The 144,179-nt window shown below is 43.9% G+C and overlaps 1 protein-coding gene across 1 annotated transcript; it reads right to left on the bottom strand.

Moving 5' to 3' along the window:
- Positions 1-28,803: 28,803 nt before the first annotated feature.
- On the bottom strand, positions 28,804-109,111 carry LOC147422128 (uncharacterized; the record flags this gene model as incomplete). The annotated part of the gene is made up of 5 exons (XM_086503231.1): positions 28,804-29,200; positions 73,172-73,324; positions 108,520-108,563; positions 108,657-108,716; positions 108,942-109,111. Coding segments are annotated over 4 exons (390 nt in total), but the record flags the coding sequence as incomplete, so codon positions are not given.
- Positions 109,112-144,179: the final 35,068 nt, after the last annotated feature.

Here is a 144,179-nt window from a genome sequence, read left to right as displayed (position 1 = left end):
GCTTGAGAGGGTGGCTGGAAAACGGGCTTATTCTTTTTTAGATGGGTTTTCGGGGTATAACCAATTGGCAATTTCAATAGAGGATCAACACAAAACAGCATTTGCCACAGAGTGGGGAATATATGCGTATAGAGTTATGCCTTTTGGCCTAACCAATGCCCCAGCTACCTTCCAAAGGTTAATGACTCATGCGTTCAAAGAATACCTGAGAATATTCTTAGAAATATATATGGATGATCTTTGTGTCCACTCTCTTATACGACAAGAATATATTGACCATTTACAAAAGGTATTTGAGAAGTGCAAAACATATCGAATCTGTCTCAACCCGGAAAAGTGCATTTTTATGGTAAGGCAAGGCCGCATCTTAGGACATATTGTCTCAATAAATGGCGTAACCACTGACCTAAACAAAATTAGAGTCATAGTAGACTTGCCCAGGCCTACTAATGCCAAACAAGTACAATCCTTCATGGGACACTGCGGATATTATCAAAGATTCATATATGTATGCAGTCATTGCACAACCTCTATATCGCTTATTAGTCAGTTTTGACTGGACTGAGGAGTGTGAAACTTCATTCCAAAAGCTTAAGGAAAACCTTGTATCAGCACCTGTACTTAAAGCACCAGATTGGGAAAAGATATTCCATGTTCACATTGATGCATCTGCATACGCAATTGGGAGTGTTCTAGCTCAGCCTGGAGACAGAACAATAGATTTTCCAGTTTGTTATGCGAGCCGACAGCTAAATAGTGCAGAAAAGAACTACACCACCACTGAAAGAGAGGGATTAGGAATGATTTATGTTGTAAAGAAATTTCGGCATTACTTGCTTGCAAACAAATTTGTGTTCTTCACAGATCATCAAGCTCTTTTGTATCTAGTGAATAAACCATGCAATACTGGGAGAATTGTACGGTGGTTTATTATATTGCTAGAGTTTGACTTCATAGTGGTAGTAAAAAAGGGTAAAACTCATCTACGGGTAGATCATCTTTCAAGGCTACAAAACGGGGAAGCTCCTGAAGGAGTAGATGATGACATACCTGATGCTTATCTTTTCAATATTGAAATGATACCCAAATGGTCTCAGGAAATTGCTAGCATTCTTTCCTTTGGAGGTAGATTTGATAACAAGGAAGACAGATCCAAACAACAAACATTTTGACAAACAAAAAAAATTCAATTGATTGCAGGACGATTGTACCATGTAGGCTCGGACCAAATTCTACGATCATGTATAAATCCAGAGGAATTCGAGTGTTATCTTGAAGAAGCACATATCCAAGATTGTGCATTTCATTGTTCAGCAATGAAAACACACCAAAGATTGAAACATTCAGGAGTTTATTGGCCAACTATGTATGCTGACACACATACTTATGTTAACGATTGTACTATATGTAGTGCCAAACAACCGGTGGATCATGCGACATTGTTTCAGGTAACCATTGCACCTGCGTGGAGTCAATATATCATTGATTTCTTAACAACAAGGACATTTCCTGAAAACATAACAAAAGCGCGAAAAAGGGCTATAGAGTTAGAGGCTCGAGACTTTAATTTAATTGGAAATCAACTCTACAAGAGAGGAAAGAACAATCAACTTAGAATTTGTGTAAGTGAAAGTGAATACCTGCTGATTCTAGAACACACACATGGAGGAATAAGTGGAGGCCATTTTTTAGGTGATAAGACGACAAAAATTGTCTTAACCGCAGGAATATGGTGACCTACATTGCACATGGATGCCGAGGAGTTTGTAAAGCGTTGTGACGCATGTCAGCGCACTAAGGTGCCGATAAAGAGAGATGAGATGCCACTTCGGCCAATGATGGGAGCACGGGCATTGCAAAATGGGGAATTGATTTTGTGGGTCCTACTTCACTCCCTGCATATCGCACCTATACCCAATATATCATTGTGGCTACGGACTATCTCACAAAATGGGTGGAAGCCAAAGCAACACAAAAAGCAGACGCAAGAACTACTGCACAATTTTTATATGGGAATGTCTTTGTACGATAGGGATTACCAATAGAAATTGTCAGTGATCGAGGAACACATTTTCTTAATGAAGTCATTGAATACCTGTTAGAGGAATTCATGGTCATACATAGAAAATCTGCTCCATATCATCCACAGGCAAATGGACAAGCTGAGGCCACAAATAAAACACTATGCCTTGTTTTGACTAAAATTGTATCAGAGTCAAGGACAGATTAGGATCAACAATTACACTCAACACTATGGGCATACAGGGTAGCTTACAAAACATCTATTGGAACCACACCATACAACATGGTGTTTGGTCAGAACGCTATATTATCCATAGAGTTTTTAGTTCCAACTCTACGAGTAGCAAAACGCTTAGAATGGACAGGTCATGAGCTCTCTTCAAGAATAGATGACCTTGAAAAGCTAGATGAACTTTGACTAAGAGCTGTAGCTTTGATCTATGCTAAAAAGAGAAGACAAAAAGAGTTTTTTGACAAGCAAGTGCATACGAAAGAGTTCAAAACAGGTGATTATGTACTTGTTTTCACTTTGAAGCAACATGCCAAGAAACTTAAAAAGCGAGGATGGGACCCTTTGTGATTAGTGATTTATCACAAAGTGGAGCTGTCAAACTTGCTACATTGGCAGGAGAAGAAATGCCAAATTGGATTATTCAATGTGCTTTGAATGTTTTTAATGGGTTTACATGGATACCCAAACTTCTGAGTGATTTTTGTTTTATTGTACCTAAAAGATGGCTCTTAAAAAATTTAAATTTTTACATAAATTATTTATTTGTATTTTTTTTCAACTCCCTACATGCCTTGAGAGAAAATCCTTGAAAGGATTTGTCAAGGTTTTTTGTGGTCTATGAGAATAAGAATTTACACAAAAGAAATTCTTATAGCCACAAAAGTGGCTCGTGTTCACACAGCCCTAGCGTTAATACAACAATTCTCCTTCTTATATTTCGCAAGCTATTCAAGACACTTGTATACACTCTTCTGTTTCTTCTTTTTGTTGCTCTTGAAATTGTAAGGAGCCTTCTCAATTATTATTTACCACTAACACAGGATATGCTTCAACAAATCCATCAAGAAAAACAACGGATGAAGGAGAAACAGAGGGTACGAGAAGAAGCACAAGCAGAAGTAAAAGAACGCATTGCAAAAAGAAGGCTTCTACAACAACAACAACAAAGTGGATCACCGTTGCAAATAAATGCTATTCGATTAACGAATTTTGGTGAAGACACAGTGGAACCAATAATTGCAGTCAAAGTGGGTAGCAATCAAGTTGAATCGACGGCATTGCTTGATTCCGGAGCTCAAGCAAATCTGATCTCTTACAAATTATATAAACAACTCAAGCGCGAAGATCAACTACATCCTACTCAACAAGTGCTGGAAAGTAGTACATCACATTCGCTAAGCACATTGGGCTGGACAATATTGCATGGACAAATACATCAATATGTTTTCCCCCACAAGTTTTATGTGGTTGAGGATGTGAGCACACTACACCCCATGTTGTTGGGACAACCTTGGCAGAAAGAGTATAACATGCAGATAGATTGGAGTTCGAATACCTTCAGAATTCAGCATGCACAAGAACAATAGGTGGTAGCCTTTGCTCAGCCAACCCGGAAGAACTAGATAATAGCACCACCATCACTGAATAAAGAACAAAAAGGATGGGTGCCAATAAAGCACAACACGATACCCATGGAGAACAACCAAGAAACTACCAACCATGTTCACTACAAAAATAGGACAGCATAGACCAGAGTGAATAGATCAAGGTTAGCAACACGCGAAAAACAAGTATGGGTACGGAAGGATAAAGGCGACCTGGCATACAAACCACAATACAACAGCAAAATTCAACAGAAGAACACAGTTAAACCAACAACCAAGGGAATAAAAAAGATATGGATCCCAAAGAGAATGCCCAATAACCACTTAAATGCAACACACATTTGGATCCCCAAACCAAAGCAACAGGAACTCCCTTCAGTACAAGCAACACCAGCGGCCAAACACTCACTACATATGAAACCGGCAAACTGATCTATGTGGGTGCCAATCAGCAGAACAGCAATGACGACCAAGGACGAGGCAATAAGCCTACAAAAGCCTCCACAAAAAAACTCCAAAGGGCAATTAACAGAGAACAAGATTATAGCTACAACGAACATGACACTTCCATCCACGGAAACAACCACGGCCATATCGACAGTAGCGGCAACCCAAGCAACTTTTGCAAAAAAGACGATCAAACAAAGAGCTGTACAGTTACAACTTTTACTTGCAAAGAAAATCAGTCAACCAAATCAACAACAAACAGGAAACCTCGACGTCGAATGCCAATAAGCATCTTGCTTATTCCATCCTCTCGCACAGCATTAATTTTTATATGCATTGACTGAGTATGCATCAGATAGGGCCACATTACAAGGCCGCACATTAGCACAATTTTTCACCCATGCACTGCACATACCCCGAGACGATACCTTGTCGTCCGAGAGGAATCCCACTAGGAGGGGGGAGGCATTCTCAATGCGGACCCAATGAAGGTGAAAAGAGCAAAAAAGGGCATATTTTTCAACTATTTTGAAAGGTTTTCGTTTGATTGTGAAATTTTTTGGACTAATTTAAGTACATATGTCCTTATACAGCACGAATCTACAAGTATATGGGGCCAAACGTCAAATTAGGCCTCTAGGTGTGTGTGTGTGTGTGTGTGTGTATAAAAAAAATAGCCATTTTTCGGGCAAAATATTGGTAAAACGGAGACATCTGGCCATAAAAATTGCATGTGAGTGTACATAGTGTTTTCCGGTGATGTTTTAGAGTTATTGTGATTTTTGGGGATTTTTTGGGTTTATTTTGCTATTTTCTTTTTAATTTTACTAATTATCGGCAGAAAAACTTCAAAAATACAAAAAGCAGGTGAAATACGATCGTAATGAAAAACAAAAAATATGGGGATAATCAATGACTATAGGACAACCTATGGTACAATGGGGGTGCAATTATGTGAATGGAGCGGGAGGCGTGTTTTGGCCAGATTTTGACCGAAACGTCAAATTTCTCGAAAACTGGCAAACGGAGTCCAAATCAAGAACTTTTCGAGCCTAAACCGCATCTCGCAAGAATTCAGGAGCACATGTCAAATTTCATAGAAAGTGGTTCGGGAACCCCCATTATAAGATTTTTTCACTTCATTTAGAGCTCATTTCTACTATTTCCTTCTTGAGAGAGAGCTCTTGCCACCTAGAACGAACCGGACTTCCAGCTTCTTCTACAACGCGCACGACCACCCAACAGGCTCCAGATATGAGAGGTAGGCTCAGCACCTTGAGGCTTTTGCGTATGTTTGATGTTTTATCGCGAAAACTAGAGTAGGGTTCACACGGGGAACGGGTAGTAGAGACCTACAGGTAGAGGTAGCCACCTAACGGCTAACCCAATAGTAATAAGGTTTCATAGGGGGTTTACCCTAGCATAGGAGACCACTCTTGAATGCACAAAGGCGGCAAAAAACCAACGGAAAAACCCTAACTTCTAGAGCCCTGCAAGAGGCCACCAAGTGGTAAATCAGTGGAAAGTCGCCCAAATGCTACCAAAACTCATGGGTAGGAGCATCTCAACATTCTCTACAAGGCTATATAGCCCACATGGCCATAAGGCAACCCGAAGCGGGACTAAGCTTCATAAACGGCATCAGACACACAAAGCGTCAACTGGCTCTCACGGCCAAACCTGATGTCCGTTTGCCACCAAACTTCACGAGTGGCTTGCCTAGAGCATCAACAACCAAGTCCTATGGTGGTAGACCACCACAAGTCATCGACGGCATGCAAACTCAATCATGGGCACTTCCAGAGCGACAAATCGCCAAACAGAGCTCCGGTGAAGCCAAAGCCAACAAAAACCATATGGCAAGGTTCCTCAAGGAACCATGAAGCTATGGAGACTAACATCAAGAAATTTCATCACCGAAAAGCACTCCAAGAGTCAGAAAACGACTCAGAGGCTCTGAAAGCCAAACAGGGAGTTTCTATCTATCTTTTTGACTTTTTTTATTGAAATAAGGCTTAAAGGGGACTCAGGGGGGCTAAGGGCATATACTAGTAGCACTTCTCCAAAAGAATTCATCAGGATGTCTCAAGGCCATGTTTGGGCACCCAACTCAATGTCTCACCTCATACACAGCTTCTACATAGCTTATACATGCTAGCCATCAAGTTTCATCACATTTGGACAAGAGTTGATCTCATATGCATCAAAAAATGGAAAGTCAGAGCATAGAGGCAATAAAGGGTCGTAGACCTACCAAAACTAGTCCAAATCACATGAAACTTGCACAATATACTCATTATCACATTGCCAAGCTAACTGTGGAGTCAGATATGAAAAATAATGAAATAGACATCCTACACGTAGGATGTCTAAATGCCCTATTTTACCTCCAGCTGGTGTTTTTGAGTTCCACATATCTTTATAACATCTTCACAAGCTCATATATCAAATTTCAAGCCAGACCCATCACATTTGGCCCCCAAAACCTCAAAGATGCACTTTTCAGAGCCTAAAAACACTACACATGCTTCTAACAACACCAATACTTATCCAAATCAAAATCTAAGAACAGGGCCATGTTCTACATGCTAAGGGATACCCACAGAACCAAAATCAAGTCATTCTGATAAAAGAGACATCCTACGCGTAGGATGTCTCCAGGGTCACATTGACCTTTTGTGCAAGAATTGACATCATGGGAGTCTTTTACATGGTATAAGAAGCCTATATATCAAATTTCAACCCAATTGAATATCATTTGCCATCCATATAGGACATCCTACCCATTTTGTGAGCCAAAAGCCTAAATCTGCTCAAAATTGCACTTTTTAATGTCCAAACCAAATTCCAAGTTCATAGCCATGTTGCAGAGGTCAAGGGCCACAAGCATGTCAAGTTTCATCAAAATTAGAGAAAGTAGACATCCTACGCGTAGGATGTCTACATGCTTATTTTTTAGCCAAAAACCTATTGTGGGCACATGCATGGCTTCCCTAGTCCCTTTTGAGTTCTTGTTTCAATTTTCAAGTCATTTGGGTAGTCAGAACTCAGTTTATCAGCTAATCTGTAAAAAATGCTAACTTTGGACTACTGAGTGCAACAGGATCCATGGCAGCCACAGTCGCATGCAAAGAAGAAGAGGATGACTATCAAGGACTACTTAGAAGAAGTGGAGCCTTTTGTTATCCCAGAGGGAACCCTAAAGCCCACAAGCACTTGGATTCAAGATGACCTACTAGAAACCAATGATCTGAGAATCTACCAAGGAGTGTTTAAAGATCCGGAGGGAAATGCAGTGGAGCTACCCATGATCCCTCAAGAGCTCAATGAATTTGTCAGGAGCAAGATGGGGGACTACTTGGAGAAACTGGATCTCCACAATTACTTTGAAGCCTTGCTAGCAGGGATTGATGTTAAAAGAGTGTGGGAATTTGTCACCACAATCAAAGAGGACGGCATAGCCAGAGTTACAGATCTACAAGGCAAGCCTAATACAATGATTTTCATCACAGGGAAGGTGGTGGCAGCAACACTTGACCTCTCTAACAAAGGAGACAGTGTGACTAAGAGGCGGGATGACAATAAGTTCTACTCAGAGAAGAAAAATAACTATACATTTGAAGATATTGCAAACCCAAAGGTGGCAATCATGAGCCAATTATACAATCAATACTTCCACATGCGCACCAAGCGGCCATAGATATACAAGATGCCACCTGGAGCTATTGCCACCACTTTCACTTGGGCGATGTAGAAGAGCCACCAAAGGGAGATAAACTATGCCGCTTACATTCACGACAACCTTGTGAAAATGGGGACCAAAAATCCCACTTATATTGTGCCTGGTGAGTTGATAACCAAAGTCATCTATGGAGCATTGCATGCCAAGGGAAATTGGCCTCTACCTCCCTCCCAAAATGATTGGCTCAAGCTGAAGGAAGACAAAGAAGAAGAGCCTCCTAAGGCTCCAAGGGTAGCCACAAGGTTGAAGCGCCGTTTAGAGACAGTGGCAGAAGAGCCGCAAACCCCCGAAGGGGAAGAAAGAAACTCTACAAGTGCCAGTAAAGGAAACAAAGTCACAGAAAGCAGCAAGGCTAGAAAGACTAATGGAGAGTTTCAGAGCTGAGAGGATGCTAAAAGGGGATCTAAGCGAATTATGGAAGCCCTCATTTGAGGCTATGCTGGATCTTCTCGAAGGACTCAAAGGGATTGCTTTGAAGATTATATTGTAGTTTCCTTATATAGATACAGATATAGACTTTCTTTTTTTTGAGATCTTAGATGCTACAGCTGAGAATATCCCAAACATACCTTTTACCGAAGAAGAAGTTGATGATGTGAGACGGCAGTTGCTAGAAGAGCAGGAAGGGCAAGAAAGAGAGAGAAAAACGAAGGCTGATCGGGACTTCAAGAAGAAGCAACCAACCCCACCATCAAGCCAAGAATCCAGCCCTCCACCATCACCACCTCCTCCTAGTCCTCCTCAACCCCAACAAACTGAGGAGTTGAACAAATCTGATGGGCAACAAGACTCCAAGGAAGAGAAGAACAAAGAGCAAGAGCAGAAAGCAGAAATTGAACCAAAAGATGAGAAGCCAGATCCAAAAGAAAAAAACTATAGAATATTCCTTGATCTACTAGCTGCTGGATACTCTCGAGAAGAGGCAGCTAATGCAGCTTTTGAGTTGTCTAGCACTAGACCCAAAGAATATATGCTAAGCCCTCAATTGGTGGAGTTGAAGGAAATGGCCACAGAAACAATGGATTTAAAGCCACAAGCCAATGATTGGGATGAGGTGATGCAAAGACTCACTAGGATCAAAGCAAGGTCTATGGCCACTGAGATTGAAATTGATAATCTCAAAGTAAATGAAGTTCAAATCAAAGCCGAGGTGGACTCGCTGCAAAAGCAGGACCAAGAGAACACATAGAAGCAAGCCAAGCTGCAAGCTGATCTGGACGCGGCACTAAAAAGATGCAAAGAGCTGGAAAGTCAGAGTCAGGCAGCAGACCAAAAGCTTCAAAGAGTAGATGAGGAGTATAAGAAAATCAGCAAATCACTGACGGATGCGGAGAAAGAAAGAGACAACTTGACACTCCAGCTTGCTGATGAGTCCAAAGAAGTGGAGACCTTGAGGAATGATAAAGAAAAAGCTGAGCTAGAACATGAGGCCAACCAGGACGAAGTTATAGAGCTGAAAGATCAAATAAAAGTGAAAGATTAGACAATCCAAAGGCTAAGGGCATCTCCGGGCAGAGTCAGAGCCGCTACCTCAACTAGCACTGCTTCAGAGAAGGATATGTATGAAGAACAGATGAAGGAACTCCAAAAGGAGTTGACACTAGAGAAGAGACAAAGATTGATGCTGGCCGAGGGCTCCCTAGTGATGCAAAGCCGTTTGGAGGATGAGAACAAAGCCATGAAAGATGAGCTAGCAGCCTTGAAAAAGAAGATGGACGAGGATATAAAGATAATGCAAACTGAAAATGAAGACACCAAGAAGAAGCTAGAAGAGGCTGAGAAAGCCAATGCTGGATTGAACGACCTGTTAGTGACCATGGGGGATCAAGTTGAACAGGAAAAGAAATCATATCAAAAGCAGATTGATGAGCTAAAAGGCCATCAGCACACTGAAGAGCCACACTTGAGCACAGGGCCAGCAGCTATGGAAGGAATTGATATAGACAATGTGTCAGATCCATTGGACACAACAATGTAAGAGGACATCCTTGTGGGACCATCCCAAGAGCCCCGGGATCTGACACAAGAAGAAGAAGACAATCTACAAAAGGCAATAGAAGCAGTCATAAAAGACACCGCCAAAGAAGCAATGGAGTGGGAGCAGAGTGAAATTAGATGCAAATGTCGTTCGACATGAATGGCTACAACCCTCTCTCCCATATCCTCTTCTCGAGTACGAAGCTGCTACAATAAACAAGAGGATTAAAGAAGAGCCAATAATGCCACTATACGAAGAAGATATCTCCAAACTAGAAGGTGTTAAGCTTATTGTGTACTCTCAGCCAAAATGGAGAAAGGCATGGCTAACTAAATACCCATAGTATTTAGCACATCTGGTAGAGGCGCCTAAAATAATCAGAGACAACCTTAGCTTTTGCCCTCTACCAAGGATGCGGACCTGGAAAGAACAAGAGCTGTTGAAGAAAAGGCACCCCATGTGGCTCAACTACCCAAAGCTACCAAGCTTGAAGGCAAGTGAGAGAATGAGTGAGCAATACATGGTGAAAAACCTAACGGACGCCATTAAATTGCTCACTGGCTCGCCTGACCTCTCTTGCATTATGCTCAGGAAAATATGTAAAGCCCTTTTGCCAGTTTTTGAGATCTTTAAGCCTGGACAGGCAACAGACAGCATATTCTTCTTCCAAGACACATATAGATGTGCGTATGAACTGTCTGCTCAACCTTCCCATGAGGTGATACATGCCCTCTATCAGCGAATAATGTTTTTGCTCTCGTACCATCTCCAAGCCTTTGAAGAAGCCTTCTACATCGGTTTCTTCACCATCAATACAGATATATTCGGCCCTACATTACTGGCCCAGCATGCACGGTATGATTCTGTTCTGAAGATGCGTGAAAGCCTCCACTGAAGAAGCAGCTCTACTGTCATGTCGGGGACGACATGATCTAGGAGGGGGGGAGTGTTAGCGGCTAGACACACCCAACGGAGGATGATTGCCCGGTGGGATACTAATTTCCTTTGTAATCATTCCTTAATTGAGAAGGAACCGTCATTTCACCTTTGTAAATAGTGGGACTTGCAGAAGCTTCCAAATTGTATCCCATTTTTGACATTTAGACTTAGTAAATGGTTAAATTGGGACATTAGGGTTTGAGATTGTACCAGTTTTGACCTTAATGCAAAGGACCCTTTGTCATTTTTATAAGTTTTGTATGTGTGAGTTGAGCGTACTCTGTGTACGAGAGAGAGTGAGAGTTTATCTTGACGCTATGCACGCACCGGTGGTCAGAATCAAGTGCGGAGAAGTGCAGCGTGTTGCCCCCGAAGAGAGCTACGTGCCAACACCTACATTGCGTGTGTACGGCCCGGTTTTGCGAGATCGACCCACAAGCTATATCTGGTGATTCGATGAGCATACGTTGTCTGTTTTTGCATTTCAACATATCCACGCGTTTACAACAAGTAAAGCTACACATTAGGCACTTTAGTTTTCAGAAACGATGACCTCCAAAAACCTGTCAGACATCCTACGTGATTTTGCATCAGGTGTTTAGGGTTGGGGTTTTGGGTCACGGACCTTAGGGAGAGCGACCTATTGGTGTTAATAGGATTTCCCTCAAGTTCCATAGCGTTTGGAGAACGTTTGATGGGTATTTGGCTCTTGAAAGCGTTGTAGGAAATCTCCTCTTGTGTACTCTTGAAGGCTGTAACTTAGACATTGGGTAGAGACCTCTGTAGGAAGTAGTCAATAGTCGGTCGAGTGTAAGTTGACACCCTATGCTTGCTTCCACGCGCCTGCGGGTCGAGCTTCGTCCTCAGCTGACAAATCTTGTTAGGTGAGTTCTCGATGTGCTGACGTCCGTCGCGACGTATCCGCCAACAAGCACTTTTGTCCAAGGCCCTATTTTTCATGTCGATGGTCTAGAATCCATATACAAAAATTGATGATCATATATGTATACTCTGTTCCCAATTCTGAGTAGCTTGATTTTGCAAATATGTTCTATTCTAAGTCTCTTTGTTTCAACAAAGCTTGTAAAAGTTCACGTTTTTCCTCGATGCCTCCAGTTTTGCCAAATGGTATCAATCAAACATTATTGCGATCATGTTTGGAGTTTCTCCCCACGGTAATGGAAGCCCATGTGTTGAGTTTGGTGGCAACTGGATTAGCTTGGTCTACCCCTTTGTGACTTTTCCTTCCACTTTTCCAAAACGTACTCCTAGCACTTTATTTTTAAAAATTTCCATGATCTTTGGCATCTATGGCTTTTGGAGCATCCCAAACATGACTATCTATTTTGTTTTCCCCTAAAAAAAGAAAAAAAACTCAGGAGAGGGTTCACACCCAAATCCATTCACACACTCTCCTAATCAAACATTAATCACACAAGCATGTGCAGTCACACAAACTCATTTGCACACACGTGCACACATATACCTTCCACACCCCATACACAAAAATGCATACGTAGCATGCATCACTCACACACATACACACATACACACATACACATTTCAAAAGAAAAGGGACACACATACACTCATACGCACTTCCAATCACACACTTACATGCTCCACACAAACACACCACCTTTCATTTATGTGATTTTGGTTAGTAGTGTTAGTACACACCCTCTATATTAATGGAGTTGTATTTTGAGTCAGTTTGATCATCCTAATGCCAAATTTTTGTTGATAGGTGGAAAAGTGGTCTTGTGCACATATTTGTGCTTACACGTGCAAATAATCACACACATTGGGTAAGTTGTACCAATATTAAACATGTTTGATGGAACATTGTCAATTGGTGGCCTGATTCATGCATACATGGCATTGATAGGTGGTGAAATTTTTCTCTTAATGCTTTCTCTTCATCTAGAAATGCAAATGAGGCATTTTTTGTATGTGTGGAGTATACGAGTCTATGTGTTTAGAACACAAAACCGAGTTAGTTGGCCCAACGGCCATCTATCGTCCTAAATTAAAAAATTGGTTTGGAGTTGCAACTTACAGGCAGCCGCTATGATTGGAAGTTAAATTGTATCCTATCACCAATTGAGTTGCAACTTCTTAAGCCTGTTAAGAGAAAATAATTGATGTGCAATGTCTTACTGCATCTTGTTGTTTTATTTTACTACGCTTTAAGGATGGAATTATGTCAAATGAAGTTTATGAGACTTGGATTTTGGTGCTGCCTCTATCTAGTGAGCCTCTTTTGATCAAAATTTTACATGAGTCTGCATGAGATGCCACTCCCTAACCTAGCCTCAATTCTCCTAAATGAAAGTGTTGGCCATATGATTTTCTATGTGTATCGGATCTGAAAACAAATTGTCTATGCACAACCATGTAATGTGGCCCTAATTAGCGTGAGTCACAAAGTTGATGCTTGGGTAACAACATGTTATGCAAGGAGGGATTTCATTGCCAAGGTATGCTCATGGGAATGATTTCAATCCATGAAGTAATGTTTGGATGTCTAAAGCTCTTTCCCTAAGTGATGGCTTGCATGGTGGTGCAAAATAAGTCTCCGTGAGGGTGATAGGTTGTTGGGGGTTTACCTTTGTTCAAAAAATTTGCCTTGTTTTTAAGAGCATGACTTTGAAAGTAAACCCTTGTACATGTGGTGGCTTTTGTGATTCCTTTGGGCAGGATATTAGCTTTTTGATAATCCACCTCTGCTGTTTGTTTAATGAAAAAGAAAACAACTACTTAGGATTCCACACTTAATTGTGTGAGTTGGTTGCTTTGGTTCTTTGAGTGCATGTATTAGACATATGTTTCTTAGTGGTGGTTGTCTTCTTTGGTTAGTGCCTTGTTTAGGTAGGATTGGCTGGAGCTGTTGGATTCCTCAAAGTGAATTTCTTTACCCAAACTTTACCACTTTGATTTTCTCCCTTGGGAATCCACACCTACTTGGTTTGTGGATTGATGTTCTTTGTGTTCCAAGCAATGGTATCTAACTCATTCCTCTTGGCACCTTGTATCTTCTTGTTTTTTGGTACCTTTTTTAGCACACGTGTGGGTATGTTGAAGTGGATGGTAGTAGCAAGAAGGATTTTGGAATCCAAACCTTCTTTCTTCATTGGCTCTCCATTAAGTTCTGTCGTACCCACACTTGCTTGGCTTGTATTTTGGCTCGTTACATGTGCGAGAAGTTACAATTGAGCTTTGTTTTTTGTATGTATTCTTCCTTGCTTTTGCCTCTTTGATCAAAGATGAAATGTGAAGAGTTGATGGGCTTTTTGATAGAGAATTGGGGATCCACATCTTGCGTGTTGGTTTTCCAACAACCTCTTTGGTATCCATATCTCCCTTGTCCTTTGGTTGCTTTACTTGGGTGAAATCTTCGATTGTAGTGGAAGTTTAGTGGCTCTTATTTATTGACAGTCTTTGTCTTATTTTCTTGCTTCTTCAATAGAGTATGGCTTGTTGGAAGCGACAAAGATTCTATGAGAATGAACCCAAATTTAATTCCATTTTATGTCTAGTCTACTTGAACCTTGAACTTTCACTGCTAAATTTGTCCCAGAATCATGCCCTAGTTAGAGTATCCGGAGGCATCATCACAAATTTCTCTTCGCAATTCTTTCCTTACATTGTGATGGGCAAATCCACAAAGCCTACACTTGTAGTCTCTATTCCATTGAAGCCCAAATATGTTTTGTTTTTTGGGATGAACTCTACAATTTTCTCTAGCTAAGAATAGAGTATAAAGGTAATGGCATTCTCTTTGGCTCCTGAGTCCATTAGTCCCATTGTTTTTGAGCAGTTGGCCTTTTGTTACACTTTCATGTTTTGATTCAATTCTCTTGCTTGTATGACTCATGTTGGTATCTGTGCTTTTTTCAACCTCTTGTTCTTTGCTTTTTAACATACCCACACAAGATTGTTAACAGTGGTTAGAAAAAAAATATTATGTATACATCCGCTAATCTGATTTGGATATCTCTTGTAACTATTCATCACCACTATCTCCTTTGACATCCACTGCGTTTGTGATTTGAAGAGGGTTCATCATCATGATGACATAATATTGTATCCTTCTTCGTCACACAAAACTTTGTGGGTCTCACTGAGACACACATCTATGGTGGCCAAAATGTTTTGCTAGTTAAAAGGATCAAAGGCATTTCCATTGAAAAGATCTAGCATATAGGCCTCATCTTCCATCTTTCTTTCCCAGTCTTTAGGCTCTTCTTGGATGTCTCCATTTTATGAAGCTCCAAACATCCACATTCATTTCTTAACACCTAGCTATGATGGTGCTTGTTGTGATTCGATAGTGGTGGTTGAATCAAGTCCTGCATATACGTCCTTGCAATATTCTTGTAGTTGTGATCTCGAGTGTTAATTCTTGTGGTGGCATCCATTTGTCAAAGATAGGTGTAATCATATCCCCGATCATGGATCATCATTAGTTGTTACATGAATAGACTTCCCATGATGAGATTGTAGAGTGGCTTATTTCCAAAGTCTACTAGGGAAAATATGTGAACACCCTCTATTCCACACAAATTCATTGTGATTCTTTCAAGCACACTGAATGGGTGTTCAATTTATCCATAAGCCAATTGCACCTTCATTCGTGTTTTTCATATGGCTAGTGTGCCTCAAGACTCCTAAACTACTTGCTAGCAATGGCTACTCCTACACCACTATCTAGTATGGCTAGTATGGTCACTCCTCTAGTAAGGTGGTGTTTCTATCTTCTCCTTCATAATAATCACCTATCTAACCTATTTTTTATTCTAATTATTTCTTACCACCTAGCTATGATGGTGCTTGTTGTGATTCGATAGTGGTGGTTGAATCAAATCTTGCATATGCGTCCTTGCAATATTCCTGTAGTTGTGATCTCGAGTGTTAATTCTTGTGGTGGCATCCATTTGTCAAAGATAGGTGTAACCATATCCCCGATCATGGATCATCTTTAGTTGTTACATGAATAGACTTCCCATGATGAGGTTGTAGACTGGCTTATTTCCAAAGTCTACTATGGCAAATATGTGAACACCCTCTATTCCACACAAATTCACTATGATTCTTTCAAGCACACTGAGTGGGTGTTCAATTTATCCATAATCCAATTGCAACTTCATTCGTGTTTTTCATATGGCTAATGTGCCTGAAGACTCCTAAACTACTTGCTAGCAATGGCTACTCCTACACCACTATCTAGTATGGCTAGTATGGTCACTCCTCTAGTAAGGTGGTGTTTATATCTTCTCCTTCATAATAATCACCTATCTGACCTATTTTTTATTCTAATTTATTCAAGACATGTGTCTACCTCTTTCCAGAGTTGGGGTCTTAAACTCAAAAGTTCTACCAATGTGATTGTACATCTAATGGGGGTGTTGATAGAATCTCGTTCACATTACCTAAGTCAAGTGATGTGGGCAATGTTTTCCATTATGTGAGAAAATTTTGAATCAGTGATTTGTCCTTATCATCTTCTCTCAAATAAAACAGTAACTTTCTCAGTGTCTTTGCCTTGGAATCTTTAGACTTGTCTACACCCCTTTCTCCATAGTTTGATCTCAAATGCCAATCTAGAGTGGTTTGCTTATCCAACTCGTCTATGGGTGCTGATTCCAAGGTGTTTCTTCCTTCTCTCACATCTTTTACTGCTTCCCATAAATCATTCGGTCATGCCTCCTCAATATTAGGGATCACAATAATGACATCATCCAAAAAATTCCTTTTCTTCCAGCACTTCTCTTGCGTTTTCTTGCACTAAGACTTGAATGTCAACCTTTTTTTACTCCTCTCATGGTTTTGTTTCCTCCATAAGAGCCTGTGTTGTTTCAATTAAGCGTTTACACATCTTACGTCTCCTTATTTCTACTAGAGGGTAATTATATGATTTGTTTCTACTAGAGGGTAATTATATGATTTGATACGATTGGCTATCATTTGTTTTGGTTTGAGCCGTACCTCATAGGCTCCCAGCATCGTGTTTAAGGGCTCAAGTATCTTGTCTACAAGCACCAATCTTGCCTTTATCTTGTCATGCTTGGGATCCACTTTTACTTCTTCGGCTTCAGGCACAAATTTTGGCACTTCGTCAAGTTTTTCTGGCTCTTTAGAGCTAGTGATTTCTTACTCCTTCTTCTTTAAGGCTTTGCAAGCTCGTTGAACTTTCCATGAGCCTCACCTAATCTTTTTCTTTGATGTCAAGCTTTAGTAGTTTTCTTTCTTCACCTTGTTGGGTGGGTTTTCCTTTTACTTCCAAGCTTGTGCATGTGTAAAGATGTTTGATGAGGGCACCACTTAGATGCATTGGGCAATCCAAAAACAAATGTTTTCTCCCACATTCTATGTAATGTCCATGAGGAAGCTTTGTGGGGTGGTGTGTTATGTGACACAGTCGTGGAGCTATATGCCATAGGCATAGGGATGTATGGTGTGTACATTAGATTTGTGTTCAACAGATCGTCCCTAGCCAAGTGATCTCCTTGGAATCTATAGCATCTTACTTATGGCTTGTTTTCTTACCTTGGTCTCAGTTTTGCCCTTGCTCTTGGTTGTGTGATTTTTGTCCAAATGAAACTCCCTACCCAAGTGATCTTCTTGGTATCTATAATGTCTCTCTTGTGGCTTATTTTCTTACCTTGTTCTCACTCTCGGCCTCGCTCTTCATACGTGATTGTCAATGAATAACAAAGTCAATTGATTGATAGAGTGATGTTGTCCTCCAATTGTAGAGCTTTGTGGTATTATTTCTTGTGGCGGCCTAGTAGGAACAAGTTCTTGATACCAATGCTCTACTAGGTACTCACCATATCCATCTTGGTCCGGATCCTCACAAAGAGTACTCAATAGTAATGCTAACTCATTCTTCTCTACTGGACTTACGTATCTTACAATGGCATGTGCACTCATTTGTATCATGGTTTGTCCATTTGAAGAGAAAACATGACACCACTTACTAGGTCTTGGTGGAATTATTTGAGCTTTTTCACCTAGCAATGTTAGGCATTGAGCTATTGGGTGCTCTCCTCCACACATACCACATATCATCAAAGGAATTTGTCTTTGGATGGGAATGGTGGTAGCCTTTGTTTCAAATATATTTTCTGTGATAAATTTGACATTGAATGTTTGGTTGTCTTTTTGTGTTGTCTCACTTTTAGCCCCACTTCTAGAATTGCATTTTGTGCTCTCACTTGGCTTGGATTCACTATAGACCTTGCAGTTGTCTACTAAATATATGGCTTCTTGGAAACACTTCTCTAACGTGCAACATCTCTTTGAATAGACATATCTACCCAAGTTTTTGTTTCATAGTCCTTCCACAAAGAGTGAGACTAATCTTTCTTGGCCCGAAAGCTCTATAGGAGGGAATCTAGAAATGTATTTTTTTATCCTATGACCCGCATACCTCACATCTCTTTGTCATTTTATTTGAACTCATAGATTATCATGTGTTGATGTTGTGCATGATCCCTTGCTTAAAAAACTCTTCAATGAATTATTTCATTTAGCAATTCAACGTTTTATAAATGATGGGGATTTAGGGATTGGAACCAAGTCATGGATCTTCCTTCCATTTTCAATCAAAATCCCTCATATAGTACATGTGATAATCAATGACCTACTATTTGTCCTCAAAAATTTCTTGAATGTGGCCATGTGATCATAGGGATCTCATCCCCCACTTAAGATCTTTTTCACCCATTTCTGCAATGGTGAAGGTCTTGCTCTTCTTGGGGTCTCTATGTGTCTCACAAGCCATGGGTTTTGCATATATCCGATTTTTGGAATCATGTATGTCGTTGAATTGAACCCTACGGCTTGATTATTCGTAGGTTGTGAGACAAGTGTTTTGTAGGTTTGGTGGAAAGTATAGGCTCATATCCACCCATTACGCTAGATGGTTAGAAACTAGGAGTTGTACGGGTCAAATGTGGCATTGGGTTAACCTATGATATTTGGCATAAACAATTATGTTTCATCAGTTGGATTTATAGATATTGAAGTTCTTGTCGGCATTGAAGTTCTCATTTCCACTCTCGCTTGTTTCTCACTTACCAATTGTGTAGTCACGGGGTCTATGTTCATAGTTTTTCTCAAGTGGTTCGTGATAGACATATGCATCATGAATTTGTGCCCTTGAACTTTGAATTTTGAGACAAGTTCAAAGACATTTCCATAGTTGTACAAAAACAAGATTTCAATAAGTATTTCAAAGCCATTTGCTTGCACAAAAACGTACAAGGTTTGTTCATCTAATTACTCAGTTTCCTTGGGGTTGTAGGTCCTATAAAATAACATTTTACCATCCTCGTCTCATGATAGCACAACCCTATGGTGGTATTGTTGGTCAAGCTTTTTTGGATCTTGATCATTCTAATGGTTTGATGTAACCTCAATCTAGTTGATTAAGAATTTTTTATCCTATCTATCTTACATGTGGGCTTCAATAATTGAGAAAACATGGTGGATATGCTTAGTATCTCTCACAATATCTTTAGCTAATTTTTTATTTACGGTTCATTTCTTTGGGTCATCCAAAAGCCTCAAAGAACCATTGTGTTTTTCATTATCAAAACTTTCTATGGTGATTCCTCTCATTGTAAAGGGTTTCATCTACTAGTTGTCCATATGCCAAGATAATTGCAATAATGTTAGAGAGAACAAAAAGGGCAACATCTTTGACTCCTCCCTGCTCATAGCATTGTTAAGTGGCACATTCATGTCCAAACACGTGATTGAAACATAATCTTTGGGATATTGGCATCATCCCAACTAGTTTGATGGAGGATCTCATTGGAAAATTGTATGATGATCTACTCAATCCCCAAGCCAAGGTATCGTGATATTGAAGCTCAAAAGAGGTGAGAGGCAGCACAGAGTAGTCATTCAAGAACTTCTCTTTATGCTTAGATTCAATGCAGGAGAGGTTTGCATTACAAGAATATGTATGGCATCATGAAAGAGAGAGAGGGAAGATTCTTATGGAGGAAAGGGAGGTTAAGATGCAGCAGATGAGAGGTGTAGAAGATTGGCTCTAGTAGTGCTAGCTATAACTTTCTAAAGCCTACACACATTCCTAGTGGTGCTTTTAGTCTATGCGCCATAACTCAAGAGAGATCCTAAGTTTTAAATAATATATTGGCCTTATGTTGGGCTGATTTTACTTATTGCTATTACTAAGTGGAATTGACTTTTCTACGTTCAAATTTTAGAGGCTATCAGAAGGTTCTTATTTAAAATCAAGACCAACAAATGGAAGAATGAGACAAGCCACATGAAAAAGACTACACTAAATGGAAGAATGAGAAAGGAAACAAGAAGAAGGGAAAAAGGAGACATGTTTCGATATAAATATTAAGAAGATCAATTCTATTAGGGAAAATGAGGACACTGATGTCCTATGTGCCTCATTTTGGGATGCTATATAGCTTGTTGCCATGGATACCTATGTGTTTACTTATTAGATCATTGATTCAAGTGCCCACTCTTATGTTACTCCTCATAGGGAGTGGTTCATTCCACATGATGCATCAAAAAAGGTTGTGTATGTCTCGAAAATAACTATGCATGTTAGATTGCAGGCCAAGTTTCAAAATGGATCCTTATTCACATTGAAGGATGTCAAACATATACCAAATCTTACAAAGAGCATGCAGACATATATCAAAGCCTAGAAAGAGCATGATCAATGGTGGACAGATGGATGATGTGGGCTATCATTGCTTGTTTGGTGATCACTCTTAGAATATTTCCAAGGGTCCTCTTCTTATTTCTCATGGGTCAAAAGTGAAGTACTTTGTACACTTCATATGATGGCTATCAAAATTCACGTAGTTTGTGTGACTAAGTAGCCAAGTGTTTTTATGTGGCATCATTAGTTGTGGGTCATATGCCTGAAAAAGGGATGAAAGTATTGGCTCCTTATGATTATGTCCTAAAATTGTTTACATGGTAAACAAACACATTCACTACATAGATGATGCATTTAGGAAAGGTTTTATATGTCTTGGCAATGACTATGCATGCCAGATTGCAAGAGTTGGTGATGTGCAGCTCAAGTTTCAAAATGGATCCCTATTCACATAGAAGGATGTCAGGCATAGACCAAAGCTTACAAAGAGCATGAATACATATATCAAAAGCCTCCAAAGAGCATGATCAATGTTGGATAGCTGGATGATGTGGGCTATCATTGCTTGTTTGGTGATCACTCTAAGAAGATTTCCAAGTGTTTGTCTATGGCATCATCAGTTGTGGGTCATATGTCTAAAAAAGGTATGAAAGTATTGGCTCCTTATGGTTATGTCCTTGGATTGTTTACATGGTAAACAAACACATTCACTACATAAATGATGCATTTAGGAAAGGTTGTGTATGTCTTGGCAATGACTATGCATGCCAGATTGCAAGAGTTGGTGATGTGCAGTTCAAGTTTCAAAATGGATCCCTATTCACATCCAAGGATGTCAAGCATAGACCAAAGCTTACAAAGAGCATGCACACATATATCAAAGACTACAAAGAGCATGATCAATGTTGGGATAGCTGGATGATGTGGGCTATCATTACTTGTTTGTTGATCACTCTTAGAAGATTGCCAAGGATTTTCTTATTATTGCTCGCGGGTCTGTGGCATCATTTTATTGTGGGTTATATGTAGGAGAAAGGTATGAAAGTATTGGCTCCTTATGGTTATGTCCCTGGATTTATATTTTCTTATTTTTCTATTTGTGAATATTATTTACATGGTAAACAACACAATCACCACATATAAGATCTGGTAAACACAAGAGTCAGCCATTAGAATTTGTCCCTTGTGACAAGAACTATCAAGAAACGGGCGCAATTGCTTCAAGATCTACTCTTCAAGAGAGTCAAACAACAGGATGCTTTGTCATCGACAACCCTTGAGCTCAGTGCTCAAGACCCACCGCTTGCATTGCATTGTGTTTTAAATTGCATGGACCTCAAAAGCATGGTAGAGCCAACCTTGACCATGCATAGATATGACTCATCCATGCAATGCACTACCTGAGCTACACTCTGCCATCTCGAAGGACTCAGGAAAGGAGTGGGGGAGGCATTTTAAATGCGGACCAAAAATAATTGAAATAAACAAAAAAAAAGGGCAGTGTTTTGAAGTATTTGTATGTTAACATATGAATTTTTGTAACCAAAAGTAAAATACCCTTGTAAGTGAAGAGACCGAGGACTATGTAATGTGATAACCCCTAGGTGTGTGTAAATGGTGTAAATATTGTTAGGGTAGTAAAAAACGTTGCAATTTTTACTCTTTTTACATGTTTTCTAGCCAAAAGAGTAATCAAAATGGAGAAATCCTCTTAGACAAATTTATAGCTATGTATGTTGGGTTTGGGTCTTCTCATGGCTATGCTAGGTCAATTCGTATGACATTTTCAGGACCCTCATAGGACTTTTTTGGTTCCTTAGATTGTCTCTTTGGTTGCTCCACTATGATCTGTCAATCTTGCAAAGTATACTTCTTATAAAGTGAAGGAACACTAATTGTCCTTGGTTTATCACTCCCAGATTCCATTTCAGTGGTCCAGACCTCCTTTAAGGTTCTTTCAACTCTTTGTACTTCACTTTTCGTTCCGTTTTGGTCATAGGAGATTCCTTTTCTTTGGTTTCATCATGTTTTCTTGGTTTTTGTTTAGTTTGGTTTCGTTGGTTTGCGTTTTTTCCTTTCTCTGAGGTAGGATATCTTCCCGTGATCTTGTCCTTGATGCAATCTTTTGCATCAACCATCATTGAGAATTGAGTTTGACACCCTATTTCCAATTTTGGTTGTTTCCTCCTCAATTTGTTCTCTCGTTTCCTATAATATCTTTGTTGACGTCTATGATGTTGATTCAAAAAAAAAAATCCCCTCCCTTGAGCAGACGTTTGGCTCAGACATATTCCTTTTCAGAGTTAGATTCCTTAGTCATGAGGTGTTTCCTCTTCTAACTCATCGGTGGCGTCATAGTAGTGATCAGAGAAAACTTGTTATTCCTCAATCAGCTCTATAGATACCATCGGGATAGGAATTATGCCATATCGCTCCTCATCACAAAATTGTGTGGGTATGGATTCATGGCGACAAATCAACACATGCGTCAATAAGATAAGATCAGCAAAACTCGACTAAGACATACCAAATAAATTTTCACTGCACCTAAGAGATCCTTGCTCCAATCACTTGTCTTACATGTTCTCTAAAGAGTTGACTTGCCTATGAAAGCTCTCTATAGAAAGTCGACTTGCCTTTACATACCCAATACGTCAAGTTTCCCATATAGCTCCAAAAGAACTTTAGTTCTAAATCAACAGTTTCAACTTTTTTGAGAAAGTTTTGCCACATTTTTTTATAAAAGAAGCATTGTACTGCTTTTCTTTTTAGAAAAGGCACCACTTGACACTACTAGGCACTCTTTATTAAATTGGACGCCGTGTATGCATAGTCTTGTCCTCCAACAAACAATTGATACTTCCACGATAAAAACATTTGTATGCAATTATGGCTCTAACCATTCACTCATAACTTTATGGAATTGCTCCTTATAAATCACATAAATTCAAAGTATAAACAACACATCCACAAGCATAACACTATTACTATTACCAACAAATCAACTTAATTCAAACGCCTTTGAAAAGGTAGAAGGAGTTACAACACAAGGAATATTATTATCCACATATTCAAAGAATTAAAAGAGATGAGTAAGTTTCAACGTGCTTTGCCACACAATTATCAAAGTAATAAATATATGAATTTCAATTGAAGTACTAGGATGATGCATCAATGGCATAGCAACATTATAGATCATTGTTCGAGAAAAGATTGTCTCAGCTTAGCCTTGAATTCGATAGGTTTTCAAATTAGCATGTTGAGAGGAGATAAAGAAGGAAAAGTGTTTTGTGAAAAATATAGAAATTCTATTACAAATATGGTTTATTTTTTAATATTTTCTTTTACATTAATCAACAAAGGGAACTCTAAATGTTTTGGTTGAAGGAACTTGAAATAAAACTTGTATATCTTCCATTCCTAGAGGTGAAGGTTTTTAAATTGGTTTTAATGGGTACAACTTCGAGGAGTCTTTTATTTGTGAGGGGAGCAAGGTAGATTAGCCCATGCGTTTAATTCACATTGTGTCAAAATCTATTGACTCCATTGTTAGACCTTTGGATCTATGGATTGTGCAACCATTGTGAAGTTGTATTGGAAGTTGAGCTCTTGTTATTAAATTAAGGATGTTTTTGCATACTTAAAAGGCCTTATTAACTTGAAATATAGGAATTCAATGAGATTGTGCAAGTGTTTGAATTTAATTATTTTGTTCATTTCTTGTGTGTTCCAATACCTTTGTCAAAAAAATTGATCCAAGTATGCTCCATTATTTGTGCTTTTTCTAGAACATGTTTTATTTATTTTATCTTTAGCATGCACAATGTATGCTCCATTATTTGTGCTTTGAAATATTAACTAGTTGTGTTTTTTTCTTAATGAGGAATATATTGTTTATAAAAGTATTTCTTTGTAAATGTCTTATTAAGTGTTCGTTGTCTTCAATTTTTTGTTGTGCAACTTGTATGTGATTTAGAACATCAATGAATCTAGTAATTGATTGTAAAGCTCATAACATTTCACGAAGGAGTGGCAGTAAAGGCATGAAATGTTATTGTGAGGTTGTGGTGTTATTGAAAATATCCAATGGTCACATATGGGGCTTTCTTGGTACAGGTCATCAAAGAAAATTACATCAAGGCCCCCAAAAGGTTCCTTTTGATTATGTTTTATGGCTCTTAGATGAGCGTTAATAACATAAAGCAATTGCCTACCAATAAGAGAGGCTTCATCAAATACAATGAGTTTTAATTTTCTATATTATTCCTCCCATAGATGATGGGCTACTATAATACAGAAGGCATCATGACAATAGCATATTTCCAACATCTCACATCTTCATCCTTAACCAAATTGTGTAGAAAACTTTTAAAGAGAGAAAAGCAAACAAAACAAAATAGCTCCAAAAATAAACTTCAAACAAAAGCTTATTGAACAAAATGCCTTGGTTCTATGAAGAGGGAGAGAGTCTGTCATCGTGCGCCATGAAGAGAAGAGTGTTTGTCGCCCATAGATTCAGCATGATGCTTTGATACCAATGGCACGCCATCACACAAGTGGAGAAAATAGCTAATGGGTTATCCACCTAGTCACTCCTCTTATAGAAGCCCTGCCTCTATCTTTAGGAATCCCTTTGCATGTAACCTCTACCTTTAGCCTTGGTTTTAGGAGTAGGCCTTATCTCTTGGTTATTTAGCCTTAGTCCCTAGGACCCTTGTCATGACATGTAAATGTTCTTCAAGAAAATTTCATCATAGGCATACAAGCTCATAAATCACTAGGCCTGCCTTTCAGAAAAAATTTATGGTTCAGAGAATATATGTTGAAGAGCAATCTTCTAAATTTGTGGACACATTTCTGAGAACATTATATTTGTATTGATGAAAGGGCAAAATCTTTCGATAGATACACGATGTAGTGGCAAGAAAGTTACACAACGTTTAAAGTTTGATTGTAGATGGTTGTTATCTGCTCTATTGTCTCTTCATTATTTTTAATGGTAAGTGTAGCTGATAGTTCATCGTAAGCTTTGTTTTTTTTTGTGTCAATGTTAAGGTCGCCAATTATAATGCTTTGAATGTTGTTAGATGTGTTTCTAATTAGAAGATTCAAATGGTTTATTAGAGTATTTATTGAAGCTTTTGGTGAGTTTTAGAGATGCATAATTTCCATAATATTGTATAAAGGAACATGTAATAAAGCTTGTAGGATTTCTATGCCTTTGTTGTGAAAGATGAGGTCAAAGTGAGGATGTAAGAGGTTCTCATTATGTTTTTGTCTAGTTTCTTGGTTACATAGTATGCAAGATTTTGTAAAGGTATAATATTTTTAAATTTGTTGCACATATTTTTGCATTGGTAGTAGAGTTAATGTGATGAGTACTTGCTAGAGTTAAAGAAGGTCAAAATAGATCATGCCATTTTGCAACAGTTTGTAAGTGGTAAATATCGCCCCAAACTATATCATCAATTTTATTTAATGCTTTTTGATTGGGTTTAGTAGATACAAATTGGAGGGATCTTTTATTTATGATAGAGCGGTGTAGATTAACCCAAGCATCAAAAGATAACTAAGCATGCTATTTATTGTTAGTACTTGTGCATCAATATACTTCTTTTGCCTTTTTTATTTGTTCTTCCCTTGGATCATTTATAGCAATGGGCTCGATAATTATTTAATGTCCACACATGGAACACAGGAAATCCAAAGTGGCAAGCGGAATTTCTTTTTCTGCAAGGTTTACGATGGGAGTCCCTTTCGACATGCTATAATTCAACAAGCAAGTCATTATAATTTTTGGAAACTTGTGAATAAAAAAACTCTATTACTTCCTCCTCCAAAACTAAACCAAAATGCAGCACATTATGAATTCAAAGTAGCCCATGATTGTGCTAATTGCCTCTGTGTTGGATTTCAATAATGAAGAAATAGTCTTTTGATTTTCCTAAGATATTTTTGTTCCTTCAAAGTTCTTATTTTATTGCATTAATTAGTGGGAGTAGTAACCTGCATCAATAATTGGATCAGCATGCACTAAGGCGCATGTTTACGACATAATGTTTCGATGATTGCATTCTCTTACGTAGGGGTTCAGTTTCTTTAGGCAACTTTGTACATCTTTCCATCGTTGTTCACCACATGAAAAGTTACAAAAATAGGTGGTCTGCCCAAGTTGTCATAGGTTTTCTCTAGCTTGGATATAACGTTCTTTGTGACTCAAAATCATGGTATCCTATTTGTGAAGATTGTATTATTTTCCTATGTTTGTGCTCGATCTAAAATCTTTATCCTTTAATTTTCTATTTTTTAGCCCACCCTTTTGTAATCTAACCCATTTAGTACCAAGAACTTGTTTTTCTATTGTTATGAAGAAGAGGTTTTCTATATTATGAGTGAATAACCTTTGTCTATGTTTTAGATCCCATTGCACTACATCTTGATACCTTTTCTCTGGATAGTCGTAATCTTTCTTTTCTCACCAAAACATAGTGTTGGAAACAAAACTTCTTCAAAATGTTCATCGGTCATCACTAATCTGCACAATCAGGCTTGAAGGAAAACTCAAAAAACCACGAATTAATGATATGCGCATTATTTTCTTCATGTAAAGTAGTTCTTATTAGGTTATTCAAAGCGTGAAAGATAAGAATAGGACTTGCAACACCACTAAGATATGAGTGTTCATACTCTAGTTTATGTTTGCTTGCTATTAATATTGTTGCATTTTCATCAAGTAATCAAAGCTACATTCTTTGTATTCTCAATAGATCATCAGACCTAACATTCACAATGCTCTCTTGCAAGTTGTATTGTCCTTCATAATTTAATTCTTGTATCTACATGAATGGAATGTGAAGTGATACTAAGTGACCGTCTAAAGAAGTAAACTTTTGCATGGATCTTATTGGATTATTCCAAAATGTATATGATGAGGCATGAGTAGCTAGGAAAGGTGACACTATTTTTATAGCAAAGTATGCTCTACACGATGTATCACTAGTAAAAGAAGTAATTTCATACGTGTGTTATTATGGAGCCCCACAAACACAAATATTTACATCATTACTCAATCCTCAGACACAGGTGATCTGATCAAAGTCAAACTCACCCTCGGCCGGTATGTGTTTTCAAAATTAGAGTGGGTTCTGCAAGACGATGACTCATGGGACATTTGAGGTTTTAGAACAACACTACTACATACCACTGCTATATATACCTTCATAAGTTCAAAATAGTCTGAACTCACGAATTATAAGAGGGAATAAAGCACTCATAAAACTATAAAAGCAAGGGACACAATAAAAGAAAAGAAAAGAAAAAACAAAAACAAACTAAATCACTTTGTTCGCTACGAAACAAAACTAGATAAAACAAAACATTATCCACTTAAAAATGTTTTTAGAAAAGACATGCATAAAATAAGTTGACGCAACTTATTTGGCTTAAAACAAGTACTCAAGCTTAAGCAAAAAAGGATAAGACATCTTAAAAACTTAATCTTAGAAATCAAACTTCACACAACTTCTTTTTAAAGAAACACATTCGTAAGTCCTCAGGAATACTACTACAAACCTACGAAGAGCAAAGATTCAAACTTGACAATATGTGACCTCAACTTCGTTGCTTGTCCAAACAAGAAGATTAAGATTATCACCTTTATAATGCATAGCTTGGACAACAGCTATGACATCCCTACTCACGTCGTCAGTGCCCAAGAGTAGGTTGAGATTTGTATAGAGGTCATTCATGCTTTGAACATACTCTACAAAACCAACGAGCTAAGTTTCTATCACCCTCCGGAGGTACTGGGTATACTCGACCATGATAAGGCTAGCATTTGTCAAGCTATAGTAAAAATGCTAGAAGCGCTAGAGATCAAAAGAACAGCATAAGGTGTTGTTAAGTCAAACAATAAGTCAGCTTTTTAGCTCCCCACTTCTATTGAATTTAGTACTAATTATCTTGAGGAAGAAACATTAAAAATGAACTTACTACGATGCAAAAATAAACAAACGTTTTTCATGATTTTTAAATGAATATTCTTTTTCAACCAGTAAAGAAATAAGATGACAAGATTGAACAACAAAAGCAGATTTACTAAAACAAAGACGAGAAAATCTAAATAGTTGAGAACAAATGACACTTTACTTAGCTAAAAGAGAAATGTTCGAAGAAATGTGAGGCATACGGATGATAATTAGAGTGGCATATTTTGGTTCAAGGCGCTTATCATAGATATCTACTTCTAATCCCAAGGGAGTCTGAAAAATCTTAAGGTCTAAAAAGGCACAACAATCACTATTTGTGGTATAGTTAAGTTCACAAAAATCCTTAGGATAAATTCCTCCGCCTACAGAACTCGAATTCAAGTACATAAAAGCTTGAAAAGAAGGAATGTCACGAACAAAAACATCATCTACATAGCATCTTACATTGCATACCACTACTACTACAGTAGAACATAGGGAAAGAAGCTCAGATCAGTAAGGATGACAAAATGTTCAGCCGCCCTACAAAATGTTCTTTGGCTGAGCGAAACCGTACTTTACAAATCAAGCTAAAAAGCTGATACTGTTCGAACAAAGCAAAGATGCTTTAGGCTGTCCCTTAAAGTAAAAAAATCTCCACTGAATTTGACATCGAATTTCTCAGATTTCCACCACTGGTGCTTTATCTTTTTATACATTTTTTTGTATTCTTCTTGATGCTCAGGAAGCACTTGCCACACCAATGGTAGGCTGCGAGGGAGCTCCTTTAGCGTTGGCTTGTAAAGCTTATACCGATTCCCATCCCCCTGTTAAAAATACAGTTTTGTTGACAAGTTCTGTGTTACCTCTCTCTCTCTCTCTCTCTCTCTCTCTCTCTCTCTCACACACACACACACACACACACATATTCATGGCGAGCTGCTGATGGAGACCTGATGTCAAGCTCTTGGCAAGCAAGCTGAACCACAGGCTGCAATTGTACCCCAACCTATAATCGCACACTTGGGTTAATCAAGATGGACAGAGGCTACTTGTTGCCGAAGCAAGGCCCTTGCTTACCTTAGCAAACCAAAGGGGATTGCTGCAGAAAAGCAAGGGGGCTGCCATTCACAGCAAGCAGTAAACACCACAATAGAAAAACGTCTGAATCTGAATGTGTGGAGAGAGGACAGGATGTGTGTGTGTGTGTGTGTGTGTGTGTGTGTGTGTGTATGTGTGTGTGTGTGTGTGTGTGTGTGTGTATGTGTGTGTGTGTGTGTGTGTGTGACCATTCGCATACCTAAAGAGGTTGTGTAGGTGCGGTACGTGTACTGTACGTACCCAGCACACAGTACCTGATTGTGCTAGGTACATGCCTACATGCGTACATCTTAAAAGTAAATCATCAATATCGGTAAGAATTGGTTCCAAGCCTGCCAAATTGCCTTAAATTTTAAAGACATTGAAAGAGCCATAGACTCTCTCTCTCTCTCTCTCTCTCATATATATATATATATATATATATATATACTCATAGCTCAAGGCTGGGCCTAAAGAAATGGACCAAGCTGCTGCGCCCTAGGTGTAGGTCCCCCACAAGAGAAGGGCATCAAAATCCTCAAAACCGCAACATGGGCAAGTAGGAGGATGGCCACTATAGACTAGCCTTGTAAGTTGTAACCACTGTCAATCCCTGGTGAGCGAATAACCACTGGAAGGTGGAGATCCTATGGGCCTACCAGCCTGTCCAAGCCGCTGCCAGAATTCAGGGAGAAACTCCTGAGAAGGCCCTGCCGGCACCAATGCTCTGAGGCTGCTGGTATAGCTGGCTGTCCAGCTGTGAGAATGTGATGGCCAAGCCGGACTGTGTACTGAAAGAAGGGGGTGCCTACGACATCTGGCTCACCAGCCGGTCCAAGCCACTTCTCAGAATTCAGGGAGAAACTCATGAGAAGGCCCTGCCGGCACCAATGTTCTGAGGCTGCTGGTATAGCTGGCCGTCAAGCTGTGAGAATGTGACGGCCAAGACAGACTGTGTACTGAAAGAAGGGGGTGCCTAAGACGTCTGACTCAAAAGGGTCATGCCACACCCACTCTCCTGGATCCACTGAAGCCGCACTTAAGGGTCTGGCGTCATAACTGCTCCAAGGTCATTAGGATCCGGATCAATCAACCACTTCCAGGCAATCGCGGCCACTGCCTCGATCCTCTGAAAAGTGCACACTGACATCAGTGGGGACGCTTCTGCCACCCGTTGAAGTCTGCCCTCTGCCTTTACCTCAAAGAACAGGCAATCGCCATCCTTTGTGCAATCTCTAGCTGCAATCAGGATCTCCAACTACATCAATGTACCCATCCACCTCAAAGCCTGGGGCTCAAAAGGAGTCTGCCATTCCTCTACGACTCTATGAGAGCGTCCTGGATGACAGATGTGCTCCCTCATGGCTAGCCCTCCTCCAGCCTGTAGCTGTATCTCCTCAAGCAAGCTGCAAGAAGTCCGCCACTCTCCAAAGCTCCACGCGGGGCCAGCCGCCAAGGGCCCCAAGCAAGGCAAGAGCAAGAGCTGAGCATGTGCCCCTACTCTGTGCACATCGCGGGGTTCCAGACTAAAGGCTGGCAATACTGCTCCTCAAAACAGGTCGGAGGTTGCTGCGAAAGGCCTGGATGAAGGAGCTCCCAAGCACGAACAACACTCATTGGAAATCTATCCTCCCAACCTCTGCTCAGGCCTGTCCGCCTCATCTCTGTAAAGATCTATCTGACCCCCGGGGCCCAAGTGCCACCTGTCAAGGGAGCTCGAGCCTGAATGCGTTGAAAAAGGAGCTCCTCAAGACTCAACCCCGGGAAGAAGCCCACGAACTACGAGCTTCCCCAACAAAGCTCTACTATGATCGGAGGGATCGCTGATGCCCAAGCCACCACGAGCCAAAGGAAGAGTGATGACTAGCTAGGCCACCTTGGCTTGAGCGGACTGGCCATCCCACCCTGACCACACAAAGTTCCGGATCAGTGAAACCAGCCTGTTGGGTGATAGAAACCTTTTTACACTTTATCAAGCACGTCCACAGAGATTTGAGAGGAAAAGATCATGAAGGGAGAGAAGACATGCGATACGGATGGGCCCCAAACCAACACCCCTTGCAGTAATTCTTTACTTCTTTAGTAAACTTCCAGCTCCCGAGTGCTAGGCTCGGTTACACGCTTCTTCCCAAACACATGAACTTCACAATAGAACCAGTTGTCGGTGGACTTTCGGCCCTACTTCCAAAACAATCCCCACAGCATAGTCAAAGGACTTATTAGCCACTCCCACCCTTCATACATCGCGCATCGGGCGCGTTCCCATCTTCACCGCTCATGTCTTACAGGGCATAAGCCAAAAAGATCACTTGCAAGAGAAGGATCCAAGATTTCTTTCGAGTCACTCTTTTTCTCAAAAGCAGTGCCATGAAGATGTTGATGTCTATAGCTACCAAGCCGCACACTTCCAAGGACTTGGCAAGCTTTCAAGAAAATTTTTGCCCGAAGTTATATGGTTTCTGACATCTTCCTTCGGAGTGCAACTTCTGGCATAGTGGGGTATCCTGAAATGCTTGCCGTGGAAACCCTAGCAGATTATAACTTGAAATTTCTCGACATCTCTCAGTAAATGTCTCTTCACGAGTTGATGACCTTGGAGGTCAAGTGTCATTGTTGTTTTGGGACTAACATCGTCTGTCCAACAGCTGATGGATCATGCTGTGCTCGGCTACGACCTTATATAAGGAATCTAACCCTAATTTTTGGTGCAGGTTTTAGGATGGAAAGGCAATCGACTTTTCAAGCTCGGCTAATGTCGAGATTGCTTTTTAAGTTTGAGTTTTGTTTGAACTTGTTTGGTGATCTTGTTTAAAATTGTTTCAAATGGATGGTATCTGTTTTGAACCTGTCTTGGTGCCGATTTGAATTGTTTGACTTTGGTTTTGATACTGGTTTTAATGATTGGTGATTTTACTCCCGGGTGGAGAAGTGAGAAATACTGTTTTGGTATTGTTTGAACCTCGGAACGACGCAGGACGATGCCTGGGGAGCGTTTCATTGTATGTTTAAAAACCTCGGTACGACACAGGCCGATGCCTAGGGAGCGTTTCCTTGTATGCTAGAAAACCTCCGAACGACGAAGGCCGATGCCTGGGGAGCGTTTGGTTGTATGCTTGTAAAATAATTGTTGGTGACTCTCGGCCCGGACCTAGATTGTTATACGGGAGGAGTGTTAAGAAGTCTGAGCAGTGGTTACTTTCAGAACCTCCAAACGACGCAGACTGCGGTATAGGTGGCGTTTGGTTGTAAAAGGCCTCTATATCTCCCGGCTCGGACCTTTTTAGGTTATGCGGAGGAGTGATGAGAGAGTCGTTATATATCTCCCGGCCCAGACCTTGTTAGGTTATGCGAGAGGAGTGCTCATTGACGGCTTTATGTTTCTATGTCTTGTAACATGCATATGTGAGCATTTGTGTTGCATTGTGATGTGCCAACCACTGAATATTCCTAATAAGATGAGATTGCCTGGGTATGTAATTTTAGTGCATCAAGACACCCACGGAAGATCAGTGCGGTCTAGGTGTGATGGCTAATTTTACTACGCCAGAATATCAAGAGTTCCGATCTGGACCAAAAGAGAAGCCAACTCCTTGATCAAAAGAGCATAAAGGAGAAGCTAACTCCTTAACAAATAGAGCAAACTGATTGTCCCTCGGAATGACGCTCACAAATTTTTGAGCTAACTTGAGTTGTTTTTCAGATATGCTATAATCGCGGACGATTACTCTCTTTCAAGAAGGGGAGATGTCACAAATTTCTGACATGTCAAAGCCATGAAGAATGGAGCAAACTTACAGATGCCGGCGGAGGGGCCTAAACCCTAAGAAGAACAAGTAACAGAAGAAGAAGTCCTACCAACTTATGGGGACCCCATTCGATGGGGCCCCAAGTGACATAAGGAATTAAACTAAAGCAGGACCTGCGTAGAGTTGATGACGTGGCAGTTTCTGAAAATTACGTTGACAGTGCTGACGTGGTAGGCTGTACGGATTTCCGCGTTTTGTGCTGATTGTTGACGTGGCAATTGTACGGATTTTCGTAAATTACACTGACAGCTTTTTGGCATTGCTTTTAGACCAGAAGCTTTTGAGTTTGAAGGCTTTTCATGTAAAACTGCTTTTGGGGCCTAGGGCCTTTAAATATGAGGCTAGGGCTCATTTTCTAGCATGCTTCCGGGAGAAACTGCACAGTATGGAGTACCGGCTTGTACTGTGTTGATGCAATATAAAGAAATAAAGAAAGGGGTGCCAAGGTTTGGGGCCAATACTCTCTAGGTGAAATTCCACCACTCCATGTCACGTGTCGTATCTCTCTCTCTCTCAGTTCAGTTGTTATTGAAGTGCTAAAAGTCTGTTCAATCCGTTCTTTTCTATTGGCACGTGGTGCCCATCTAGTGACACTACCCCCCTCTTGAGTACCAAGTACTGCTCCAAATCCGTGCTTGGGTGAACCTGTAGGACCCTTTACCACAGTGGGAGCCAATTGGAAGGCTTTAAGATAAAGTTGTTGTCACAAACTGATGACGTGTCAAAGCCTAAAGAATGGAGCCAACTTACAAATGCCGGCCGAGAGGCCTAAACCCTAAGAATAACAAGCAGCAGCAGAAGAAGAAGTCCTACCAACTTATGGGGACCCCGTCCGATCGGGCCCAGTGACATAAAGGGATCAAAATAAAAGCAGGACTCACACACACACTCACGCAAAGCTGATGATGTGGCAGCTGTACTGAAGTTCCGAAAATTACGGTGGCTGATGACGTGGCAACCTGTACGGATTTCCGCGTTTTGCGCTGACTGATGACGTAGCAGGCTGTACGGATTTCCATGATTTACAATGGCAACTTTTTGGCTTTGCTTTTGGACCATATGCTTCTGAGTTTGAAGGCTTTTTACTGTAAACTACTTTTGGGGCCTAGGGCCTTTAAATATGAGGTTAGGGCTCATTCTCTGGCGTGCTTCCTGGCGAAGGTGCAGAGTCTCGAGTACCGGCTTGTACTGTGTTGATGCAATATAAAGAAATACCGAAAAGGGCGCCAAGATTTGGGGCCAATACTCTCTGGGGTGGAATTACGCCACTCCGTGTCGCGTGTCGTCTCTCTCTCTCTCAGTTCTATTGTTAATGAAGTGCTAAAAGTCTGTTCAATCTGTTCTTTTCTATTGGCACGTGGTGCCCGTCTTGTAATAGTGGTATCAGAGCATCAGGCGTGTGCTTTTCTGAAAGCATACCGGTCTGCTACAAAAGAGCAGACAGAGCTATTGGAAATTTATTCGAGGTATCTTCGCCCTCCAACCCAAACTTATTAGCGACTCCCACCCTTACTTCATCGCGCATCGGGCGCGCTCCCGTCTTCATTGCTGTGTCTTACATGGCATAAGCCATAAAGAACCCACCAAGACCTTGAATTCATGGATTCAACAGAATATTTGCAGTTTCTGCTCAACGAGTTTCACGACATTCTTTCGCGGCATCCTGAGCAGAATCTTCTGACGCTGCAAAGTTTCCAACAATTTTTGAGCTACATGTTACCCCCTTTGATGCTCCAGGTAGTACCTCCTCCTTCGGCACCAGAAAGTACGAGAGCTTCCAACCGGCAACCTTCTCAGCCGTTTGTTCCGATCGAGGGAGTCTTCAGGAATATGGTGCAACCATTTGACCCTAATCCAGTGCAACCGCCTTTGCCACCTCCATTGCCCCCACCTCTACCAGCACCGCCCCCAGGCTACAATGGTTGGAGCCCATATGGGTACCCTTATTATCCATACCCCGGATATGCGCCTAACCAACCGAAAGATTCAAAGATGGTGGCACGACAATCAAATTTTTCACCTTTTCCAGAGAGAGAGATCGCAAGAAAGCATTGCAGTTCTTACAGCAATTCGACAACATCTATGCTTTGGGGAACTATACAGAAGAATCCAAGATTTCTCGAGCAGCGGGATTTCTTAGAGATAATGCTATGCAATGGTGGAGTTCAATCGCGACACAACAGCATGCTCCAAGGACCTGGCAAGCTTTCAAGACAGTTTTTGCACGTAGTTACATGACTTCGATCTTTGAAGTTCGGATTTTGGCAGAGTGGGGCAACTTGAAAATGCTTGCCACCGAAACCATGGACGACTACAACCAAAGGTTTATCGACATGTACCTTCCGGTGTCCTTCTTTAAGTTCATTCCCTTGAAGGACCAGTGCGAGCGCTACACCATTGGACTACCATCACCATTGCAGGAATATTGTCTCTCCAAGCAAGTCTCTACCATGCAGGAGCTTATGGACCATGCCACGGTCGGCTACAAGCTCAAAAACCAACCTCAACGGCCTCGTCTGACACAACGTCAACAAGACGCCTTGTTACAAGAAGGCCGATGCTTCGAATGTTTCCAAACAGGGCATACGTTCAATACATGTCCTGAGCGAGCCTCGACGTCTTCAGTGCAACCTTTTGCTCCCATGACAGACAGATCCCAAGGGCCACCTCCGGCCAAGAAGGCTAGACCTGCTGTTGGACTAGCACTCGATATTTATGGAATACACCTCGAGAGTTTTAATGAATTATGCAAAGCTTATGGAAAAGTCAACGGCTTGAAAGCCCTTATTTTCTTTGACCCCGGAGCTATGAAGAACTTCATCCATCCAAAATTGTTAAAGCAGATGCACTTTGATTATGATGCAGAGGATGGAGAAATTGCAGCTGAGCTAGCCACGGGGCAAACTCAGAAAGTGGTACCGCACTTCCAATGACTATACAAGATTATCATGGAAAAGCCGATTTCCACACTATGAGGTTGGGCAATTGTGACGTTTTCTTGGGCATGCCCTGGCACGACAAGAATGATGCAACACTCCAGGTCTGGAACCGAACCATCACCGTAATGCAGAAGGGCAAGCCCATTGTCCTCAATGTTCGGTTGTCCGAACAAAACCCTCAATGACCTCTCTACTTGTTTTCTAGTTAGATACTTTTGAACATTGTTTGAGAAAGTATTGTTTGAAATGGATGCTATCTGTTTTAAACCTGCCTTGGTGCCGATTTGAATTGTTTGACTCTGGTTTTATAACTAGTTTCAATAATTGGTGATTTTACTCCCGGGTGGAGAAGTGAAAAATACTGTTTTGATATTGTTTGAACCTCGGAACGACGCAGGCCGATGCCTGGGGAGCGTTCTGTTGTATGCTAGAAAACCACCGAACGACAGAGGCCGATGTCTAGAAAGCATTTGGTTCTATGCTTGAACCTCGAAGCGACACAGACTACGGCTGGGGAGCGTGCGATTGTACAGTCCTCTGAGCTCATGGCGCGGACCTTTTTAGGTTATTTGCGGGGGGAGTGACGAGGTAGTCGTTGAGTAGCTTCATACCGCAGATTGTGTCTTGTAACATGCATATGTAAGCATTTGTGTTGCATTGTGATGTGCCTAACCTGAATATTCCTAATTGGATGAGATTGCCTGGGTATGTAATTTTAGTGCATCAAGACACCCGTGGAAGATCAGTACAGTCTAGGTGTGATGGCTAATTTTACTACGCGAGAATATCAAGAGTTCCGGTCTGGACGAACGGAGAAGCTAACTCCTAGATCAAAAGAGCCAAAAGAAGATCGTAACTCCTTGATCAAAAGAGCCGAAAGGAGAAGCTAACTCCTTAACAAAAGAGCAAACTGATTGTCCCTCGGAATGACCCTCAGAAATTTTTAAGCTAACTTGAGTTGTTTTGCAGATATGTTGTAATCGCGGACGATTACTCTCTTTCAAGAAGGGGAGATGTCACAAATTGCTGACGTGTAAAAGCGTAAAGAATGGAGCCAACTTACAGATGCCGGCCAAGGGGCCTAAACCCTAAGAATAACAAGTAGCAGAAGAAGAAGAAGTCCTACTAACTTATGGGGACCCCGTCCGATGGGGTCCCAGTGACATAGAGGGATTAAAATAAAATCAGGACACACACACGCGCGCAAAGCTGATGACATGGAGGTTGTACGGAAGTTCCAAAAATTACACTGGCTAATGATGTGGCAGGCTGTATGGATTTCCGCGTTTTGCGTTGGCTGATGACGTGGCAGGCTCTATGGATTTCCATGATTTACGCTGGCAGCTTTTTGGCTTTGCTTTTGGACCAGATGCTTTTGAGTTTGAAGGCTTTTTACTGTAAACTGCTTTTGGGGCCTAGGGCCTTTATATATGAGGTTAGGGCTCATTCTTTCGCATGCTTCCTGGCGAAGGTGCAAAGTCTCGAGTACCGGCTTGTACTGTGTTGATGCAATATAAAGAAATACCGAAAGGGGCGCCAAGATTTGGGGCCAATACTCTCTGGGGTGGAATTCCACCACTCCGTGTCGTGTGTTGTCTCTCTCTCTCTCTCTTAGTTCAGTTGTTAATGAAGTGCTAAAAGTCTATTCAATCTGTTCTTTTCTATTGGCACATGGTGCCCGCCTTGTGACAGTTGCAACACCTAAGGAGTATTTGTCAGTTCCTCCTGCTCCATCCACATCGCATCCATAGGTGAGTAATTTTGAAACTTCACCAGTTCCTCCTCGTCCATCCACTTTGCATCCATAGGCAAGTAATTCTGAGACTTTACCTCTGACCTTTCTTTCCAAATGCGTTAAGATTTGCTCGGGAACTAGAACCTCACCCAGTTCTTCCACCTCTGGTTGGTTCTCCCAAGGCAAATCCTCAAGAATTTCCCTTCTAAAGGGTTTCAAGAGACTCACATGAAACGCATTATGTAGTTTCCAATGGTCAGGTAGCTTAAGCCGAAAGCTACATCAAAAGAGACTCGTCATACAGGGATCTCTGTCACTAACTATGGATTGTCACTAACTAAAGTCGTCCCCATGTTCTGCATGAACAACTTCACCATATGATCAGCATTAATCTTTTACCGTACAGGAACAAAGTGTGCTTGTTTATTGAATCTGTCAATGACTGTCCAAATGCAATCGTTGTCCATAACTATGCTTTGTCACGGTTTGTCAGGTACAGGCAATGGCTGCAACAAGCGAGGAGCCTTTTGACGGTCATACTTCACCTTTTGACAGATAATACAATTCCAAACATAATCTGTCACATCACGTCTAAGGTTGCAAAATTAGGCTTTCATAAGCTACAACTCTGTCATCCTGCATCAGTACTGCTCCCAGGCCATTCTTACCACATGCATCTGCTTGCACATGAAAAGCTTTACGTAAATCCGGTAAAATCAGCACCGGATCCGATGTGAGCTTCTGTTTGAGCATTCAAAAAGTTTGGTCTTCTTTTTCTGTCCATTGGAAGACTTTACCCTTCTTCTACAACTCATGCAATGATGCTACAATTTCAGCAAAATGCTTTATGAACCGGCGGTAATACAAACATAACCCCAAGAAAGAGCGAACCTCATGCAAGTTCATGGGTTGTGGCCAATGTTTTATAGCTTGCACTTTGGCTGGATCCATGCGTACTACGTCTTTGGATATAATGTGGCCCAAAAAGTGAATCTCTTCCATAAAATACTCACTTTTCTTACGATCGATGAAAAGCTTATGTTTATAAAGCTCTTCAAACACCACAGTTAAGCGTTTTTGTGGTCTTCCTTATTCTTGGAAAACGTCATCAAAGAATGTGGAACAAAGGCCCTATGATTTCTGAAAATCCTATCCATCATTCCATTGAATGTGACGAGCATTCGTGAGTCCAAAGGGCATAACTAGATACTCATATAGACCAAAAGATGTTCGGAATGCAGTTTTATGTACATCTTCTGAACAAATCCGAATTTGGTGATTACCACTCTTGAAATCTATCCGGCTGAAAACTGGTGCACCTTTTAACCGATCCAAGATGTCGTCAATTCGTGGTAGCCATGCACCAAGAACCATCCTCTTTCTAAGCAAGTAGAACAGAGGAACAATAGCGAGATGAGCTAGGCAGAATTAGTCCCTTCTCCAAAAGATTATTCACTTGACTCATGCTCTCCTCTTGCTGCGCCGCACGAACCCTGTAAGGTGGTTTGTTGGGTGGAAAACTTACGGGGATAATGTCGATTCTATGATCCTCAGGTCTTGTAGGTGGAAGTTCTGCACGTAACTCATCCAAGAAACAATCAGCAAACTGATTTAGAAATTCAGCTTTCCCTACATCCGAGTCAGACATCTCCGAGTTAGACTCAATCTCTTTAGTAAAAACTAAGTACATTGAAAGATGGTTTTTCATTACTGAAGAAATAGCAAAAGCGGGCACTACAGGACAGATTCTCTCTTAAGCTTAACATCGAACTCAAGGGTTTTTCCTCTATAAGAGGTAGCGCTTCCAGCTAGAAAGCGCATGAATCACGGCCAAGAGCTCTTTCTCATAGACTTGCATAGTCGTCTGTGGCCCTTGCAAAATTCGGCTTTCATAAGCTACTACCCGTCCATCTTGCATTAGCACTGCTCTGATGCTACTGCCACACGCGCCACACTGGACCACAAATGACTTTATGAGATCTCGCAAAACAATTACTGGATCTGAAGTCAACTTTTCCTTTAAGAGACTAAAAGCTGAAATCTCTTTTTGGGTCCATCTGAAAGTGACCTCTTTCTTTTGCAATGCGTGAAGAGGCGATGCTATCTCTACAAAATTTCTGATAAACCTTCTATAGTAGGAACACAATCCCAAGAAGCTTCTGACATCATGCACAATCTTCAAATCTGGCCATGTCTTAATAGCTTCGATCTTTGCGGGATCCATTCTGACACCATCCTTTGAGGCTATGTGGCTAAGAAAATGGATCTCTTCAAGGAAGAATTCACTTTTCTTAAGATTGACAAGTAACCTGTGACTGCGCAGCTCTTCGAACACAATGGTCAAGTGACGCCTATGCTCCTCTTCATTCTTCGAATAGACTATCATGTCATTGAAGAACGTCCCAACAAAAGTTGATGGGAGCGGAAAATCCGGTCCATCATTCTCTTGAACGTGGCAGGAGCATTTGTTAGACCAAACGGCATCACTAGAAACTCATAAAGACCAAATGTTGTTCTAAATGCAGTCTTGTGCACATCCTCTGGCCTTATACGAATCTGATGGTACCCACTCTTAAGGTCTATCCTGCTGAAAATTGCAGCACCCTCTAAACGATCGAGAATATCATCAATTCTAGGAATAGGAAACCTATTCTTGATGGTATTCTTATTCAACGAACGGTAATCAATACACATGCGCCATGAGCCATCCTTCTTCTGCACTAGGAGCACTGGAGAGCAAAAGGGTGCAAAACTAGGCTGAATCAGCCCATTCTCTAATAACTCCTCAACCTAGCCCATAATCTTTCTGATGCGCCGCACTAACCCTGTAGGGAGGTCTATTTGGTGGGCTACACCCTGGCACCAAATCTATCCGATCGTCCTCAGGTCTCTCTGGCGGCAATTGCGACAGTAATGAATCAAAAAAACAGTCACTAAACTTTTGCAAAAATGTTGACCTTTCTTTATCTAACACAGATAAATTTGACTGATCACTATCTGAGACATCACGTGCAAAAATCAAGTACATAGAAAGATGATTCTTTATTACAGAAGTGATAGCAGAAGCAGATACCATAGGGACTGACTCTCCTTTAAGCTTTACATCCAAGATGTGAGTTTTGTCCCTATGCTGTACAGTGATCTTTTTGTTGTAGGCATCCAAGACTCCATGCACTCGAAACATCCACGGGATCCCCAACAAGGCGTCACATCCTTCCAGCGGCATGATGTAGAACTCTTCCGTGTCCACATACGACTGAATGCAGACGCAGCTTTCCAATGATGGGAGTAGCACACTCCGAGTGGCCAGGACATGCCAACCCTGCCTGTGCTCTGTACCCCATCTCTTCAGCTCTGATGACCAGCTTCATAGCTAATGCTCGTAAGATAAAGTTGGCTTTGGCACCTGGATCAAAGAAGATGAGTGTCGTCTGATCCCTAACTTTACTCCATGTCCTGCATAACTCACTGGCATCTGTACTGGGCCTGTCACCCACCATCTCTGGCACCAAACCTGCAGTGGGTTTAGGCTTCTTGCCTTTCTGGTCCTCTTTATCCTCTGAGTCAGTTGGTCTTTTCTTTTGTGGACAATTGGTAGCAAAGTGACCAGGCTGCTCGCATATAAAGCATTTGTTTTCAGATATTAGGACCTTCTTTTCCTCGAGCGACTTGCGCACAAAAGGCTTCCTTTTCTGTTTCTTTGCCTGCGCTCTAGAAGTCCCGGCTGAATCCTTGTCTTTGGTGACCTTTTCTAACCCCTGTGATGCATCAAGAGCCGTTTTCACAAAGGGCTTCTTCACTGAATTTTTCTTTTGCTGCCCTCCTTTGTTGTTGCTCGGAAACCCACTGTCCTCTCCTTTCAACAAGGCAAGACCAGTGTTCGCAACTTCCATAAGCTGAGTGAGGGTAGCCACTCTGTTCTTTGTACAGTAATCGCGAAGCCCTCTAGGCAACCCACAACAATACTTCTGTATCTGCTCTGTGAATGGCACAAATCTGTAGGAGGTCACTGAGAGTAACGCTTTACAAAACCTCCTATTGTACTCCAGCAAGCTCTTGCATGAAGCTGAAGTAAGTTGGTGCCAATTTGTCATGACGTCGGCTTCAAATTTATTTGACAGCCACGCAGACGCAAACATTTTCTTGAAGTAAAACCAAGTGGCCGGTGCCTGTCCTTGCATTAACAATGTCGTCCACCATGTGAGCGCATTGTCCTTTAAGAAAGTGGCAACTTTCCTAACTTTCGAGGCCTCTGTAAAATTCCCTCCTGCATAAGCTGTATCAAACTGCTAGAGGAAAGTGAGAGCCTTTGTCTTATCCTCGAAACCACTGAAGGTACTGAACTTTACAGCTGCACCACCTTCTTTGTAAGCTTTTGGCTTCTCCAGTGCCCCCAAGTTGTCATAAGGAATGGTCTACAACATGGGCACTGTAGTAGGCATGATCGGCACATCTTGGCCATTCACATTTTGCATCAGAGGTGCGATATAGGGCTGCTGTCAAGAAAAACCAGCCGTGCCAAAATGACCCTGTGGCACCCCAAACTGGCCCTGATCGCACTGAAAACCCTGCTGCATGCCAATACTACCATACATGGGGTTTGGCATCATGCCTTGCATACCCCCAAACATTGTTCCTGGCATGTACGGCTAACTTCCAGGCGCATAACCAGCCATACTTTGGAACACTGATCCACCCTCGAAATACCCAAAATGTACCGTGGGTGGTGGAAAAACTGGGTACATAGCCTGGTATCCAGTTCCCTGTCCATTCAAGACAGTATGCGGGCTCTGAAAGGTGGCGGGCTGAACTGGCATAACCTGTGGAACAGCCACCTGTTCAAGCACGGGAGGAACCTGTTTTGGAGCCTCTGACTCCGCAACATGCGCGTGTTCCCTTTCCTGCTTAGTCGCATTAAGTAGTTAAGTTTGAGCCTCAACAAGCTCCGTACGCGGTGTAGGTTGCCTATTTTGCTGTTGCACTGGTGGTGCTTGCAAGAACTCCATAAACCTTGGATTCTGCACCAGCTGCGAAAAGACATTCACCGCGGCAACTAACTGAGTCCTGAACGCATCATCCTCAAGTTGCCCAATAATAAAGCCCTGTACCACTGGAGGGACATTCACATTGACAGGAGGTAAAGACTGACGTGGCCATGAGCTCTCACCAATCTCGAAAACCATAGCAATTTCATGTTTGTCTTTTGAAGAGGAACCCTCTTCCATAATGCCCTTCCCTATGTCGACCATAGTGTAGTCCCGCGTTCCTGTACTCTGTGTCTTTACCCAAAACAACCGGGGCTCACTCTTTGAGGAAAAATTGATTGATATCCCGGCAATGGAACCTTGACCGGCCCGTGGGGCGGTAGGCTTTGGCTTTCACCCGAAATACTTTACTTTAGACACACACAAAGAGAACGTGCAAAGGAAACCTGTGACGAGACTTAAAACTTGAGCACACACACGGCTTGGAAGCTAGAATGCCCCGAGCAGACGCCGACAACTTGTAGGCGCCAAAATTGGCGACCCTTTCGGTATTTCTTTATTCTTTGAGAGGGTAAATTGCAAAGAAGAGTCCTCGGAATCCTTTACCTGTATCCCTCTAGATACTACCTGAATTTCGACAACATAAAAGCCCCAAAACTTGTGCGAAACCAATTCCCCTCCTAGAACTCACTTGCACTGACGTAAACCCTTTGAACCGTGCCCAAAAACAGTAAATTCAGGTCACTGTATTTAGTGGTTTTTGCCCTGTTTCCAGCTTTAAACAGTCCCCGAACTGTTCTCTGCCAGTGGGGCACGATTTCCAATGGTTCTGACATCCATATGGTTGAAAAACACTCAATTTTTTGCGCATCCACAGCGCTGAATTTGCACCTGTACGGTGAGGTTATGACCCTCACCGGTGCCTGCTTTGGAGTAGCAGCTAGCTACCCCTGTTCCTGCTCAAGGAGGCTCTTGCCTCAGCACAAAAGCATGAACCCACACAGCTGTACATCAGTCAAATGAAGAGCCCTCTTGTAACCGGCCTGTTAACTTCAAAAAGGGCAGTAGACTTTACTTCAAACCTTGATTTAGCTTTCACCCACTATTAGTCGTCTATTCTACCTGTGCTATAATGACACAAGAGAGGGGAATGGGATACAGATGCTAGAATGCATCTGTATGCGAGTCAGACACCAGACTGGCCCCTAAATTAGGCGCCCCTTTCGGTATTTCTTTATTCTTTAACAGAGGGAATAAAAGATGTGGTTCCCTACAAGCTGCCCCGCACAATCTGGGCTGAATTTCATTTGTTCTGGCCCGATTTCGACAGCATAACTACACTAGGATCCTTCACAGTCGGTATCCCCACGCATTAGATGACTTTCCCGACGCATACGGACACTTTGCAAAACCTGGCGAGAATCTGCAGCACGCTGAATTCTCTGTTTTCTGCCCCAAAAATGCGCCGGATCACCTGTACAGCGGTCCCCTCGCGTCCCCGAACCTCCTGGGGGTATTAGGGTCTGTTTAGGGCCAAAACCCTAAACCTGCAAAAATACACAGCAGGCTGTAATTCACTGTTTCGGGCTCCGTTTTGCGTGCCGATGGCATCCCTGGCAAGTCCGCGAGCTCCCGCACCTGTAGGGCTACTTGCCCTTTGAATCGGACGAGATTTCTCGCGTGAAACCTCTCCTAATCACCTGTACCTGCGGGGGATTAGCCGCTAGCTAATCCAGTACCTGTGCAAGAGGCTCTTGCCTCGGCGATCGCGCATGAACCCACACAACTGTACATTGGTCAATTGAAAAGCCCACTAGAGGGGCATAACCATAAAGAATAGGGGAGAGAGAGAGCAGTGAGAGGTGTGCAGGTCTTGACATCCTGCACCTCACTGTACATAGAGGGTAAGCCAACACTCCATTGAAGCTCTCCCACCTGTGACAGCACTCAAAAACGAGCTCACAGCTGAAAATCACGTTTTTGCCTTCTCTTTAAGTAGTAAAATAGCCTCAGAGTGCCAAGTGTCACTCATTTGTGCATTTTCCCGCTTTAGACCCTCGGGTCTAAAAATATCTCACCTGCAACCTCTATTGACTTGGCCACAGAGTAACAAAATGATCCCCATGTCAAACTGCACGTAATGACGCGAAGACATTTTGCCGTCCAAAAATAGCAGTCCCTAAAATGTAGGAGTTTCTGCCATTACATTCTTCTAGGTCATCTGACCCTCTTTGTACACTGCAGCCACACCAAGAACTGAAATGTAGCCTATGTAGCAAAGGATTCCGCTTTGGCTGGCCAATGACCCCACTTTGGCTAACCATAGTCCTTGTCCAACCTTAGTGCTCTTTAACCCTCAGGCCTGGACTCTCTCTGAACAGTTCCACACTGGCTATGCAATGCAGGGCAGTTAGATTTCCAGAGGGGTGTTTCCAAAAGGTAAGACAAACGAAATTCCCCAAAGAAAGAGAAAATAAACAAAAATGGAATTGCCACTGGTTGGTGACACCTCTTGTGGGGCATCACATAACTTGTAAAGTGCAGCAGAATGAATGTTGTATTTTCTCAAGATTAGTGATCTTTATCGCTCAAGGTTCCTTTTAGTTCTTAGGGAAAGAGAGAGCTTTCGGTCTTATGGAGAGTGTTATGATCACGAACAAAGTGAGTGGATATTGTGCGTGCAAGTGAATGAGACTGAGAGAAGGAGAGAGAAGAGATACGACACCCGAGAGGTTGTAAAACCCTCCTCCGAAGGCCCCACTCTCGTCGGCGTATGCAATGGACTGATGCAATGGAACTATGCCGATGACTACGACGATGGAGACGACGACTTAGGGCTGAAAAACTGTGTTCTTCATATGCTGAATTTCTTGGACTGTTTCGGGGCTGAAATAGATTGCTTTACTGCTGTCTTAAGGGCTGAAAATGATGACTTGTTTGGGGTTTCTGCTGAGGGTGAAAACGCTCATGTGCTTGCACCATAAAGCTGCGTCTTCAGGTTGATTTGTACTTGCTGAAAAAAACGCTAGCATATGCTGCGTTTTCCTTGCTGAAAACTGATGTAAAAACGCTGACTTTCTAGGTCAAAATCTGCGTTTTAATGGGCTGAACATCTGCTGCCAAAAACGCTACCATGGCTGAAATCGCTGGGTTATGCTGTTGGTCTACAATCCCAAAAACGCTGGTCCTTTGGGGCTGCTGCTGCAGGTCAAAACCGCTAAGGGAATTGGGCTGCCTGCCTGAATGCGAGAAAACGCCAAAAACAGAGGCTTTATGGCAATGGGTTCTGGAGATGGAAAACGTCAAGGGGTGGGAGAGGATGGCGATGGTCTAATGCTGACGGGGGGTACTGCTCAGAAGTTGCCTGTTGAGCGGGAAGCTCCTGCTGCCTCTTCTGCCAGAAAGTGCTAACTTGGGTTTGCTTATATATTAACTTAGCAAAATTGCCCTACCTAGTTTTGTTGGAAAGTCACTTATAAATAATAAGCGAAAATAACCAAAAATAGGAAAATAGGCTAAATGCACTGGAAAATTCCCCTGACCGAATCTGTTGGATTCTGAAGGCAATACCGATGATCATGTTGTGCGCAACCGGAGGATATGCATCTATGCTAAGTGACTAGGCATGCACGGTCTACGAATAGACTCACAAAAGTGCCAGATCTCTGCTAATGTACACTGACTGGACTGATTGAACCCTGCTGTGGTGTAGCTTGTCCATGGACACACAGGGTTGGGATATGTCACGTGACATAACTGCACGTAGGGGAGAGAGAGCAGTGTGTAGCATGCAGGGCATCACTCCTAGCACCACACTGTACATGGGAGGGAAAGAAAGCACTCCATAGCTCTTAAACCTATGACAGGTTGCATAATGAGGCTTCTCCCAGCTTAATTTCAGCCCCACTTCTTCTTGCATGAGGAAAGTGCACAGGAATGTGCCACTTGGCGCATTTACATATCATTTCTCGTTTCGGGTTTGCCGCCTAAAAATCTCCCGGCTGGTTGCTCAGTTGACTTCGCGGCAGAGTTGTAAAATGTTCCCCTAGTCATACCGGAGGTAATGACGCGAACACATTTCACGGCCCAAAATAGCAGTTCCCTAATTTTTAGGAAATGATTCCGTTGGGCTCCCTGTGGTCATCTGACCATCTATCCTCATTGGGACCGCATCCAAAAGTGCAATGTGGCCCAACTGTCGGATATTTTTTGCTGGTAGTCCCACCTTGACTTTATGCCTTTATTGAGTTCACTTCCTAGTGTCCACCAACTTGCTAAGTGCGACGGGGGGACCCACATGATCTTGCTCTGAGCCTAGACATCCTCTTACTATACGAATTCCAGTGCCGACCACTACCCATCTGCGGGTGAAACTCCCATTCACATTGGCCATACAATGTCCGACTGTTTGCTACTTCAAAAAGAGCGTCTCAAAAACAAAACAAAACCCATTAGAAAGAAACCAACAACTAAACTTAGCAGTTGCCACGTCCTCGTGACATAGTTAATAGCTACCACGTCCTCGTGACACCGTGGGTGGTTTTCCTTGCTGAAAACTGATGTAAAAACGCTGAGTTTCTAGGTCAAAATCAAAGTTTTAATGGACTGAACATCTGCTGCCAAAAACGCTACCATGGCTGAAATCGCTAGGTTATGCTGTTGGTCTGCAATCCCAAAAACGCTGGTCCTTTGGGGCTGCTGCTGCAGGTCAAAACCGCTAAGGGAATTGGGTTGCCTGCCTGAATGGGAGAAAACGCCAAAAACAGAGGCTTTATGGCGATGGGTTCTAGAGATGGAAAACGCCAAGGGGTGGGACAGAATGGCGATGGTCTAATGCTGAGGGGGGGTACTGCTCAGAAGTTGCCTGGTGAGCGGGAAGCTCCTGCTGCCTCTTCTGCCAGAAAGTGCTAACTTGGGTTGGCTTATATATTAACTTAGCAAAATTGTCCTACCTACTTTTGTTGGAAAGTCACTTATAAATAATAAGCGAAAATAACCAAAAATAGAAAAATAGGCTAAATGCACTGGAAAATTCCCCTGACTGAATCTGTTGGATTCTGAAGGGAATACTGATGATCATGCTATGTGCAACCGGAGGATATGCATCTATGCTAAGTGACTGGGCATGCACGGTCTACGAATAGACTCACTAAAGTGCCAGAACACTGCTAATCTAGACTGACTGGACTGACTGAACCCTACTGTGGTGTAGCTTGTCCACGGACACATAGGGTTGGGATGTGTCACGTGACATCTCCTCTTTTTCAAAGTGAGGTACTGGTACCGAACTGTATGGCGTCGAGGGAGATTGCCAACAGCATCCAAAATCCTGGAACGGACTCTTCGCCCGCCCATTCGCATGTGTGGGTCGTGCTGTACTTAAACTTCATAAAGATCTGGCAACACTTGCTTCTTTGGGCCGCGCCGAAAGCGACACATAGTCTTCTGAATCTCCTTTCTTGCTTCAACTTTGTCTAGAGATCTGCTTCTTTCGTCTTCAAGAATCTCCATGGCTGAAAATTCCTGAAGCCATCTCCAACACAAAACCATGAACATACCCATTCCATGTAAAGTGAAGGAAAAAAATCTTGTCTTCTCTAAAGACTGTGTATGCAATGTAGATGAACATAGAGATGGAGTGACAAACCGTGAATCCAACACATGCAAACAATGCGATCGAATCTTTTCTGTTTGATCGAAATCAATCAACTGTGGCAAATCACAATGGAAATGCCCATGCTTGGTGCTCATACTATCATGTGATCTTTCGGAAACTGTGTCATGCCACGGAAGAGACATGGAATGTGACTTCCTGACATACAAACTTTTCAGCTTTTCATGAACAATCCGCATACATTCGTGCTCATCCATGAGAGAAACGTGCTCAACATACAATATGGCATGCCTAGGAAAAGGGATCACATAACGATGTTGACTAAAATACAGCAAACCTTCACGAATGAAACACTCGAACAATGCGTGCGTATCAATCATGCGAACACATAATACTTTTTGTGAGGGTGCTTTTGACCAAGGCTCGAGAGCCAAGATCGATCCTTCGTGATTGATCGAATCTGCAACGAGGTTAGCTTCGCTAGTAAAAGCATTCACTAATACCTCATCCTGGTGAACAATCACATCTTCTTTATGCAACTCATCATGCTTGTGAGAACTCACATCTTGATCAAGCAGATCATTGCCAATCAAATCATCATCATGCTTCACACAATCATGCAAATCCTGTGTGTCATGCTGTGCAGAAAAAACGGAGAGAGTCTCCTTATCCCGAATCCTTTCAACCTTGTCCTGCATATTAGCAATGAGAGATGGAGAATGAACAATGTCCTCTCCATGAAAGATAGTAGGAGAATCACTTTTGGCATTGAGAGTTAAAGTGTTAGCCTCCTAATCAACGAGAGGGTTCAGTTCATGAAACCATTTCATGCCTAAAATCATATCACATTCTGAGAGAGGAGAAACAACAAATCTTCTAGTGAAGGCAGTCTGTTGAATTGCAAACAACACATCAAGGCACTCCTTCGTGATGAGAGCGTGCATACCGGGACGAAAGCCAAAGACCTCGATAGGAGATCTCAGACTAACTTCGAGGCGGGCTCTCTCAACAAGAGAGAAACTGATCACATCATGCATACTACCTGGGTCAAACAATATGACACAACGGTGGCCCGACGTACGACCATAACATTTAATGAGAGAATCATCAATGGGAGGGTCCTGAGACTTTGGGCACACCCGTGTTATCATTCATTGCATTGACAGATGTAGTGGTTTCTGTAGGTTCTTTAGATTCATTCGATTCAAGCTTAGGACATGTTCTTTTTATGTGACCCTTTATGTGACAATGAAAACAACGAACGACCTTCCTTAGAATAAGTGCTTTGTTCTTCCGACTGGATGTATCCTCCTACAATTCCTAATGGTACCTTTTCATCTGGGGTAAGCTTAGGTTTAGCAGTTGTGTTAGTCTTACCCTTAGATTCATTGGAAGAATTCTTTGATGAGATACTGTTGGAAGATTGGTTAGAAGAGTTATCATTCTTACCATTCTTACCCTTCTTACCGTTTTGAGGGTTCTGAGAAATCTACGAGGTACTTGTGGAAGTCTTGTTCTCCTTGGGCTTTCCCTTGTTGTGCTTATCTCTCGGGCGAGAGCAATCGCTACCACCTTGTTGAGATCGATTGGATCGAATACCTCGACATCGTACTTGATATATTCGTCCAATCCAAAGAGAAAAGCTTCTTTGCGCTCATCGTCCGACATGCGTAGTTGGGTACCTAGCTGCAAAACACGATTAGAAAAAAACATAACCGGCATACCATTTTGCTTGAGAGCACACCAATCGTCCTTCAATTGTGCAAGGTACTGAGGTGGCATAAACCGCGCCTTGAGCTTGTCTTGGAAATCAACCCAACTAAAAGAGAGGGGCGTGAAATCATCGGCTACCTCTAGGTGCACGGCTAGCTGTGCCTCTTGCCATGCATGGTACCAATTGATGGCATCACCGACAAGGTACATAGCTGCCGTCAAAACTTTGCTATTTCCTGTTTTCTTAGTTGTCGCAAAATAAGCATTAAATTGATGCAACCAAGAATGAATCACTGTAGCATCCATCTTACCGTCATACTTACTGAAAATCAACTTTTCTGTAACTGGATGGTTGGAATTCGCGTCATGGCTTCCGCCACTTGACGAACTCCCACGATCTTTGGGTGGTTCGGTCTTCGAGGCTAAGACTTGGGCAATAAATTCTTGATTGCGAAGCTCCATTTCAGCTTCACGCTCGGCGTCCTTTTCTGCTTTTCGTTCATGGCGCTTGCGTTCGAGAGCAAGGCGATTAGCTTCTTGTTGTGCCGCAAGTTTTGCGTTTCTTTCATCGCGCTCACGTTCCTGAGCAAGGCGATTTTCTTCTTGTTTTGCGGCAAGAGCAAGGCGCTCACGCTCCTGAGCAAGGCGACTTGCTTCTTGTCTATCCATCATGGCCATCATCTGCTTGACCATTTCCTCCATAGGGTTTGGTGGACTTGGTGGAGTAGATGGCGAAGGGGGAGGGTTAAAGAAATCATCTCCAGGTGGGGAAGAGTTTTCGTCGCCTCTCTCATGCTCATCACCTGTATGCGAAGTATCCATTCTGCTTCGGGTGACGACCATGCACTATGATCTTGGGGTCTTAAGCTCGCGAGGAACTTGGGTTCTTGAGGGTCTTGAGGTTCTTGAGGTCCTTGAGGTGTGAGAATCTTGGGTTCTCGAGGTTCTTGAGGTTCTTGAGTCTTGAGGGTCTTGGGTTCTTGGGGTTCTTGAGGTTTTCTTTCGCTTGCAAATCGTGTTGGAGAAGGATCTTCTCTTCACCCGAGTTCTACTCTTTTCTGCGGACGCACCCCTTGGCGGCCTTGCGCTCACACCAAGGTTTCTTTTTTCCCACCTCACGTCGATCGGCCGGCCGCTAAGTGCACGGTCCGCTCTCAATGAGTGAAAAGAGACACAAGGGGAGGCTGGACAAGCCCTTCTTTCTTGGGATTCCTGTCACTCTTCAACAAAACACGATTAGAAATCGCCACGCCCAAGCGAACTTGGGTTCATGCAACCGCAACAAGCAAACAAAAATCTTGTGGTTCTTTCCTTGAGTAATGCAAAACACTTCCAAAGCTCTGATACCAATGTAAGGTGCAGCGGAATGAATGTTGTATTTTCTCAAGATTAGTAATCTTCATTGCTCAAGGTTCCTTTTAGTTCTTAGGGAAAGAGAGCTTTCCGTCTTATGGAGAGTGCTATGATCACGAACAAAGTGAGTGGATATTGTGCGTGCAAGTGAATGAGACTGAGAGAAGGAGAGAGAAGAGATACGACACCCGAGAGGTTGTAAAACCCTCCTCCGAAGGCCCCACTCTCGTCGGCGAGAGTGGTCTACTTTGATTGCACAAAGGTGTACAATGCGTATGCAATGGACTGATGCAATGGAACTATGCCGATGACGACGACGATGGAGACGACGACTTAGGGCTGAAAAACTGTGTTCTTCATATGCTGAATTTCTTGGACTGTTTCGGGGCTGAAATAGATTGCTTTACTGCTGTCTTAAGGGCTGAAAATGATGACTTGTTTGGGGTTCCTGCTGACGGTGAAAACGCTAATGTGCTTGCACCATAAAGCTGCGTCTTCAGGTTGATTTGTACCTGCTGAAAAAAACGCTAGCATATGCTGCGTTTTCCTTGCTGAAAACTGATGTAAAAATGCTGACTTTCTAGGTCAAAATCTGCATTTTAATGGGCTGAACATCTGCTGCCAAAAACGCTACCATGGCTGAAATCTCTGGGTTATGCTGCTGGTCTGCAATCCCAAAAACGCTGGTCCTTTGGGGCTGCTGCTGCAGGTCAAAACCGCTAAGGGAATTGGGCTGCCTGCCCGAATGCGAGAAAACACCAGAAACAGAGGCTTTATGGCAATGGGTTCTGGAGATGGAAAACGTCAAGGGGTGGGAGAGGATGGCGATGGTCTAATGCTGACGGGGGGTACTGCTCAGAAGTTGCCAATTGAGCGGGAAGCTCCTGCTGCCTCTTCTGCCAGAAAGTGCTAACTTGGGTTTGCTTATATATTAACTTAGCAAAATTGCCCTACCTAGCTTTGTTGGAAAGTCACTTATAAATAATAAGCGAAAATAACCAAAAATAGGAAAATAGGCTAAATGCACTGGAAAATTCCCCTGACCGAATCTGTTGGATTCTGAAGGCAATACCGATGATCATGCTGTGCGCAACCGGAGGATATGCATCTATGCTAAGTGACTAGGCATGCACGGTCTACGAATAGACTCACAAAAGTGCCAGAACACATTTCACGGCCCAAAATAGCAATTCCCTAATTTTTAGGAAATGATTCCGTTGGGCTCCCTGTGGTCATCTGACCATCTATCCTCATTGGGACCGCATCCAAAAGTGCAATGTGGCCCAACTGTCGGATATTTTTTGCTGGTAGTCCCACCTTGACTTGCCTTTATTGAGTTCACTTCCTAGTGTCCACCAACTTGCTAAGTGCGACGGGGGGACCTACATGATCTTGGTCTGAGCCTAGACATCCTCTTACTATACGAATTCCAGTGCCGACCACTACCCATCTGCGGGTGAAACTACCATTCACATTGGCCATACAATGTCCGACTGTTTGCTACTTCAAAAAGAGCGTCTCAAAAACAAAACAAAACCCATTAGAAAGAAACCAACAACTAAACTTAGCAGTTGCCACGTCCTCGTGACATAGTTAATAGCTACCACGTCCTCGTGACACCGTGGGTGGTGGAAAAATTGGATCCATTGCCTGGTAACCAGTTCCATGTCCATTCAAGACAGCATGCAGGCTCTGAAAGGTGGCGGGTTGAACTGGCATTGCCTATGGCATAGGCGTCCTAACCACCTGTTCAAGGACGGGAGGAACCTGTTTTGGAGCCCCTAACTCCGCAACATGCGAGTGTTCCCTATCCTCTGCTGAGACGCATGAAGTACTTGGGCTTCAGCCTCAACAAGCTTTGTTTGCGGTGTAGGTTGCCTATTTTCTTGTGGCAATAGTGGCGCTTGCAAGAACTCCATAAACCTTAGCCGAGTCCTGAACGCATCATCCTCAAGTTGCCCAGTCATAAAGCCATGTACTAGAGGAACATTCACATCAACATGAGGTACAAACAGTCGTGGTCGTGAAGTACAGACAGTCATGGCCGTGAACTCTCGCAAATCTCGAACACCATAAGAGTTTCATGTCCGTCCTTCGAAGAGGACCCCTCTTCCATAATGCCCCTCCCTTTGTCGGCCATAGTGTAATCCCGCGTTCCTATACTCTGTCTCTTTACCCAAAACAACCGAGGCTCACTTCCAGAGAAAAAAGTGATTGGTGTCCCGACAACGGAATCTTGAAACCGGCCCGTAGGGCAGTAGGCTTTGGCTTTCACCCAAAATTCTTTACTTTAGACACACACACACAGAGCACTTTAGCAAGGTAACCGGCGACGGGAATTCACACTTAAGCACACACACGGCTCGGAAGCTAGAATGCTCCGAGCGTGCACCGACAACCTGTAGGCCCCAAAATTGGCGCCCCTTTCGGTATTTCATTATTCTTTAAGAGGGTAATTACAAAGAAGAGTCCTGGGAATTCTTTACTTGTATCCGGCTAGATACCACCTGTTCTAGCAAAATTTCGACAGCATGACAACCCCAAAACTTGCCCGAAACCAACTCCTCTGCTAGAACTCACTTCCACTCGCATAAACCCTCTGATTTCTCCCCAGAAACAGTAAATTCAGCACGCTGGACAACAGGCCTCTTTGATGCTGAAAACCGCTGGTATGGCAGAGATCCCAATGATGATCAAAACGATCCCAATGATGATCAAAACGCTGAAGCTTGCTGGCAAAAACGCTGGCTATATGCATCCAAAAAACGCTGATATGCTGGGGATCCTAGCGTTAGTGAAAGGCTGCAAAAACGCTGTGTTTGCTCGGGACAAAAACTCTAAGGCTGAGGTGGTTTGTTTGCGGGAAAATACCGAGGATGGGGCTGATCTGCAAGGGGATTATCGCCAGAAGGAAGCTTCAAGACGATGGATCTGCTGCTAGAGAAGGAAACGCCAAGGGGATGGTGAGAGGTATGGCGAGGGTCTACTGTTGGGGGGGGGGGGGGGGGGGGGGGGGGGGGGGGGGGGGGGGTACTGCTGAGAAGTTGCCTATTGAAGTGGAAGCAACTGCTGCCTCTTCTGCCAGAAAGTGCTAACTTGGGTTTGCTTATATATTAACTTGGCAAAATTGCCCTACCTACTTTTGTTGGAAAGTCGCTTAAAAATAATAAGTGAAAATACCAATAAATAGGAAAATAGGCTAAATGCATTGAAAAATTCCCCTAACTGATGCTAATGGATTCTTATGGGAATTCCGATGATCATGCTGTGTGCAACCGGAGGATATGCATCTATGCTAAATGACTGGGCATGCACGGTCTACGAATAGACTCACAAAAGTGCTAGATCACTCCTAATCTAAACTGACTGGACTGACTGAACCCTGCTGTGGTGTAGCTTGTCCACGGACACATAGCGTTGGGATGTGTCACGTGACATCCCCTCCTTTTCAAAGTTAGGTACTGGTACCGAACTGTATGGCATCGAGGGAGATCGCCAATAGCATCCGGAATCCTAGAAGGGACTCTTCGCCGGCCCACTCTGATGTGTGGGTCGTGCGATACTTGAACTTCATAAAGATCTGCAACGCTTGCTTCTTTGGGCCGCGCCGAAAGCGACACAAAGTCTTCTAAATCTCCTTCCTTGCTTCAACTTTGTCTAGAGTCCTACTTCTTTCGTCTTCAAGAATCTCCATGGCTGAAAATTCTTGAAACCATCTCCAACACAAAACCATGAACATACCCAATCCATGTAAAGTGAAGGAAAAAAATCTTGTCTTCTCTAAAGACTGTGTATGCAATGTAGATGAACAAATAGACGGAGTGACAAACCGTTCATCAAACACATGCAAACAATGAGGTCGAATCTTTCTCTTATGATCTAAATCCATCAACTGTGACAATTCACAACGGAAATGCCCATGTTTGGTGCTCATACTATCATGTGCTCGTTCTACAACTGCCTCATGCCAAGGAAGAGACATAGAATGAACTTCTTGACATACAGACTTGTCAACTTTTCATGAAGAATCCGCATACATTCGTGCTCATCCATGAGAGAAACGTGCTCAGCATACAATATGTCATGCCTAGGAAAAGGGATCACATAACGATGCTGACTAAAATACAAGAAACCTTCACGAATGAAACACTCAAACAATGCGTCCGTATCAATCATGCGAACACATAATACTTCCTGTGGTGGTTCTTTGGACCAAGGCTCGAGAGCCAAGATCATTTCTTCCTGAATGATCAAATCGTTTTGTGGGGGTTCTTTGGACCTCGACTCCAAAGCCAAGATTGGATCTTCGTGATTGATCGAATCTACAACAAGGTTAGCTTCGCTAGGAGAAGCATCCACTTGGCACTAACTCATCATCCTTGTGAACAATCACATCATCTTTATGCAATTCATCATGCTTGTCTTTTTCATCCAAATCATCATGTAAATCATTATCATTCAAATCATCATTCTTCTCATAATCATGCAAGTCCTGTGTGTCATGCTGTGGAGAAAAAGAGACTGAGAGAGTCTCCTTATCTCGAATCCTTTCAACCTTGTCCTGCATATTAGCAATGAGAGATGGAGAAGCAGAAGTATCCACTCCATGAAAGACTGTAGGAGAATCACTTTTGGCATTGAGAGTTAAAGTGCTAGCCTCCCAATCAACGAGAGGGTTTATTTCAGGAAACCATTTCGTGCCTAAAATCATATCACATCCTGAGAGAGGAAAAACAACAAATCTTCTAGTGAAGGCAGTCTGTTGAATTGCAAACAACACATCAAGACACTCCTTCGTGATCAGAGCGTCCATACCAGGACGAAAGCCAGAGACGTCGATAGGAGATCTCGGACTAACTTCAAGGCGGGCTCTTTCAACAAGAGGGACTAATCACATCATGCATACTACCTGGGTCAAACAATATGACAAAACGGTGCCCCGACGTACGACCATAACATTTAATGAGAGAATCATCAATGGGAGGGTCTTGAGAAACTGTGGGCACAATCGTGTTATCATTCATTCCATTGACAGATGTAGTGGGTGTTGTGGGTTCTTTAGATTCATTCGATTCAAGCTTAGGACATGTTCTTTTTATGTGACCCTTAATGTGACAATGAAAACAATGACCTTCCTTAGAATAAGTGCTTTGTTCTTCCGAAGTGATGTATCCTCCTACAATTCCTTGTGCTACTTTTTCATCTGGAGTAAGCTTAGGTTTAGCAGTTGTGTTAGCCTTATCCTTAGATTCATTGGAAGAATTCTTTGTTGAGACACTGTTGGAAGATTGGTTAGAAGAGTTATCATTCTAACCGTTCTGCGGGTTTTGAGAAGTCTACGAGGTACTTGTGGAAGTCTTGTTCTCCTTAGGCTTTCCTTTGTTGGGCTTCATCTCGTGGGCAAGAGCAATTGATACCGCTTTGTTGAGATCGATTGGATCGAGTACCTCGATATCATACTTGATAAACTCGTCCAATCCGTAAAGAAATGCCTCCTTGCGCTTCGCGTCCGATTTGCGTAATTGAGTGCCAAGCTGGAAAACACGATTAGAGAAAGACATAACTGGCATACCGTTTTGCTTGAGAGCTCGCCAATCGTCCTTCAACCGTGCAAGGTACTAAGGTGGCATATACCGCGCCTTGAGCTTGTCTTGGAAATCAACCCAACTAAAAGAGAGGGACGTGAAATCATCGGCTGCCTCTAGGTGCGCGGCTAGCTGTGCCTCTTGCCATGCCTGGTACCGATTTATGGCATCACCGGCAAGGTACATAGCTGCCGTCAAAAATACCGTCATACTTACTGAAAGTCAACTTCTCTGTGACTGGATTGTGTGAATCCGCATCGTGACTTGCGCCACCTGACAAACTCCCACAAGCTTTGGGTGGTGCGGTCTACGAGGCTAGGATTTGGGCAATAAATTCTTGATTGCGAATCTCCCTTTGAGCTTCTCGCTCGGCGTCACTTTCTGCTTTGCGTTCTTTTCGTTCAGCGCGCTCGCGTTCGAGAGCAAGTCGATTTTCTTCTTGTTCTGCGGCCAATCTTGCGTTTCTTTCATCGCGCTCGCGTTCTAAAGCAAGCCGCTTGTCTTCCTGTTTATCCATCATGGCCATCATCTGCTTCATCATTGCCTCCATAGGGTCTGGCGTAGATGGCGAAGGGGGAGGGTTGAAGAAATCATCTCCGGGTGGTAACGAGTCTCCGTCGCCTCTCTCATGCTCATCACCTGTACGCGAAGTATCCATTCCGCTTCGGGTGACGACCATGCACTATGATCTTGGGGTCTTAAGCTCGCGAGGAACTTGGGTTCTTGAGGGTCTTGAGGTTCTTGAGGTCCTTGATTCCTGAGAATCTTGGATTCTTGAGGTTCTTGAGTCTTGAGGGACTTGGGTTCTTGGGGTTCTTGAGGTTTTCTTTCGCTTGCAAATCGCGTTGGAGAAGGATCTTCTCTTCACCCAAGTTCTACTCTTTTCTGCAGGCACACCCCTTGGCGGCCTTGTGCTCACACCAAGGTTGCTTTTTCCCACCTCACGTCGATTGGCCGGCCACTAAGTGCACGGTCCGCTCTCAATGAGTGAAAAGAGACACAAGGGGAGGCTGGACAAGCCCTTCTTTCTTGGGACTCCTGTCACTCTTCAACAAAACACGATTAGGAATCGCCACGCCCAAGTAAACTTGGGATCGTGCGATCGCAACAAGCAAAAAAATTTCTTGTGGTTCTCTCCTTGAGTAATGCAGAACACTTCCTAAACTTTGATACCAATGTTAGGTGCAACGGAATGAATGTTGTATTTTCTCAAGATTAGTGATCTTTATTGCTCAAGGTTCCTTTTCGTTCTTAGGAAAAGAGAGAGCTTTCCGTCTTATGGAGAGTGCTATAATCACGAACACAGTGAGTGGATATTGTGCGTGCAAGTGAATGAGACTGAGAGAAGGAGAGAGAAGAGATACGACACCCGAGAGTTGTAAAACCCTCCTCCAAAGGCCCCACTCTCGTCGGAGAGAGTGGTCTACTTTGATTGCACAAAGGTGTACAATGCGAATGCAATGGATTGATGCAATGGGACTATGCCGATGACGACGACGGTGATGACCACGACGACTTAGGCTGAAATCTGTGATCTGCTATGGGCTGAATTCCGTGGCTGTTTCGGGGCTGAAACTGACTGTTTTCTTGCTGTGGCTATGGCTGAAAATGACTGTCTCGGTCGGGTGTCATGCTGATGGTAAAACGCTGAACTGTGGGACTTCTTTAGCTGCGAATTAGGTCAATCTCTCATGCTGAAAAACGCTGGACAGCAGGCCTCTTTGATGCTGAAAACCGCTGGTATGGCAGAGATCCCAATGATGATCAAAACGCTGAAGCTTGCTGGCAGAAACACTCGCTATATGCATCCAAAAAACGCTGATATGCTGGGGATCCTAGCGTTAGTGAAAGGCTGCAAAAACGCTGTGTTTGCTGGGGACAAAAACGCTAAGGCTGAGGTGCTTTGGTCGCGGGAAAACACCGAGGATGGGGTTGATCTGCAAGGGGATTATCGCCAGAAGGTGGAAGCTTCAAGACGATGGATCTGCTGCTAGAGAAGGAAACGCCAAGGGGATGGTGAGAGGTATGGCGAGGGTCTACTGCTTGGGGGGGGGGGGGGGGGGGGGGGGGGGGGTACTGCTGAGAAGTTGCCTGTTGAGCGGGAAGCTCAAGCTGCCTCTTCTGCCTGAAAGTGCTAACTTGGGTTTGCTTATATATTAACTTAGCAAAATTGCCCTACCTACTTTTGTTGGAAAGTCACTTAAAAATAATAAGTGAAAATACCAATAAATAGGAAAATAGGCTAAATGAACTGAAAATTTCCCCTAACTGATGCTAATGGATTTTGACGGGAATTCCGATGATCATGCTGTGTGCAACCGGAGGATATGCATCTATGCTAAATGACTGGGCATGCACGGTCTACGAATAGACTCACAAAAGTGCCAGATCACTGCTAATCTAAATTGACTGGACTGACTGAACCCTCCTGTGGTGTAGCTTGTCCACGGACACATAGGGTTGGGATGTGTCACGTGACATAAACAGTCCCTGAACTTCCTTCTAGCAGTGGGGCACTGTTCCCAATGGTTCTGGCAACCGTATGGCTGAAAAGAGTCAAAATACAACGCATAACCAACGCTGAAATCACACCTGTACGATGAGGTTATCACCCTCACCAGTGTCTGCTTTTGGGGCAGCAATTAGCTACTCCTGTTCCTGCTCAGAGCGGCTCTTGCTCAGCAAAAACGCATGTAACCACACAGCTGTACATGAGTCAAATGAAGAGCCCTCTTGTGGGGCATCACATTACTGCACGTAGGGAAGAGAGAGAGCAGTGTGAGGTGTGCAAGACATGACTTCTTGCACCACACTGTACATGACAGGGAAAGCTTGCAATCAATAGCTCTTAACTTATGGCAAACTGCAAATGAAGCTCCTGAGGCCTCCTCCCAGCTTAAAATTCAGCGCCCATTTTTCTACGTGAGGCAAGTACACCAAAATGTGCCACTTGGCACGTTTACAAGCAATTTCCCGTTTCGGGGTTGCTGCTTAAAAATCTCCCGACTCGTTGCTGACTTGACTTTGCAGCAGAGTTCTAAAATGTTCCCCTTGTCATTCCGGAGGTAATGACGCGAACAGATTTCGTGGCCCACTTCCCTAAATTTTAGGGGATGCTTCTGTTGGACTCCCATTGGTCATCTGACCATCTAAGCCCATTGGGACCGCATCCAAAAATGCATATGGCCCAGCTGTAGGGTACTTTCCCTCGGTGACCCCACCTTGGCAATATGCCTTTATTGAGTTCACTACCTAGTATCCACCAACTTGCTAAGTGCGACGGGGGGACCTAAATGATCTTAAATTGAGCCTATACATCCTCTTACTATACGAATTCTAGTGCCAACCAACTTCCCGTGTGCGGGTGAAACTACCGTTTACATTGGCCATACAATGTCCGACCGTTTGCAACTTCAAAAAGAGGGTCTCAAGAATAAAACAAAAATCATTGGAAAGAAACCAACAACTAAGGTTAGCAGCTGCCACATCCATCCCTCGTGGGACGGGGCTCCGAGCCACCAACAACATCCCATAAGCCTTTCCGTGAGAACCAAAGTCGCATGACCAAATTCCAATGAGCATAGTTATTGCAGTTCAATTTGTCAATGGCGCTAAATCAAGGGAGGGCCATGATGAAGTCGCAAAATCTGGAACTCCGAGAAGTTTTTTCCGACTCCAAGGGGACCAGCGTTTCAGGACGCAGTCAGGTTTTTTTCTCTCTTAGGGGGGTTTTCTTTTTTATTGGGGGGGGGGGGGGGGGGGAGGCAGTCACACAATGGTGTCGTCAGCAGGAAAAAAACACTCATGTGCGGCAACGTTTCAAAACGCTATCGTGGGCAGCAGTGACCAACGAACAGCAGCGCCAGGGCCCGGCACCACTACTCTACACAGCATTTCAAAACGTTGCAGGACACAGTCACGTTGCACTACCTCTTAGGTGCTGATTTTGTTGTCCAAACAGATCATCAGACCTTGCGATACATCTTGACACAGTCAAAGTTATCCGAAAAGCATATGCGATGGGCAAACATTCTTTCCATGTTCCACTTCCAGATTATGCATGTGGAAGGCAAGAAGAATGTTGTGGCTGATGCGTTATCAAGAAAACCACAAATTTCAGCTGTGTCAATTCCTTATCATCATGAGTTAGATGACATGAAGGAACAGTATACTGCTGATGAAGATTTTGCAAGGATCTTTGAACAGTTACAAGAGGGGCAACATCACGAGCACTACCTCCTCAGAGATGGTTTTATGATGATGCATGGCAGACTTTGTGTCACTAGGCCACTGCGACATAAGGTCATGGAAGAGAGTCATGTCCCACCGTATGCAGGGCATCGTGGCATTGATGCAACAGTTAAAGCGGTAGAGACGTTCTTCTATTGGCCTACCTTGAGGAGAGATGTGGATGCCTTTGTGCGAGCATGCATAGTTTGCCAAAAGGTCAAGTTTGACAGGCAAAAGGCACCAGGGTTGTTACAACCACTGCCGATTCCGCATAAGCCATGGGAAAGCATTGCTATGGACTTTATCTTTGATCTTCCAAGGACACCAACAGGGAATGATGGTATATGGACCATTATCTGCAGGTTCAGCAAGCAGGCCCATTTTATCCCTGTCAGGAAGAAGATAAAATCTGATCAGATGGCACGCTTGTTCATGTACAATGTGTTTAAGTACCATGGTATGCCACAATCGATTATCAGTGATCGTGATCCTCGCATGACCGGTTTGTTCTGGAGAGGATTGTTTGAGAACATGGGTACTACGCTCAAGTTCTCGTCTTCGTTTCATCCACAAACTGATGGACAGTCAGAAGAGGCCAATTCTACTGTCTTAGATCTGTTGAAATGCTATGTGTCAGATAATAAGGGCAAGTGGGAACAGTATTTGCCTATGCTTGAGTATGCATACAATAATACGGTGCATTCGTCTACTGGCAAAGCACCTTTTGAGATTGTTGAAGGCGGCAAAAAGGTTCCTCCCATTTTGCACACCAAGGACAGGATCTTTGAGGCAGATCGATATGTTGAGAACATGGATGAGATGTATAAGAAGATTAAAGTTGCCTTGGAGAAGACTCAGGCAAAACAGAAAAAGGCTGCTGATCGTCACCGTCGTGAATTGCTACTATCACCCGGTGATTGGGTTCTCTTAAGGTTCGAAAAGGCAAGGTTAAAGAAGATGAAGGGCAAGGAACGGCTGTTTCCTAAGCTCAGCATGCGTTACTATGGGCCTTTTCAAGTGCTTGACAAGATCAGCGATGTGGCTTACAGACTGAAATTGCCTGATGCGTGGAAGATTCATAATGCGTTTCACGTGAGTCTTCTAAGACCCTTCGTGGGTGATGTGCCCGAAGATATGCCAGTTGAGGATCAGCCAGAAGTTAAGGAACTTGATGAGATCCTGGTACCTGAGCAAGTTTTGGCACATAAGGACAGAAAAGTTAAAGGACAAGTTGCAAGACGCTATTTGGTGAAGTTCAAGAACTATCCGCCTATGGATGCAAAGTGGATGGAAGAGCATGAACTGTCAGAGTCACCAAATGTATTGCAGCTTTACCTTGAAGCCTTTGGGTTACAACCTACTTATGCCCCAACCCAACGTGTGCAAAGGAGGGGTAATGATAGAGCTAGTACATCGAATGTACACATGAGTTCAGTGCCATAGATAGAAATGGCAAAAGTATGAAGGCCTCATTAAGTCATTTGTATCTATGTATGTTACGACCTTTCTTGCGGATACATGCGATGATAAAAGAGTGTTGATAGCACAAGATCATCAGTGGCGTGTATTTATGGTATGCAATCGAGGACGTTTGCGATTTCAAGAGGGGGGTACGTCACGAGGACGTGGCAGTTATTAACCATGTCACAGAGATGTGGCAACTGCTAACCTTGGTTGTTGGTTTCTTTCCAATGGGATTTATTTTATTTATTTTAAGACCCTCTTTTTGAAGTAGCAAACGGTCGGACATTGTATGGCCAATGTGAACGGTAGATTCACCCGCAGACGGGAAGTGGTCGGCACTGGAACTCGTATGGTAAGAGGATGTCTAGGCTCAGAGCAAGATCATATAGGTCCCCCCGTCGCACTTAGCAAGTTGGTGGATACTAGGAAGTGAACTCAATTAAGGCGTAAAGTCAAGGTGGGACTTCCAACAAAAAGTATCCGACAGTTGGGCCACATTGCATTTTTGGATACGGTCCCAATGAGGATAGATAGTCAGAAGACCAGTGGGAGCCCAACGGAAGCATCTCCTAAAATTTAGGGAACTGCTATTTTGGGCCACGAAATGTGTTCGCGTCATTACCTTCGGTATGACTAGGGGAACACTTTACAACTCTGCCGCGAAGTCAACTGACGCACCAGTTGAGATATTTTTAGCAGGGAAAGCCCAAACTCGGAAACTGGGCGACGTGTCAGCTTGTGAGCGATTCTGCCACTCTGGGAGGCAAAAACGAGCTGCATATCATCAAAGGGGGCGCCATTTTCAGCCACAGGCGGATTGCAACAGGTACAGAAGCTATGGAATGCTTACCTTGCCCTCTATGCACAGTATGGTGACGGGAGTGATGCCCCGCACGCTACATACTGCTCTCTTTCTCCCCTACTTGCAGTTATGTGATGCCCCACAAGAGGGCTACTCATTTGACTGATGTACAGTTGTGTGGGTTCATGCTTTTGTGCTGAGGCAAGAGCCTCCTTGAGCAGGAACAGGGGTAGCTAACTGCTGCTCCAAAGCAGGCACTGGTGAGGGTCATAACCTCACCGTACAGGTGCAAAATCAGCGATGTATATGCGCTGTAATTTGACTGTTTTTCAGCCATACGAACGCCAGGATCATTGGGAATCGTGCCCCACTGGCAAAGGACAGTTAGGGGACTGTTTGGGGCTGAAAACAGGGCAAAAACCAGTAAATACAGCGTGCTGAATTTACTGTTTTTGGACAGGAATCAGAGGGTATACGTCAGTGCAAGCGAGTTCCAGCAGGGGAATGGGTTTCGCGCAAGTTTTGGGGCTGTTATGCTGCCGAAATTTGGCCAAATCAAATGGTATCTAGGTGGATACATGTGAAGGATTCCCAGGACCTTACCTTGTAATTTACCCTCCTAAAGAATAAAGAAATACCGAAAGGGGCGCCAATTTTGGGGCCTACAGGTTGTCGGCGTCTGCTCGGAGCATTCTAGCTTCCGAGCCGTGTGTGTGATGAAGTGTTAATTGAAACCGGCCTGTTCAATCCAAAAAGGGCGGTAGACTTTACTTTAAACCTTGATTTAGCTTTCACCCATTATTAGTCGTCTATTTTACCTGTACTTTCAAGACACAACAAAGGGGAGAGGGATACAGGCTGCTAGATTGCACCTGTATGAGTAGACAGACACCAGATTGGCCCCTAACTTAGGCGCCCCTTTCGGTATTTCTTTATTGTTCAAAAGAGGGAATAAACGCTGTGGTTCCTACAAGCTGCCCCGCACAAACTCGGCTGAATTTCCACTGTTCCAGCCCGATTTCGGCAGCATAACTATACTAGAACCCTTCACGGTCAGTATTCCCACGCATTGACTGACTTTCCCGACGCATACGGGCACTTTGCAAAACCTGGCGAGAATCTGCAGCACGCTGAATTCTCTGTTTTCAGCCCTGAAAATGCGCCAGATCGCCTGTACAGCGGTCCCCTTGCGTCCCCGAACCTCCTGGGGGTATTAGGGTCCGTTTAGGGCCAAAACCCTAAACCTGCAAAAATACACAGCAGGCTGTAATTCACTGTTTCGGGCTCCGTTCCGCGTGCCGGTCGCATCCCTAGCAAGTCCTCGAGCTCCCGCACCTGTAGGGCTACTTGCCCTTTGAATCGGACGAGATTTCTGGCGTGAAACCTCTCCGAATTCACCTGTACCTGCGGGGGGATTAGCCGCTAGCTAATCCAGTACCTGTGCAAGAGGCTCTTGCCTCGGCAATCGCGCATGAACCCACACAACTGTACATTGGTCAAATGAAGAGCCCACTAGAGGGGCATAACATACTGCCAAAGGGGAGAGAGAGAGGGCAGTGCGTAGCGTGCAGGGCATCACTCCTGGCACCGCACTGTGCATAAGAGGGAAAGCAAGCACTCCATAGCTCTTAACCTGTGACAGCGACTTGCAAAATGAGCCTCCCAACTATAAATCACGTTTTTGCCTTCTCTATAAGTAGTAAACTGGCCTCAAAGTGCCAAGTGTCACTCATTTGTGCATTTTCCCGCTTTAGACCCTCGGGTCTAAAAATATCTCACCTGCAGCCTCTGTTGACTTGGCCACAGAGTAACAAAATGATCCCCATGTCAAACTGCACGTAATGACGCGAAGACATTTTCAGGTCCCAAAATAGCAGTTCCCTAAATTTTAGGAGATGCTGCCATTGTATCTTTCTAGGTCATCCGACCCTCTTTGTACACTGCGGCCACATCCAGAACTGAAATGTAGCCTCTGTAGCAAAGGATTCCACTTTGGCTAGTCAATGACCCCACTTGGCTAACCATAGTCCTTGTCCAACCTTAGTGCTCTCTTGCCCTCAGGCCTGGACTCCCTCTGGACAGTTCCACACTAGCTATGCAATGCAGGGCAGTTAGATTTCCCGAGGGGTGTTTCCAAAAAGTGAAAGTAAATAGATAATAAGAAAGAAATCAACAAAAAGGATAGATAGTAGTCACACGCTGGTGACATACCCCCCTCTTGAAATCTCAAACGTCCTCGTTTGCATCTATGTCGTCCATGCTTACTGTCAACACTGATGTATTCAACACCTGTCGACACATATACGACACATACATGCTCATTGTCAACCCTGGTGTATTCAACACCTCGTCGACTCATGTATTGCCTGCGTGTGAACCCTGTCCCAATGACATAGTGGTAGCTTCGCACTCTGCCATTGCTTTGAGTCACGAACTTTCCAATGACAAAATGGTAGCTGCACATTTTGCCACTGTCTTATAGTACACGTTGGATCCCGTAACACTTGCGAGCATACCCAAACCGACAGTTTAAGAATGCAGTTACACATGTACTCTTTAATAGAAGCAATCACTGTATCCTTGACAGACTGACAAGAAATACTCACTTCTATAGCACTAACCAAACTTTTGGACATTCCATAAGAGCAATTGCCAAACTGACAATCTGTACAGCTCTAACATTCATGTAACAGGTATTTCATTTGAGCTCACTTTAAATACCATGTACATCATTTGTTTCAAAAGCCATTGTCACACTGACAATCCATTTAGCTTTGAAACTCAAGGGGTCAAGGTAGGTTGCAAATCGAAGGCTTCCAGGTAAAGTGATAACACAGTTGGTGACTCTGCAAGTTCACCTTCTTCCATCCACTTAGCATCCATTGGTGGATAGTTTCTGAACTTTACCAAGTAACGCCTAGCAACCTTGCCTTTCACTTTCCTTTCTTTGTGTGCCAAAATCTGTTCAGGGACCAAGATCTCGTCAAGTTCCTCGACTTCCGGCTGATCTTCAGCTGGCATATCTTCTGGCACATCACCCACATAGGGTCTGAGAAGACTCACATGAAACGCATTGTGAATCTTCCAACTGTCAGGCAATTTCAGCCTATATGCAACATCACTGATTATGTCGCACACTTGAAAAGGCCCATAGTAACGCATGCTGAGCTTTGGAAACACTCTTTCCTTGCCCTTCATCTTCTTTAACCTTGCCTTTTCAAACCGTAGAAGCACCCAATCACCAAGTGAATATACCACTTCACGACGGTGACGATCAGCTGCTTTCTTTTGCTTTGCCTGAGTCCTTTCTAAGGCCACTTTGACCTTCTTGTACATTTCATCCATGTCCTGAACATACTTATCTGCTTCAAATATCTTGTCCTTTGTATGCAGTATGGGAGGAACTTTCTTGCCACCTTCAACTATTTCAAAAGGTGCCTTGCCAGTTGATGAATGCACTGTATTATTGTATGCATACTCCACCAATGGCAAATACTGCTCCCACTTTCCTTTATGCTCTGACACATAGCACTTCAGCAGATCTAGGACAGTAGAATTTGCCTCTTCTGACTGCCCATCTGTTTGAGGATGAAATGACGAAGAGAATTTGAGCGTGGTACCCATATTCTCAAACAAGCCTCTCCAGAACAAACTAGTCATGCGTGGATCACGGTCGCTAATAATCGACTGTGGCATGCCATGATACTTGAAAATATTGCTCATAAACAAGCGTGCCATCTGATCTGGCTTTATCTTCTTCCTGACAGGAATAAAATGAGCCTGTTTGCTGAATCTGCAAATAATGGTCCAAATACCATCATTTCCTGTCTGCGTTCTTGGAAGATCAAAGATAAAATCCATAGCAATACTTTCCCATGGTTTATCTGGAATAGGTAGTGGTTGCAATAACCCTGGTGCCTTTTGCCTGTCAAACTTGACCTTTTGGCATATTAGGCATTCTCGCACAAAGGCATCCACATCCCTTCTCAATGTAGGCCAATAGAAGAATGTCTCTACCGCTTTAACTGTAGCATCGATACCACGATGCCCTGCATACGGTGGGACATGACTCTCTTCCATAACTTTGCGTCGCAATGGCTTTGTGACACACAATCTGCCATGCATCATCATGAACCCATCTTTAAGAAGATAGTGTTCATGATGTTGTCCATCCATTAGTTGCTCGAAGACCCTTGCAAAATCTTCATCATTTGCATACTGTTCTCTCATATCATCAAGTTCATGATGATAAGGAATTGACACAGCTGAAATTTGTGGCTTCCTAGACAAGGCATCAGCCACAACGTTCTTCTTGCCTTCCACATGCACAATCTGAAAATGGAACATGGACAAGATATTTGCCCATCGCATATGCTTCTCAGATAACTTTGTCTGTGTCAAGAAGTATCGCAAGGTCTGATGATCCGTTTGGACAACAAAGTCTGCACCTAGCAGGTAGTGTTTCCAACTTAAGAGCGCATGAATCACAGCCAATAACTCTTTCTCATAGACCTGCATGGTCATCTCTGGCCCTTGCAAAATTCTGCTCTCATAGGCTACTACCCTGCCATCTTGCATTAGCACAGCACCAATGCTACTACCGCAGGCATCACACTGGACCACAAATGACTTCCTAAGATCTGGCAACACAATGACTGGATCTGAAGTCATCTTTTCCTTTAAGAGATTAAAAGCTGAAATCTCTTTTTGTGTCCATCTAAAGGTGACTGCCTTCTTTTGAAGAGCATGTAAAGGTGAAGCAATCTCAGCGAAATTTCGGATAAACCTTCTGTAATAGGAGCATAGTCCCAAGAAGCTTCGGACATCATGCACCGTCTTCAAATTTGGCCATGACTTGATCGCTTCGACTTTTGCAGGATCCATTCTGACACCATCCTTTGAGACAATGTGTCCCAGAAAGTGAATCTCTTTCAGAAAAAACTCACTTTTCTTTGCATTGATGAGCAACCTATGACTGCGTAGCTCTTTGAACACAATGGCCAAGTGATGCCTATGCTCCTCTTCATTCTTTGAGTAGACTATCATGTCATCAAAGAATGTACCAACAAACTACTGGTGTGGACGGAAAATTCTGTCCATCATCCTATTGAACGTAGCAGGAGCATTTGTGAGACCAAAGGGCATCACTAAAAATTCGTAAAGGCCAAACGTCGTTCTAAAAGCAGTCTTGTGCACATCCTCTGATCTAATGCGGATCTGATGATACCCACTCTTTAGATCTATCCTGCTAAACATAGCTGCTCCTTCTAATTTGTCCATAATATCATCAATTCTAGGTATAGGAAACCTATTCTTGATGGTATTCTTGTTCAGTGCACGGTAGTCGATGCACATACGCCATGAGCCATCCTTTTTCTGCACCAACAACACTGGAGAACAGAATGGAGATGAACTGGGCTGAATCAGCCCCTTTTCTAACAGCTCCTGTACTTGGCCCATTATCTCTTTCTGCTGAGCCGCACTAACCCTGTACGGAGGCTTATTTGGTGGGCTACAGCCTGGCACCAAATCTATCGCATGGTCCTCGGGTCTCTCTGGCGGTAATTGAGACGGTAATGAATCAGAAAAACAGTCACTATACTGTTGTAAAAACATTGACCTTTCTTTATCTAGCACAGATAAATTTGATTCATCACAATCTGACACTTCACGTGCAAAAACCAAGTACGCAAAAAGATGCTTTTTCATTACAGAAGTAATAGCAGAAGCTGATACAGTAGGAATAGACTCCCCTTTAAGCTTTACATCCAGAATGTGAGTCTTTCCCCTGCTCTGTACAGTGATCTTTTTGTTGTAGGCATCCATGATTCCCTGTACACGAAACAACCAAGGAATACCTAACAACACATCACATCCGTCCAGTGGCATGATGTAAAATTCTTCAGCATCTACATAGGACTGGATATGTAGACGCAACTTTCCAATGATGGGTGTCACAGCCTCTGTATGGCCAGGACATGCCAAACCTGCCTCTGCTGTATACCCCATCTCTTCAGGTCTGATTCCCAACTTTGAAGCCAATTCTGGGGAAATAAAGTTGGCTTTGGCACCTGGATCAAAGAAGATAAGCACTGTTTGATCCCTAACCTTTCCCCATGCTCTGCAAAGCTCACTTGCATCTGAATTTGGCTTGTCGCCCACCATATCTGGCACTAGACCAGCCATGGGCTTCTTTCCTTTCTTGTCTTCCTTGTCTTCAGAATCAGCTGGCCTTTTCTTTGTAGGACAATTGTAAGCAATGTGGCCAGGCTGCTCACATATAAAGCATTTGTTCTCTGTCCTCAGGACCTTCTTTTGCTCTTCTGACTTGCGAGGAAAACGTCTTTTCCATTTCTTTGCTGGTCCTTTTTCTGATTCAACCGTAGCTTTGTCTTTCCCTGCGTTGGCTGACTCCTGAGTCCCTTTAGGAGCCTCATTGGGAACGTGCTTCTTGGCTGAATTTTTCTTGCCTGATCCTGCCTTGACGCCAGTGTTAAATTCACAATCTTCTCCCTTGAGCAAACCATTGCCAGTGTTTGCTACCTCGATGAGCTGCGTCAAAGTAGTGACTTTGGTCTTTGTGCAGTATTTTCTCAATCCTTTGGGTAGGCCACAACAGTATTTTTCTATCTGTTCTGTCAATGGCACAAACCTATAGGAAGTTACTGGAAGTAGAGCTTTCCAAAACTTCCGATTGTAATCATCCAGATTTCTGCAAGTGGCAGCATTTAGCTGGTGCCATTCTGTCATGACATCTGCTTCGAAATCATCAGATAACCATGCTGCTGCAAAAATCTGCTTAAAGTAAATCCATGTGGACGGAGCTTGCCCTTGAAGCAATAAAGTTGTCCACCATTGTCCCGCATTCCCTGTCAAGAAAGTGGCTGCCTTGCGGACCTTTGAAGCCTCTGTAAAGTTTCCCCCTGCATAGGCCTTGTCAAACTGCTGGAGGAATGAAAGAGCCTTCTTCCTGTCATCAAACCCTGTAAAGGTCGTGAATGACACACCTTTGCCACCTTCTTTGTACGGAGTTGGCCTCTCCAGCGGCGTTAAATTGTCATATGGAAGTGACTGAAACATGGGAACACTATTAGGGTTCATTTGTGTTCCTTGGCCGCTATTAACTTGACCTGGAAATGCCATATTTGGCTGCTGATTTGTAATTCCAGCCATACCAAAATTTGCGTGTGGCATCCCGAATTGTCCCTGAGTGCTTTGAAACCCTGGTTGCATACCCATGACACTGTACATGGGGTTAGGCATCATCGTTTGAGCACCCGCAAACACTGTTCCTGGCGTATAAAACTGATTTCCAGGTGCATGACCAGCCATGCTTTGGAATACGGATCCACCTCCAAAATAGCCAGGGTGTACTGAAGGTGGTGGGAAGACCTGTTGCATAGCCTGTAAGTTGCTTCCCTGCCCATTAGAACCAGCTATAGGCTGCTGAAAGGTGGCGGGCTGAACTGGTACAGCTTGAAAAACTGGCATCTCAGCCACCTGTTCTTGCACCTTAGGCATACGTTGTGGAGACTGCATGTTCTCCGTCAAGTGTACAGGTGTTTCCATTGACTGTGCGGTATGAATCACCTGTGCTCGAGCCTTAACAGGCTTTTGAATATGATCCAGTGACCCAACTTGCTGAGACGGAACCGGAGGTTGCAGAAAGGCTAAAAACCTCGGATTCTGCATTACTTGTGTGAACATAGCCACAGCAGTAGCCAACTGGGTCCTGAATATATCATCATCAGTCTGTGGTGGTCTTGAGGACTCACCCACTTCATGTGTCTGTTGACCCTGTGAAGAGGAAACCTCTTCAGTCACATCATCTGGTCTGTCAGCCATAATTGCAATTCCCTGTGTCTGGTCTATGATCCCCTGTGTCTTCAAGCCGAAAACTGCCCAAGGCTCACTTCTATGGGAAAAAGTGATTTAATCCGTCGATGGAACCATGAAACCGGCCTGTTCAATCCAAAAAGGGCGGTAGACTTTACTTTAAACCTTGATTTAGCTTTCACCCATTATTAGTCGTCTATTTTACCTGTACTTTCAAGACACAACAAAGGGGAGAGGGATACAGGCTGCTAGATTGCACCTGTATGAGTAGACAGACACCAGATTGGCCCCTAACTTAGGCGCCCCTTTCGGTATTTCTTTATTGTTCAAAAGAGGGAATAAACGCTGTGGTTCCTACAAGCTGCCCCGCACAAACTCGGCTGAATTTCCACTGTTCCAGCCCGATTTCGGCAGCATAACTGTACTAGAACCCTTCACGGTCAGTATTCCCACGCATTGACTGACTTTCCCGACGCATACGGGCACTTTGCAAAACCTGGCGAGAATCTGCAGCACGCTGAATTCTCTGTTTTCAGCCCTGAAAATGCGCCAGATCGCCTGTACAGCGGTCCCCTTGCGTCCCCGAACCTCCTGGGGGTATTAGGGTCCGTTTAGGGCCAAAACCCTAAACCTGCAAAAATACACAGCAGGCTGTAATTCACTGTTTCGGGCTCCGTTCCGCGTGCCGGTCGCATCCCTAGCAAGTCCTCGAGCTCCCGCACCTGTAGGGCTACTTGCCCTTTGAATCGGACGAGATTTCTGGCGTGAAACCTCTCCGAATTCACCTGTACCTGCGGGGGGATTAGCCGCTAGCTAATCCAGTACCTGTGCAAGAGGCTCTTGCCTCGGCAATCGCGCATGAACCCACACAACTGTACATTGGTCAAATGAAGAGCCCACTAGAGGGGCATAACATACTGCCAAAGGGGAGAGAGAGGGCAGTGCGTAGCGTGCAGGGCATCACTCCTGGCACCGCACTGTGCATAAGAGGGAAAGCAAGCACTCCATAGCTCTTAACCTGTGACAGCGACTTGCAAAATGAGCCTCCCAACTATAAATCACGTTTTTGCCTTCTCTATAAGTAGTAAACTGGCCTCAAAGTGCCAAGTGTCACTCATTTGTGCATTTTCCCGCTTTAGACCCTCGGGTCTAAAAATATCTCACCTGCAGCCTCTGTTGACTTGGCCACAGAGTAACAAAATGATCCCCATGTCAAACTGCACGTAATGACGCGAAGACATTTTCAGGTCCCAAAATAGCAGTTCCCTAAATTTTAGGAGATGCTGCCATTGTATCTTTCTAGGTCATCCGACCCTCTTTGTACACTGCGGCCACATCCAGAACTGAAATGTAGCCTCTGTAGCAAAGGATTCCACTTTGGCTAGTCAATGACCCCACTTGGCTAACCATAGTCCTTGTCCAACCTTAGTGCTCTCTTGCCCTCAGGCCTGGACTCCCTCTGGACAGTTCCACACTAGCTATGCAATGCAGGGCAGTTAGATTTCCCGAGGGGTGTTTCCAAAAAGTGAAAGTAAATAGATAATAAGAAAGAAATCAACAAAAAGGATAGATAGTAGTCACACGCTGGTGACATTAATTCTCGTTACAGGTCTCCTTTGCAAAGTGCTCTGTGTGTGTGTTTAAGTAAAGAATTACGGGTGAAAGCCAACGCCTACCGCCCTACGGGCCGGTTTCACCACTCCTTGTTGATTCTTGCCATCTCTCTCTCCAAGGCCCATGCCTTAGGATCAAGGCCTCCTTCAAATAGGAGAGGGATGCCCAATGCCTTCTTCTTGCTTCTAGTGAGACCTGCAAGTTCACAACATTCTCTTAGATTTATACATACAAACATTATATAAAAACATTATATACATACATAACACACATTTCATACATACATGCATACGCACACATGCATTCATGCAGTGTGTGTGTGTTTGGATACATAATTGGATCTACAAATTAATATTGTAGTCGTAGCCTTATTTTTATTCCCAGGCAAGTCAACTCATGAGAAGAGTCTATATTAGCACCATGCCCCGTCCCAGCTTATCAAGGAAAAGCAATCACACACAAGTACCGTCCCCTTGGAAAGACTCCGTGTTTTTGGAGCTTTTGGTTGGGACTGAATCAAGTCACTCAATTGCCTTCTCTCTCTCTCTCTCTCTCTCTCTCTCTCTCTCTCTCTCTCTCTCTCTCTCTCTCTCGCGAGCAGGCTTCAGCCTCAGCACCACAACGCGAGCTGGCTTCAGCCTCAGCACCACAGCGCGCAGATTTCAGCCTCAGCACCACAGCGCGCAAGTTCTCAGCCTCAGCACCACAGCGTACAGGTTTTTAGCAGAGCATGGGCTCTTAGGGAAGCAGAGCGGCTGGGGTTGTTGAGCGTGCAGGAGCTGCTGAACGTGCAGGGCTGCAGAAACGCAGAGGGAGCAAGTCACTGGCGCACCCTCTCTCTCTCTCTCTCTCTCTCTCTCTCTCTCTCTCTCTCTCTCTCACGCAGCTCTCTCTCTCTCTCTCTCTCTCTCTCTCTCTCTCTCTCTCTCTCTCTCTCTCTCTCTCTCTGACACACACACACACGGATACATACCCACACACACACGCATACACACACGTACTCCCTCTCTTCCCCTTCTCCCCTCTTCTTCACAATATGAAGAGAGGGTAGTTACGAAGACAACCATGTCTTCCCCCATCATCAAGACGCCGACATCGACAATGAAGACAACCTTCATGCTCACGAACAAGAGGCTTGCACAATTGGAGAAGGACATGAAAGAATGGTGGATGGAGAGAGATATATGGAGGGAGGAGAAAGCCACCTTCATCAAGCTATGGAACGAAGAGAAGGAGGACATGAGAGCGGAAATCCAAAATCTCAAAGAGGAGAAGGAGAGAAGGGAACGGGAGAACGAGAAGGAGAGGGAGAGATGGAGGAAAGAGCAAGAAGAGATGAAGGCACAAATCGATCTCCTTCATGCTTCCATCACATCCCTCACCCCCGAGGAAGGAGAGATTAAAGAGGAGGCTAAGGAAGCCCTCAAGGAGGAGATCACCAAAGCCCTCACCGCAAGAATTGAGGACAAATTAGAGGCCACCAAAGAAGGATGGGTCGAAGTGGTCAAAAAGAATATCAAGAAGGTAGCAAGAGAGGAAGCCCAAAAAGATGAGGTACTCATCGTACACACAACCATCGAGGAGGAGAAGATGCGACAAGCTCGCCGTCTCAATGTGCGAGTGACCGGCATCAAAGAAGAAGAAGGGTCTACACCCGAGAGCGATGGGAAAGCTTTATGCAAGGAAGTGGGATACAAGGAAGAAGAGATCCCTTTCTCCAAAGTTTGGAGAGCCGGCAAAGATCCAAAGAAGAGAGCTCTCATCCTCCAATTCGCCTCCGAGGAGTCTCGAACTTCTTTCCTCCGAAAGAGGGTCATCTTGAGAGGGCTAGAAGGCCCCCCCATTTATCTTGATGATGACCTCACAAAGATGCAACAAGATCACCGTCGCGCGTTCATGCCTAGAGTCCACCAAGCCCGCAAAGAAGGGAAGAAGGCAGTATATCGAGATGGTAGGGTTATCATTGATGGCAAGACCATCGCATAGGGACTCGCGGCCTGTGGGACACACGAGGAGATTCATGTCACGGTTTGGAATTGCAATGGAGACCTATGGACACACCCAGAGAGACTTGAGGAGGTGATGAGAGGTCGAGACATCATTCTACTTACAGAGACACACGAGAGCCCAGAGAGAGGGTTACCACGGATACATGGATTCCAGTGGGAGTCTCTACATCGGGGATGTATGCGCCAGCACACCACTCGCGGCTCAGGAGGAGTGGCCATACTCTTTAGACAGGGGCTTCACAGCAGACTACAGATTGTTGCCCGGGACCCACAGGCCCGCTACATGTGGATTCGCCTCGAGCTCTCACGAGACAGGATCGTCTACATTGCCCTTTGCTACTTTGCTCCCACAGGCTCCAGATTCGCCCCTACTGAGCAGGAGTCACCGTACGCATGCCTCACGGAGGAGATTATGGAGTACTCCACACTGGGTGAAGTCTTCCTTATGGGAGACTTCAATGCTCGTACGCGCAGTGAGCAATGTGAGGCATATGACCACGAGGACCCAGAGGCACTACACACTCTAGATGAGGAGGCTACTATGAGAGATACAACAGACAGAGCTCCAGTCACAGCCTACGGACGACATCTACTTCGACTTGGCTCCCAGCACCGTCTCGTTATTTATAACGGGATGGTCCAGTGGCCCACCTCAGAGGGCCTGACTTGTATGCCACATGGAGTTGCAGAGGGAGGGGGGAGTACAGTTGACTATATTCTGGGACCCAGGGAGGCTACACACCTTATCACATCCTTCACCATTCCACCCATACCCATCGGAGCCGACCACACATACCTCTCTTTCTCCATCACCGGAGATACCATCCCACACAGCTCCACAGCACACACACCACCATCCATTTCACATATGAGCTAGCCTCTCTTTACTCGGCCGAGGTCGAGCATGGCCTATGCCTCCTCCACCCATCCACACCACTCTCAGTTCTCACATCACATATCTCTTCCGTTCTCCACACTTCAGCTATTAGCTCTTTTCCACACACCACTCACACAGGACGCACTCCCCCCCCCGGGACTATGCCTCAGAACCGCTGGTATGATGATGAGTGAAGAGAGCTATACCGACGCCTCCGTGCACGGCGAGCCTTAGGAGAGATCACAGAGAGAGAGGCCAGACGGCATATGAAGACGCTGACACGCCAAAAGCGGCGAGCATTCGAAGAGGCACAGGAGCTTGAGCTATACCGCCGATTCATGAGCATGGATAGCGCGACGGCATGGCGCACCATGCGCGAGCCACGTCCGACTACAGCTATTGAGGATCCACAGATATGGCATGATTATGCAGAGCGACTTTATGAGGTGCCAGGGCAGCCTCCTATCCCGCAGCCACACGAGCCACGCCCCACGTGCTCCTCCTTCTTTACAGCAGAGATGGTAGAGAGGGCCATACGCCGCATGCAGCACAGACGATCAGCTGACCATACTGGATTACAGAGTGAGCACATCATTTATGCGGCCTCCACTATAGCCCCGTTGATTGCACATGTCTTCAACCGGGCTATAGGGGAGGGCTTCCCAGAGGAGTGGACACAGCACACCATAGTGCCTATCCACAAATCTGGCGACACCTTGGACCCAGGGAACTACAGGACTATCATGATTGGCCACACCATGGCCAAGCTATATGGAGCAGTACTTGAGGCACAGCTCAGCTGCTACGCAGAGATCGAGGGTTTACGAGCTCCAGGCCAGGCAGGTTTCAGACGAGCTTTCTCCACCACCGATCACATCTTCGTTCTGCGCTGCCTCATTGATGGGGCAAAGGCGCGGAAGAAGAGGCTTTACTGCTGCTTTGTGGATTTCCGCAAGGCCTTTGACACAGTCCCACGCGAGAGACTCTTCCAGCGCCTTCACAGCATTGGGGTACCAACAGAGATGATTTGGGCCATATATGCTCTCTACGAGAGGGTGACGGGTCGGGTTCGTTGCCCAGGCGGTTTTTCAGAGACCATTGCTAGCACCATTGGTGTTAAGCAAGGATGCCCACTCTCCCCGACACTCTTTGGGCTCTACATCGACGAGATCTCCGACTACATACTGCGAGCAAGGGGAGAGGGGAGCGACTTGGCAGGTACTCCGGTCCACATCATGTTATATGCTGACGATATTGTGTTGATTTCAGAGTCACCCGAGGGCTTTCAACGCCATCTTGAGGCCTTGGACGAGTTCAGCACACACAGGGGGTTGACTGTGAACCTTGGCAAAACCAAGGTTATGATCTTTCACACATCCAGTGCAGTGAGGAGCGCTGCCACCTTCCAACAGCAGGAGGACAGGTTGATGTAGTCACCTCCTATGTCTACCTTGGCATCACATTCACCAGCCTACCAGGACCCTTCACTATGAGGCAGGCTGCTGCTGACAGGCTCACCCGAGGATATGCAGCTCTGACCATGCTAGAGCGGAGATGCCACCAGGCACACTTTCAGGAGCCCCGCACGAAGGGGTGGCTTTTCGACACCTTAGTCACCCCGGCCTTGATGTACTCGGCGGCAGTATGGGCACCAGGATTGACAACTGACCAGTGGACACAGCTTGAGAGGCCACAGGTATGTATGATCTCACGCTTGCTCCGCAGCAAGAAGACAGTGCCACATGACATTATTAGAGCCGAGCTCGCCACACCACCTATGGTTGTAGAGGCACTATTCCAAACAGTCTGCTTCATCCAGAGGATGAGAGAGCTACCTCCTGACAGACTTACTCGTAGAGCATTTGAGGCAGCTATACAGCTATCAGAGAGTGGGCATGAGAGAGCATGGTACTCACAGGTCAGAGCATGGTTTGAGGGACACGGTCTTGACATGGAGAGCCTACCACCATTCCAGTACGACCCCCACTCACCATATGTTCACCTCTCTCGCAGTGAGAGGAACTTGGTACTGAGACAGGATCTGTGGCAGCTATACACTAGGAGAGTCTGGGAGTCACCTGGCTTGGGGACGAGGATGTCAGATTACAGAGACCAGTTTCTCACCATATTGTCTGGGGGGTTCATACAGAGACCACGCTACATGGACACATATATGCCACATAGCTCACGAGTGGCGATTGGTCAGCTGAGAGAGGCTTCACACAGGTTAGAGATTGAGATCGGGAGACATACTGGTGTTCCCAGGGAGGAGCGAGTCTGCACAGCCTGCACAGAGGAGGTGGAGAGTAAGGAGCACTTTGTATGTAGATGCAGAGCATACACTGAGATCAGAGGCAGGTATGAGGCCTTATTCAGAGGACAGCCACTCTCCGAGAGATCATGGACTCTCGAGATCAGAGACAGCTCGGACGTTTCTTACTAGAGATACAGAGCCATCGGGACACACTACTACAGCCACACAGCTACACAGACAGAGGGGAGACAGTCGCAGCTCACAGACTTCTTTCAGAGGATTGCCGCCCCTCCCTCACCAGACACTCAGAGGGGAGTGACACTCCCATAGGCGGAGGTGAGCCGAGCTAGACGACGACCACGAGTCACAGGCTACAGGGGCGCGAGCTCCCACCACCGACAGATCGAGGAGATCCGAGCCCGGGAGCGCCGTGCCACTGAGGAGCGAGTGGCTCAGATGAGGGCCGACCTGACAGCTTTCATCCAGGTAGCCTTGGCACCAGACCCGCCCATGTACCACATCTTACATCCCCCCATTAGTACAGGATGGAGCTAGATAGCTTGATGCATTCTCATGATTGTACTACCTTGCGCATATAGACATGCATATACCCCCTAGAGATAGAGCTCCATCCCTCCTCAGATACTCCACTACCTACATTCAGTTCAGTTTTGTATCAGTTTTGTTTCATTTGTCTTTCCGATAGACAGATGACATACACACCATGTACATTTGATTTGTCTCATAGACCGATTTCCGCCTGACATAGACGTTAAAAATCTTTCTTTCTTTCTTTCTTTTCTCTCTCTCTCTCTCTCTCTCTCTCTCTCTCTCTCTCTCTCTCTCTCTCTCTCTCTCTCTCTCTCTCTCGTCTCTGACTATTTTTAGGGTTTCGTCACTTCTTCTTTGCTGTTTTAGGGTTTCGAAATTGCTTTTTGGCTGTTTTCAGGGTTTTCAAACTGTTTTTTTGCTGTTTTTTAGGGTTTCGTCACCGTTTCTTGCTGTTTTCTAGGGTTTTGCCAATGTTTATTGTTGTTTTTTAGGGTTTCACATTTGTGTTTTGCTGTTCTTTTAAGGATTCACAAGCGTTTCTTGCTGTTTTTTAGGGTTACTTGTACTTTTTGGTGTTTTAGAGTCTCTCTCTCTCTCTCTCTCTCTCTCTCTCTCTCTCTCTCTCTCTCTCTCTCTCTCTCTCTCTCTCTCTCTCTCTTTTTTTGGGGAAAAATCAGGGCTGTATATTACTGAGTACAATATAATCCCCAGCGGATGCCAAAATAGCCTATCACGTGGGGTGTACAAGCTGAATGTAAGGGTGAGAGCCACTATAGTGACAACTCGACTAGAACAATCTCATGGTGGTCTGTGTGATGAGTGGAGGAGAAACCACCGAGGGGGGGCATAATGCCATGTAATCTGGCCACCTGTAAGTGTGAAGAAGAGTGGAGATCGGGTACAACGCCGAAGGAAGGCAAATCGACGAGCCTCGGCTGCTCTAGATGTACAATCCCACTGCCAAATCAGGGTGTGAATCATGTCCAGCCAAATGGCAGTGAGGGTATCCTGAAGGAGCTGTGGAGCCGCACTGAGAATGTGAAGACAACGAGCTCTCCAAACATTTCATAGTGTAATGCTAGTGATGACTGAAAAAACTTCATCACATGTCTGAGGATCCCCCTGCCAAGCGATCTGTGGTAACATAGCCAAAGTCCCTCGCCGATAACCAGTCGAGGTAAGCATAAGAGCTGGATCTGTGTCTGAGCCCTCGTAGAAAAGATGCGGTCCGGGCATCGGCATCAACCATGAGACAGATCCTTAAGTCAGAAATCCATGCTGAACAGCGGCTCTGCTAAGTAAAAAGCAAACTGCTAGCCACACTATATGAGAAGAGGAGCATGACCAAAGACAGTGTGCAGGTGACTAATGTAGTCACAAAGAACATCGAGTACATAACGGATCATGACCCATAGTAGCTAGCCAAGTCCCAACTGGAAGTCCTGCATGAGCAATCATCCACATGAAAAAAGAAATGCGACGAGCCTCATGTAAATCCCAGATGGCTGACCAAAACTGTTGTAGATAGGCATGGGAGAGACTTGAATGTAACCAAAAACGCATATGAGTGGGCTGCTCTGGGTGCTGTCTCATCAATCCTAATCTTCGAATTCTGACAGTGTACTCAAAGAATGATACAGGTGCACCCGTGGGGTTAGAGTGAGGCCAATGCCACTCTCCTGGGTCCCAATAAAGCTGAGATAGGGCACGACCCTCCCACACCCAAAGCCTCCAAAGGGCGGCATCAGCGGAAGCGAAACGGGGGTCAACACAACGACGCTTCCCGCGGGAGCCAACTACTCGGACGGTGAGAAGGGCGCGGCTCTGTAATTCTGGATCAATAATGTCAAGGCCTCCCTCTGACCTAGGACGAATAATGGTGGACCAGCAAACTCGAGCACGAGTATCAGTAGTCCCATCTGTGCCGCTCCATAAAAAAGTTCCGCACTAGTCTGCGAAGCTGAGCTATCACACGAGAATGTAGCATCCAACAAGAGGCCGTATACCATATTGTAGCCAGAATGACCTGGTTGGCGACCAATGCACGGCCAGCCAACGACAGATGACATGAAGATCAATGACATAGCTTCCTGCGAATAGACTGTAGTACGGGTGCAAACTGCTGTTGTGAGGAAACGTCAAATCCAACCTGAAAGCTCAGATATCTGCATGTCTGACCCAATTGCAGCCATGTGAAACCATCAGCTACCCCCCAAGTAGGTATGTCATCACTGCCAACCAGTAGCCCATAGGATTTATGCCAGTTAATGCGTGCACCACTGGCAATGCAAAAAACCTCCAGGGCCTCCCGCATGGCATCAAGAGCTGCTAGCAAATGGCACAACATCAACATAGTGTCATCAACAAACTCCTGATCGATAAGGTCCGGGGCTGAAGGTACAGGCATGGTCAAGCCACGAAATGCATGACTCTGAGCACGAAGAAAGTCGGACATAGTCTCTCCGACAAACAGATAGAGATATCCTGCTAAAGGACATCCCTGACGGACAGATCGAGAAAGCTCAAAACTGCGACTGACACGACCACCAATAGTAATAGCACTGCTGGCAGTCCTGAAGAGAGCGCAAATGCCTGCGATCCATCTCGAAGGGAAACCCATCCTGGCTAATGATCGTATGCTTTCTCGAAGTCAAGGATGAAAAAAGCGAGAGGTTCAGAAGATGATCTCGCCCACTCTACTGCCTCATAAAAAGTGAAGATATTATCCAATATGCATCGATCCATGACAAAGCCTGTCTGAGAAGTATGAATAATATCTGGTAAGAACGGTCGCAAGCGATGGCTGATCAGTAACGCTAATATCTTATAGACCGAAGGGAGTAGGGTAACAGGTCTCCACTGGGAGCTGAGTGGTGTCACCCCCTTTCGGAATAAGAGATATGAGACCTGAGCAAAGATCCGGATGCATATATCCCGATGCAAAGATGTCCTGACAACCGCGCAGTAGTGGTATATGCAATACATCCCAATAAGTCAAAAAGAAAGCTCTAGTGAGGCCATCCTCTCCTGGACAGGAGGATGGATCTAGACTCTCGATAGGAGTATGAAGCTCTCCAAGTGTGAAGGGTGCAAACAAGATCTCGGCCATAGTGTCTATACAACAGCGTCGGGTGTGATGCCAGATCTGCTCACGAGCAAGTAAAACCTCAGTAGTGCATACATCAGCAGTGAACAATGCCTCAAAATAATCTCAAGACATATCAAGAATAACATCAGGATGCATATGTAGTGTCCCCAGAGCATCGCACAAAGTCCGAAGGGTGGACCAGCCAGGAGGGCGCTCTTTATGCGCAACGAAGAAGGCTTTATTCATTCGATCAGCTCTAGCTATCTAATGAGATACTGAAGCATGATGAGTGAACTCAGACCTAGCCTCCTGTACGCGACGAATTTCCTTTGTGAGCTATGTCTGTCTAGCAACGAGATAAGCATCCTGAGGCCACTCCTAAAGCAAGCGCTGTGTGGAACCAAGAGGAATGTGAAGATCAGACTCGCGTACTCTCAACTGACGATGAATAATAGCAGTCTGATCACGGCAGTAAATACTAGACTGAGTAATGCAATGAGCAAGGAACTCTCCAGGGGGACCACAATAAGAAGCACCCGTGGACCATAAGTCACGAATCTGCTGCTGCAAAACTTCAGTGGAGAGAACACTGTCAGGGATGCGGCAGGCTCGTCTCTGTGCAGAGGATCTAGTGAAGGAGATAAACAATGAGATGGGTAAATGATCTGAGAGGCTGGTCCCTCTGCAAATAGTAGTAAATCCACCTAGAGCTGCTGCCCAAGGGCCATGTAAAAACGATCAAGTCGCTCTAATAATCTCCCCTGCTGTCTCTGAAACCCCCACGAGTAATGAAGTGTAGCAGGGTGGTGACCAAAAGAGGGTATGTGCCAGGCGTCAACACCTTGAATAGCTAGAAGAAATCGATTCCAAGCTGGCTACTCATCGGGAGAAATGGATGATAGAACTGGAGGTGTGATGGATCGCCAATCAGAGTCGCTCTCGACGTTGTTGAAGTCGCCTCCAACAACCCAAGAGTCTACAGCAGGTAGAACAGCAGCCAAGGAGGAACAAAAAGTAGCCCTCTCCCGAGGAGTAGTGGGTACATAGGCTGACATAAAACCAATGATAGAGTCCTGAATCCCTATAGAAACATAGACTGCTCTGCCAACGACAAGGGTGCCATGCTGCTGAACTGAGGCCAAGTAACGTGGCCCCACTGAAATGCATACACCGCAACTCTGTCCATGAATGCCCAGAGCAGGCTCCCAAAAAGTGTGAGCGCCCGAGGGCATGAGATTACCAAAGGGAGTGGCAATCTTATGCTCTTGTACTAGTAATATATCCACGTGCCTACTACATGAGCGTGTAAATCTCTGCGAAGTAAAAGCTTACGGGAACCTCTTACCCGAGAAGTCTGTAAACCATTAGCATTCCAAGAAACTACATGTAAATCCATAGTCTGCATGAAAGAATTGGTAAAGCATCTGACTAACTGCGCATCTTCTTGGAGGCAGCTGGGCCATCCAAGGGGTGAGCTTCGGGCGGTAGGAAAGCAACCCGCAAGCCCTCTCTAAAATATGGTGTCTCATTGCACCAACTGCGGACCTCAGCTTGTTTACATTGCATTACCGATGCTGCAGCTTTGACACCCCAAATGCGATAGACATACGAAGCACCACATCTGAGGATACATGAATGACCATAGGCAATGAATAGCAAGCATAAACATCACTCCATTCCATAGCACCAATACATGAAGGGAAGTGTGGAGACAATACATCCGAAGCGGAAGTAGACAACCATAAATGAAGCTGAGCCATAGATTGTGCATGCACAAAATGTAGAACCTAATCCTCGGACCATTCCTGAGCTGCGTGGAATGTAAGGAAAAAAGAATGGGTGGGCTGAGAGCGACGGCCTATTAAAGAGGGAACACAACCAAGCTTGTGATGCATAAGGTAGAGCTGCACCCGCAATGGTCCTTCTGAGTCACCGCACATTTCAGCCCGATGAGTGCCCCAGGAAAGAGGGCAGGAGCTGAGAAAACTGCGTGGGACGTAAGTATGAACGGCTGAGGGAGAGGGAGGACCAGAAGGTGGAGGGGGGGAGTAAGGGCGAGAGGGAGAGGAGGAAAAGGGAGAGGTAATAGCGGTGAATGATCCATCTGCATGGGAAGAGGGACCTCGGAAAGAGGGGAAGGAGCGGGCGGGGGAACGGCAAGTGAAGGAGGAGCTAGCAGCAGAGGTAAGTGATCCTGTACTGAAGAAGAAGAATGGCGAGGAGAAGCAGGGGGTAAGGGGGTGGTGGAAACTTGAGAGGGAGCAGGAAAGGTAACATTGGGGGCTGCATGCGTTGTAGGTTGCTCATGAGGACGGAAGGAATGGTTACGACCCACTGTCTGCCATGTAGCCTCAGTAGGAGCTGAAGCGGAGGGAGGAACATGGAGGGTCGAAGCTCGAGGAGCACCTGCAGGCTGCTGAGGTGCTCGAGTAGTAGTAGGAGGAACCGATTGTTGACGTTGACCACGTGGCTGAGCATGAGTGCCACGAGCCGGCTCTTGTTGTCGCCGATGGCGTGGCAAGGTGGGGCAATCTCGTGCCAAGTGTCCCATCTCGTGACAACGTAAGCACTGTCCTGGGCGGCCAGTGACTACCATTCGGCAAGAGTAATCTCGATCGCGCACAGCCACAGTAACTGTATCCGGTAATGAAGTATCCCCAAACACCAGGACCTGAATGCGAGGTGGACCAAATGAGAAGATGCAGGATCCTGGAACTACTGTGCCAAAATGAGCAGCAATCATCTGAAGGAGATGCTCATCAATAAAATGGAGAGGCATATCCGGGAAGGAGAGCGTCACAGGGAATCTGGGAATAAGGTGTCGACTGTCAAACTTCTCAGTAGTAAACTCGGGATACCACCTCGTCAAGTATATCATCCTGCGATCAAAGAGTATCGGAGAGCGAGCCAGGAGGGCTGAGGCAGTGGCGGGATCTAAAAGACGTACCATGAATATACCCCTACCAAGGAATGTAAGCTCCGAGACCCGTCCCTGAGTAGTGCCCAATGCAGTCTGACACCAATCACGTATAGAAGAGCGAGGTAGAGACTGTCCAATCATCCGGCCAACCAAGCAATGTTCTGCCAAGTGTTGTATTTTGGAGTCAATGCGTGTCAACAGATCGCCAGTACAGTCAACGCAACAGGCAAGTGGTGATGGAGCGCCGTGTGTAGCACTCGAGACGGGCAAAGCCACCATGAGGAATGGGCGAGACTGGCAAACGGGAAAAGCAAGACCCGAAATGAAGCTTGGACTCTTTCTCTCTCTCTCTCTCTTTCTCTCTTTCTCTTGCAGGCGGTAGAAAGATGTGCACAGTTAGGGTTTGGGACAGTTCCGGTTTATGGGCTGTTAGGGTTTCGTGGAATTAGGGTTTCACGGAATTCGGGTTTTCAGATTTGGGCTGTTAGGGTTTTGCGCGGCAGCAGCAGGTACGCGCAGGGCAGCCAGGTACGCGGAATTAGGGTTACACAGAATTAGGACAGCAGGTACACGCAGGCGGGTACGCGCAGGGCAAGCTGGTACTCGCAGAACAGCCAGGGTCGCGCGGCAGCAGGCTGCAGGCAGGTCGCGCGGCAGGCAAGGTTAGGGTTCGCACAGGCAGCAGGGACAGGGTTCGCACGCAGCAGGACTCTCTCTCTCTCTCTCTCTCTCTCTCTCTCTCTCTCTCTCTCTCTCTCTCTCTCTCTCTCTCTCTCTATTCATCTTCTTCTTCTCTATCTCACTCACTCATGGGAAGCATCGGAAAAGTGCCAACGGCTTCCCCCACGTCAGAAAACCAGTAAATTTCAGCGACCATCTTTATCGGTTTAGCCGAGCAACAAAGTAAAGGGCCCTTAAGGGTTGGTTGGGATGTTAACACATTCTCTTTCTTGTCTCTTGTGCAACTATCAAAGGAAATCTACAATCTATAAGCAATTAAGCAGATTGTGTGTGCAAAGCGAAGTGATGTCCTTACAATCAATCAATCTGTTGCGCCTGAAAGACAAATCCAACAAAGGGTGGAAATCTCCTACTAGACTTTTGAATGAGAATGATATCCACCTCTAGAGGTCCTAACCTCACAATCTCTCTTCGACCTAAGGCGAAACGCCATGCCAACACATTCTCCTAACACCATGCAAAAAAGGCAGCAGTAGGGAGAAACAATGCCTACGGAAACATTGACGCAGGACCTCTCTCCCTCTCTCTCTCTCTCTCTCTCTCTCTCTCTCTCTCTCTCTCTCTGTTCATCTTCTTCTTCTCTATCTCACTCACTCATGGGAAGCATCGGAAAAGTGGCAACGGCTTCCCCCACGTGTAAGAAGATGCATCCTTCGCCGACCGCCCACAAAGCCTCTGTCATTCGGATAGGGAAGAGGATGTGGGCAATAGAGAAGGAAATGAGAGAATGGAGAAACGAAGTGGAAGAGTGGAGGAAGGAGAGGAGCACTATTCTTCAAAGATGGACCAAAGAAAGAGATGGCATGTGTAGAAGGATCGCTTCGCTCGAGGAGGAAGTGGTCATCCAAGAAAATTGTGGGCGGCTCGAAGAAGGCAAAATTCAGCCATCCATGATGGAAGAATTGAATACCATGCGAGAAGAAATACGGGTTATCAAGGAAGGTGAGGAGAAGAAGTCATGGGCCTCGGTCATCTCCGTAACACAAAAGAAAGTAGAGGAGGCCGAAAAATGGATTGAGGTTGCCAAGAAAGGGAACAGTAAGGAAGCTCCTTGTACACCCACTCTTATTAACATGACCCTCGAAGAGGAACAAAGGAGGAGGATGCGGGCTCTACATGTGAGGGTAACCGGCCTAAGGGACATACACAATGTGGAAAAAGAGGTCACAAGCTTGACATCCATGATGGGGGTGGACAAGCCTTCACACACAAAGGCATGGAGAGTGGGCAAAGAAGAGTGATGGCCCAGGAGAATCTTCAAAAGAGAGACCTTGGAAGAGAAGAAGGAATTCTTGAGAAAGAGGCCTACTCTCAAGAAGACAGGTATTTTCCTCGGTGATAATCTCACTCTCTCACAGCTTGCTGAGAGAGGTAATGCCAGAGATTACGGCGGCAAGGTAGAAGGGAAAGATGGCCTTTTACAGAGATGGTCGGGTGGTGATTGTAGAGCGGCGCACTACATGACGGTGTGAGACCTATGGGACCACACTGAAGATGGCTACTTGGAATTGTAATGGATCTATGAGGTTGGAAGTTGGTGCCTTCGAGGACAGTTTCAGAGACAGGGACATTGTTTTCTTCTCAGAGACTCATCAAGCCCTTGGAAAGCTTATGCCACATGTGGTGGGATACAGATGGGAGACAACCCATAGGACAGTCATGAGATTTGAGCATGGGAGTAGAGGTTCAGGAGTAGCAGCAGTCCTATTTAAGGAGGAGTTACAACCACTAGTACATATTATACGGAGAGATGATCGTACTAAATACATGTGGGTGAGGCTGAGAGCTGACACAGGCCGATTTCTATACATTGCCGTACGCATCTAGAGGACAGTCGCCTTTCTCTATACTAGATGCTGATATATGGGAATTTTCTAGGGATGGTGATATCATCCTCCTAGGGGACTTCAATGCCCGAACGGACAACTCTCAGACAGTCTTCTACAACACTTTCACATGAGATGATTAGAGAGCTGGATGTGGGTGAGTTGGGGCTTGACACATGCTCACATGACAAAGAGCAGACGGAGTATGGGAATACCTCACGGAGATGACGACTACACAAGGGTTAGCCATACTTAATGGCTTACAGCGATTTCCTGGAGCAGCTGGTTTCACATGCTTTCCACACAGACATGGGACCAGTACAGTGGACTATGTTATGGCACAGCCGAGCTTTATTCCTTGTATTCATGATTTCATAGTGGTGGGCGTAGCAGTGGATCATGCACTTTTTACATTGTCTGCTTCATTTCAGTTAAGTACAGGCCAAACATTAGGAGGCAGGTCACATACCCGTTATACATTTACAACACAGACTGACTCGGTTTATACAGAGAAGATCTATAGCCGTCTATGCACAGCTACTCCTGGCCTCTCAGTGGAGTGCACCACTTTACTGGCTGAGACATTGTATGGTGCAGCATCAGAGGCATACCCACACACTCACCCAGGTCGAAGGCGATATTCTGGAAGCATGCCCCAGAATAGTTGGTATGATGACTGCAGAGAGATGAGAGCCCAGCTTCAAAGGGATCTTCTTTTAGGAGTCATCACTTACAAACAAACTCGGATTGCTTCTCGACGCCTTGTGCGACGGAAGAAACAAGCTTACTTGGCCCAAATGGAGCGAGACTTGTATCAGTTGTTCTTGAGTAGAGACTCAGGAGAGACATGGCGATTCTTTCATGAGCACTCTCCTCCCCCAGTGATTACTTCTCCTGATGTGTGGGGCCAGTATGCCTCATTGTTATATACGGTTCTTGGACAAGACCCCTTCTAGATCCTACAGAACCATGCTGTAACAAACTGCTCACGTGTCAAAGCCCTGAAGAATGGAGCCAACTCGCAAATGCTGGCCGAGGAGCCTAAACCCTAAGAAGAACAAGTAACAGAAGAAGTCCTACCAACTTATGGGGACCCCGTCCGATCGGGCCCCAAGTGACATAAAGGATTAAAATAAAGCAAGACCCGCACACACGCAAAAACTGATGACGTGGCAGATTTTCAAAAATTACACTGACATGATGATGTGGCAGGTCGTACGGATTTTCGCATTTTGCATTGGCTAATGACGTGGTAGACTGTACGGATTTCCGTAAATTACGCTGGCAGCTTTTGACTTTGCTTTTTGGACCAGAAGCTTTTGAGTTTTGCAAGATTTTCACTGTAAGTGCTATTCAAGCCAAGGGCCTTTAAATATGAGGTTAGGGCTCATTCTCTGGCATGCTTCCTAGAGAAGGAGCAGAGTCTGGAGTACCGGCTTGTACTGTCTTGATCCAATATAAAGAAATACCAAAAGGGGCACCAAGGTTTGAGGCCAATACTCTCTGGGGTAGAATTCCGCCACTCCATGTCGCGTGTCGTCTCTCTCTTTCAGTTCAGTGAAGTGCTAAAAGTTTGTTTAGTCTGTTCTTTTCTATTGGCACGTGGTGCCCATCTTGTGACACGTGCCCACCTACCAGAACCTTCTTTACCACTGAGATGGTAAAGAGAGCCATTGACGGGATAAGGACCAGCAGGGCATATGATCATGATGGTCTAGTAGAAGAGCAATTTACACATGCTAGAGATATGCTCGTAGAGGTTCTTGCAGTGTTGCTCAATCGTGCCATGTGTGAGGGGTTAACTGAGACTTGGAGGTTGTCTACTATTGTGCCTATCTTCAAAGCAGGTGATCCTACAGAGCCTGGGAATTACCGCACTATTATGGTTGGGCACACATCGGCACAGTTGTATGCATCCATTCTTGAGTAGCAATTGAGTAATTGGGCAAAGGGTGAGGGTGTACAAGCAAAGGGCCAAGCCGGTTTCAGGAGGGGTTTCTCCCTTCTTGATCATATTCTGAGTCCTCACACTCAGAGCCATCATTGAGGAGGGTAGGTCACATGGGAGGCGGATTTATTGTAGCTTTCTGGATTCCCGCAAAGCATTTGACATGGTACCAAGATCTCAATTGATGCGCAAACTGCAAGAGATGGGCGTACCCACATTGTTGATTTAGGGGATTATGGCTCTATACATATCAGTGATGGGACATGTACCCACTCTAGAGGGGATATCTGATTTAATTCACTCCACCATTGGGGTGAAACAGGGTTGCCCATTGCCTCCTACTCTATTTGGTATGTTGTTAGAGTTCAGCTTTGTCACAAACGGGAGCGCATAGCACTATAAAGTATACTCGGATAAATAGAATTTATCACTTATTACTGAAGCCAGAGTATATAAAGAGAAATAGATAGAGAGAGAGAGAGAGAGAGAGAGAAGATCGACACAGTATTGGGGACCAGAAGATGGGCTGGTCTTCCCCGTAATAGTATCTTTATTACTGATAAGAAATCTATACAAGCACTTGAACCGAACGTATTACCACGTTCATTCCATTCTAGAATAAGACCTCATGGTTCCCGGAAGCCGAGTCCCGGAAGCCTCGGCTTCCTATTCCTAGGGCAAAACCCTATTCCAAGGAACTTCCGTTATTTATTCCAATTCCTCGAGAATCAAGGTTCTCGCCTTGGATCTCACCTTCCAGACTCAGGGCATGGCATCCCTACAAGTCTTTTCCGACTCTGTTTTCCAGAGTCCTCTTCTCGCAGAATAACTCTGCTTTCCTGGACACGAAGTTCTTCCCTTGGGAATCCCAACTTCCAAATCACATCTCGAGAGTGTACCTCTCTCGCATCCGTGGATCTACTTCCCAAAACTCGGGTACGAAACCCTTAAGTTGATCTGGCTCTAGTTCCTCAGAGCGCTTTTCTCCTATAGAGGCTCATGCCTTCCTCTGCTCCTACTCCTCGTGAAGAAGAAGTACACCTGCAATCAAATATTCAGAGATCATAACATCAAAAACGTTACCTTCAAAGTCTCAACGCTCAAAACGCAACTCGGTTCTCGAAAAGCAAATCCACGAAAGAGATCTCTACATAGAAAATCCTCTCGTACAATCCTACGCACAAAAGAGGTGTGTTCTCGGAGTCTTTCTCGTAAATCAGCCCCGTCTACGACATCTATGGGCTGATAAACAGAGAAAAACAGCAGCTTGTCGCAATGGAAACACGCTCTGTAGGCACTTCTTTGCGAGCGAACTCGTGCATCGGATCCTGGCGACATTGGATACACTTGGGGCAGCAATGGGCATCACCGGCGAATGTCTTCTTTGCGGCTATAAATCTGCAGCAGCATCTTCTCCTTGGAAAATTGGTCTTCCCTCTGGGAGAGGGCGTGTGATACTTTTATAGCTCCCTGGCCATGACAAAGATAGCAAAGCATTGGCTGCTCGCGTAGAGATCGCACCTGTTTTTCAGTTTTTTTTTTTTCTCTGCTGCCAAAAAAAGAGAGAAAAATCGCTGGCTGGTTTTTACTGTTTTATTTAATCATAGGCTGCCCACTTCCGGTCACCTTTAAAAATGGTCCGAATCTGCCCAAAAACTCAATAGAACTTATGAGTTAAAAACAATGCTTTCACAGCACTTCCCAAGCGTCCCTGGATGCAATCACATGCACAATTGCAATGCAGACATAGACTTCCTCGCAAGCAATCCCACTTTCTCAGAAAGCATTCTTTTTTTCCTCAAAGTTTCCTCTGAACCGATCTTCATTCAAGTGCTGGCTTTTCCTTGTGCACAATTCTAACACAATTCGGAATTTCCTCCTGACTATAAATATTCCCTTTCCAATGCACATGTCACCCACCTTGTGACACATCAGGAATACCCATCACCTAGTTTTTTCCTACCGAACTTACGGTACAATCTCCTTCACGATGCTCTATGTCACCCATCCTATGACGCATCAGAGATGTCCATTTCAGGATGGTTGAATACTTCTTCCCGATGCTCCCTATCACCCATCCGTTGTGACGCATCAGAAGTACCCGTTCTTGGTGGCCTTACATATATTCCCTTTCATAGTGCTCCCGTCATTAGTCTAAATGACGCACTAGGAATATTTTGTACTCGAATGTCTCCAGTGAAAAAAACCCTCTCACTTAAAATTCCAATATTTCATTCATAATTATTTTTCCATGGTGTTCCAAGTGAGAAAACCCTCACTTATAAATCCAACAATTCATTTAGAATTATCTTTCTGTCAAATCAAACTTCCTGTCCGGTGGAGCTTTGACATCCACCAGGAGCAGATTAGGGAGTGGGGGCTGTTTTGTGGTTGTGGCCGGCCGTACCTGAGATAGACGTATGTAAGGTGCAACAGAAGTGAATGTTGAACTTTGCTCAAGATGAGTGCTCCGAACTGTGCTCAAGGGTTCCTTTTACTTACGGAAGGGAGAGCCTTTCGTTTCTTTAGTGAGAGAGTGCAAATGATCACAAACAAAGTGGATAACACTGTGAATGAAGGTACTGAGACTGAGAGATAGAGAGAGAAGAATATGGCACCAGAATGTTGTCAAACCCTCCTCCCAGGGCCCCACTCTCTATGGCGAGAGCAGTCTACTATTGATTGCACAAATCTCTACAATGGTCTGAATGCATTGGACTTGCCGACGATGAGGACGATGACGAGACGGGCTGAAATCTGCGAATCTTGTATCTGCTGAATTTTGACTCTATGTCGATGACGGCAGCGATGATGACGACGCGACGACGATACGCTGAAAACGCAAATGCTGAAATCTGCAAATAGCGGGCTGAATCTGCAAACGCTGGCTGATCTGACCGTGCAGCGAGGATCTGCTGGTTTGGGGGCTGCGGTACGGTGTCGGACTACTGAAAATGCAAAACGCTGATGCAAATGAGAGGATCTATCGCCAGAAATTGCAAACGCTAGGGCTGGTCTGCTGTTCCCAAAATGCTAGGACTGAAACTGTATCTGCTGCAGAAAACGCTAGAGGATCTGCAAACGCCAGGGTGATCTGCAACTTGCAAAAACGCTGGAAAGTGCTAGCGCTACCTTTTCCTATATACTCCCTGAGTCAAATTGCCCTACCCGATTCCCCAACAAAGTCACTTATTAATAATAAGTGAAAATAGCTAAAATAGGGAAACTAGGTTCTCTGCACTGTAATGCTTGTGATGGATTCTGATGGTAATGTTGATGATCATGCTGTGTGCAACCAGAGGATACGCACCTACTCTAAGTGCCTCGACATGCACAGTCTGCGAACAAACTCACAAAAGTGCCAGAACACTTCCTAAGCTAACTGAACCCTTGTCATGAAGTAGCTTGTCCACGTGCACATAGGGTTAGATGCGCACGTGACATCCCCTCCTTTTTAAATTGAGATACTCGTACCGATCTGCATGGCTTCCTTGTAGGTTGCCAACATTTTGGGATAATCTTTGAAAAACTCTTCATCAACCCACACTCCCTCGTGGGTTCCTCAATCCTTGAACTTTAAAAAGTACTAACTCACTTGCTTCTTTGAACCATGGCGAAACTAATGCAACAACACTTGCTCCGGCTCCATGACTTCAGCTTCATCAATGATCTCCGGTTCTTCTTCTTTGGAAATGTCCTTTGGAGGTGTTCCTGAACACTTTCAACCAAGAAACATGGAAAACATTGTGCATTGACCATGAGTTAGGCAATTGCAATTTCATTGAAACCTCATCTATCTTTTTAATGACAGGAAATGGACCATACATTCGAAAAGACAACTTGGGACATTTCTTTCCATCCCCTTCCTTGATTGAAACATCCTGACGATGCTTATTAGCCTGCCGTGAGTAAGACTCCTGACCCTTGCTTAGCCGAAGCTTCACACTCTCAGAAATCTCATCCAATGACTGACTTTCAGCATTGGCATCAGGCGTTTGACTGAACGAGCGAGTCAAAAGTGACTGGAACGGACGGCCAAAAGCTGCCTCATACGGAGTTCGACCAATGGCAGAGGAAAAAGAGTCATTCAAAATAGCCTGAACCAATGGGAGATAGAGCTCCCAATGAGACTGTCGATCACATATGACTTTAAAACATCAAAAGCCAGCTGATTGTAAATCTCTGTCTGACCATTTGACTGTGGACGAAAAGCTGATGAAAAATTCAACCTACTGCCAAAATTTTCAAAGAGTGCGCGCCAAAAATTGGACGTGGACTTAACATCCCTATCTGAAACAATCGATTTTGACAGACCACAGATGGATACCAATACTTTATGAACAACCGTGCCACATCTTGTGCGGTGACTGTGGCCTTACAAGGAATCAATATGCAAAACTTGCTGAAACGATCAACAATTGTCAAACATTGAGTGTTCCTTCAATGCAAACTAGGTGGAAGGTTAGCCATAAAATCCGTAGAAATATCTTGAAAAGATCCATCCGGAATAGGCAGCGGAAGCAAGAGGCCTTGCTGCTTACCCCGAAGAGCTTTTACCTTTTGACAAATGGTGCACTGTGTGACATAACGAAACACATCTTTTCGCAGTTTAGGCCAATAAAAGAATCTTTCTATTTTTTCCAGAGTGGTGTTCATTCCCCTGTGCCCACCCGTGAGAGAGTCATGTGCATCATGTAATATGAGAGGGCAACACACATAGACGTTGACGAAAATACAACAAACCATCACAAATGAGATAGTTGCTTTGCCCTTGGGAAGCAAGAGCTTGCAACCATGCTTACCAACTCGGAGTTCGCATACTGGTTCTTCATGCTGTAGAACGACACACCCTGAAGAGAAACTGTGGATCTTGACTCAAGAGCCAAAATCTGTACTTTGCGGCTTAACGCATCTGCAACACGGTTAGCTTTTCCACGCACATACTCAATCAAACCTCCAAATTGCTCAAAAAATTGTGACCACCGTACTTGGCGATCACTCCAATGTGCACTAGGCATAGATTGGAGCCACTTGAGGACTTGGTGATCTGTGAGAACTGTAAACCGAGAAAAAACTCAGATTTCTTAGCTGCAATGTACAGGTGACACTCATCTAAACGAGTCTATACCCTTTCTGCATAAAAAATGAGAATATCATCAAGAAAGATGAACACACATACACCAACCATATCGCCAAAACGGCCTACCATGAGACGGTTAAATGTACCCACGGCACCTGTCAATCCAAAAGGCATAAGAACATACTCCCATTGCCCTCGCTCCGTGCAAAATGCGGTCTTGTAGATGTCGCCTTTGCATACCCTTACCTGATGGTATCCACTTTTGAGATCAACCTTACTGAAAACCTTTGCCCCATTGAGCCTATCAAGGATATACTCAATGCGAGACATCAGAAACTTGTTCTTGACGGTCATCTTATTCAATGCCCTGTAATCAACACATAAATGAGACGAATAATCTTTCTTGCGGACAAACAAAATAGGAACACTAGAACATATGAATCTTTTAGCCACCAACTCCGTGAATTGCCGCTCTAACTCTTCCTCCTGTGTCTTGTTCAAACGATAAGGAGCCTTACTGACAAGCTATGGCCCCTCCGTAAGCTCAATGCATGGTCCTCTCGCCGCTCGGGTGGGAGACGGTGTGAAAGATCACCCTGTCTGGAGCCTAAATACCTGGAGAGGCATACATGAATGCCGCTTGTGCTCCTCGTCGTAACTCACGCTTTGCCTGCACATGAGAGATGAGAGGCAAAGAATGCAGCGAGAGCGGTCTACTTATGATTGCACAAATCTCTACAATGCTTTGGACTTGCCGACGATGTCGACGACGATGAGGACGACATTTAGACGGACTGAAAACTGAAAAATGCTAATGGTTGAAATCTGCAAATCTTTATCTGCTTAATTCTGACTCTATGTCAATGACAACGGCGATGGTGACGATGCAACGACGACGCGCTGAAAATGCACATGCTGAAATCTACGTTTTCCGGGCTGAAACTGCAAACTTCGAGGGATTTGACCGTGCGGCGAGGATCTGCTGCGGGAAGATGAGATTTGCGAGGTTCGGGGGTTCTACTGCGGATACTGACTACTGAAAACTGAAAACACTGAGTCTAGGGTTGATTCCGTCGCGAAGATCTGCAAAAATGTTGAGGTTGATCTGCAAATCAAAAACGAAAATGGATCCTGCTGCAAATACGTTGTGGATTTGCCGATGCAAACCACTAACGCTAGGGCTGATCTGTTCCTTGCTATCGCCAGGTTGATGCAGAAGCAAAACGTTGGATGATCTGGGTTCTTGTCCAAAAACGCTAGCTCTCCTGCTGTGATGCAAAAACACTAGAGAAACTTGGGGTCCTGGTGAGAAGTTGCCTGTGAGCAAGCGCTCCTGCTGCCTCTACTGCCAGAAAGTGCTAGCGCTAGGTTTCTATATATACAAACTTAGCAAAATTGCCCTACCTAGTTCCCAACAAAATTCACTTAAATTAATAAGTGAAAAATATCAAAAATAGGGAAAATAGGTCTATGCACTGTAAAAATGTTGCTAACGGGTTCTCATGGAAATCTGATGATCATGCTGTGTGCAGCGAGAGGATATGCATCTATTCTAAGTGTCTGGACATGCACGGTCTGCGAACAGACTCATAAAAGTGCCAGATCACTTCCTATTATAGATTGACTTGACTGAACTGAAACCTGGTCATGATGTAGCTTGTCCACGGACACATAGAGTTAGATATGTCACGTGACATCCCCTCCTTTTCAAAGTGAGGTACTGGAAGCGAACTGTATGGCGTCGAGGGAAATCGCCAAACAGGGTCTGGAATCCTGGGAAGGACGCTTCGCCGGCCCACTCTGATGTGTGGGTCGTGCGATACTTAAACATCATAAAGGTCTGCAACGCTTGCTTCTTTGGGCCGCGCCGAAAGCGACACAAAGTCATCTTCAATGCTTCCACTTCGTCCAGAGTCATGCATCTATCTTCTTCAAGAATCTCCGAGGATGAAAATTCCTGAAACCACTTCCAACATGAACATACCCATTCCATGTGAAGTGACTGGAAAGATTCTAATCTTCTTTAAAGAATGTGCATGCAATGTAGATGAACATATAGACGGAGTGCCAAACCGTTCATCAAACACACGCAAACAATGGGGTCGAAACTTGTCTTTCTGATCTAAATGAATCAACTGTGGCAAATCACAATGGAAATGCAGATGCTTGATGCTCAATCCTTCTTGTGCTCTCTCTACGACTGAGTCGTGCCAAGGAAGAGACATGGAATGTGACTTCCTTGAATGCATACTTTTCAGCTTTTCATGAATCATCTGCATACATCCGTGCTCATTCATGAGTGAATCGTGCTCAGCGTACAATATGGCATGCCTAGGAAAAGGGATCACATAAAGGCACTGACTAAAATACAGGAAAGGATCACGAATGAAACACTCAAACAATGCGTGCTGACTAATCATACGAACACATAGTACTTCTTGCGAGGGTTCTTTGGACCTAGGCTCGAGAGCCAAGATCGGTTCTTCATGATCGATCGAATCTTCCTGTGGGGGTTCTGTGGACGTCGACTTAAGAGCCAAGATCGGTTCTTCGTGATTGATCGAATCTGCAATGAGGTTAGCTTCATTAGAGAAAGTATCGACTAACACATCATCCTTGTGAACAATCACATCATCTTCATGCAAATCATCATGCCTGTGAGAAATCACATCTTGATCATGCAAATCATCATGCTCATCATCATGCTTATCATTATGCTTGTCATTATCCTGCAAATCATCATGCTCATCATTATCATGCAATTCTTGTGTGTCATGCTTTGGAGAAGAAGAGACTGAGAGAGTCTCCTTCTCCTGAATCCTTTCAATCTTCGCCTACACATTAGAAATGAGAGATGGAGAATGAACAACTTGCTCTCCACGAATGACAATGGGAGAGTCACTTTTGGCATTGAAAGTGAACGTATTTTCCGCCCAATCAATGAGAGGGTTATGCTCACGAAACCATCGAATGCCCAAAATCATATCACATCTTGAGAGAGGAGAGACTAAAAATTTTCTACGGAAAGCAACTTGTTGAATTGTAAACAACACATCAAGGCACTACTTCGTGAGGAGAGAGTCCATACCGGGAGCGAAGTCAGAGACCTCAAGAGGAGATTTCTGACTAACATCTAGGCGGGCTCTCTCAACAAGAGAGGGACTAATCACATCATGCATAGAGCCTCGGTCAAACAATATGACAAAACGCTACCCTGTCATATGACCATAACATTTAATGACTCATCGATGGGAGGGTCATGAGAAACTTGGGGCACACTCATGTTCTCATTTATTGCATTGACAGAGGAAGTGGGTTCTGTGGGTTCTGTGGATTGTTTAGATTCATTAAAGTCAAGCTTAGGACATGTTCTTTTTATGTGACCCTTAATGTGACAATGAAAACAACGACCTTCCTTAGAATAAGTGCTTTGCTCTTCCGACGTGATGTATCCTCCTAAAATTCCTTGTGCTACCTTTTCATCTGGAATGAGCTTAGGTTTAGCAATTGTGTTAGCTTACCCTTAGGTTCACTTTGAGAGTTCTTTTCTGAGACTATTGGAAGATTGGTTAGCAAAGTTACCGTTCTTACCAGTCTTACCGTTCTGAAAGTTCTGAGAGGTACTTGTCGAAGTCTTGTTTTCCTTAGGCTCTCCCTTATTGTGCTTTATCTCTTGTGCGAGAGCAATCGCTACCGCCTTTATTGAGATCGATTGGATCGAGCACCTCGACATCATACTTGATATACTCGTCCAATCCATAAAGGAATGCCTCCTTGCGCTCCCCATCCGATTTGCGTAATTGAGTGCCGAGCTGCAAAACACGATTAGAGAAAGACATAACTGGCATACCATTTTGCTTGAGACCGCGCCAATCGTCTTTCAATTGTGTGAGATACTCAGGTGGCATAAACCGCGCCTTGAGCTTGTCTTGGAAATCAGCCCAATTGAAGGAAAGGGGCGTGAATTCGTCGGCTTCCTCTAGGTTGCCATGCATGATACCAATTGATATTATCACCGGCAAGGTACATAGCTGCCGTCAAAACCTTGCTATTTCCTGTCTTGTTAGTTGTCGCAAAATAAGCATTAAATTGATGCAACCAAGAATGAATAACCGCAACATCCATCTTACCATCATACTTACTAAACTGGATCTTCTCTGTGACTGGGTTGTTGGAGTCCGAATCTCGACTTGCGCCATTTGATGAACTACCAACATCTTTGGCGAGCTCCGAGTTCAAGGCGAGAAGTCGGATCAATTCTTGCATGCGTCGTTCACTCTGTGCCGCACGCTCTGTCTGTCTTTCTTCGGCCGCCACACGATTCGCTTCTTGTTGTGCGATCATGTCTAGCATTGTCTTGACCAAAGCCTCCATAGGATTTGGTACAATCCATAGCGTAGATGGGAAAGGGGGAGGGTCAAGAAAACCTCCATGGTGAGGAAATTCTTCTTCGCCTCTCTCATGCTCATGACCTCCAGGCGAAGTATCCATTCCGCTTCGAGTGATGACCATCCACTGAAGTCGTGGGTTCTTGTGGTCTTGGGTTCTTAAGTTCACGAGGAACTTGGGTTCTTGGGGGTCTTGGTTCTTGGCGTTCTTGAGGGTCTTAAAGGTCTTGCGGTTCTTGCGGTTCTTGAGGTTCTTCTTTTGCTTGCAATCTGTGGTAGAGAAGGATCTTCTCTTCACCCAAGTTCTGCTCTTTTCCGCGGGCGTACCCCTTGGCGGCCTTGCGCTACACCAAGGTTGCTTTTTCCCACCTCACATCGATTGGCCGGTCGCTAAGTGCACAGTCCGCTCTCAATGAGTGAAAAGAGAAACAAGGGGAGGCTGGACAAGCCCTTCTTTCTTGGGTTTCCTGTCACTCTTCAAAAACACGATTAGGAATCGACATGCCCATGAGAACTTGGGTTACGTGCGACCGCAACAAGCAAAAAGAAAATTATGTGGTTCTTGTGGTTCTTTCCTTGAGTGATACAGAACATTGTCAAAGCTCTGATACCAATGTAAGGTGCAGCGAAAGTGAATGTTGAACTTTGGTCAAGATGAGTGCTCCGAATTGTGCTCAAGGTTCCTTTTACTTACGGAAGGGAGAGCCTTCCGTTCCTTTAGTGAGAGAGTGCAATGGACACAAACAAAGTGGATGAACACTGTGAATGAAGGTGCATGAGACTGAGAGATGGAGAGAGAAGAGAATACGACACCAGGATGTTGTCAAACCCCTCCGAAGGCCCCACTCTCTATGGCGAGAGCGGTCTACTTATGATTGCACAAATCTCTACAATGCTTTGGACTTGCCGACGATGTCGACGACGATGAGGACGACGACGAGACGCGCTGAAAACTGAAAATGCTAATGGCTAAAATCTGCAAATCTTTATCTGCTGAATTCCTACTCTATGTCGATGACAACGGCGATAACGACGTTGCAACGACGACGCGCTGAAAATGAAATCTGCGTTTTCCGGGCTGAAACTGCAAACTTCGCGAGATCTGACCGTGCGGCGAGGATCTCCTGCGAGAAGGTGAGATCTGCGAGATTCGGGGGGACTGCTAAAAACTGAAAACACTGAGTCTAGGGCTGATTCCGTCTCGAAGATCTGCAAAAACGTTGATATTGATCTGCAAACCAAAAACGCTAGGGCTGAAAATGGGTCATGCTGTAAACACGCTATGGATTAGCTGGTGCAACCACTAACGCGAGGGCTGATCTGTTCCTTGCTGTCGCCAAGCTGATGTAGAAGCAAAACGCTGGCTGATCTGGGTTCTTGTCCAAAAAGGCTAGCTCTTCTGCTGTGATGCAAAAACACTAGAGAAACTTGGGGTCCTGCTGAGAAGTTGCCTGTGAGCAAGCGCTCCTGCTGCCTCTTCTACCAGAAAGTACTGCGCTAGGTTTCTATATATACAAACTTAGCAAAATTGCCCTACCTAGTTCCCAGCAAAAGTCACTTAAATTAATAAGTGAAAAATGTCAAAAATAGGAAAAATAGGTCTATGCACTATGAAAATGCTCCTGATGGGTTTTGATGGAAATTAGATGATCATGCTGTGTGCAGCCAAAGGATATGCATCTATTCTAAGTGTCTCAACATGCACGGTCTACGAACAGACTCATAAAAGTGCCAGATCACTTCCTATTCTAGACTGACATGATTGAACTGAACCCTGGTCATGCTGTAGCTTGTCCACGAACACATAGGGTTGGATGTGTCACGTGACATTGTTGGAGTCCGAATCTCGGCTTACGCCACTTGATGAACCACCAACATCTTTGACCGGCTCGGGTTTCGAGGTGAGTACCTGTAGGACCAACTCTTGCATATGTTGGTCTCTCTGCGCCTCACGCTATAACTCCAAGGCCGCTTGTCTATCTTCGGCCACCAAGCGTGCTTACTCACGCTCACGCTCCAAGGCTGCCTTTCTTTCATCGCTTTCGCGATCCAAAATTGCCTTTCTTTCTTCGCACTCACACTTCAAGGTGGCGCGTTGCGCTTCTTGTTGCAACATCATGTTCATCGTCGTCTTGACCATAGCCTCCACAGGATTTGGCGCAAACCTTGGCGTAGATGGGGAAGGCGGAGGGTCGGGAAAACAGAAACCTCCTCGTGGTAAAAACTCTTCTTCGCCACTCCCATGCTCACCACCTCCATGCAAAGTATCCATTCCGCTTCGGCTGATGACCATACACTGAAGTCTTGGGTTCTTAAGTTCACGAGGAACTTGGGTTCTTGTGGTTCTTGAGGTCTTGAGGTTCTTACTTTAGCTTGTAATCCGTGGTTAGAGAAGGATCTTCTCTTACCTAAGTTCTTCTCTTTCCCGCGGCCATTAGCATTTTCAAATTTCAGCCCGTCTTGTCTTCATCCTCATCATCGTCGACATCGTCGGCAAGTCCAAAGCATTGTACAGATTTGTGCAATCAATAGTAGACCGCTCTCGCCATAGAGAGTGGGGCCTTCGGAGGAGGGTTTGACAATATTCTGGTGTCGTATTCTCTTCTCTCTCTATCTCTCAGTCTCATGCACCTTCATTCACAATATTCACCACTTTGTTTGTGTCCATTGCACTCTCTTACTAAAGGAACGGAAGGCTTCACTTCTGTAAGTAAAAGGAACCCTTGAGCACAATTCGGAGCACTCATCTTGAGCAAAGTTCAAGATTCACTTCTGTTGCACCTTACACCTATATAAACAGTCACCCCCCTTGTACTTTTGGCAAGTTGTTGAGTGTAGATTACCAGCGTTTGGGCTCTCTCCTCTGCTAGCGTTTGCAGTTTCTAGCGAGCACTCTCTCTCTAGCGTTTTTGCACATTCTCTCTCTACGTTTTCTGCAGGTGGTGACCTGAGCTTGCGATCTCTCTCTCTTGCCCTAGGGCTTCCCTTTCTGGCCTATTACCACCGCTCCATAGCGGTTGTGCATCTTCGGCAAGATAAAGTGTCTGTTCGGTGGGCAGTACGCGCTTGTGCCTTAACCGCGAGGAGATTCATCGGGATAGATTCGAGATCTATTGGCTGCCCGTCACAGAGAGGTGTCTTGATCGCAGTTTGCAGACAAGTTCCTCATCCAATTCACCTTCTTTCAGCTGCACCTTTGACATGGTATCAGAGCCACGGCGTGCTCTTGAATCGGATCGGTGATTTGTGCAAGATTGAGTTGCTGTTTTTTGCGAAAAAAAGAGGCGCTTTGCTGTTTTTTCTGTGTTTTTCACTCTTTTGGGGCTAATTTCGGCTGTAGTGGACAGATTTGTAGATTTCCTCTCTTCCACTTCAACCTAGCCGCTTCACATGCCCAAATTCTCCAACACCATGGAGAAAAGTAATGACTCTGACAGCCCATGGTGATGAAGGACACCATGAGGATGGGATCAGCGGCGGTGACCACACCGTCAATGACGAATGGGGAGATTGGTCCCAGTTCTATTCCTGAGTAGGTGATCAACCAATCAAGATACCTACACTCCCTATGTTTCCCTCAAATCGGCGATTGAATGCAGACAATTATGCCCTTTGGAAAGCAGCCATGATGGCAGTCTTTGACTCTTACGAGGTTGGAGGATTTGTCTCAAGCACCTTCCAAAAGCCAAAGGACTCAAAGGGAGCGAAGTTATGGGAACGAGTCAATGTCCGGATCCGGTCTTTTATTATCCTCAACAATTCACCCGCGGTGATTGGCCACATTCAGCTAATGCAAGATGCGAGGTTGATGTGGGATCAACCTTCTTCTATGATCAGGTCTCTCCAATGAAGCGGATAGCCCTCGAGGTGCAGTTGAGAAACTTGGATGCAAAGAATACTTCCATGCAGGATCATATCAACAAGATGCAAGAGCTTCAGGAGGAGATACTTCATATGGGAAAGCTTATCAATTTGGAGGACATGGCCATTCAGCTTTTGGCTCAATTGCCTCCCCGGTATACCAGCTTCTACTCTTCCTTGATTACCAGTGGACGGTTGAATACTATCACTTGGGAGGAGTTAGTTCCAATGGTTTTAGACCAAGAGGAGAGGTTCCAATAGGGGATGAAGTCAGGCTTTGAAGCCTTGACCGGTTCTTCCAACAACAACAACAACAAGAAGCAGAAGGGTAAGAAGAAAAGCACCAACACCAAAGACAAGAAGAGTGATGCCGAGCGTGACACCTTGAGACGGAGCGGCATTGCACCAATTGTGGTGAGAAAGGACATTATTGGAGGAAGTATCCAAGGCGAGTTGGAGAAGCTTCGACCTCCTCGGCAGTAGTAGTACAGTCACCGGCCTTTGTTCATTTGGAGATTCTCCCTTCGACGGACTCTTCGAGGACATCGGAGACATTGGTGACCCTTTCTCCTCGAGATAGTCGTGATTGGATCCTTGATAGTGGTGCCTCACGGCACATGACACCTACGAAGGATCTATTGTCCAACATGCGGCGACACTGTGGTACTATTTTCATCAGCGACAAATCTGAAATTCCCATTCACAGCGAGGGTTCCATGGAGCTAGGTAGTATGCATACCTCCAAGGTACTTTATGCTCCGAAATTGGGTTTTCATCCTATATTACTGCACGAGGTGTGCAAGCTTGGCAAGGAGGTGATCTTCACGAAGGACTCGGTATCTATACGAGATCAGCTGACCGGTATAGAAGTCAGAGGGGGCTCGGTAGAGAACGGCCTCTATCGACTCCACGCTCTTTCTTCCTCGACTCGGATACCCACAAGTGATTTATGGCATTACGGGTTTGGCCATTTGAACAATGATGCCCTTCGACTTCCTTTTCGAGAACAGTTGCTTCAAGGCTTACCAGATGTTGGGAGTAAGCATGGGAAATGCATTGCCTGCATTAGTGCGAAACATCGAGAATCCATCCCGTTCTTCACGTCGCGCCACTGTCGTGTTGGAGTTAATTCACACCGACCTTTGTGGACCTATGCAGACCCCTTCCCTCGGCAAGGCTCTTTACTTCATGTTATTGGTGGATGACTTTAGCGGCTTTACTTGGGCATATTTTCTACAACACAAGCACGAGGCTTTTGGCCTCTTCAAGAATTGGCTTACTCTTGTGGAGAAGGAAAGCAATCATGTATTGAAGACCATTAGATCGGATAAAGGTGGGGAGTTTACCTCCAATGCTTTCATTCAGTTTTGTACGGACCATAATATCAAGCGAGAGCTTGCGAATACCAATACACCTTCAGAGAATGGAGTTGTGGAACGGAAGAACAGGACAATAGTAGAGATGGCTAGGACCATGTTTGAGCATCGAGATTTATCTAAGTCCTTGCGGGCTGAGGCAGTTGCGACGGCTGTCCACACCCTCAACAGACCTCCAACCTCTTCAATTCCAAAGATGACACCAGTTGAAGCCTATTTTGGTAAGAAGCCCAACGTCTCCCATTTCAAGAATTTTGGGAGCGATGCCTATGTCCACGTAACAAAGGAGCAAAGGGGGAAGTTTGACCCCAAGACCCGCAAAATGATTTTTGTCGGCTACAACTCTCTTTCAGTGGGATATCGACTTAATGATCCAAAGAAGGAGATTGTCTTAAGCCGTGATGTTGTCTTCAATGAGACCTTACCTTCACAAGGGGCTTCTGCTCCCAAGCCTTCCATGAGGACTCCTGATCTTCCGATTCTTGGAGACCCAGATTTTGACATGCCCTATGATGAGCCCTCTTCTCCTACCCCTGTCCCTCAGGCAACAGAGGAGGATGCACCCATACCTAAAGATGCAGTTGACAGTGGATCTCATCACAGTGCCGATGTAGAGACAGATTTGCCGGTGGCTCCCCCCGAGGGAAGCAAGCCCAACAAGTTGCCGAAGTGGTTATTGGAGACCTTGTGAGATTCAGCAACATCAGATTTTCCACCACATTGGCGAGAAGCCAGTAACTCGCGACGCTCACATCGACTTCGACTTGCCGAGGTAGATGTCCCGTTACCACAAGTGAACTATGCATTGATGTCTTCAATGATCCAGGACAGAGTTCCTCTTACAGTTGAGGAGGCACTTTCACTACCTCAATGGAAGTTGGCCATGAAGAAAGAGATTGATTGCATCAAGAAAATCAACAAATGCGTGTTGGTTCCGCTGCCTCCCCAGCGGAAGTGATCGAGGTCAAGTGGGTCTACAAGACCAAGTATAAAGGTGATGGTTCTCTCGACAAGCACAAGGCAAGACTTGTTGCCAAAGGCTTTTCCCAGAAACCCGGTGTAGAGTACGAGGAGACCTTTGCACCAACCGCACGGATGGCAACTATTTGGATTGTTTTTGCCCTTGTTGCCCTTCACAGGTGGCCGGGTTTTTAGATGGATGTGGTTTCGGCATTCCTCAATGGCGAACTGGAGGAGGAGGTTTATGTGGAGCAGCCTCCAAGGTTTGAAGATCCAATATGGTTTGTAGATTGCTCAAGGCTCTCTATGGCCTCAAGCAATCGCCTAGAGCGTGGTACCGGAAGATCGATTCCTTTGTCTTACGACACTCCTTCAAGCGATCTTCTGTTGATCGAAATATGTACGTTTTCCGTGAGGGAGGGTTAATGACACTTGTTATCCTCTACGTCGATGATCTTGTGATTACAAGTAGCCATGCTGAGCACATCCGCATTATTATGGCAACCTTGTCAAAGGAGTTTGAGATCACAAACCTTGGCTGGTTTCATCATTTTCTTAAATTCGAGGTTAGGAAAGATAGAGGGGGGGCATCTTCCTCTCTCAAGAGCAGTACATCCGGGAATTATTGGAAGCATTCGGTATGACCGAGTGCAAATTTATCTCTACTCCCATGGATCCCAATCATAAGTTGTCACAGTTTGGTCTTCCTCTTCTAGCAGATGCAACAAAGTATCGAAAACTAGTTGGTTCACTCATTTGGGTACTCAATACTCGATTTGAGGTAAGTTTCCCGGTGTGTCTACTCAGTTCCTTTATGCAAAAACCCGCCAAGTCACACATGCAGCAGGCCATCAGGGTCCTGCGGTATTTGAAGGCGACCTAGTCATTTAGCATTTAGCATTCACTATGCAGCTTGAGGTTTGAATCCCCACGTCATTCTGGGATGGAGTGATTCAGATTGTAGAGGTGATTCAGACGGATGACGGTCAACCACAGGTTTTACCTTTTCTTTTTGCTCAGGAGCAGTTTCATGGAGCAGCAAGAAACGGCCAACAATTGCTTTGCCTTCCACAGAGGCAGAGTACCATGCTGTTTGTAGTGCTACATGTTAGTCAGTTTGGATTCGGAGGCTACTTTGGAGATGGGCTTTCCGCGCAGACTGAGTAGGGCAAACGGGAGTTTGTCCTATATAGGCAATCCCCCCCCTTGTACTGTTGGCAAGTTGTTGAATGCAAATTACCAATGTTTGGGCTCTCTTTTCTGCTAGCATTTTCTCTCTAGCGTTTGCAATTTCTAGCGAGCACTCTCTCTCTAGCATTTTTGCACATTCTCTCTCTAGAGTTTTCTGCAGGTGGTGATCTCAACTTGCGATTTGTCTCTCTTGCCCTAGCGCTTCCCTTTCGGGCCTATTACCACCGCTCCGTAGCGGTTGTGCATCCCTGGCAAGATACAGTGCCCGTTCGGTGGGCGGTACGCGCTTGTGCCTTTACGGCGAGGAGATCCATCGCGATAGATTCGACATCTATTGGCTGCCCGTCACAAAGAGGTGTCTTGATCGCAATTGCAGACAAGATCCCCATCCAATTCACCTTCTTTCCACTGCACCTTTGACATATGTATATTGATGAGGTGTCTGATTACATTGACAGAGAGGGTGATAGAGGTGCCCAGCTGATAGGGACGTGGATCCCATTGTTGTTATATGCTGATGATATTGTGTTGATCTTTGACTCACCAGAGTATGCAACGACGATTGGATGCATTACACAGTTATGTAGAGGATAGTGGATTGTCTGTAAACCTTGGTAAAACCAAAGTTATGGTGTTTAACACCACACCACAGTGGATCAGGAGATCAACACCGACTTTCACATATGGTTAGGAGATTATAGAGTATAGAGATGCATACACTGACCTTGGGGTTGTCTTCACTGGGCCGAGGCTTTCTTTGGGAAGAGAAGCAAAGACTAGACTAACTAGAGCTTTTGCAGCCTTGGGAGGCTTGGAGAGGATGTGTTCGCAGGTTCAGTTCCAGGAACCTCGAACAAAGTTATGACTCTTTTGATACTTTAGTAGCCTCAGCTATGTTGTATGGGGTGCAGATATGGGGACCTTCTGTAGGCCAAGATGGTTGGAGACGTATGGAGAGGCCCTTGCTATCTATGATCTCTCGACTGATCAGAGCCAAGGCCTCTGTACCCCACGCTATCATTCGAGCAGAGCTAGCTACCCCTCCTATGGAGATTGAGGCGCTTACCAGACGTGTCTCATTTGTGCACAGCTTGTGAGATACTACTAGAGACGGACATGCTAGATTGGCCCTTGCATCTTCCAAACAGTTAGCTCTTCAAGGGGGACACTTCATGCTGGTATGAACACGTGACATCATGGTTTTAGACGCATGGCTTCACCGTGGACAGGCTGCCCCTTTTCTAGCACTCTTCAAGCACCCTCGATGTCTCTTTTACGGGTGGAGATTACTAGACTCGTTTGGCAGGACCTGATCCAGCTGGATACCAGGAGGACGTGGATAGAGCCACCACAGGAGTTGGGCACAAAGGTGGCTTTCTATAGAGAGCATCTTCTCCACCTCATAGGAGATGGGTTTGTGATTTGACCCAGCTACATGGACACACATATATCTCATGGTTTGCGGTGTGCCATTGGTCAAATACGCACATCCTCACATCAGCTTGCGATTGAGACTAGTAGATTCAGAGGGATACCAACATACAGCAAGATATGTCGCTTATGCTAGCTAGAGCCAGAGACAAAGCTACATTGCAAAGTGTACTATGAGATATGGGGCCGTTTCCACTGCTTATTCAGAGAGGGTCCTTTCTATAGGGTCATGAGTTATGAGGATCACAGATGTCTTGGGCTATATCTACTTGAGTTACACAAATATAGAGACTCTTTATTGGGGAGAGATAGAGAGAGACAGTCCTAGAGACAGATTACTAATTTCTTTTCACTAGATATGGGACAGCCAGAGTAGCAACCATCACTGTAGAGCTCGGCCCACACTCATTCGACCACTACCGGCACTCTCATCGACCGAGCACTGGAGCTACGGAGATCTAGACGGCCACGATTGAGGAGAGGGGCTACACAGCATCAACGGAGACTACAGCTGAGGATTCGAGCCATACTCTCTCAACATCCAGAGTGCAGAGGATGGATTCTAGTAGTAGTATCTTTGTTCTAGACTCTAGTTCCTTTGTACCCAGACATGGTATTAGATTCACCATTTTGTAATAGTTTGGTCTCATAGGTCATTTTGGCCTTTTGAAAGCGTATATAACATTTCATTTCATCATCTCTCTCTCTCTCTCTCTCTCTCTCTCTCTCTCTCTCTCTCTCTCTCTCTCTCTCTCTCTCTCTCTCTCTCTTCTGCTAGATATTTAAGGTCCCTTGGGATAGTTTCCTACAACATTAAAACTCTCTTCTTCTTCTTCTTCTCTCCTCTTACATATATATACATACATGTAAAAGAGAAAGAAAGCTTACATTGAGAAGGCACCCCAGAAGCAAGAGGAATGTTCGAGTGAGACCTGCAAAGTGTAAACATATTTTCTCGTGCATGTGTATACGTGTGTGTGTGTGTGTGTGTGTGTGTGTGTGAGAGAGAGAGAGAGAGAGATTACAAGGGGAAGAAGGGGCTGCCATCTCCACAATGCCCAGATATAATTTCTGTCTCCGAGTAGCTGTAAAAAAATAAAAAAATCTCCCATTAGTGATTAGTCGAAGGGGGCAAAAAGAAAAGTTTGGAAGTGACGACGAAGTGTAGTTAGTTTTAGAATTCTCTGTGCATGTCAGTACTTGGGATGTTGTATCCTGAAAGAAGGGGCGAGAGCATTGGAGGGAGGTCGCCCCAAGTGTGTGCAATAGGGGTCCTAGAAGAGGAGGTCGCCATAGCAGCAGCGGGTTACCTTCCAACAGTAGGAGGGCTCGCAGAAGAGGTGCTACAGGAGGTGTGACGACAGCAGCCAGAAAAATAGAAAGGAGGCCTCCATGAGGGTGTGCGGCAAGGTCCTAGAAGAGGGTGACGACAGCAGCATGCGGGGGAGAGATGGTCGCCATAGCAGCAGCGTGTCGGCTTTCAACAGACCCGATGTGCGCAAGAGAATGAATCGCAAAAGACTTTATTTAATTCTCTTCCAGTAGTATATGTAATAACGATTTTGGAAAATTCCTTTAAACAAGAATCTAGGAGATGCTGCTGACAATTATAGTGGCTGCCTTCACAGATGCACCGTTGCTCTCTCTCTCTCTCTCTCTCTCTCTCATTCGCCAACCTACCTTCCTGAGTTGTGTCCATCATTTGTCTCTCAATTCAATATGCCTTGGCTCCGTGACTTTAGTTGACGAAACACGGAGGATAGGAGTCAGGACAAGCTCCGAAGAGGAGACTCGAAAGAGACGATGCTTGCACCACGAGGAGGGGGAGAGAGAGAGTTGTAATGGACGTTGCGAGAGACCTGCACGCTCTGCCTCTTTGTTTTTCTCCAACACACGTAAGGCCTGCGCCTCGTCCTTGCTCACTTGGCCGAGCGAGATTTAAAGCATCTTTCTCCTATTGGATTTTATTTTGAAAGCTCCCAGTAGTAGTATCAGTAGGGGGTACCAGCTGATAGAAAATCAAAAAATCATGGCATTAGTCAAAAATGGAAAAGGAAAGGGTTTACATTCGAAGAGAAAAAGAAAACGAGAGTGGTACACCACGTGGAAACACCTCCCCTTTCCAGCTCCCTCTCTCTCTCTCTCTCTCTCTCTCTCTCTCAGGCTCGTGTCTTTCTTGCCGCCTCCCTTGTCGTCTCTCCTCTCAGAGTTCCTCCCCTCCCGCCCAGCCTCAGACCACCGATCTGCAATGCTTCTCGAGGCCTGCATGAGAGAGAGAGAGAGAGAGAGAGAGAGAGAGAATCGTGCAATACCAAACGTCCACACACACAGAGCCTGCAACAGCAGCAGACGTCACGCGAGAGAGAGACATCCCTGCATGACCAACCATATCTGTGACTGCATGGGATTGAGGTGGGAGATCAAAGACAGTGCACGCAGAGAGAGAGAGAGAGAGAGAGAGAGAGAGAGAGAGAAAAGAGGTGTTCGAGGCAAGAGAAAGAGAGAGATGCCGTAGACAGGAGGGATGGGGCACAGGCGGGAGGAGGGATCGCAGCCATGGTGGAAGACAGAGGTCACGAGCAATAGCAAGGAGAGGGATGGGGCAAAGGCAAAAGTAGATCGCAAACTGTAGGTCGCTGGGAGGGCGGAGGCGCACCCTCGAGAGGAGGGGGAGAAGGCGCATGTGAAGGGGGGGGAGGGGGGTAGAGGGAATCTTAATCATTAATGAATTTTATTTCCTTCCTCCCAGTAGGGGGTACCGAATCATTTTAAATCGGAAAATGGCCTCAATATCTCACAAGGGAAAGAGAAAGGTAATTAAAGGGAAGGGTGGGAATAGGAGGATTTGAGAAGGGGGGGGGGGGCAAGGCACGTGGATAACATGCGTTCTTCTCTCTCTCTCTCTCTCTCTCTCTCTCTCTCTCTCTCTCTCTCTCTCTCTCTCTCTCTCTCTCTCTCTCTCTCTCTCTCTCATGCGCACGCTTGTGCAGGTAATACCCCTACCCAATCATTTTAAATCGGAAAATGGCCTCAATAGCTCACAAGGGAAAGCGAAAGGTAATTAAAGGGAAGGGTGTGAATAGGAGGATTTGAGAAGGGGGGGAGGCAAGGCACGTGGATGACATGCATTCTTCTCTCTCTCTCTCTCTCTCTCTCTCTCTCTCTCTCTCTCTCTCTCTCTCTCTCTCTCAACATCAGAGAATTCACACACACCCACACAGGCCCTGCTCTCCCGTCTTGTCCATCATCTCCACCTCAGTGATGTTGCTATAGACACTTGCCCCCCCGAGGGGATCCTGCTGCAGACGGCTTGTGGCAAAGAGACGGAGATGACCAGATGCGCAGATCTATGTGGAAAAGGCAGTGGGGAAAATCATGCACATGGGAGTGGGCGCGAGGCAGACGCAAGCAAATATTCTACCTTAATAGATTTTATTTACAAGCGACCCAATAGGGATACGTAGGGATACTCAACCAGTAAAACAAGTTACGAAAGCACAACTATACGCACCTTTTGCTTGTTTTACTATATAGGCTTAATGTATTATTTATATATGTATTTGTGTGTCTATGCAGGTTTGTATATGTGAATGTATATGCGAAAAATAGTTTTGTTTAATATACATATACGGTGAGTGATTGCGATCGTAAAGTGAAGCTAATGACCCTACATAACATACTACAATCTAGCGGCTTGCAATAAGATAGCATGCATGAGGCTATGGAGGAGTATGAGCAGCTCTCTAATGATAGTTTACATTGTGAGAGAACAAGCAATAACAAGAGAGAGAAAGAGAGAGAGAGAGAGAGAGAGAGAGAGAGAGAGAGAGAGAGAGAAGAAGCAATAACAATAGAGAGAAAGAAAGCTTACATTGAGTAGAAGGCACCCCAGAAGCAAGAGGAATGTCCACCGCCCTTTTTCTGGTTCGAGTGAGACCTGCAAAGTGTAAACATATTTTCTCTTGCATGTGTGTGTGTGTGTGTGTGTGTGTGTGTGTGTGTGTGTGAGAGAGAGAGAGAGAGAGAGAGAGAGAGAGAGAGAGAGATTACAAGGCGAAGAAGGCGCTGCCATACTCGCACAATGCACAAATATAGATCACTAGGTTGATAATAATTTATGTCTCTGATTAGGACTTCCTTGTTTTACTATTCAGGCTAAATCCTTGTTGGAATTAGGGTTGCAGAGAAACACACACAGCTTGGAGAAGACGAAGGAAGCTCAAGGCACACAATAGAGAGTGTTACTTCGTGTGCAATGGAAAGATAGATAGTCCTAAAGTGATGGGCGTATATACAATGCTCGGGGGAAAAAACCTCCTAAAGAGGGGAAAAATGCCCCGGCGGTCCTAGTGTGTTCACACACATCACTACCACATGTATATGGTAACAAATCCCCCCTGGAGTGATGCGGTGAACGAGAGCTGGCACATGAGTAAAGGGAAGTGCCATGCCCTGAGGACATGATCAGTCCACAAAGGGGAGTAAGCCCAAAGCTTTGCGGAAAGCTTCAAGCTTCTCACGAGACAATGCCTTTGTGAAAAGATCTGCAAGGTTGTCCTGTGTTGGCACATAAACCAAGCTGATCTCTCCTGTTGAGAGCCTCTCCCTGACATAATGGTAATGCACCTCAATGTGCTTTGTGCGAGCATGAAAAACTGGGTTCCTCGCAACTGCCAATGTGCTCTGATTGTCAGTGTAGATAGTGTTGGCAGTGTCCTGTCCAACACCCAAATCAACCATAAGGCGTCTGAGCCATACACACTCAACCGTAGCTGTGAGGACTGCCCTGTACTCAGCCTCACAACTCAAAGTGGCCACAGTAGGTTGCTTCTTGCTCAACCATGATATACATGAACTGCCAAGCATGAAACAAAAACCACTTGTGGACACTCGCGTGTCAAAACAACCAGCCAAATCTGAGTCCGAAAAAGCATGTAAGTCTGGCGGCAATGATCCCCCCTTGGGATAAAACAAGCCAAGATGTAAAGTGCCACTAAGGTAGCGGAAAATCCTCTTGACAGCCTGCCAATGCTTAGACCCTGGGCTATGCATAAATCTGTTGACCTGTGAGACTGCAAACTGAATATCCGGCCTCGTGTTGCATACATAAATGAGGCAGCCAACAGCAGTTTGGTAAAGAGTGACATTAGCAGGATCGCCAGCATCATGTAGAATCAACTTCAAACCTGTTTCCATGGGAGTGGCAATAGGTTTGCAATCCTCAAGTCCAAACTTACATAGCAATGTCTCTATGTAACTTTTCTGACACAAGGCAATACCACCATCACACTGCTTAAATTGTATACCCAAGTAATGATGCAACAGCCCCAAATCTTTCATCTTGAAAGTAGCATTTAAATCAGCCTTAAATTCAACAATATGTCTCTCATTTGGTCCAGTGATCAACAAATCATCTACATAAAGAACCACAATGAGAAGTACATCACCCTCACGCTTTACATACAATGTGCTTTCTGTTGGACTGTTACGAAAGCCTTGTTTGACCAAATGAGTGTCAGCTTTCTCATACCAAGCACGACGAGATTGCTTCAACCCATACAAAGCCTTGTTACATTTGCACACTTTGTCCTCTTGTCCTTTTATGACAAAACCGCGAGACTGCGTTACATAAACTTCCTCAAATATGTCACCATTCAAGAAAGCAGTAACAATGTCTGATTGATGTACATCCCAACCAAAATGAGCTGCCAATGCACATAGAAAACGCACATTAGTCATACGACAAGTGGGAGCAAAAGTCTCTTCATAATCTATGCCTTTTTGCTGTGCATAACCCTTTGCAACAAGTCAAGCCTTATGGCGATCAATCTCACCATCCGGCTTGCGTTTCAACTTGTAAACCCACTTTGTACCAATGGCCTTTTTGCCAGGAGGCAAATCACATAAAGTCCATGTGTCATTTTCTATAAGTGCATCATATTCTGATTGCATGGCAGCCATCCAATTTTCTGAATTCTGTGCTTCATCAAAAGACAGAGGCTCCTCAACATCATGTAAGCTAGACATAGCCAAAGCATAACAATCTCATGCATGACATGCATGGTGAGAGCCTGAACAAGTACGACAAGACAAAGGTGCATCCAATTTATTGTCACGCAAAGTGTGCACCAACCATTTTGGCATACCTCTAGCCTGCTCATTTTCAGCCCTTTCCTCATCAAGTACATCATGTACAACTCCATCAGTAATAGACTGATGTAAAACATTTTCAGAAATCCCCATAGGCTGTACATTTGCCTCATTGGAACTTACATTCGTATTTCCACCATTGAAAAGAGGCAACAAAGTGTCATAAATGTCCTGTGAGCTTACATTACTATCTCTAGTACATGACAGCAAGGGCTGACCAGAATCTTCCACAAACACTACATCCCGAGAAACCAGAATACGTTTTGTTTGCGAATGATACAACCTGTAACCTTTGCTTTCAGCACTATAACCAACAAAAATACATTTGACAGCCTTATCATCCAATTTTCTGCGCTGCACTTGTGGCACCAAAGCATATGCCAAACAGCCAAAAACACGCATGTGCTCAATAGAAGGCTTTGTAATGGAATTGGCCTATTTAATATGAGAGTAGCGGAAAGTAATGAGAGTACTTTTGATAAATAACTTTGTGAGCATAGCGGGTGAACATAATTGAAGAGAGCAACATAATCATAGCAATTAGCTAACTTGGCATGAACAATACTTTTGCAAGAGAGAGAATTTAGAGAACATGACAATAGTTGAGGACCGGATTTATGTGGAGCCGGTCCACACTCCAATAGGCATGTGTATTATGATTTCTCCCATTAAGTTGTGTTCCTTGTGACCTAGGTGATGCAATGAAGATGGAAAGCTTCATGCATCACAAACATAACATAAAATTGAAGAAAGCTTTAACTATCCCAAGACTCAGTCCCAAGACTCAATCCCAAGACCTCAAACACCTTCGAAGGTGGAGAGAGCTAGCAGGGAATGAGGGTAGGGAAGAGGAAGAAGAAACATTTCGTAGGAGAAAGAAGTAGTTCCTCACTTATCATAACTCTTGTTGCTAGCATACATAATAGCATAGTAATGAAGAAGAAGGAGATGGCAAGCTTAAGCATTGAAGCATGGCTCTTGGTTGGATTTGCACTCCATATCCAAGAGTGTTGGTGTAGGCTCTCAACCTCTACTTGCTTGGAGAAGGAGAGGGTGCTCTTGCACTTTGCATAGCACACAATGAGAGTGTTTGTGAGTGTGTGTGGGTGAGTATACCCCCTAAGAAACCCCCTAGCTTGCTTGGGTCGACCCCCCCTTGTAGCTCATGCTTGAAGCTCATTGGACCCCTCCAGGCCTAGCCAATCACAAGCAGGAGGCATTACAAGCAGCAAGGGTAGCCTTGAGACAAGTGTCCCCCTTTCCCCTTTGAGAGAGAGGGCTAGATAAATGTTAAATCAATTAATTAAATCTCTTAAATTATTATTGGACCCCTTGGGTGGCCAACCAATAGGCTTCAAGCACACCATCAGGGCAACATAAGGAGGAACTTGACAAGTGTCCCTCTTGCTTTCTTTGTACCATGCATGCCTTGTGTGAGTGTGTGGGTGTTCTCTCTCATCCCCCCTCATGTAGGGCTCACCCCCTCCTTGTAGGGATTGAATATTTGACTTTTTGACATCTCAAGCCCCTCATACATAGGCCCAGTTCCCACCACAAGCTTGGCCGTTAAGCACTTTAAGCTTGGGCTAGGTTCTCACCTTAAGGGCAACCTTAGCATCTCAAGCATGTCAAGCACCTCAAGCATCTCAATAATTAAGAACCTCAAGCATCTCAAGCACCTCAATCATCAGGAACCTCAAGCACCTTAATCATCAAGCATGACAAGCAGGATAAGCACCTCGAGCTGGGTCGGGTTCCCGCGCTTCAAGGTCAGCCCTAGCTTACCTAAGGTCAAAGGACTTTTACACACATTATTGGAGATCTTCAATGAATCTAACCCTAAGGTCTTATTCTCCATTGGTTAGCCTTGCTCTTTGATAGACCATCTCTCATTTGGGCCCCTTTACCATTTGCCCCATGTTGAGATAGATCTATAAGCACATGTCTATATCTCAACCCTTGTTCCCGTTTTTCCTCCCACATTAAGTGATCAGTTTAATATGAGAGAATCATTTGGGTTGGTTAGATATTAGATATTAGATTTTATGACATTACCTCTCTCTTGAAATCATAGTCATCCTCGACTATGAGGTAGAAGAGATAAAGCCTTAGTCATTAGTCAATTTTACTTAGCGGGTAGAGGATCCCTTTTTACCCTACGACATCTTTTCAAGATGGATGACTAATCCATTTGGTGCTTGGGAGACATAGCTGCCGCAAGCATGTCTGCTCTTTAGTCCATTTCATTCTCCCAAAGTAGAGTGACAAATTCTACTTGGTGTTTGAGAGACGTCGTCATCACAAACATGATTCTAAGCATGCATACTAGTTAAATTTGTGCACAATTAAAAAGAAGACTAGTCTTATAAGACAAAAACATGAGTCATTTAAAAGAAATTTGTACATTTGCTTACTCTAATGTAGCATTGTAAGCATTGACAAGGTTCATACTATCCTTAAGCTGTATTCCTTGCATCCATCTAGCATCTTCAAAAGGATAATTTTTGAACTTAATAAGATACCGTCGGATAATCTTAGCATGTCGTAGTACCTTGTCTTCATGCCGAAGGACAGCTTCGGGTTGTAGCACCTCTTTTTGGTCTCCAACTTTCGGAGGGTCTTCAATAATTGGTTCAGTTGGTGGCTCTCCTTTGTAAGGCTTAAGTAGGCTTACATGAAAGGCTATGAGCCAATGGTTTGGAACCTTGAGTTGATAAGCCGTCTCATTGATGGGCTTCAAGATTTAGAAAGGACCATAGTATCTTTTTGCTAGTTTAGCATAATAGTTTTGATGGCCCGTAGGATTTTTTCCCTTCGTTTGCCTTACGAGCCTTAGGAAACTTGAGTAAGACCCAATCATTTTCTTTGAACATTAAGGCTCTTCTGTGCTTATCAGCAGCAACAGCTTTTTGCCTTTGTTGAGAGATGGATATAGCCTCCTTAATCTTTTGAAAAGATTCTTGTAGGTCACGGCTATACTCATCGGCGGCGAAGGTCTTCCCATGTACTTTGAGTAGCAAGGGACTTTTAGGTCTTCCCTCAATGATCTCAAAAGGTGCTTTTCCCGTAGAAGTATGTACATTATTATTGTAGTCATACTCTACAAGAGGTAAGTACTTTTCCCATTGTGAGCGTTGATCTACTTCGGCAACATAAGTCTTGAGTAGATCGAGTATCGTAAGATTGGCTATATCACTTTGGCCATCCGTTTGTGGGTGATAGGCCGAATAGAAATTCAATCTTGTTCCTAGATTTTCAAAGAGACCTTTCCAGAAATTACTGGTCATTCTAAGATCTCTATCCCACACGATGGATGTGGGTAATCCATGGTGCTTGAAAATCTGAGATATGAAGAGAGGTTCCATTTGATGTGCCTTAATAGTCTTTTTGACAAGAATAAAAAGTGCTTGCTTGCTAAACCTGTCAACTATTGTCCATATTCCTTTATTCCCATGGATAGACTTGGGTAATCCAAAGATGAAATCCATCGATATACTCTCCCATGGTGAATTTGGGATAGGCAATGGCTGGAATCATCCAAGTTGCTTTCCTCTATCATACTTGGTCTTTTGGCATACTACACATTTTGATACATACTCTTGTATGTACACTTTCATGGTAGGCCAATAGAAGAACGTCTCTACTCCTCGGAGAGTAGGTTGAATACCTCTATGCCCCACATATGGAGGAGCATGGAATTCATACATAACTTTCTCACGAAGGGAATGGGTAACACATAGCCTATTGCCGTGGAGAAGATAACCATCCTGCAAGGTGAATGGTTCCTCTTTCTTCCCCAAAGCAAGGGCACACATTATGTCTCTTAAGTCAGGTTCAGTAGCATACTCATCTATCATAGAAGATAGATCACTATGAGTAGCTATAGACACCGCATTAACTTTGGGTCGTCATGAAAGTGCATGGGCCACTTGATTGTGCTTACCAGCTATGTGAGCAATATGGAAATTAAATTGCGAAAGAAAATTTGCCCACCTCATTTGTTTGTCGGAAAGCTTGGTTTACGTCATGCTTGAGACTTTGGTGGTTGGTTCGTAGGATAAATGGAGTCCCCAATAGGCAGTGTTTCCATGTGTCTAGGACATGTAGAACAACTAAAAGCTCTTTCTCATAAATGCCCAAGACTCGTTCATCAATATTGAGCCTTCGGCTCTCATATGCTATGGCATGCCCTTCTTGAAGCAAAACTGCTCCAAGGCAATCACTACAAGCATCACATTGGACCTCAAATGGCTTTGAGAGATCCGGAAGCATGAGGACTGGTTAGGAAGTAAGATTCTCTTTGAGATTTTCAAAAGCATTTTTTCTCCTTAGCAGTCCAAACAAACTTAACGTTCTTCTTAGTTAAGTCGTGTAGTGGTCCTGCTACTTGAGATAATTTTGCTATGAAGCATCTATAGTATGTGCACATACCAACAAAGCTTCTTAGCTCATGTAGATTTCTTGGGTTAGGCCATGCTTTTATTACCTCTAACTTTGATGGATCCATTCGGATACCATCTTTAGAGATAATATGACCGAGGTATTGAATCTTGAAGGAAGAATTCGCTTTTCTTTTGATTGAGAAAAAGCTTGTTCTCCCTCAATGCTTGAAAAATCACTTGGAGATGTTTCTTATGTTCCTCCAAAGACTTGGAGTAGATGATGATATCATCAAAGAACACTCCAGTGAATTTGCGGTATAGTCTAAAAATTTTCTCCATCAAACGATTGAACGTAACTGATGCATTAGTCAAGCCAAAAGGCATGACTAGATATTCATAAAGACCAAACGTTGTGCGAAACGCTGTCTTTAAGATATCTTCATCCACTATCCTTATTCACTCTTAGAATATTTCCAAGGGTCCTCTTCTTATTGCTCATGGGTCAAAAGTGAAGTACTTTGTACATTTCATATGATGGCTATCAAAATTCACGTAGTTTGTGTGACTAAGTAGCCAAGTGTTTTTATGTGGCATCATTAGTTGTGGGTCATATGCCTGAAAAAGGGATGAAAGTATTGGCTCCTTATGATTATGTCCTAAAATTGTTTACATGGTAAACAAACACATTCACTACATAGATGATGCATTTAGGAAAGGTTTTATATGTCTTGGCAATGACTATGCATGCCAGATTGCAAGAGTTGGTGATGTGCAGCTCAAGTTTCAAAATGGATCCCTATTCACATAGAAGGATGTCAGGCATAGACCAAAGCTTACAAAGAGCATGAATACATATATCAAAAGCCTCCAAAGAGCATGATCAATGTTGGATAGCTGGATGATGTGGGCTATCATTGCTTGTTTGGTGATCACTCTAAGAAGATTTCCAAGTGTTTGTCTATGGCATCATCAGTTGTGGGTCATATGTCTAAAAAAGGTATGAAAGTATTGGCTCCTTATGGTTATGTCCTTGGATTGTTTACATGGTAAACAAACACATTCACTACATAAATGATGCATTTAGGAAAGGTTGTGTATGTCTTGGCAATGACTATGCATGCCATATTGCAAGAGTTGGTGATGTGCAATTCAAGTTTCAAAATGGATCCCTATTCACATCCAAGGATGTCAAGCATAGACCAAAGCTTACAAAGAGCATGCACACATATATCAAAGACTACAAAGAGCATGATCAATGTTGGGATAGCTGGATGATGTGGGCTATCATTACTTGTTTGTTGATCACTCTTAGAAGATTGCCAAGGATTTTCTTATTATTGCTCGCGGGTCTGTGGCATCATTTTATTGTGGGTTATATGTAGGAGAAAGGTATGAAAGTATTGGCTCCTTATGGTTATGTCCCTGGATTTATATTTTCTTATTTTTCTATTCATATTCAAAGAATTAAAAGAGATGAGTAAGTTTCAATGTGCTTTGCCACACAATTATCAAAGTAATAAATATATGAATTTCAATTGAAGTACTAGGATGATGCATCAATGGCATACCAACATTATAGATCATTGTTCGAGAAAAGATTGTCTCAGCTTAGCCTTGAATTCGATAGGTTTTCAAATTAGCATGTTGAGAGGAGATAAATAAGGAAAAGTGTTTTGTGAAAAATATAGAAATTCTATTACAAATATGGTTTATTTTTTAATATTTTCTTTTACATTAATCAACAAAGGGAACTCTAAATGTTTTGGTTGAAGGAACTTGAAATAAAACTTGTATATCTTCCATTCCTAGAGGTGAAGGTTTTTAAATTGGTTTTAATGGGTACAAATTCGAGGAGTCTTTTATTTGTGAGGGGAGCAATGTAGATTAGCCCATGCGTTTAATTCACATTGTGTGAAAATCTATTGACTGCATTGTTAGACCTTTGGATCTATGGATTGTGCAACCATTGTGAAGTTGTATTGGAAGTTGAGCTCTTGTTATTAAATTAACGATGCTTTTGCATACTTAAAAGGCTATATTAACTTGAAATATAGGAATTCAATGAGATTGTGCAAGTGTTTGAAATTAATTATTTTGTTCATTTCTTGTGTGTTCCAATACCTTTGTCAAAAAAATTGATCCAAGTATGCTCCATTATTTGTGCTTTTTCTAGAACATGTTTTATTTATTTTATCTTTAGCATGCACAATGTATGCTCCATTATTTGTGCTTTGAAATATTAACTAGTTGTGTTTATTTCTTAATGAGGAATATATTGCTTATAAAAGTATTTCTTTGTAAATGTCTTATTAAGTGTTCGTTGTCTTCAATTGTTTGTTGTGCAACTTGTATGTGATTTAGAACATCAATGAATCTAGTAATTGATTGTAAAGCTCATAACATTTCACGAAGGAGTCGCAGTAAAGGCATGAAATGTTATTGTGAGGTTGTGGTGTTATTGAAAATATCCAATGGTCACATATGGGGCTTTCTTGGTACAGGTCATCAAAGAAAATTACATCAAGGCCCCCAAAAGGTTCCTTTTGATTATGTTTTATGGCTCTTAGATGAGCGTTAATAACATAAAGCAATTGCCTAGCAATAAGAGAGGCTTCATCAAATACAATGAGTTTTAATTTTCTATATTATTCCTCCCATAGATCATGGGCTGCTATAATACAGAAGGCATCATGACAATAGCATATTTCCAACATCTCACATCTCCATCCTTAACCAAATTGTGCAGACAACTTTTAAAGAGAGAAACGCAAACAAAACAAAATAGCTCCAAAAATAAACTTCAAACAAAAGCTTATTGAACAAAATGCATTGGTTCTATGAAGAGGGAGAGAGTCTGTCATCGTGCGCCATGAAGAGAAGAGTGTTTGTCGCCCATACATTCAGCATGATGCTTTGATACCAATGGCACGCCATCACACAAGTGGAGCAAATAGCTAATGGGTTATCCACCTAGTCACTCCTCTTATAGAAGCCCTGCCTCTATCTTTAGGAATCCCTTTGCATGTAACCTCTACCTTTAGCCTTGGTTTTAGGAGTAGGCCTTATCTCTTGGTTATTTAGCCTTAGTCCCTAGGACCCTTGTCATGACATGTAGATGTTCTTCAAGAAAATATTATCATAGGCATACAATCTCATAAATCACTAGGCCTGCCTTTCAGAAAAAAATTATGGTTCAGAGAATATATGTTGAAGAGCAATCTTCTAAATTTGTGGACACATTTCTGATAGCATTATATTTGTATTGATGAAAGGGCAAAATCTTTCGATAGATACATGATGTAGTGGCAAGAAAGTTACACAACGTTTAAAGTTTGATTGTAGATGGTTGTTATTTGCTCTGTTGTCTATTCATTATTTTTAATGGTAAGTGTAGCTGATAGTTCATCCTAAGCTTTGTTTTTTTTTGTGTCAATGTTAAGGTCGCCAATTATAATGCTTTGAATGTTGTTAGATGTGTTTCTAATTTGAAGATTCAAATGGTTTATTAGAGTATTTATTGAAGCTTTTGGTGATTTTTAGAGATGCATAATTTCCATAATATTGTATAAAGGAACTTGTAATAAAGCTTGTAGGATTTCTATGCCTTTGATGTGAAAGATGATGTCAAAGTGAGGATGTAAGAGGTTCTCATTATGTTTTTGTCTAGTTTCTTGGTTACATAGTATGCAAGATTTTGTAAAAGTATAATATTTTTAAATTTGTTGCACATATTTTTGCATTGGTAGTAGAGTTAATGTGATGAGTACTTGCTAGAGTTAAAGAAGGTCAAAATAGATCATGCCATTTTGCAACAATTTGTAAGTGGTAAATATCGCCCCAAACTATATCATCAATTTTTATTTGATGCTTTTTGATTGGGTTTAGTAGATACAAATTGGAGGGATCTTTTATTTATGATAGAGCGGTGTAGATTAACCCAAGCATCAAAAGATAACTAAGCATGCTATTTATAGTTAGTATTTGTGCATCAATATACTTCTTTTGCCTTTTTTTATTTGTTCTTCCCTTGGATCATTTATTGCAATGGGCTCGATAATTATTTAATGTCCACACATGGAACACAAGAAATCCAATGTGGCAAGCGGAATTTCTTTTTCTGCAAGGTTTACGATGAGAGTCCCTTCAGACATGCTATAATTCAACAAGCAAGTCATTATAATTTTTAGAAACGTGTGAATAAAAAAACTCTATTACTTCCTCCTCCAAAACTAAACCAAAATGCAGCACATTATGAATTCAAAGTAGCCCATGATTGTGCTAATTGCCTCTGTGTTGGATTTCAATAATGAAGAAATAGTCTTTTGATTTTCCTAAGATATTTTTGTTCCTTCGAAGTTCTTATTTTATTGCATTAATTAGTGGGAGTAGTAACCTGCATCAATAATTGGATCAGCATGCACTAAGGCGCATGTTGACGACATAATGTTTCGATGATTGCATTCTCTTACGTAGGGGTTCAGTTTCTTTAGGCAACTTTGTACATCTTTCCATAGTTGTTCACCACATGAAAAGTTACAAAAATAGGTGGGGTGCCCAAGTTGTCAAAGGTTTTCTCTAGCTTGGATATAACGTTCTTTGTGACTCAAAATCATGGTATCCTATTTGTGAAGATAGTATCATTTTGCTATGTTTGTGCTCGATCTAAAATCTTTATCCTTTAATTTTCTATTTTTTAGCCCACCCTTTTGTAATCTAACCCATTTAGTACCAAGAACTTGCTTTTCTATTGTTATGAAGAAGAGTTTTTCTATATTATGAGTGAGTAACCTCCGTCTATGTTTTAGATCCCATTGCACTACATCTTGATACCTTTTCTTTGGATAGTCGTAATCTTTCTTTTCTCACCAAAACATAGTGTTGGAAACAAAACTTCTTCAAAATGTTCATCGGTCAAGTAAGCTAAGTGGTGAAGAGCCCTCACATGGAGCTATGTTTGTCACGGTGTTAAACCGAGCATAATCCATGAATCAAGGTATTTGTGTCTAAGAAGTCCTCTTCAAATTCATCACTAATCTGCACAATTAGGCTTGAAGGAAAACTCAAAAAACCACGAATAAATGATATGCGCATTATTTTCTTCATGTAAAGTAGTTCTTATTAGGTTATTCAAAGCGTGAAAGATAAGAATAGGACTTGCAAAACCACTAAGATATGAGTGTTCGTACTCTAGTTTATGTTTGATTGCTATTAATATTGTTGCATTTTCATCAAGTAATCAAAGCTACATTCTTTGTATTCTCAATAGATCATCAGACCTAACATTCACAATGCTCTCTTGCAAGTTGTATTGTCCTTCATAATTTAATTCTTGTATCTACGTGAATGGAATGTGAAGTGATACTAAGTGACCGTCTAAAGAAGTAAACTTTTGCATGGATCTTATTGGATTATTCCAAAATGTATATGATGAGCCATTAGTATCTAGGAAAGGTGACACTATTTTTATAGCAAAGTATGCTCTACACGATGTATCACTAGTAAAAGAAGTAATTTCATACGTGTGTTATTATGGAGCCCCACAAACACAAATATTTACATCATTACTCAATCCTCAGACACAGGTGAAATGTTAACAAGGTGAAGTTGTTGACATTTTATAACAACCAGTACAATAGTGTCGCCTTTGGTAGCATCATCGCCTCCAATGGTGCTATGTGGATTTTCTTAGCTTATACATGCCAACACTATCTACACAAAATGCCTTTGGGTAGGTTGGAAAAGCAGCCATGAAAGACATGGTCATCATACATATATATATATATATATATATATATATATATATATATATAGAGAGAGAGAGAGAGAGAGAGAGAGAGAGAGAGAGATGTTGGGGTACAAGCGTCTGTGCCTTGCCCGGTTGCCCAGACTATGGGTGCCCGCCGACTGACACCTTATTCTTGTTGTACATATACACAACAATAAGGAGTATGGCAGTGAATGCTTGGAGTAGTGAAATTATGCCATGGGTGGCTTATGAGCATGAGGGGCTATGTGCTGGGGTGGAGCACTATGGGAACGCGCTATGGATGGATGAAAGAGAGTAGTGCCATGTGTTTTATCCAGGTGGAAGTTATATTATGATGCAGGGGGGGTGGGGCAACCAACTTAAGTCTCGGTGGTAGAGTAGGAATAAGATTGTATATATGGTTTTGGTTTTCTCACAGTGTTTGCCAGTGTCTATAGTTTGTAGAAGAATAAAGTTATTTTGTGGTTGAACATAAATGTTCAACAAGGGGGTTGGGCATGATGGTGTAGCTAAAGTGTGTCAAGCATAGAAGACGACACATGCAGGTGTGGATGGTATAACAGGTGCCTGGAAACGGGCCAAAGAAAATGTGGAGAACTTGGGCAGGAAGATGGTATATAAAGTGTATGTCTTATGTGAAGGAGTACGAGCGGAAGTGAGACGCGAGAGAGAGTGCGAGAAGAAGAGCCCGACGATATGGTGAACTCTCTCTACTTTAATGTGTAGAGCATAGTGAGTTCTTATTAGGTTTTTACAAAAGAAAATGTGTACATACCTGGCGGCCCGCCCACTTACCTGGGTGACCACATTGGGCTTTATACCCCAACAACCTCCCACTTAAAGTCCAATGTGGTACTTTAAGTGTGAGAGAAGCTACTATACAAGCTAATATACAAGAGATGTAGAGAAGTGATGTACTACCCTACACCTAACTGCTTGCGAAAATGCGCAAAGCTCTCTGAGGGAATTCCTTTTGTAAGTAGATCAGTAGGATTTTCTGTGGTGTGAACTTTGACAAGCTGAAGTTGCTTATCCTCGAGCATTTCCCTGATGAAATGATACTTCACATCCACATGCTTTGTCTTTGAGTGATAAACTGGATTGCGAGCCAATTGTATAGCACTTTGACTATCACAATATAACACAGGCATCTCTTCTTTGATTCCCAAATCTGTTACTAGTCGATTAAGCCAAATTGATTCTTTGCATGCCTCTGATGCTGCAACATATTCAGCCTCTGTAGTAGACTGAGTAACACAATCTTGTAATCTAGAACGCCATGATACTGCTCCACCAGCCAATGTAAAGACATACCCTGACGTAGACCTTCGGTTGTCTAAGTCACCTGCATAATCTGAGTCTGTAAAACCCTTTACACTTAGCTCTTGACTCCCATAGCATATACGCATACTCTTTGTAGCTTTCAGGTATCTCAATATTCCTTTCACTGCCTCCCAATGTTTCTTGCCTGGGTTTGACATGTATTGACTTACTACTCCCACTGCAAATGCAATGTCTGGGCGAGTAGCAATCATTGCATACATCAAACTACCCACTGTAGACGCATATGGAATCTTATCCATTTCAGCCTGTTCTTCCTCAGACACAGGACAATCTTGTTTGCTAAGTTTCACATATGGTGGCAATGGAACACTCAGTGCCTTTCCCTTCTCCATATTGAAACGTTGCAAAACCTTGTCAATATACTATGTTTGAGATAACCAAATCAACTTCTTTGATCTGTCTCTCTCAATGCGCATACCAAGTATATGACTTTCCTCACCCATGTCTTTCATGTCAAATGATTTTGCCATCTTTGACTTCAAAGCTGAAATTTCTTCCAAGTGCTTGCCAGCAATCAACATGTCATCCACATACAAAATAAGGATCAGCCAACTACCATCCTTAGCCTTCTTTGTATATAGACAGTGATCGAACTCACTATGTTTGTAGCCTTGAGAAAGCATAAACTTGTGGAATTTATGGTACCATGCCCTCGGTGATTGTTTTAAGCCATAAAGACTCTTTAACAACTGGCACACCCAATCTTCCTTGCCTTTCTCAACAAAACCTTCTGGCTGCTGCATGTAAATTTCCACATCTAAGTCACCATGCAAGAACGCTGTCTTGACATCCATTTTGTGCAACACCAAATCTAATATGGCAACCAATGCAAGAAAGCATCTCAATGTAGTCATCTTGACCACCGGAGAGAAGACTTCATCAAAGTCAATGCCTTGTTCTTGCTTAAAGCCCTTGGCAACAAGCCTTGCTTTGTACTTTGGCTGACTATCATGAGCGTTTGATCTTATACCTGTAAACCCATTTACAAGGTAGAGCCTTTTTGCCCTGTGGTAATTTAACTAGCTTCCATGTCTTGTTTTTATGCAGAGCTGTCATCTCTGACTGCATGGCCAATTGCCAATTCTCAGAGTCCTTCATTTGCACTACTTCCTTGTAACATGAAGGCTCATTGCAATCAGTCAACATGACATAGTTCATAGATGGAACAAACCTATCAGGAGGTCACGTGACACGTCCAGATCTACGCACAATAGGTGGCTCAGGCTCAGCCACAACCTGTGGTTCCACTCTATCCTGTCCTTGCTCCTCTTGAGCCCTGACATTTTTTCTTGTACGTGCAGGTCCATCTTCTTGGAAGACAACTCTTCTAATCTCCTCAACCCTCTCTGGTTTAGAATGATATTTGGATTCATTAAAGTGAACATCATTGCTGCGGACAACCTTTCTGGATTCGGGATCCCAAAGTCTGTACCCCATCTCACCAGAATTACCATAGCCTAGAAAGATGCACTTTCTACTCTTTGGCTCAAGTTTGTTCCTAAATTCCTTTGGAACGTGAGTATATGCCTCACAGCCAAAGACTCTGAGATGCTTGTATGAGGGCATTTTTCTTGACCATACCATCTCTGGCACTGAATCCTTCTGCAAAACCTTGCTAGGAGATCTATTTACAAGATGAATAGTTGTTGATACAGCTTCAACCCAAAACCCATTTGGCAGCTGTGCATTAGACAACATACTTCTGACCTTCTCTTGTATGGTCCTATTCATCCTCTCAGCAACACCATTTTGAGGAGGATTGTAAGGAGCAGTAAGTTCACGTTTTATACCTTTTGACTCACAAAAGTCCTGAAAGGCCTTTGAAACATACTCTCCACCATTGTCAGTGCGTAAGCATTTAAGCTTCTTGCCACTCTGATTCTCCACAAGTGTCACAAACATTTTGAAAACACTAAACGCTTCATCCTTGTGCTTGAGAAAGTAAACCCATACTTTCCTCGAGTAATCATCTATAAATGCCATAAAGTAAGAAGCTCCCCCTAGAGATAGGTTAGGAATAGGTCCACACAAATCACTATGAACAAGTGCCAACTGTGTATCTCTTCTACTGCTTCTATGCTTATGTGGCTGTTGTGTTTGCTTACCATACAGACAATGTTCACAGAATTCTAAATCATTAAATGAAAAGCCAGGCAAATAACCAGAACGAGACAAGATTTCCATTCCCTTCTTGGACATATGTCCTAACCGGCTATGCCACAAAGAAACGTTCGGCTTCTCGGTTATATTGATTACATTTTTAGAGACATTTGATACATAAATCATGTAAAGTCCTCCAGACTTTACTCCATGTGCTACTGTCATAGAACCCTTGGATATCTTCCACATGTTTTGTCCGAAAGTGGTGACGTAGCCAACATCATCAAATAAACCTGTGCTGATCAAGCTCTTTGTAATTGCGGGAACATGTCTCACATTCTGCAGCGTGAAAGAAGAGCCATTGTGAAACTTCAATTGAACATCTCCAACACCTAAGATCTCACATGTCTGCCCATTGCCTAGCCGAACATGATCTTTAGTGGTCACATAAGAGGTAAACCACTCCTTGTTTGGAGACACATGAAGTGATGCCCCTGAGTCTATAATCCAATCACTCAGTGCATTGCCATCAGATGTTGTAAGAAGAGCTGAGTCCATTGTATTCTTCAAGAAGTAGATGTCTCCTGACACTAGATTTTCATCCTCTGCAACAGTGTTTGTCACATTTATTTCTTGAATCTTCACTAAGGACTTGTTCTTCTCACCATGGTCTTCAGCTTTCTCTTTGCCTTTTTCTGCTTTCCATTCTCTGCAGTCTCTTTTCATGTGACCCTTCTTGCCACAATGGTAGCATTCTATGTCACTCTTGCCTTTAGCACTACGGGACTTGCTACGAGACTGATTCCTCTTTCCACCTTTGTACTTTTCTTTGGTCCTCCCCCTGACAACTAAGGCTGTTCCTTTGCCTTTGTCCATTGTCTTTCTATTGGTTTCTTCAGTAAGCAGACTTCCTTCTACACCTGCTATGTTCAAACCATCTGGAGGTGCGGAATTACTCAAAGCTGTGCGAAAAGTGTCCCAACTTTCCGGCAAGGTGATCAATAGGAACATAGCTCTAACAGGTTCATCAAACTTGACACCTTGAGCTGACAACTGACTATAGATTGTGTTGAATTCATTCAGATGATTGGACATAGGTGTCCCTTCTTTCATCTTCAAGTCAACAAGCTTCTTAAGCCAGTATACCTGTGAAGCTGCACTCTACTTCTCATAAAGATCACTCAGCTTTAACCATGCTTGATAAGCTGACATCTCGTCTGCTACATTGAAGTAAACGCTTTCTGCCAAAGTCAGCATAATGGTAGAAAGTGCCAATTCATCCATTTCGCTCCATTCATCTTCGTCCATATCTTCTGGTTTTATCCCCTTGAGCTTTATAGGTTTTATCTGCTTCTTTTGTACCAACACATGCCAAATCTGTTTCTTCCACAATGGGAAATTGGTTCCATCCAGCTTCTTGATATTGTAAAGAGCAGTGTCCTGTGATCCAGCCATAGCTACGCTTCACAGTAGTTTACTTTCCTGGGAAAAATTCGGCAGAGTTTCCCCTGTAAACTGACCTCTGAACCAATATCAACCTGTCAAATGAACCAAGAAAGCTTCAGATTCTGCAGAAATTTTGGCAGAGTCTCCTTTGTAAAATGGCTCTGGTGTACTAAAAACAGACCAAAAAACAGCTCAAAAAACCACTGTCTCTCTAACACTGTAAGCTGTGGGTAAACCTATCCTGCACCTGTACTGTCTCTGACTGTCCTGCCACTGTCCTGTAAGCATAGACTGCGACAATGCCTCAACGGCAGTAAAGCAAAGATGCAATCCCAAGTGTCTAACTCACAGTTAATACATCCTAGCTGCCTATCTAAGGGTGCTCGAGGGATCGCTCCAAGACCTGTATCACCGAAAGGATCTCAACATTCGAGAATCCCCCAGCTCAATAAAACCTCACTCGACCCTCAACAAAGGCTGCAGTAAATCTGACAGTACATAGACTTCCCACAAAGTCATACATCTACAAATTTCCCACTGTATGCTGTAACCGCTGCGGCGGTTGTTTGCTGCGTGACTCACAACCAGCAAACCCTCAACAGACATACATCATCTCTGACAATACATCCCATGTGGAAGTACCTGCAATGTCAGGATGAAATCTGGAATATCAAGCAGCAAACACAAGCTACCTGATGAACTAGTGGATGTCGCCTACAGTCTGTGTGTAGATGCGCCCATGTCGTATGTGACACGCCTCCAAGAACTGTGAGCCGTCCTTCGATGTGTAGACATCCACAAATCAACACTCTGGGAGTGTCGATATCCTTAGCACCTGGAGTCGTAGGCTGAAAAACCCCATATTTGCAGAGTCGGATCTGCACCCGCTGAGACCACGTAGTCGAAAATGGCCTGCGCAGAACTTTGTTGAAGCCGAACGGTGACCGAGATGACCTCAGAATGAAATTCTGAGCACACCGAGCCCTACGAGCTCGCCCACAAGATTTGGGGCCATGTCTTTGCCTGTCGAATTTCACTCCAATTTGAGCTGGTGACTCTAGCCTCCTGCAGTGCTGCCCCGAGTCTCGATCTGAGCTCTGATACCAGTTGAAGGAGTACGAGCGGAAGTTAGACGCGAGAGAGAGTGCGAGAAGAAGAGCACGACGATATGGTGAACTCGCTCTACTGTAATGTGTAGAGCATAGTGAGTTCTTATTAGGTTTTTACAAAAGAATATGTGTACATACCTGGCGGCCCGCCCACTTACCTGGGCGACCACATTGGGCTTTATACCCCAACATTATGTGGTTTTATAGGCGAAGAAGGCTTCCAAATGGGCCACATGGGATGGCAAGTGAAGGATGTCTGAAGGGCTAGTTTTTTGATTGGGGATGTAGAGGTTGACATGCTGAGAGAGTTGGTCTAGATGGCTCATCAAATGGAGGTACAACGGGCAAGATGTGGCAATTTAAACCTGGAGTGAATTGCAGATTCCCAATGGGTAGGATAGATGATGAAATGTGGTTGAAGTTGTTTCAACAAACAGATGAGTAGAGCTTGTGTTTGGAGCATGTAGACCCTTTTGGATCGTCAATTAGAGCCAGAATGTGAAAGATATGACCAATTGAATGTTTGTCACGGCTGATTCTGAGCCTGTTTGGTTGCATTGGGAGATGTGCCATCATGAGTTTTTGGAGCTTGACAGGGTTTGTAGGTGTAGTATGCAATGTATAGAGTTAGTAAGAATCAATGACTTATCCATTGGGCTTATGGATACCTAGTTATAGCCCGTTGAAGTTCAAATTATTTGCTGAGTAGGAGGATCTGATGATTTTTTATCATATTGATACGCGTCCTTCGAGGCCCTCGGGGTGTCAAAATATGGACCCGACTGAGAGAAGTGGAGTCCGGTATGTTAGGTTTGAGGTGGTTTTGATAGCTTGAGAATTGGAGCCTCATGCACTAAATGGCACGATATCCAATCTAGGACAAAAAAGATTTTTTTGAAGGATTTAGAGTGAGTTTTTTGGAGACATGGAGGAGTTTGGAGGGCAAGGCCCCAAGGCTTGCCATATGTCAGTGAAAGATCCACATGGGGTGTAATGGCTCAATCTCTTGTGGTATATATATTGGGGAGGAGCCATTTGATGGATAACCAAGAAGGGAGAGAAAGGGTGCTCTCTTGCGTGGGCTATGGTGCTCTCCGTGAGTGCTGGTTGCGTGGCGCCAGGTGGTGCAGTTGGGCGGTTTCGGTTATGCAAGACGGTGGCATCATTGATGTTCTCTAGTGGAGGTTGTTGTTGTTGGGCCGATCGATAGCCATTGGTGCTACAATTATGACATGGCCCCCCGATTGGGGGCTTGTCCCACGCTAGTAATGGGCCAATAATTTTTGAAGGAATAGGGGGTGAGGGGCACTAGCGCGAACGCTAGTGCTTGGGGGGGCCCTTCCCACGGTGCACACAGACAATGTGTGTGTGTGTGTGTGTGTCTGAGAGAGAGAGAGAGAGAGAGAGAGAGAGAGAGAGAGAGAGAGAGAGAGAGAGAGAGAGAGAGAGAGAGAGAGAGAGAGAGAGAGAGAGAGTCAATGGAGCCTACAAGAGGCACTTTTGCATGCAAAGTTTTCCAAATAAACGAGATAAGTGTTTGATGCTCGTTTGCTGACTAAAAATAGCCATTAAAGCTCTATAAAACAACATTTTTAACCCATTTTCATGGTCTTTTTGCATACCAAGGCGCTTTTTGCACAAGGTGAATCTCCAAGAGCCATGTTGAGCCCAAGGGGGTACATTTTTTGTGATAGCTCAGCGTTTTGGTGGTGCTTTGGTTGTAAGGAGGTGTGAAGCAAGATTGTGCCGATTCCCCCTTCCTTTGTGTCAGTTTCCCCCTACCCCTCTCTCTTTTCCTCTTGCTCAAAGTGTGTGTTGGTGCCGGTGGAGGTGTGTGCCTGCAGACCATTGTGGCATAAAGAGAGTAAAATTGAGATGTTGTGTGTGGACGGAGCGGTGAAACAAGTTGTTGGGGTGAAGTTGTCTTGTATGATAGTCTTGCCGAGCATGTGTGTGTTTCCTTGTGTGCAAAAAGTGATTTGTTAGAGCAATTTAGTTGTTTTGAAGGTGTTTTTTGAGAGGTTAGGGGTGCTATGGATACCCTCGGCTATAAGGAGGCAATAGTTTGCGTTTTAGATGTATTCCCCATTCCCCCTCTCCAACATGTTTCTAATGCTCGAAGTCAGAGTCATCAAACCTCTATCAAAAAGTGTAAAATCTAACAATGATGTACTTGCCAAATCCATGGCGATAACCTATGAACAAGATCAAGCACAAGTTTAATCAACTGACAATAGTCGAACCTGGCTACCTCATACACCAAGCACTATCAAAATACAACATATATTTTGGCATAAGCTGGCTAGGAGAATTGCCAGCAAATATGGTAATGTATGTAATGGGACAAGTGAGAAAACTTGCTCAAATGATGCCTAAAAACCCGCTCTAATCCAAGAGCACTATGCGATAACCCATGAATCTATCGTCAACAGATTACGACATACATGTTAAATGACGACATGCAGTGAGAAAACACTCTCACAATACGATGCCAAAACATTATGGCAAAGCAACCACTGAGCGCCACAATACAATGAATTTGCAATTGCAAACCATGCACATAAATACATAAATTTGTGAAAAACTCCATTAGAGTTATTGCATTATTTTGGCTATCTAACCATAATAATTATACATGCCATAATCATGCTCAAAACCATGATCAAATCATGCACACAATCTGCATTCAAGCATACATGAACTGCCCCAAAGTGTCAATTCTTTGAACCTAGAAAGCAATCTTGTAATCCGAAACAAAAAATGCATCAACAAAACTCTGCAAGCAAGTCAATTACTAGCAAGAATCTAGATGCAAACCAACCAAAATATGGCACAAATTGATGCTAAAAAATAGTTGAAAATCAACCCATATATGCCATTGCAAAACGGAGAATATCGTTGTCAAAAATCACACATGATATGCATCCACATGGGAATACAAATGAGCATCAAAGCATCAGGAAATGTGCATAAAATAGGCATCTAAATCAGCTAAAAAGTCAACTCACAATCATGCCATAAATGGTTGCAAAACTTTTTGCAAATTTTTGCACCACACTCTCCAAAATCAACTCAATCACACAAGTCAATGCACATACCGTATGATCAATTTGCTCTCAAATCTTGAGAGTCATGAGAGTACATACACCCACCAAATGTTCTCAACTTATGCATGTTAATTTGCTGAATTTTTTAACCCAAACTCTATTCACTGAGAGAGAACCATAAATGCACAAAGCAAGAGAACGATGAAGCCCAACTTGAGCTCTTTGGATGTAGCAAATCAACTCCAAAAGCACTCTAAATCAGCACAATGAGAATACATGCTCTGCATGTCAATCTGCAAGTGTATGTTTGCATGTGCATACCTATACACACACCAAAAAGTTCTACATTGCAAAGGACTTGTATGGAGAAGAATCTACAAAAGTAGACCACCCTGCTGTCTGAAGTAGATAACTCCCAAACTGTGCGGAATTTGCAAAACTTTCCTTCTACAAAGTTGTAGAGGATGGAAAAATGGTGAGGATTGAAGGGAATCAACCTAAAATGCTGATTCTAACCATGAGAAATCTGATCTGCAAAAATTTGTAGCTTGTCCTACACGACCTACATGTAGTTTGAGTGACGTAATGCAAAATTGGTGAGGATTCCAAGAGAACTTTCATCTGCAAAATTGAAGAGCATTAAAAATCAGTGAGGAGTAGTGAGAATTGGCATGAACAAACACCTTTTGATAGACAAAAATGGATCTACAAAAACGTGCTTAAGTTTTTGTTGTGTTTTCTACTTCCCACTTGCTTCCTTAGCAAGCTCCATTGGTGCTCTCCAATCCTCTTGCTCGGATACCAGTTAAAGTGGGTAAATGAGAGCTTGTGTGTGTGTGTGCAACAATGGAGAGGAGAGAAGAAGAGGAGACATGTGTTTGCAGGGGCTAAAACTCACTATGAATATGTGAGCCTCCTTATTCTATTATGTACACAAAAGAATAAGTGTAGTGGGCGGGCGCCTGGCCTAATTGGCCACATGGGGCTTTACCTTAACATATGTACTAATCATTGTATTGCATGTTACTGACATGTTTTGAAATGAGCCAAATATGTTAAGGCTCATTGAACTCCTCTTTTGAAATGTCATATTTGGGACACTTGCATCATTATTTGTGATGAGGAACCTTCCTAGAGGTATTCTTGATGTGGTTGTGCAAGAGAGACTTTCTATACACAAGACAGCCTACACATGGTCTAGATGTTAAAATTTTATATTGAAGAGGTGCTATTCAAATGGAATGGAGTCAATTTGAAAATTGTTGAAGCTAGGGTGCATATGTATGTGTTCAATGAGGTTTAAAGGTGATGCGACCCATCACAATTAGAGAGAGACCAAGAGAGAAAAGAATGTGGCTTCTAATATACACTCAATTACTATATGCAAGATATACACTAACATAGAAATATGTACGTTGTAGGCTTTATTTATACAAGTGGAGTAGATATCTGGTTGGCATATCTCCTATTTGGCTTATACATAGCCATACTAAAAAGCTTACAACTCATACGCCAAATGTCAAATAGAATTCTACACACAAGTCAAGGTGTTTCCCATACTTGTTGGATGAATGTTCATGCCTATTCCAACAATCCTCTCCTTAGGCATGGACTATAATGAAGCAAGCTAGAGCAAGACTCAATGGCATAGAGACTACTAGTCGCGTAGACTGTAGTCACACATACTAGGGTAGTCACAATGACTGTTATGTTTGATATGGTGTCAAAGCCCCTTAAACAAAGAAGGTGGAAGACCATCTATATCTACAGTACATCAGTAAACTTGCAATAGTGATCATGAGCGGTACATACATGGAGACAATTCTCCTCCTCTTGATCTTCATCTTCGTCTTCTTCCTCTATAAGGTTGATTTTGCATTTGCCTTTGCCTTTGCTATTGTTGTGGTTATTGTGGCATTTTGTTGGTGGATGACCTTTGATGCTGCATTTGCTACATAACTTATTCTTGTAGCAATCTTTTTAAAAAAAGCCTTAATGCATCGCACTCATAACACTTTTTGTTATTCATTCCAGTTGATGAAGATGTGGTCCTAGATTATGATGCAATGAAATCCCCTCCATTGGCCGAGGTCTTGTTTTTTTTTCTTTTTCTTATCTTCAATTAATGAATTGATCACATGTTGCAAAGTGGGTGTAGGATTCTTTTGTATAGCAATGTGACAATATCGTCAAAATTTCCTCAAAAAGTTGACACTCAATGTAACTTAATTGAGTAAAGATAGTCATTAAACTATTCATGAGGCTTGATATATCCTCCCCTTGATTCGTTGTTAGTTTGTAGATGTTCCTTTTAAGACCTATCTTACTCATTTTCTACTTGACATCAAAATTTTCCTCTAAAATGGTCCATGCTTGGATGGCCATGGTACAATTATTACTGATTGTACATAATTATCATGCAATGAGGTGCTAATTATTCCAGGAGCCTATTCATCTTTGGCTTGAACTTGTGCAATATGGGCTTTGGTGAGTATGCTTTCAATTGTGAAGGGTTCGACTACCCGTCGTCTGATAACAAACCAAATTGCTCGCACATCAGGTAACCTCGCAGTTTGGTCGGCCAAGTATGGAAACCCTCCCCATTTAATTTTTTGATTCCCTTTTCTCCCATAGTGCCAATAGAGGGGTCTTGACACTTGACGGTATGCTAAGGTTAGTGTTTGTCTCTTGACAAAAATTGCACGAATGTAAGTGCACGAATATGGGAACAAGGTAAAAAGAAGCCAAACATGAAGCTACTCTTCACAAATAACTTGTGAAGGACCTCTTCACAAGTGGCAATTTAAATCCACGTTGAACAATTTGGAGGTCGACTATAATTCAAACTTACTTAAGAGCTTTGATTTGCCACAAGCCTTGGGAGCTCACCTTGAAAGGATTTTGAAAGTTTAAGTTGGCCACTCAATAAATGACTTGGTTGTCCACTTAAGCTAGCGTTAAGCCACAAAGATGAAGAGCCCACCCACTTGGCCACCTTATCTAAACATGTGTGAATCTATGCTTGCTTAGAGGAGACACACAAAGTGAACGGCCAATTTTAAAAGAAAAATGGTGCTCATTGGGTCGTCTGCGTTAAGAGCTCTAGAAGGAGCCTTGCGATTAAAGATGATCATGGGCGGCAAGGCCTTGTTGGGCGGGGATTGCCGTGATGGGAAGCTCCTAGCCGTCTCACCCCATTCTCCTCTGATGCAGCATTCTGCTCCCCTTCTTTTTGGCAACGAGAGAAATCTCCCTCCCATATCCCCAATGGGAGGCAAATGAATCTTGCAACTTGTGAGATTTTTGGCATGCTGGGGTGGTTGTGGTGGCAGGGTAGACCTACATGGTGGCAACAGAGGTCTGCTTTTGATGGGTTGGGCTCCCCCTACAACCTGGATGGTTGGTGCTAGATTTGGTCTGGTAGAGGCGGACAGAGAAAGGTGAAGTATGGTCCTCGGATCTATTTGTGGCTTTGGCTCTCATCTGGACTTTGTGGAGGCTGGGACTCATTGCAAGGTGATGGAGTTGATGTACCCGCGTCTTGTCGAGAAGGTGTGTGTTGCTTTGTGTGGAAACGGTGGTTTGTTAGTGCAATTTGGTTGTTTTAAAGGTGTTTTTTGAGAGGTTAGGGGTGTTGTGGATACCTTGGGATATAGGGAGGCAATAGTTTGTGTTCCAAGTGTGTTCCCCATTCCCTCTCTCCATCTTTTGGTGCCCCCACATCGGAGCACATTGATGCTCCTAGTTGAAGTCGAAGTGGTGGATATGGCGATGCCAAGTGTGTGAGATCTCAAGAGTAGGTTCTGCTAGAGGTGGCATGGATAGGTTTTCCCATTTTCACTGGGGTCAAAGAGGCAAAAACCTGGCTTCAAGACTATGGGTTATTTATGCTAGAACTCAAGCTATCAAGAGAAGAAGGTGCGTAGCAAGTTTTTCCGCTCCTGGTTTGTGGAAAAGAGAAATGGTGGTTTGATGGTCTACCTAAAGAAGAAAAAGGCAAATTTGAAGCTTTAGAAGCAGATCTTTGATGCCAATATGTGCCGGTTGTGCACGTGCATCAGGTAAAATAGAAGCTGGATGGTCTAAAGCAAAGTCTAGATGGAAATCTTTGAGCATTTGAATGGGAATTCAAAGCCCTTTGGAGAAATCTTATGGAGACAATTGCTACCCAAAGCATTGATTTTTTGAAATTGAGCAAGTTTAGGGATTGTCTGCATGAGGAGGTTAGAGAAAAAGTTGAAGCGGATGGGCCTGTGACATATGCTAAGGCGGTAGAGTTGGCAAGAGGCCAAACCAAGAAGATTTTGAAGAAGCAACAACCCAAGCAGGGGTTGTCAAGTGTTGTGGTGCCTAGGTCAATTGAAGCAGAACCGAAGATGGTGCAAACGAATGTGCCTAAGCAAGAGGAACCAAGGGTTTTGTGGCTACAAAGGGGTAGAGCTATTTTGATGCCGAGAATGCCAATTAGAAAGACTCTAATTGTGGAAGAAATGAAGGCGGTTTCAGATTAAGAAAAATATGTGTTGTGTCATAAAAACTAATATCTAATTCTCCCAAATGATTTTCTCATGTTAAACCGATCATTTAATATGGGAAAGTACTAGGGGAGTAAAAGCTAGAATATTGGTAAGGCTGCCAGATCGGCCTATGTTAGGGATTCAAAGGAGGGAAAATAGGGATCCAAAGAGAGACAATCCGCAAAAGAACAATGTGCTTCAATGGGGCTTAAAAGACCTAAGGTTCAACTCCATTAAGGCTTACATAGGCTAAAGTTCCTAAATTTAATTCAATTGTCCAATGGCCAAAGTAGGGGAATATTGGATGGTCATGGGAAGACTAAAAAGTCTTCCCACATCCCTAGGAAGGAGGGGTAGATCCCTAATGGTAGGGGATGAGAGAAACACACACACACACTCCCAAGCTCTCCCCAAAGGGAAGAATGGACACATGGCAGACTCCTAGGCCAGTTACCCCCAATTTCCGCTCAAATCATATTGGATGGCCATAGAGGTGGACCAATGAGAATTAGGCTAGAGGTAAAATTAGTCTAATTAATTTTAAAATGCTTGATAAAAGAACCAATAGAAATTAAGCTCCCCAGAAGACTATTGGACAGTCCTCCAAGGGGTCCAATGAGCATCAAGCAGTCCAATGGCTTGCCTGATTCCTATTGGCCAGAAGACTAAAAGGTCCAATGAGAGTTTAATAGATTATTTTTATTACCTAAAGCTCTCACAAAAGGGTAAAGGGGGACACATTTCACAAGGCTATAAATTATGCTTGATTGGCTAGGGTTTGCAGGAGCCAATGAGAGGCCAACATGAGTAATTAGCAAGAGGGGTCGGCCAAGAAGAGAGAGAGGGCTGCATTTTAGCCTAACACAGTGCTACACACACGCGCACACACACACACACACACACACACAATTTATGTGTGCAAGAAGAACTCCATCTCCTTCTCCAAGCATTGTGAAGTTGAGGCGTACACCAACTCTTGGCTATGGAATGCAAAATCCAACCAAGAGCGAAGCTTCAATGGTATGCTCATCTCCTCTACCATGCTAATTACTAAGCTAAGCTATGCTATTAGAGTGATTAAGTGAGGAGAATACTTCTTTCTTGTAAGATACATCTTCTTCCTCTCAGTCTATCCTCATTCCTTGCTAGCTCTCACCATTTTTGAAGGTGTGTGAGGTCTTGGGACTGAGGCTAAGGACACTAGGTGTGTTTTGCAAGCATAATTTGGTGCATGAATCTCCCACCTTCATTGCACCAACGAGTTTTGTCAAGGAACACAATAATTGTATTGTACAAAAGTCTCCTTTGATGGGAGAAGCTATAATACAAAACCTTTTTGGAGGGGGGGACCGGCTCCATGTAAATCCGGTCCTCAACTGTTGTCAATTGTTCTATTTCCCTCTCTTTTCAAGTATTTTCAATGCCAAATTAGCTAGGTGTAAATTTCTATGTTGCTTTCTCAAATCAAGTACTCTCTCTATGCTCATTAGGAACTTGTTCTTATTGAAATGCTTACTATGTTATCAATTTCCGCTACACACAAGTTACTAGTGCATTAAATGTTACATGCTAGCTAGTTAAGGTATGGATGGTCAACTCCATTAAAGATTGCTAGTGGTCAGAGGGTACACTTTGTAGATGAGGTTGAAGTGGTGAAGCTTGAAGAGATGCTAGATCTTGAGACAGAGGAGGAGGTTGAGCCAAGTGATAGTAGCTTCAGGATGCGGATACAAGTTGGAAAATCGAGTTGTCTTAGTCAAGGTATGAAGAGTTTGATCTTTTGCATGTGCATGGAGATGCGGTAGATATGTGTGAAGAGCAGGGAGCAGTGCAAGCTGGTGTGCTTGATGGAGACCAATTGAAGGAGTCCAAGCCTACTGATGAGGATATGCAGGTAGAAATGGTGCAAAATTTTGCCAAAAGGGACGAGATAGCCTTGCCTATGGAGGAAGACCATGGTGATGCAGCATGGGGAGAGTTTCTCTCCTCCTTGACCAAGCATGATGAAGTTGTAGAAGAGGTGTTTGAAGAGCAGGCAATTGAAGCCGATACAAGGGATACAACTTCACCCCAACAGCTCATTTCATCACTCCCAACGGTCACAAAATCTCAATTTCACGCTCTTTATGCCACACAATGGTCCGTAGGCACACACCTTTGCCGGCACCAACACACACTTTGAGCAAGAGAAAAAGAGAGAGGCATAGGGGGAAACTGACACAAAGAAAGGGGGAATCGGCACAATCTTGCTTCACACCTCCTTACAACCAAAGCACTGCCAAAATGGTGAACTATCACAAAAAATGCAGCCCCTTAGGCTCAACCTGGCTCTTGCAGATTCATCTTATGCAGAAAGCCCCTTGGTTTGCTAAAAGACCCTAAAAATGAGTTTAAAAATTTGTTTTATAGAGGTCCAAAGGCTTTTTTAGTAAGCAAATGAGCATCAAACACTTATGCCGTTAATTTGAAAATGTCTACATGCAAAACCGCATTCTGTAGGCTCTGTTGACTCCACTCTCTCTCTCTCTCTCTCTCTCTCTCTCTCTCTCATTGTCTTTGTGCACCGTGGGAAGGGCCCCCAAGCAGTAGCGCCAGCGCTAGTGGGGACCCCTCCTATTCTGTCAAAAATTATTGGCCCATTACTAGCGTGGGACAAGCCCCCAATTGGGAGGCCATGTTATTACTGTAGCACTAACTATCATCGGGCGGCCCTGCCAACAACAACCTCCATTGGATAATGCCACTGACTGTGCTACCTTGCACAACCAAAACCGCGCCCCAACTGCGCCACCTAGCACCATGCGAGCAGCACTCATGGAGAGTACCATAGCCCACGCAAGAGAGCACCCTTTATATCCGTTCTTGGTTGTCCAACAAATGGCTCATCCCCAATATATATACCACGAGCTATTGAGCCACTGCACCCCATGTGGATCTTTTGCTGACACATGGCACATTGTGGGGCCTTGCCCTCCAAACTCCTCCATGGCTCCAAAAACTCACTTGAAATCCTTCAAAAAAATCTTTTTTATCCCAACTTGGATATCGTGCCATTTAATGCATGAGGCTCTAGTTCCCAAGTCGTCAAAACCACCTCAAACTTGACATATTTGAACTCCGCTTCCCTCAATCGGCTCCACATTTTGACACCTCAAAGGCCTCGAACAATGCGTATCAAAATGACAAAAAATCATCAGATCCTCCTGCTCAGCAAATAATCTGAACTTCAACATGCTATAACTCGGTAGCCATAAGCCAAGCGGGCGAGCCGTTGATTCTTGCTAACTCTATACAATGCATACTAAACCCTGTTGAACTAAAAAAAACTCTTGATTGCACATCTCCCAATGCAACCAAACAGGCTCAGAATTGATCCTCGACAAACTAGTCATATCTTTCACATTCTGGCTTTGATTGACGATCCAAAAGGGCTGACACGCTCCATAACACAAGATCTACTCATCTATTTGTTGAAACCGATGTCGACCACATGTCATCATCCGCCCTGCCAGTTGGAAATCTACAATGCACTCCAACTTTAAACTCTATATTGTGCCCCTTGGAGCTTCATTTGATAAGCCATTTGGACCAACTCTCTCAGCACCTCAAGCTCTACATCCTTAAGCAAAAAACTAGCCCTGCGAACAGCCTTCACCTGCCATCCCATCTGACCCATATGGAGCCTTCTTGGCCTATAAAACCGCATAAGACATACGCTTCAACTACCACCTTCCTGCCCATGTTCTCCACACTTGCTTCAGCCCTATTCCATGTACATGTTAGACCATCCACATCTGCATGTGTCTTCTTCTATGCTTGACATACTTTGGCTGCAGCATCATGCCCAACCCCCTTGTTGAAAATTTATGTTCAACCACAAATAGCTTTATTTTTCTACAAATTGCATACATTGGCAAACATTGTGAGAAAACCAAAACCATATATACAATCTTATTCCTACTTTACCACCAAACCTCAAGTGGGTTGCCACATCCCCTGCATCATAACATAACTTCCACCTAGATCAAACACCTAGCACTACTCTCTTCCATCCATCCATAGCACTTTCCCATAGTGTTGCACCCCAACACATAGTCCCTCATGCTCATAAGCCGCCCATGGCATACCTTCACTACTCCAAGCATCCATTCTCAGATTTCCCACTTCCATCCAAGCATCATCAAGCAAATCTTCACATTAAATGAAAATACATGACCCCCCCTCCCAACAATGTAAGGCAAGGCTCTCCTCAAGTGAACTATGTTCATGCTTAATAGCCCAATGCACAGCTATATCTACTAACATACCCTTCAACCACCACACACATACCTCTTTGGAAAGCTCTAGCAAAGCCATAACTTAGAATTCTTCGTCACCTACCATAGAGCATACCTACTGTACCGAAAGCTTTCCCTCTTTTTGCTCCATGCTCTCCTCTTTACCAACAATGCACTCAATTCTGGCATCATCAAGCCCTTTGTCATGAGTTGGCCCTTCAAGATCAATCAACTCCTCCTGCCTATTGACTTCAATTGCCTGCTCTTCAAACACCTCTTCTATTGCTGCATCATGCTTGGTCAAGGAGGAGAGAAACTCTCCCCATGCCGCATCACCACGGTCTTCCTCCATAGGCAAGGCTACCTTGTCCCTTTTGGCAAAATTTTGCACCATTTCTTCCTGTATATTCTCATCAGTAGGCTTGAACTCCTTCCCCTGGTATCTATCAAGCATACCGGCTTGCACATCTCCCTGCTCTTCACACATATCTACCGCAGCTCCATGCACATTCAAAAGATCAAACTCTTTATATCTTGATTGAGACGACTCGGTTTCCCAACTTGTATCCACATCCATGAAGTTGCTATCACTCTTGGCTTAACCTTCTCCTTTGTCTTGAGCTTTGGGATCTCTTCTAGCTTTACCGCTTCAACCTCATCTACAATCGTACCCTTTGACCACTACCAATCTTCAATGGAGTTTTGCCATCCATAACTTAATTGGGTAGCACATCTTTTGCCCGATCTGAAACCACCTTTATTTCTTCCACAATTAGAGTCTTTCTAATTGGCATTCTCAGCATGGAAACAACTCTACCCCTTTGCAGCCACAAAACCCTTGGTTCGTCTCGCACATGCAAGCTTGTTTGCACCATCTTAGGCTCAACTTTCATCGCTTCAATTGGCCTAGGCACCAAAACACTTGACAACCCCTGCTTGGCTTGCCGCTTCTTCAAAATTGTCTTGGTCCTGCCTCTTGCCAACTCTTTTGCCTCAACATATGTCATAGGCCCATCCGCTTCAACTTTATCTCTAACTTGGTCAATTTGAAAAAAATCAACGCTTTGGGTAGGAGTTACCTCCATATGCTTTCTCCAAAGAGCTTTGAATTTCCATTCAAATGCTTGAAAATTGCATCCAGACTTTGCTTTAGACCATCCAACTTTTGCTTTACCTCATGCAGCTACACACCCGACATGTATTGTCCTTGAAGAGCCGTTTCCAAAGCTTCAAAATTGGCCTTTTCTTCTTTAGGTAGAACATCAACACACCGTTTTGCTTTTTCACAAACCAGGGGCGGGAAAACTCGCACCACACCTTCTTGTCTTGATAGCTCGATTCCTAGCAAAAATAACCCATAGTCTTGAAGCTAGATTTTTGCATCTTCAACCCCAGTGAAAATGGGAAAAACTGTCCACGCTATCTCTAGCAGAACTTTCTCTTCAAGTCTGGCACACTTGGCATCACCAAATCCACCGCTTCGACTTCAACTACCAGAAGATGGAGAGGGGGAATGGGGAACACGCCCAAAATACAAACCATTGCCTCCTTACAACCCAGGGTACATCCCTAACCTCTTAGGAAACACATTCAAAACCACCAAATTGCACTAACAGATCATCGTTTACACACAAAGAAACACACACCTTCTCGACAAGACTATCATACAACACAACTTTACCCCAACAACTTGTTTCACCGCTCCCAACACACACAACATCTTAATTTCATGCTCTTTATGCCACACAATGGTTCGCAGGCACACATCTCTGCTGGCACCAACACACACTCTAAGCAAGAGAAAAAGGGAGAGGGGTAGGGGGAAATTGACTCAAAGGAAGGGGCAATTGGCACAATCTTGCTTCGCACCTCCTTACAACCAAAGCACCACCAAAACAACAAGCTATTACAAGAAATAGAGCCCCTTGGACTCAACCTGGCTCTTGCAAATTCACCTTGTGCAAAAAAGCCTATTGGTCTACGAAAAGACCCCAAAAAGGGTAAAAAATGTTGTTTTATAGAGCTTTAATGGCTATTTTTAGTAAGCAAACAGGCATCAAGCACTTCTTCGCTTAATTTAGAAATTTCTGCATGCAAAACTGCCTCTTGTAGGCTTGATAGATTGCACTGTCTCTCTCTCTCTCTCTCTCTCTCTCTCTCTCTCTCTCTCTCTCTCTCTCTCTCTCTCTCTCTCTCTCTCTCTCTCTCATTATCTTTGTCCATAGCGGGAAGGGATAGTGGGGCCCCCTCCTATTCCTTCAAAAATCATTGGCCCATTACGAATGTGGGACAAGCCCCCAATCGGGAGTCCATGGAATTATTGTACTGCCAATGGCTGTCTGGCGGCCCCGCCAACAACAACCTCCACTAGAAAACACCGATGCCATCGCCTTGGACAACCAAAACCGC

This window comes from Adiantum capillus-veneris, chromosome 27 (assembly GCF_014529385.1).
Source record: "Adiantum capillus-veneris isolate H3 chromosome 27, ASM1452938v2, whole genome shotgun sequence".
NCBI classification, from domain to species: domain Eukaryota; kingdom Viridiplantae; phylum Streptophyta; class Polypodiopsida; order Polypodiales; family Pteridaceae; genus Adiantum; species Adiantum capillus-veneris.
Note: the sequence above shows the minus strand (reverse complement) of the source record. Positions and strands in the feature narration are given on the sequence as shown.